Source organism: Mustela lutreola, chromosome 16, assembly GCF_030435805.1.
Source record: "Mustela lutreola isolate mMusLut2 chromosome 16, mMusLut2.pri, whole genome shotgun sequence".
Taxonomy (NCBI): Eukaryota; Metazoa; Chordata; class Mammalia; order Carnivora; family Mustelidae; genus Mustela; species Mustela lutreola.
Window position 1 is genome coordinate 25,463,142 of NC_081305.1, and position 138,217 is coordinate 25,601,358.

General features: G+C 41.1%; 1 long non-coding RNA gene and 1 pseudogene across 1 annotated transcript; one reads left to right on the forward strand and one right to left on the reverse strand.

Annotated features, from left to right (window-relative positions):
• Window positions 1-2,170: 2,170 nt before the first annotated feature.
• Window positions 2,171-118,018, reverse strand: LOC131818256 (uncharacterized). Its single transcript, XR_009348748.1, has 4 exons — window positions 117,924-118,018; window positions 5,137-5,223; window positions 3,750-3,837; window positions 2,171-2,399 (listed from the first exon to the last, which is right to left on the reverse strand). It is a non-coding gene; the product is annotated as an uncharacterized LOC131818256 (long non-coding RNA).
• LOC131819060 (U4 spliceosomal RNA) lies at window positions 91,226-91,352 on the forward strand (annotated as a pseudogene).
• Window positions 118,019-138,217: the final 20,199 nt, after the last annotated feature.

Genomic DNA, 138,217 nt, shown 5'->3' on the forward strand with positions numbered 1-138,217 from the left:
GAGCCATCTTTGCTCCATTGCGCTCCCAGAGCCCACCTGACAATGAATGACCCACAGAAGAAAGCAGAACTTCAGCATGAAAAGACAGACTGTTGATGATGTTATGAGGTTCTGCCTACTTGGGTCATGCATGAAGGGTGTCCTAGACTTGGACTCGGCTGATTGTGACACAGTAATTTCCTCTTAGCTTAAGCATGGTAAAATTTGATGGATGATATTTGCCATCAAACAAGAGCTTTACTGACCTAGGAAGATACAAAGGGAAAGAAATCTATTCAGGCCAATAACATGGATTGAATTCAAGACTGGCCCAGGTCACAGAGATAATACACACTTACTGGACACAGCACAAGGCCAAAATATGCAACATGAGAGCTGATCAAAGTTCGGCCTCTAGAGTCGCCCTGCCTGAGCTGAGTTTGGCTCATCTGTAAGCTGAGCGATGCTGGGCAAGTCATCGTCATTTCTGTCTCTGCTTTCTCATCTGTAACCTGGAGTGAGTGATAGAACTGACTCTAGAAGGTTGAGAAACAAATTCAGTGAGGTAACAACATGAGGCACCTAGAAGAGTGACTGGCACTGAGAAGACATATTTGTGAAGGTTACTTTTTTTGTTGGTTTGTTGTTGTTGTTGTTGTTGTTTTGAGAGAGAACGAGAGCACACACGTGAGTGGGAGGAAGAACAGAGAGAGAGAATCCCAAGAGACGCTACCTTGAGGAAAGAGCCCCGTGCGGGACTCGATCTCACGACTCTGAGATAATGACCTGTGCCAAAATCAATAGTCAGACACTCAACCAACGAAGCCACCCAGGTGCCCCAGGCTATTTTTGGTTTAAATGCTTCCTTCCTTCTTTTCTTCTTCCCTCCTTTCCTGAGTCCATTACTTCCTCTTCTAAATCAGAGACTATACAGCACTCAGGAACCAGAGACAGAGGCACCTCTGTCTGGTCCTCAGGAATCCCACGTTCTGTTGGAGAAGACCTTGTGCCCACTATGTGTTTGCATTTATGTTCCATGTGTGCAGTGGCTAGGGTAGAGGATCGACAGACTCACAGAGAAGGGATTCCTCCTCCATCATCATGGTAGTCAAAGAAAAGGATCACTTGGAGCATACACTCCATCCAGTCACTCCAGGCTCAGAGCTGATGCTGTGGGCAAAGGGCCGCTGAAGGAGAGTTACAGGAACATCCCATAGCGATGACCTCCCTATTAATACATGAAGCATGTCATGGTGGGCCCAGTACAAAGCTATGGAGGTAGTGTGAGCAGAAACCGATGCTCAAATTAACAAGACGTTATTCCTGAGAAAATACATTTAAACTGGGTTGGGGGGGGTTGTTAAAAAAAGATCTTTAACTGCTGCCAACGCTCTAACTGTCCTTGGGAAGTATGAAAGTCAGGGCGTGTGAGTCAATATAAAGGCTAAACTGGGATCCTGGTGGTTCTATTCTTAGGGTGTGAAAAAACCAAGTCAAAAAAGCAGAGTTAAGGCTGTGATTAATGTGAAACAATAAGATCTCAGGAGTGTTTCAATCCACAAAGGTGAGTCATGTCACATGCCTCCAGACAGTTGTGGCAATTCTCCCCAAGGCTCCACCTCCAGCAGCCCTCCAGCACGCCCTGACGGAGTATGCAGCCAATTTTCACACAGCTGCAATCACGGAGGCCAAATGCTTTTGTTTATGGGGACTATTCTGAGCTATAATTCTATAGCATTTGAGCAATGCATGGTGCACACAGATATATATTCATACTCACAAGCCCACAAGTCTATCAAAACTACATACATATGGCGCACTCCCCCACGACAACACACAATGTATACCACCGGAATACTCACAGTCACAATACTATATTCACACACACATCCCCTCCACACATGCATACCCAACACACATGCCACTTGCATACACCTTGTCCACATTCACACACCCAAGACACAGCCACCACATGTGTTAGACCAGATCCATCATTTCGAATGTACGTGTCAGCCCCATGTCCCAGGTAGTCATCCAAAATAAGCACATTAGCATAGACACACACACACACTCTCTCTCTCACTCTCTCTCTCTCTCCCTCTTTCAAATTATGCCCCAAACTTAACAGACTGCCTTTTTTTTATTTTAAGAGATAGTTTCATTTCTAATGAAGAGAGGCAATAGAGAGGAACAGAGAGAATAATTTTTTTTTTTTAAATTTTTAAGTGATCAAGAAGTCCCAGGGGAACCATGGTGGCTCAGTCAGTTAAGCATCCAACTCTTGATTTCAGCTCAGGTCATGATCTCAGGGTCATGAGATTGCGCCTGCGTGACATCCATGCCGAGCGTGGAGTCTGCTTAAGATCCTCTCTCTCCTTCATCCTCTGTGCTGCCCCCCAACAGGCACGTGCACTCTCTCTCTAAAAAAAGGAAGTCCCAGGCCATCAGGACTCAACAGGTTTTGCACAACCAAGCTAAAGGCGTCCTAGGAGATGTTTATCACATTCAACTCACCCTACATCCAGGGATGAAGACGGAGGGTCTCATGAAGCAGCCTCCACAGAGCTCTGCAGAAGGCAAGCTGTCTGAACGTGGAGCTGGTGTGACAGTGACAGTGAGAAAACTATTCTGTGTCTTCTCTTGGCTCTACCTTTACACCTTTTCCAGGAATCCACAGCTGTCTGTGTGGAGTCCCCAGGGGTGAAATCAGGGCTGGTGAGAGGTGAAAGCATTCAATTCCTACCCTAACAGTGACAGCAGCAATACCCTGGATAAGGGCCACAACCATTTAAAGTGGACCCCCTGCGTGGCTGTCCCAGAAGCAAGCTGTAAGAAGAAGAGGAGATTCCACCAAGTGAGGAATTACTGTGCAGTCACCGTGGGCTGAGCATACCTTAGCTTGTTTACTCACAGCATTCCAAGTTCCCCACTGTAGACCCGTTTTACATGTTCTGTACATTAGACTCAGTAGCTGGTCCAGAAGCACATGCTTCAGGACTGGTTTTGAACTAGGGTCTTCCCGGCTCCAGAGACATGGCTCCATGTCCATGTACTCGTCTGGCCCGTCAGGCCTGTGCTGGGATCCTGCTCATACACAGAGACTCAGGAGGAGACCCAGGCGATACTGCCATGGAAAATGATAAAAGGAAAACCATAATACCTCTTCATTCGTGTTAGAACTAAAATATAATTAATACTTAATGATTTTTAAGTTGTTGGGAATTGTGGGTGGTTGGCCATGTGAAGGTGCTATTTTGGCAGAGGGAGTCAGCTGGTGTGGGAAGGACTTCTTGGGTGGATTGGTACATCAAGGTCATTACAACCTTCCCCCTCATTTGTCTCCCTTGAGAGAAATGTGTCTCATCAGTCGTTAGCCCCTAGTGCTGGGCACAATGTTCAGGCCTGTGGAGTAAAGGACTGAAAGAAATATGAAGAGAAGATACTGTTTGACATAAAACAATGGACCCCCGAAACGTGGCAGCAAGATCATTTGCATGAAATGGCACATGCTGGGCTTGGGAATGAACCCACCCTGTGGAGACAGAAATGACAAAGCCGATATTGCTAACTCATCCTGCAAAAGCGTGGGTCCTTTGAAGTCCGAGCATCCTCCCTGAGGACCACGACCAAAGATTTCTTCCCAGGAAACCTGTTTCTGATACCCGGGGGAAATCTGCCGTCCTTTTTAGTTCAGTAGTCCTACCTGGGTCTATAGTTTTCTCTGCACAGGTACCACAATAGTTAACAAGAGCACAAACACTTGATCCTACCAAAGCACTGAATTTCCGAGGGGAAAGGGTGTTTCGATTTCTCAAAATGATGGAAAATTCTCTGATACATGGATCCTCTAATCCGTCACTGCGAAATGAAAGAATAGATGAATTCATTAATTAAAATTAGGAAAGACAGTAGGAAAGAAGTAAGATGAGAGGGAGAGAGCAAGGAAGGAAAGAATAAAAAATGAAATCAAGGAATACATGTTAGGTATTTTCACAAGCCAAGCACTCTGTTCATTTCATGCATTGTCTCAAGGGATCTGAAAAACAGTTACTATCATTACCCCCCCCTTTTTTTTTTAATAAAGATTATTTATTTATTTATTTGACAGGCAGAGATCACAAGTAGGCAGAGAGGCAGACAGAGAGAGAGAGAGAGAGAGAGACGTGGAAGCAGGCTCCTTGCTGAGCAGAGAGCCGGATGCGGGGCTCAATCCCAGGACCCTGGGATCATGACCTGAGCTGAAGGCAGCGGCTTTAACCCAGGCGTCCCATTTACCCCCATTTTTAAGATGGAAAAACTAAGACCCAGAGAAAACAAATTGCTCATGCAAGCCTCACACAGCTAACAGGTTAGGGGGCTAGTTAGGTGACACAGAGGTTTTGACCCAATGCCCAGTCTATGAAGCTTAAGTGTTCTCTTGAAGGCAACAGAAAGAAACTTAAATTTTTGCTTATTTGGCTTGCTTTTGTTCAGAGCAAAGGAAAAATAAGGGTTTGGGGAACATTGATCTGCAAGCCTTTTTCGGAGACCAGGCCAGCTGCTACAGGAATCCATGCAAGGCGCATAGAGTCTCTGCCTAAAAATACTTGGTAAAAATCAGGAAATCAGAAGAAACACCAAATGCACAGTTAAATCTGTGTAGATTGAATGAGAATGGGGACACAAGAAAAAGGTTTGAGTCAGTACAAATTCCAGAAAGGGAAGGCATTTCTTGGGGTCCCTACACATTTGTTAATTCACAGAGCACCTGTGATGTGGACAGGTCTAAAGGGGGGAAATAATCAATGAAATCAGACCCCAGCTGTGAGCATCACAACAGCCTAGATGGGAGACTAACAAAATAAAGTTTTTGACATGAGACACAATAGTGATCCGTGCAGGATATTCCCAAGTTCTGACCAAGAGATGACCCAGGAATTCTCCACACAGGAAGAGATCCCTTACTAAGTTCTGAAAACCCAGAAGTCCTCAGGTGAGGGAGTGAAACTGGGGAGAAAGGAAAGGAACTTTCTAAAGTTTAGAAAGTTTAAAAAGCCATGAACAAGCAAATCGGTAGAACCTCACTTCCCACCACCATCCCTTTGCACTCAAGACCAGGCATTGGCCCAGGCTACCCAGAAGCCTCTACCCTGTGCTGAGCAACTACTTTCTGCTTACCGGGAATTCATAAATGCCATTTGGGGCTATGGTCTGTTATGGTGACTGTCTTCCTGTGGCCTCGAAGTATATTAATTTCATTTTGATCTGAAAAGATAAAATACAGGAGAATCATTTAAATAAAGGTGAGATCCAGGAGTATCTCACTTTGCCACTGAGCAAATGTTCCACCTGCCACTTTTATTAATACTATCAGAAAAGGATTTTGCTGGCCACAAATGGGAAGCTGAAGGGTCTTTTCTGGAGTTATTGTTTGTGCTGTGGGAAACTGCATTTGCTCTCTGGGGTTCCTGCGTTGATGGAATGTATTCGTTTCCTCCTGGAATAAAAGTAAAGAATTCTGGAGGGAAACCAAAACGTTCGGGCTTCCAGGACCACCCTTGTTTATTGCCTAGATGTACAGAGAATCCATCACTTTGGAAATTGGCCAGCTGTGAGTTGTGTAGGTGATTGTTTAATAGCAACGGTCTATGCGGTCTCCGCCCCTGATGGCTACCACATAATGCATACGGCTGTCAGGACTGGCACATAGCATAACACACGAGGAAGTCACAATCCAGAGCTATGCAATCTGGCAGCCCTGGACATAATATCTACTGTCTTTCTTGCTAATATAACACAAAGTCTTGTTCTAAATCTAAAAAAAAAAAAAAAGTCAACAAAAATATCTACTTGCCTATGTGTATGCCTGTGGGTATATTTAGGTATAAATAGCTACGCTGATAAAGATCACTTTCTTTGAATTATTCTAGGCTCACACATCCTGCCTCCCCTACTTTCTCAAGATGAATCCAATTTTTAAAGACACAACTGTTTTATGCGCCATTTATGTGGAAAATCTGACCTGCAGGCCATTCGTGCCACTTAATTAATTTTCCTTTGCTCGCCAGGCAGCTGTCACAGAAGTGGAGGATGCTCTCATTTTATGCCTAGATTGTGTGGGGAAGAGCTCCTCAAATTAGGATGCAAGAAGCCACTCAGGGCTAGCCCCTAAGAGAAAAAAAAAAAATGTGAGGCTGGAAAATATTCTCAGCCTTCGGTCTCCCTTCCACCCCATTTGTCCTATATGTCCTCTCTCACACAATCCCTGAACTACAAAACTTGTACTACGAAGTCTCTTCTTTCCACCTATCCAAATGGGTCTCTTTCCATTTATACACTCGTGCATTCTGTCAGTCCACCAGTCAGTCATCTGTCCATCTGTTCATTTTGTAATGTATTCATTCATCTTGTAATCTATTCATTCATCCATTCAGTCTTTAAATTCTCATTTTTCTATTTCTACATGTGAAAGACTGTGCTGAGCCACTTGCTCTTGTCTACATAGTATCTGTGTACACTTCACTCACGGTACTTCCAGAAACAGATCATCTAAACATGGCACTATGTCTGTCTTCCACATGGCGGAGAACCAAGCTTTTCCCTTTCCCTCTGAGCCTTTCCTGTTGCCTCTGATTGCAACACTTTCCCTCACTCCTTTGATCTCAGCTAAAGACTCAGCTAAAATACCCCCCTCCTCAGAGGTCTAAAATACCTTCTCATTATACCCCTCTCAACATCCTGGCTTCTTTATCTCTTTCCAGCATGTATCATTATATACAATATTTTGTGCATTTCTCTCTTTGCTTTCTGTATCTTTACAACGAAATGGCTGCTAGCTTCACAGTAGCAGCACCAACTTGGTTTTCACTTCTGCATGCCTAGAACCTACCGTACCTCGAACAAAATTGTCACTCAGTAAATACGAGTGATCAAATGGATGGTCATTTTTATCTTTGCATCGCCAGCTAATAGTTCAGGATTCTACATGCAATAGGTTCTTGGTAAAAGGTTGGCTGCTCAGAAATGAATGGATTCTATCAAATCAGGCTGTGAAATGAAAAAAATCTGGAGATACTATTTTCCATTTTCTTTTTCTTTGACACTGATGTCTGTCTGTCTGACTGACTGTCTCTCTTTCTCTTTCTCTCTCTCTCTTTCTCTATCCTGCCTGAGATCCTCTGGAGCCATCTGAAATTTCTAAATACTATTCTGAAGCCATCCTGGGCAAGATGGATAATCTTGTTTCAGCAAAGCATAAACCATGAAAGTACAACCAGCTGAGTTCTTAACACTTTTCATGATAGCTTCACATTTATATTAAAAATATAGGTAAGAATGGACAGAATGTATAATTTTAAGAGGGGAGTCACTCACCTGCTCACTTTTGATATATTGCTTCAACTGGGCTGAGAAGGAAATTCTAACAGATAGGGGATTTTGCAAAATGTGAGTGGGGAATTTGACCTGGAAGTGTAATTCTCCAATGTACACCATGGAACATTTAGCAGTCCCCCTTCTTCACTGCCTAATAAAATAACCTATGTTCTTGAGTTATGGACCTAAATTAGGCTCCAAAACTACAGAAAGTGTTGCTCATATTCTGGAACAGAATGGTAAACAGAGTTGCACAAAAAAAGATGAGCAAGACAGACAGATGCCTCAGGAGCCACTGGTAATAATGGGTGATGTGTTTCTACTCCATTCCAAAACTTACTGTGTTGTCTGGGCTTAGGAGACAATGGCTGACAGAAGACCAGACTGTTAATGTGTTTTGTCTTGTGAGAATAAAATTACATCACAATAGGCAAAAACTTAAAGTGACCTAAATGTCCATCAACTAGCATATGAATAGACAAAATGTGATCAGTCAATACAATGAGATACTACTCAGCAATAAAAAGGGACGAACATTGACATCTGCCATACCATGGATGAACCTTAAAAACATGCTGAATGAGGGGCACCTGGGTGGCTCAGTCAGCTAAGTGTCTGCCTTCAGCTCAGGTCATGATCCCTGGGTCCTAGAATCAAGTCCCAAATCAGTCTCCCTGCTCAGTGGGAAATCTGCTTCTCCCTCTCCTTCTGCTCCTCCCCTCTGCAACTGCTCTCTCCCTCAAATAAATAAATAAAATCTTAAAACACACACACACGCACACACACACACACACACACTGAATGAAAGAAGCCATACACCAGAGACTACATACTGTATAATTCTGTTTGGCTCTCTGAGAGCTCAGCAGGGAGCCTGCTTCCCTCCTTTCTCTCTCCCAGCTTCTCTGCCTACTTGTGATCTCTCTCTCAATTTGTTAAATAAATAAAATCTAAAAAAAAAAAAAAATTAAGTGCACAGGAAGAATCTTGCTGGGTAACTGTAAAATGTTATAGAACTGATTTAAGATGATGGCTGCATTTTGGGGTAAAGTAACTAAAAATCGCTAAATGGAACTCTTGAAATGTCTGAATTTTATGATACATGAAATACACCTATATCAAGTTGTTTTTTAAATCCAAGATTGTATTTTTTCCTACACAATCAAAGTGCATACTTTGCTAAAATCAGTGCTCCTCTCATCATATTGAAGCACTATGACCTTTGTTTACCACTTTTTTAATCTTCTTACTGTCTAAATTAAAGTTGTCTCTGTCTCTTAATCATAGGAAACAAACTGAGGGTTGCTGGGGGTAGGCAAGAGGGTGACAAGCATTAAGGAGGGCACAGGATGGAATGAGCACCGGTATTATGTAAGACCAATGAATCACTGAACTCTACTAATAATACACTCTATGTAAATTAATTGAATTTTAAAATTTTTAAAATAATGGAAAGGGGCGCCTGGGTGGCTCAGTGGGTTAAAGCCTCTGCCTCCCGCTCAGGTCATGATCTCAGGGTCCCGGGATCGAGCCCTGCATCGGGCTCTCTGCTCAGCAGGGAGTCTGCTTCCCCCTTTCTCTCTCTGCTTGCCTCTCTGCCTACTTATGATATCTTTCTCTGTGTCAAATAAATAAATAAAATCTTTTTAATAAAATAAAATAAAATAATGGAAAAAAATAAAGTTGTCTTCGAAAAATAAAATTAGGCCAGGTTTTTTCAGAATATTAATTCTGAAAAATGAATTGCCTAATGGAAATGGATAGACTGAAAAACACTGGTTCTGAACTAAAGTTTTTTTCTGGGAGACTTTCAGTAATAAAGTTTGGAAAGTTTTTTTCCTTCCAAATGAAATATTTTGTCCTTTCCTTTGGCTCTTTTCACTTGATTTCAGAGATTCTAATTTCTTCGGGGCTAATGGAAGTGGTCAGGTTTTTGTACATCTTCTCAAAGGGAATTAAATTTGCAATTATTCCTAGCATTCCATAGACTCTTGCAAACCCATGTTTCGTGCAGTCTTCAGATCCCTGTTGCAATTAGCATATTTTCAAGGTGAAGTGCAGATGTCAAATTAATGTGGAAGGCACCAGGATTGCCGAAGGCCCCAGGTCAATTGGTATTGGTCTAATTGGAGGACATGAGTCTTTCCTGTGGAAAGGGTCCAGGGACTGACATCAGAAACAGGAAAGGTCCTTCGTGTGTGAGCAGGGATAGTGGGGAGGAGGGCAGTGAGAAAAAGAAGCCAGAAACACAAGAGAAGAGAAGACTTGCTTTTATAGAGAAAGGACTTGCTTTTACAGAGATTCAGAGACGGGATCACAAGGAGAAACCCCTATTTAGTCACCGTTATGTGCCAGGCACTGTGCTAGGCACTTTGTATGCATTAGCCCATGTAAGTCTGAAAAAAGCTCTCTTGCTAAATTCTTACTCTTCTTCAGAAGAGTGAAACCCAGAAAGATGAAATTATTTAAAATAAATGATTACTGAGTACTTACTACATGCCACATACATTCTCTAATGCTTTGCTCATTTTCAGATTCAGCTCTTACAACAGTCCAAGAGGTAGATGTTATTACTCCCTGCACGTGGTGGATGAGGAAATCAAGGAGAAGGGCACTTAAGAAGCACATCCAGGGTCCCACAGTTAGTGAGCCCCACGGGCACACAGTCCGTGTGCAGACGTCCGCACTTAAACCACAGCGCCACATGGCCTCGTGAAAGCTCCAGCCAAGGATGGAACTCTTCAAGAGCATGTGAAAGACCATGAACTCAGGGTGCCAAGCCCTTGTCTAGGCTGCTCCCCACAAGTCCAGATCTTCCCTTCAGCTCTGTTTATTTTTCTCCCAAGTTGGGCTCCATAAGGACTGTTGAGGGGAGAGAACAGGAAAGAATCTTACAGTCTTGGGTTTTTAAATAGAGCAGCTCTATTTACTTTATGGAAGTTAGGGGCTCCTACAAGGTTTCATTTGAACCAAAGAAGCTCTGAAGTTATAAAGAAACCACAATTTTAAAGCCAATACAATGATTACATCTTCTGATGATGATGTGGCTATCACCGGACAGTAATGAAAGGAAATGTACTAGCAGCATTAGATTTGGGTTTGAATCATGACTCGGACATGAACCAGTTGTTTGTGATTTGATCAATTCATCTCTTCCATCTCCAGCCTCCTCATTAATTAAAGGGGAAGGAGAGTTGTTTATCTTGCCCATGTTACAGGGATGTTATGAGGATCAAGTGAGAGAATCTACAACAAAGTGCTTTGTGCCCTATAAAATAGGCTTGAAATAATAATAATAAATACAAGTGACTTATTGAATCAGTTGCCTGGCATTGTGCCAAATAAGCTCCTTTACATGGATTATCCTCCATAAACTCCACAATAGCTCTAAGCAATAGGTACCATATTATCCCTATTTAATAGATTAAAAAGTGAAGGCTTACAGAGGTGAAGCAATTCACCCAGATGTCAGAGCCAGGAAAGTGGTGGCACTTCTAGAATCCAAAACAGCTCTTGATCCACTTTTTTTTAAACACTCTATTTTTTAAGATGCATAGTTACTATCACCTCTTTTGAGAACTTGAACGTGAAACTTATCATTCCCACTTCCATTCTCTCACGATGTATCTGCAGCCCTTTTACAGAACCCAGTCACGGTCATCCTTGCATTTAGAAGGTGACAGGTTGTTGCCTGACCCTCACCAAACAGTGCTTACAAGGAAGGACTACAGCTGTGCCTCCAAAGCTCCCAGCCTCTAGAGCAGTGTCAGTACACCCTAAGGGGGTGTCCCCTTCTCTATACTTTCTCTACGGGGCAGAATTTAACCTCTTCCATGCTCTAATCTACATGGGGCTCCTTGACATTCCAAGACCTGCCTGGTGCCTCTGGACTTGTGGCTCTGCACAAAAATTTACCCCTTGTTAAAATGGGAAAATAAAAACAATTACAATAACAAGAGTGGCTGACATTGATTGAGCAGTAACTGGGTCTGACATCTGGGCTAAGTCTCATAGGTACGTCACCTCACTTACTCTTTGCAACCAGCCTGGTGTAAACCACCATCTTCTCCATTGTGTGGACAAGGAAGCTAGAGACTTGTCTCAGACAGCTAAGAATATGGTAGAGTCCATGTGGAACTAAGGGTTGCTGACTCCACCGTTGTAATTCTTAACCCGCAGACTACACTGCTGTACTTTCCTAGGATTCCTCTTGCAAAATTCTCCTCATTCCTTGGACACACTTAGCATGCCAGGTCCTTCCTGAAACCACCCCTCTCCCATCAGCTCCTCCAATCCATTCCCAAATTTCCCATCACTCATTCCACCCTTACCCATCTTTCATTTTTAGTAATTGTCTTTTCTGTCCACTTGGCTGTAACATCCCATTTCACTACTGCATTTCTCACAGCATCTAGCAACATGCCTAATAGGGAGTCAACATTTAGTATTAAGTTCTGACTTCTCCCTTTGCTATTCACTCATTCATTTATAATTCAGTAGATGTTCCCTATAAAAGGGTAGCTATACTATCTTTTCCCTAGCTCCCAGAGCAATGTTTCTTGGTTATGTCAAATAGAGCTGTCTTAATTATTTGACTCATCTTTTAACTGTTGGCTATTGAAAAACCTGTGGAGGGAAAGTCTCCACAGGATTTTTGACATATTTTGACAGAGGGAAGGACAGGGCCCAAGTCCATGCCGGGGCCCTACAATAAGGTGGCTGTAACAAACTTTATCCAAGTCTGTTCTCAGTAGATCATGGAAGTGGTGGAGAGTTTTAGAAAACTGGACAATTTCCCAAATTTATCTGCCCAACATTTACTTGCCTTTCTTTGAGACACATTCCCAAGGCAGATTCTATGAGGAGAAAGAGGGGGTGGGCAGGAGAAATGGGATACCAGGATAGCTACTGGGCACCTTCCATCTACCAATCTCACTCTAGGTGTCCAGTTTATGTTATCACCACATCCACACCTCACAAAGACCCTAGGAAATGCCTGTTACGCTTTGCCTCGGTCTTATCATTTCATAGTCCATTTCTTCCCTCTAGAACAATGATTTTCAACATGTTAAAGTATATGGACACATTACTGGGCAGGGAGCACATAGCAATAAATGTATGAAGGATCTGCATTTTCTTATTCAATCCTGCAACATATTTTTGAGATCACATTAGATACTGAACACTGTTTGAGGCAGAGTGGATAAAATGAGGGACAAAAAAACAAGATTCCTACTATTATGAAGTTTATTTAACAAAAGGAAGACAAAAGGTTTTGTTTGGTGATATGATAGTATTGCGGGATGAAGGCTGAAAATAGGCCAAGATTTTCAACATTGATCATGTGATTTTTCTTCCATAGAATTAATACTTACATATCAATTATAATATTCTAGAAAACATCCTCAATTTATAATACAGATTATTTAACTGTAGTCTCTATGTTGTATGGTGACAGATGGGGAATATAGCATAACATATAGAGAAGTTGAATCACTACATTGTATACTTGACATTAATGTAATACTGTCTCAACTACACCCAAAAAAAATTTTTTTAACAAATACAGTCTACAATATAGTCCTATGTATATATGCATATATATGATATATACATGTATTTCCATATATAATTCCATTTAATAACATTTGTCAGTGTGATGTACTAAATTTTGTGCCTCCCCCCCCCACCATAATCCATTTATTGAAGCCCTAATTCCCAGGGTGGTGATATCTGGAGGTGCAGCCTTTGTGAGATAATTAAGTTTAAATGAGACCATTAGTATGAGGTTCCACAATGGGATTAGTGTCCTTATAAGAAGAGAAACCAAGCTCCCTCTCTTCCTCTCTCTACCATATGAGGATACTGCAGGAAGGTGGCCATCCACAAGCCAGGAAGAAAGCCCTGACCAGGAACCAAATCTGTGGCATCTTGATACTGAATTTTGTAGCCTCCGGAACCACGAAAAGTAAAGGTCTACTGTTTAAGCCAGCCAGTACTATGATGTGTTGTTATAGCAGCCCACACTAACCAAGACAGTCAGGGAAATGCAGAATTAAACATTTTTTAAAACAAAAATGTATACAGTAACACATTTTTATAATTTTTTTTGATAGAGATCACAAGTAGGCAGAGAGACAGGTTTGGGGGGGGGGGGAGCAGGCTCCCTGCTGAGCAGAGAGCCCGATGTGGGGTTTGATCCCAGGACCCTGAAATCATGACCTGAGCTGAAGGCAGAGGCCCAACCCACTGAGCCACCCAGGCACCCTATAATTTTTTTATTTTGAAATAATTTCAAATTCATTGAAAAGGCTTAAGTATAGTTAAAAAAAAAAAAAAAACTTCTGTGTACCTTTCATCAAGAATCCCTAGTGGTTAATATATAGTCCCAACTGGAATTGTGAAATTTTATATAACATATATAAAAATTATATATATATATGTGTGTTATATTATATATTATTAATATAATGTATATTAATATATTATATTGTGTAATAAATAATTGTTAATATAATAAAAATTATATATATATAAAATGCAATGCATTGTGTGTGCATGTGTGTAATGCTTGATAGTGATAAGATGATCTCTGGACTTTGTGACTTTATGTGTGTGTGTGTGCACGCACTATCAAGGACATTACCAAGACCACTGATAAAGTTTGAATAAGATTTGTAAAGTAGTTAATATTGTAAACTAGAAAATAGTATTGATCATTGTACTGTGGTTATATAAGGAATGTCCTTATTCTTAGGAAATACATACAGACATACTTAAGGTAAAGGAGTCTCATGTCTGCAACTTATTTGCAAGGAGCTCAATAACATTTTCAACTGGTGTCAATTTATATCTCCATCCCAGACCACTTGCCTAACACGCAGACTCCTCTTTTCAGTGGCCCACCTGACACTCAGCTTGAACATCTCCCTGGAGTCTCAAACTAAACATGCTCAAAAGCAAGCACCTCCTTTTACTGATCCTCATCTCTCCCCAAACATTCTCCCCTGTTCTTCCCCATCTTGGAAAATGGGATCTCCATCCTCCCAGCTGTTCAGTAGTTAAAGTAAGTCTCAATCCTGCTTCCCACTCACATTCCACATCTCTGCCTCCAAAACAGAAACAGAAACTGGCTCCTTCATCTGCTGCTGCCCCTCCAGCAGCACAGCCACCCTCCTCTCTTCCCTGATTGCTGCAGGAGCTCCCACACCGGTCGCCATGCCTCCACATCCCACCCAGAGCCTTTTGTCCCCAGAAGCCAGAGTCATGGTATCAGAACACAAGCCAGATCATGTTACTCCTCTATTCAGAACCCTCCAATGGTTTCCCATCCTGCTCAGATAAAAAGTCAGACATTAATGACATACTATATGTTGACTAACGTAATATAATAAAAAAATAAAAATAAATAAACTGACCTAAAAAGTCCAGCATGATCTGGCACCAATATACGCTTTTGATGTCATGTTAACCCTCCCCTGTTTCACTTCATTCCAGGCACAGTGGCATCTTTATGCTGTCTTTCTTTCGCCTTTAATTCTCTTTCCCTAGTAGCTCCACAGCTGGCTCTGTCTCTCCTAGCGTGTCTCAAAAAGTACCTATTCATATGAGTGAGCCCTTCCTCATACCTTTCAGCATAAACAAGCCAACTCCACTGACCAAACTTCTGTCCTCACCCCGTTTTATTTTTCTCCGTAGGATGTTTCACCATCTATACGTTAAGCAAGCTTTACTTCTTTAACCACTTAGTGTCAGTCTCATAAGTTCCAGGAGGACATGGGTTTGTCACTAAGGGCATGGCTGTATCATGAACAGTTAGCCCCATTCTTGGCTCATGTGAGTGGCAGTAAGCTGCTGGATGGTTCAGGGGACATTAAAATCACAGCAACATCTAAATACACTTAGGGAAGAAGAAACAGACTTGTAGAATATTTACTCCGTCTGCAGACGTCATTGGGTACCATTATGAATTCCAAGACTCTAAAGCTAATAAACAGAAAGATATCGGAACAAGCTCTGCATTAAGAGTGAAAAGATCCCACTGCTGGTCTTAGCTCTGGACCCGAAGAGCATACTTAACCTTGGTTTAACGGTAAGTAAAATCAGAGAACTGGGGCTCTCAGGGGTCCTTTCCAGGTCAGGTTATCCACTGCTTTTAGAATCCTCAAATAAGCATATGTGGCTTGTTGTCCTAAGAAAGGATTTGCAGATTTCAAAGCTTCATATATAAGCATTCAAAACTCAGTTTGGATACTCAAAGGTAGTAGTGAAAAAAACTGCTGCTTCCACTAATTATGGCTATTCAGATTTTTCATTATTATAATAGAGAATAATAATTGTCATCACTTACTAAGTGCCCACATTTTAAAAATTTAGTTAAAAGGAAAAAAACTCTAATTATAGGGTAAGGATATTTGCATAAATTGATGGATTTCAGGCATATATTAAGGTAGTAACACATTATAAAGCCAGGAAGGTTAAGTTTCTCTTGATCTGCTCCTACATTTTATTTACTTTTAATCTAGTTAATTTTTTTTAATGGGCTAATGAAGAAGCACTATCTTTTCTCTTTCACTCAGGCTCCTGGCTGCCAATCTCAGAAGCTGCAAGACTTTTATTTAAAGATAACATAACCTGACATGATGGTGCAATTTTGGAGGAGGTTTGACCTGTGTCTAAATTCTGGTTCTGGCATTCACTTACTTTGTGACCTAAGATAAGCTTTCTACTTTCTCTTAACTTTAAGGGTGTTCTTTTTCTTTTTAGTGGAAACAATAAAAGTCAATCTGTAGGGAAACTTCTGTAAAACAATAAAATTTGTACAACACTTGGTATACACTTGTCACCAATTATAAATATTAGCGTTCTTCTTCTCTCTTTCCCGTCTTCATGGCCTCAAAGAAATAGGTCCTATGGTGAGAATATGGAAATTTTCCATGAGCAAAGTTGCCTACCTTTGTAAAAGAGAAATGACTTCAGAATCCCTTTTTACTTCCTGCTTTGTCCCTCAAAAAAAAAAAAAAAAAAAAAAAAAAAGGCCCCATTTTCCCATACTAATACTTCTCCACAAAAATATGTTTAACTTTGTTTAATTTTAACCCAGGAGAAAAGAACATTCTTTTCTAGAACACAAGCTTGCTGAAACGTGTGTGTGCTTGCTTGTGCATTTACCCATCCATTTCTAGTCTCTTCAAAACAAAACCAAAGAAATAAAAGATAATATTTTTTTAAGCAACAAGCTAGTACCCAATGGTCTGAACAAGGTACTTTGCTCTGTGGTACTTCCCTTTTAAATTTTTTTCCATTTACATTCTTATACTTAAAAATATTATTAAACATGAAATTCTGAATTTCTACTTTATTCTGAAACATCAAAAGATCTGGCAAGCCCAGATAAACATATATGTTTTATATGTCTACATGATTCTGACAAGGGTGCCAAGACCAATCAATGGAGAAGAGACAGTCTTTTCAACAAATGGTGTTGGTAAAACTGGAAACCACATACCAAAGAATAAAGTTGAACCCTTACCTGCTGCCACTCATAGAAATTAAAGCAAAAGGAGTCAGAGAGCTCAATGTAAGAATTAAAATGATAAAACTCTGGGAAGAAAATATAAAGGGAAAGTTTCTTGACACTTGGTGTTTCGGTGATTTCTTATAAATGACCCTGAACACACAAAAAACAAAGTAAAAATAGATAAATTAGACTACCTCAAAATTTAAAATTTCTGTGCATCAAAGGACACAAACAACTGGGTGGGAAGACAACCAAGGGATGAGAGAAAATACTTGCAAATCATGAACCTGATAAGAAGTTAATATTCAGAATATATAAAGAACTCTTACAATTCAACCAAACCCCAATTTTAAAATGAGCAAATGGGGGTACCTGGCTGGTTCAGCCAGTGGAGCTTGCAACTTTTGATGTTGGGGTCATGAGTTTGAGCCCCACGCTGGGTGCAGAGATAATTTAATAATAAAAATCTTGAGGGCACCTGAGTGACTCAGTCAGTTAAGTGTCCAACTCTTGGTTTTGGCTCAGGTGGTGATCTCAGGGTCATGATATCAAGCTCCACACTGGGCTCCATGCTCAGCATGGAGTCTGCTTAAGATTCTCTCTCCCTCCCCCTCTGTTTCTCCCCCTGCACATGCTCTCTCTCTCTCTCTCTCTTTCTCAGATAAATAAATAAAATCTTTAAAAAAGAAAATAAAAATAAAAATGAGCAAAGGAATTGAATGGACATTTTTCCAAAGCAGACATATATATAAATGGTCAAGAAGCACTTGAAAAGATGTTCAATATCACTAATCATTAGACAAATATATATCAAAACCACAATGATGGGACACCTGGGTAGCTTAGTTATATTAAGCATCTGCCTTCTGCTCAGGTCAATATTCCAGGGTCCTGGGATAGAGTCCTGCATCAGGCTCCCTGTTCAGTGGAAAGCCTGCTTCTCACTCTACCTGCTTCTCCTTTTGCCTGCTGCTCCCCCTGCTCGTGTTCTCTCTATCTCTCTGACAAATAAATAAATAAAATATATTTTTTTAAGATTTTATTTATCCATTTGACAGAGAGATCACAGGTAGCCAGAGAGGGAGAGAGAGAGAGGGAAGCAGGTTCCCTGCTGAGCAGAGTGCCTGATGTGGGGCTTGATACCAGGACCCTGAGATCATGACCTGGGCAAAAGGCAAAGGCTTAAGCCACTGAGCCACCCGGGCGCCCCATAAATAATATAATCTTAAAAAAAAAAAAAAAGTGAAATACCACTTCTAAAAAAAAAAAAAAAAAGAAAGAAAGAACAGAAAAAAACAAGCGTCAACAAGGCTATGAGTAAATTGGAATCCTCACACAGGACTGGTAAGAATGTAAAATGGTGCAGCCACATTGGGAAACAACATGACTTCTCTCAAAAAATTAAAATTAGGATTACCATTTGATTCAACAATTCCACTTCTGGGTATATACCCAAAAGACCTGAAAGCAGAGTCCCAAGGAGTTAGGAGTATATCCACATTCATAGCAGCATTATTCATAATAGCTAAAAGGCAGAAAGAAGTGACCTAAGTGTCCATTGATAGATGAACGGATAAACAAAGTGCTATATACATATAGCAGAACATGAGTCAGCCTTAAAAGAAAGGAAACCTTGACACGTACTACAACACAGATGAACCATGAGAACATTATGCTGATTGAAATAAGCAGGACACGGAAAGACAAATACTGTATGATTCCACTTACATCAAGTACCAAGAGCAGTCAAATTCAGAGAGACAGAAAATGAAAGAGTGATGGCTGGGGACTTGGGGGAGGAAAGGAGGGGAGCTATTTCATGGGTAGACAATTCTAGTTTTGCAAGATGAAAAGAGCTGTGAAGATTAGTTGCACAATTATAAGAAGGTACTTAAACTACTAAACTGTACACTCAAAAGTGGTTAAGATGGTAAATTTTTCATGTATGTATTTTACCAAAATTTTTAATTTTTTTCAATTGGAAAAAAAAAAAATCTGACCATAATTAGTCCTCACAGGCATTCACAGCAAAGTCACCCCTGGTCTCTCATGCCCAGCCTGCTTCCCTGTTTCTTCCTCATCCTGACTTTGTTGTTCGCCTTTATATTGCATGCAGGCATCAGAGCAAGACCCTCACATTTAATGGGTGGCCTGACTGTTTTGTCTGTCTGGAGCCTCTGCTGTAATTCTCTTCCCTAAATAACAAGGGCTGTGCCTTTAGGGTTGTCCTATCTTGGCTCAAATGTCACCATGTTGAGAGGTCATCCTTGCCCACCCTATTTAAAATTAACAAACTCCCACTCCAGCTCTCTTCATTTTCCTTCATAGTAGGTATCGCACTTTGACCTATTACCACCACGGTTAATTTCATGTTCTTTTCCTTTCTCTTCCCACCACAAACCCATTATAACGTAATATCCATGAGGGAAGATATTTATATCTATTTTGTTTGCTGCTCCATTCTCAGCCCCATATATGAGGCATGGGGTTTTGTTCAATACATTTTTTTTTTTAAAGATTTTTTTATTTATTTGTCAGAGAGAGCGAGCGAGAGCGAGCACAGGCAGACAGAGTGGAAGGCAGAGTCAGACGGAGAAGCAGGCTCCCTGCGGAGCAAGGAGCCCGATATGGGACTCGATCCCAGGACGCTGGGATCATGACCTGAGCCGAAGGCAGCTGCTTAACCAACTGAGCCACCCAGGCGTCCCTGTTCAATACATTTTTAATTGAACAAATGAATGCTTCAATCAATAGGGGATAGGCATGGCATTCTACATGGCCTGCGTATACCTATGCGTATGTGGGTGCATGCTGGAATCAGTGCATGCTCAGTGCATATTTCTGTCATAACCTGTAGGAAATACTCTTTATCCACATCTCTAGAGGACCTCAGATTCATACATAGACTACACTACTACATTCTGACACTTCTTGTGTGGCTTCTGGAAATCTCCAGGGCCCGTACTTTAGGGCCATGTCTGTGTTCAGGCTAGACACTCTCCTCCTGCACATGAGAAGGCTATGAGCCCAGGGCTAAGACACAAAGTGTTAGGACAGTCCAACGCCCGCTACAGCCACGGCTGAAATCAGTTGGGTGTAGGGGTTTGGCTTAGTGGTAGCCCCATCTGGTTACTCCTTATGGCCCCCAGCAATGAGCAAATGCCTACCTCAGGGTCCATGCCCAGTGTCATTCAAATCAGACTTACTTAACTAGAGAAAAGGTTACAAGTGAAAAAAGCTTCAGAGATAACCGTCATCTGCCCCCTTTCTTGGGAGATTTAGATAACAAAAGGTCAGGAGGTGAAATGACAGACCCAAGACGCACCCAAACCAGAGACACAATAGCTCGCTGTCCTGTTAAAAAATCAACTTGTTGGGACTCTTCCTGGATTCTCAATTAGAAGAGAGGTTGTCCTTCTATACCTAATTAACCATTGACCCAGTTGTGACAAACTGGACTCTGGAGGCATTATTTTTAAGATTTTATTTATTATTTTAGAGAGCACATGTGCATGTAAGTGCACAGGCGCAGGGAAGGGGTGGAGGAAGAGGGAGAGAGAATCCCAAAAGGACTCCACGCTGAATGTGGATCTAGGTGCAGGGTTCAATCGGATGCTTAACCGACTGAGCCACCCAGGTGCCCCTGGCAGGCATTTTTTTAAAAATTCTGTTCTGGGCACCTGGGCAGCTCAGGTGGTTAAGCAACTGCCTTTGGCTCAGGTCATGATCCTGGAGTCTGGGACTGAGTCCCACATCTGGCTCCCAGCTTCAAGGGGAGTCTGCTTCTCCCTCTGACCTTCTTCCCTCTTACGCTCTCTCTCCTACTCTCTCTCAAATAAATAAATAAAATCTTGAAAAGAAAAAAAAATTCTGCTCAAATAGTTTCAAGTAATTCTCTGAAATTATAGGTCACTATTACTCATTACAGATTTTTTAAGCAGTTCATCAATCCCCTGAAGAACCAGCAGACAATTTGGCCTGGGCAAATCATTGGACTTGTATATGCAAAAACGGGTATTAGGGAGGCAGAGCAGCGTAATCACAGATGAAGGATGTCAAACAGTAGTTGTCATGTTCTTTGATGTTTGCAAAAACTTCTGGAGAACTGCATGCATTATGTCCTTTGTGTATGCTTTGCATATATCTCCAAAATAAACGTTTTCTTTCATAAGAGGAGCATCTAATCTCCAAAGTAATTTATGTGCATAAACTACATTTTAAGGCAACAAAAATGAATATAAAATTTCCCTTTACCTAATTCAACTTTGCAATAAAGAATTATTTAATGGTAGGGGTGCCTGGGTGGCTCAGTTGGGTAAGCATCTGCCTTTGGCTCAGGTTATGATCCCAGAGTCCTGGGATCCAGTCCCACATCTGGCTCCCTGCTCAAGCAGGAAGCCTGCTTCTCCCTCTGCCTGCCACCCCCCCTGCTTGTACGTTCTCTCTCTCTCTCTCTCATTCTGACATATAAATAAAATCTTTTTTAAAAATTTAGAAAATAAAAAACAAAAACAAATAAAAAAAGATACATCACGCACACACACACATATATATCTTATCACTTCCCCCTATTTTCTAACCACAAATTACATGACTTGTGTGCATACGTGTATAGATTTTAATTTACTTCATTGGGTAATGACTTTGCTGAGTTAATTACTGGAAGCTAATAAAAGCCATTCATCCAACCAAATTACCAGATGATTCAATGTTTTTATGTTACCAAATTGTGGCAAATTATAACAATGGTACAGAATAGGAGAGACACCTCTTCTCCTTCCCTTTTGTGAAGCTTGTACTGGGCATTGAAAATGTATCCCGTGTTTGAGCAGTACAACATACTGTATAACATTTCCAAACATTCCCTCTTTCCTTTTCCCATTATCCACTAACCTGAGCATTTTGTGAGGGCACAGTCGTGCCTACCTTGCTGACAGTGCCTGACACAAAGCGAGTGTTCAATTTTAATGATGCTGTTGAATGTCACAGTACAGTAGCTTAGTCTCCTGCCAAACACCATGTGGGTGATGTCAATAGGTTAGGGACTGGTTTCCTCAGAGCCCAGAGGTTCAGGCAGCGGTAGAAACAGAAATATCAGAATTGCTAAGAAGGAGGCCATGTGGGTGGGTTGCATTCCCACCCCTACCCCTATGTCAGTCAGATCATCTCTGCTTTAATCTGAGCTTCTACATAAGATTCATCAGAAGCAAGAATACCAGACTCAAACAAACAAAAAGTCTGAGAAGCCCTAGGACATGTCAGACTTCATAGCCATATTTTGGTGTAGTTAAATGCAGTATTTCCTAATGATTTTCTTTTCCATGGGATTGACCAGTAACTTGAGAACTGAAAGGTAGAACGACTTTGTATTTGGGTCCTTCAGAGTCAAAGAGTATATCCCCCATGTTGTTGTTTTTAAGATTGTATTTATTTATTTGTCAGAAAGAGAGAGAGCACAAGCAGGGGGAGCTGCAGGCAGAGGGAGAAGCAGGCATCCCTCTGAGCTGGGAGTCCAAGGCGGGGCTGGATCCCAGGACCCTGGGATTATGACCGGAGCTGAAGGCAGACACTTAACCCACTGAACCACACAGGCATTCCCCCTGCCATGTTCTTTAAAAAGAGATATTGGCTGATGGACCAAAAGTTACAAATAAACATCATGGTTTTTTAAGAGAATGCATTTTATATTATATCCTTTTTTTTTTAAGATTTTTTATTTATTTGACAGACAGAGATCACAAGTAGGCAGAGAGACAGGCAGAGAAAGAGGAGGAAGCAGGCTCCCCGCTGAGCAGAGAGCCTGATGCGGGGCTCAATCCCAGGACCCTGGGATCATGACCTGAGCCAAAGGCAGAGGCTTTAACCCACTGACCACCCAGGCAACCTATATTATATCCTTAAAAATATTAAGATGTAACTCACTTTTCCCGTGTCAATCTGAATGGAATCAGCATACTTTAGGAGTATGTTTACAGTGTATGAATAACATATGTAACAAAGATAGGCAGAAGAATAAGAAACTTCTAATAGAAGCAACAGTTATCATTTGGAACTTGAGAATGCCAAAATGTGTGTAATAGAAGAACAGTATCCTCTTTGTAATTTTATAAGATGTATTTTATAACTAACCAACTTTTTAAGCAATAGAAAATCATTATAGGCAGATCAATGATACTCAGAATTAATAAAAATAATTACTTCTCTGGGGGTGCCTGGGTGGCTCAGTTAAGTAGCTGCCTCTGGCTCAGGTCATGATCCCAGAGTCCTAGGATTAAGCCCAGCAATGGACTCCCTCAGCAGGGAGTCTGCTTCTCCTTCTCCCTCTCTGTCTGCTGCTCTGCCTGCTTGTGCTATATGTCAAAAAAAATTTTTTTTAAATAATAATAATTACTTTTCTGGAATATTCTAATAAGCCTTCACAAGATTTTCTACCAATAATTCACTTTTTCCTTAAAAAGTATCAGTGGTAGTGATACTAGCTATAGAAGCAGTAGGAGCTGTGGAGGGAGTAGTGGCAGTCGTGGTAGCTCTGAGTGGTAGCTCTGATGGAGGTGGTAGTTATGGATAGTGGTGACAGTAGTGGAGGTAGAAATTATGAGTGTGATGGTGAGGTGGTGGCTGGAGAATAAATTGTGGGTTTGGCAGAGATGGTGGTAGTGATAGTTATGAGCAGTCCAGGAAGATAACTGTGATAGTTGTAAGTGGAACTAGCTTTGGGTAGTAATGGCAGTGGTGTTAGTTGGGGAAGGTAGTTGACATGGAGGTGGAGGCAATGGTGGCAATGATGGTAGTTGTGGGAGACAGAGATGGTGGTTGTGGGTGGTGGTGATCCTAGGGAGGGAGCCATTGTATATATTTGGCTGGACTATGGAGAAATATGAGCACAGGAAATTATATTCACAAAAAAATTTAGGAATCATATTACGTGATTGAATATGTTGCTTAGAGGTGCCTGGGTAGCTCAATCAGTTAAGTACTGGACTTTTAATTTCAGCTCAGGTCATGATCTCAGGGTTGTGAGATGGAAGCCCCATGTTGGGGTCTGAGATGAGCATGGAGTCAGCTTAAGATTCTCTGTCCTTCTGCCCCTCCCCCCGATTCATGAACTCTCTCTTTCAAAAAAAGTTGCTTAAACATGACAAGATGTGGTTTGAAAATAGCTCATCATAAAACATCACTGTAGCCAAAATTACCAGGGTTTTCTGTAGAACTGTTGCTGCCTGTCACTGAGGGAAACCGACTAACATGACATAAAAAAACTATTAATACCACTCTGATTGTCCGGGTTAATTTTAACTAATGTCCAGACTTTGGCTTCCACTCTCAGATGGGAGACTTTAGCGACTTGGATAAAAGAGTGATATGACTTGACTTGACTTACTTCTAAAGCACAGCATGAAAAGCAGTCAGTAGGCAAGCAAGTACCAAGAAGATGATGACTAGGATAGGGTGGCGGAGACAGAGGAGGCAAGATGTGGCCCAGTTATGAATACATCTTAAAGGTACAGCCCACAGTATTCTTTGGGATTAGTGGGATTAGTGGGATGTTAGAGCAGAGAGTCTAAGAATTTGGACTGATCCCCCAGGTAATTCTGAAAGAGGACCATGCTTTGCAAAACCATGATGCCACAAGATCTGTTTTTTTGTCCTCTTTAAAGACTAACAAACTGAGCCTGGGTAGCTCAGTTGGTTAAGCAGCTGCCTTCAGCTCAGATCATGATCCTGGGGTCCTGGGATTGAGCCCCATTTTGGGCTCCCTGCTCAGTGGGGAGTCTGCTTCTCCTTCTTCCTCTGCCCCTTTCCCCTCCCCTCCACCTTGCTCTCTTGCTATCTCTCTCCCACTCTCAATAAACAAAGAAAATTAAAAAAAAAAAAAAAAAAGACTGACAAACTGCTTTGGCATGTTGATGGTCTCAATAATTTTTCTTTAATGAAAACACATAAAATGAGGACATTTTCAGAAAAAAAATCTTCTTTATAATTATGCCAGGTCTTAATACTAAGCCACATGTTTCAGTCTTTGTTAATGGCAAGTTAGCTGTTTTATAAATATTTATTAAAAAGCAAATCCTGGGGTGCCTGGGTGGCTCAGTGGGTTAAAGCCTCTGCCTTTAGCTCAGGGTCCTGGGATCAAGCCCCACATCGGACTCTGCTCAGTGGGGAGCCTGCTTCCTCCTCTCTCTCTCTGCCTGCTCTCTGCCTGCTTGTGATCTCGGTCTGTCAAATAAATAAATAAAATCTTAAAAAAAAAAAGCAAATCCTTATATTCTATTTTCACAATATGTGTGCCAGGGCTAACATAGGTAAATGCAGAGCCATATAGCAGGGAATACTTTTGGAAAGAGCCTGATGATGTCTTCAGACCGAATGAGACTCAGAAAATTGAAAAGCTTGGTTTTCATTAGTCTCAAACTTGCCATTATAAAGAGGTTCATAGAATAGTAAAGGCAAATGCGCCCATCTTTCAGAAGTAATTATCAGAAGGTATATACCTTTAATCATCTCTCTAATATTCTTTTTTTTTCTTTTAAGCCCATGCCCCTGGTATGTATGATGTGAGCAGCCACAAAGCCCATGCCCCGGTATGTATGATGTGAGCAGCCACAAGCTATTCTAAATGATGAGAATTGGTTTTAATTAACCAACCATCAATTGTTTGTCTATTTTCCTACAGAGATCTAGAGACATTTATTTAAAAGTTTTTAAAAGGCAGACAGCACTGTAATACTGACTTAGTTTACATTAAAATAAAAAAGTGTTTTACAAGTTTAGTTTTAATTCACAATGAGTTAAAGCAATTAGAAAAAAATGATAGTATCTCCAATATTCCAACTGTAATACTCAATTCCCATGAATTCTTTAACCTACCCCATCCTTCGCCAATACCTGTTGTAAATACCAGATCTCACTGCATTTGGATCTCTTACTTGGAAAACTAATAAACAGTGATAAAAAGTCTTAGTCCTAAAGAAGTAAGAGAGAAGAGGAATAAGCACTCAGCTCCAAATCGTTCATCTTTTGCAGAAAACCTCATAACCTTTTTTAAAAGCATCAAAGGCAGAATCACTTCCATTCGCCCCTCTTACAAGAGATGGATCTTGGAAAGAGAGAAATTACGAGTTATTTGATTGTTGAATTTGCTCATTCACTCATAAATAGATACAAAATATCTATTTTGATTCGGCCACTGTTCTATATACCACAGCAGAGAGGAAAGAAAAAAAAAAAAAGAATCAAATCCCTGTCCTCACAAAGTTTACATTATATATTGACATGGATAGTGAAGTAACTTCAGTCAAATAGTAAGAATCAATGCTAAATATATCAAGACTTTCCTTTTGGTTTTCTTTGGTATCTCCCAACTTAACTGAGAATATCTACTTTTCTTTTAAAAACCAGTGCTTTCAGGGGGTGCCTGGGTGGCTCAGTGGGTTAAGCCTCTGCTTTCAGCTCAGGTCATGATCCCAGGGTCCTGGGATCGAGCCCCACATCGGGCTCTCTGCTCAGCAGGGAGCCTGCTTCTCTCTCTCTCTCTCTCTCTCTGCCTGCCTCTCTGCCTACTTGTGACCTCCCTCTCTGTCAAGTAAATAAAAAAAAATAATAATAATAATAAATAAAAATCTTTTAAAACAAAACAATGCTTTCCAGGCACATCTGGGTGGCTCAGTCAGGTTAAGTGTCTTCCTTTGGCTCAGGACATAATCCCAGGGTTCTGGGATCAAGTTCTACATCAGGCCCTCTGCTCAGCAGGAGTCTGCTTCTCCCTCTCACTCTCACTCTGTGTTCTCTTTCTCTCTCCCTCTCAAATAAATAAATAAATAAAATCTTTTTTAAGAAATGAAAAAGCTATGCTTTCTGCCACTTGACTAGCACAGGAAGTTCAAGATAACAGAAAGAGACATAATGCTTATTTATAACTATAAATGTAAACACACATAGATATGAAAGTATCTGAACATCCGATCACAGGCATCCAAAACACGTCTACATCTGACTTTGTTTCACCTGACTTCCCAAAGTAGGTCACTGGCTTACGACACCCTTTACTCTTGTGTAAAGAAAAGCAGCAAAACTCCTATCACTTTAACATATTTATTTTTCCTTTTCTATTTTGCTTTTTTTTTCTTATCTTTGTTTAGATCTAGACCTTAACAGAAGCTATATTACAGGAAGGATTTTTTTTCCCCCCAGAAATGTAACAAGGCAAGTGAAAACCTCTTTAAACATCATTTGAACTTTTTATTACTCTAGACCATCCTTTGCAAACCAATGTTTGCTTTGATATTGTGGAGCTTTTTTTTCAGGAGCTCAGTGCTGTTCGTCCTAAACAACGTAGCTCCAAATGGCTTAAATGTAGTATTTCTATTGTTTATGATGCTTCAAAATGGATCACTTCTCGGTTCTCTACTTACCGGATCCAGTTTCACTCCCTCCCTTACCTTTCACCAGGACACACTATGACATACGACATTCAACTTTGGGCTAGCAAAAAATTCTAAGAGAGGTGCCTGAGTGGCTCAGTCGATTGGGTACCTGCCTTTGCCTCAGGTCATGATCCCAGAGTCTTGGGATCCTGTCCCACATTGGGCTTCCTGCTCAGCAGGGAGTCTGCTTTTCTCTCTGCCTCTGCCCTCTCCAATCCCCAACCCACTCAAGCTTGTACTCTCTCTCTCTCTCTTAAATAAATAAAATCTTTTTAAAAGGAAAAGAAAAAGAAAAATTCTAAGAGAAAACAGATAAATCTGCTAAATGTGAACGCTTAATTCAGTTAAAACAAAAATGCTAGCAGCTGCATTCTCTCCTAATTTAAAATGCATGGACTTTGTGACAGATATTTCCCCTAATGGAATAGAGTCCTCTCTTACTATTCCTAGTCCTGGAACTCTTCAGTTAGTCTGCTTACTGGGAAAATATATTTTTATTTTATTACATTATAAAAATGTAGAGAGTTTGGGCAATGCTGACTGGATCAAGGATGAAATACTCCATTTCAATTTTGCACATGATCTGACTCACTCCAATTGGACATTTTAACTATGGGACGAAGTTTAAGTTGTGGACTTGGACACGTGGGCATCAGAAACTCATACGCTGAGTCATTCATTAATAATTCAGATTGCCAGTTCTCACCCGTAGACATTCTAATCCTACAGGTCTGGGGCCAAACTTGAAATCTTGACATTCAAGAACATTTTTCTAGGGGTTAAAGGATTTGGTGAAAAGCTCACTTTTAATAAGCTGCATGCCATATGTTCAAACGTGACCTTACCTACATCTTTCTACATTTCACCGTAAATACATTTTTTCTAAATACACTTTCCTTCTACCTTAAATAAGTTGGAAAGAATTGGGCTGAATTTTTGAAAGAAAGCCGATTATTGCTCTGCAAAGTTAAGGTAATATCAGTTTCATTGTAGCAGAATTTTATAAGCTGATAAAGTCTAAGAAAATATGCATATGATCAATCCTTTGAAGATGGTTTCATGAGAAATTGGGACTTACGAGATTCTGATTTCTCACTTTCAAGATAGAATATAGATGAAATCCCCTAGGACACCATCCTATTAATGTAATTACTTAGATACCGGCATGGAAGGAAGGACCGGGTGGATTAGAACTGACAGAGAGAGAGAGCAGGCAAGCTCAAGTAGAGGTTTCTCAAATGACAAAATCAGAACTAAACAGCATATATTTAGGTTGGAATAAATCTTACTGAACAATGCAACCCTCTCTTTAAAAGAGAATCCTATAAAGTAAGTGGAAGTGGATTCTCTCCTCCATCCCAGAGAATCGCTGATTCTGACTTCTGTTACTACAGATTAGTTTTTGCCTATTCTGAATCTTAAAATATGTACTCTTCTATCTCTAATTTCTTTCACTGAGTATAATTAAGATTCATCCATGTTGTTAACTGTTATCAGTGGTTCATTCTTTATTGCTGAGTAATATTTCATTGTATACCTTTATTTTTTATCTTTTCACCTGGTGATGGATATTTGAGTTGTTGCTAGGTTTTGGTTATTATAAATAAAATCTATGATCATTTGTGTACAAGTCACTTTTAAGTATACATTTTCACTTTTCTTGGGTAAATATTTGGAAAAGAACTGCTGGAACATATCTGTGTATTTAACTGGATAAGAAATTGCCACACTCTTTTTCTAAGTGATTGTATCATTTTGCCAAACTTTTTTTTTCCCTAAGCGATTGTACTGTTTTACCTTCACATTAACAATATGAGAGAGTTCCAGGCTCTCTAAATCCTTACCATCACTCAGTCTTGTCAGTCTTTTTCAGATTAGCCATTAACTGTGGTATTTTGATGAGCTAAAAACACCAAGACTGTATTTGTTTGTTCATTTCTTTGTGTATTTAGCTTGGTTTGATTTGTGTCTGCCCTGCAACCTTTCATTTGAAGAATGGCTGCCTCCCAGATTCATGTAGTAGGGACATATCACATAGATCTCATTAGATAATTCCCACATCTTCTATTTTCTAGGCCCTTGGCTACTTTGTTCCACTTCAACTGCTACTAGAGTCTTAACTCCATGTGTAGCCACACGGTTCCACTGTCTTGAGCTCTTGCTCCTCCTGACCTTCCTGAGCTCAGAGGAATCATACGTCCCAGAGCAGGGAGGGCTGCTGAAGGGACTGGGGGATCCAGTCTATAAGAGGGGAGGAGTTACCTTCTTCCGGGATAAACTTTAATCAAGGAGAGTTCAGAGATGGGATGGAGATGCCAGGTCAATCTCCTGTATCTTGACTGCATTACACCAAAGCCCAGTTGCTTTGTGCAGTGTGTCCAGCCACCCATTCCCCATAGCTTAGTGGATAAACCTACTGAGCAACTGTGACTCATGATGACTCATCATGAAACAGCCGCCGCTCAGTAATGCATCACCCTGCATTTGTTCCCCATCTTTTCCTGCCTCATTTCCTGTCTCTCACTCTCTGCCCTGGGACTTGAACTTCCAATAAATCAATGTCACTTAAATCTTGCCTCGGGTTTTTTAGGGAACTTAGGTTCTCCATGAGTTCTTTCTCTAATGCTATCGTAGTCCTTGTCCTCTCCATGTCCTTTCGTTCAAACTTGCATTGACTTTATGAGTCATCCAGTGTCTCTCTAATAAATTTCACTTTGGTCAGAGTGAGTGTCTGTTGCTTAAAGCCAAGGAATCTTAATCAGTTTATGAGACAAGGTTATAATCTGGTGGGATATTAAAATCTATTTCTACAATAACTTACTCTACAAAAGAGGAAAATGAGGATCACAGAAGTTAATAATGTTAATCATCTACTACAAGATAATGCAAAGAATCACATTTGGCATATAGTAGGTACTAAATAAATATTTGCTGTGTCTGAATCAGGAGGACCTGGTTAGTACTACATTTTCCATCTGATTTAAAATCCAAGCCTATGATCTTCCTGCTTTACCACACTTTATCTCAATTCAAGTTAAAGATTTCAATAGGAGGGGTGCCTGGGTGGCTCAGTCATTAGGCATCTGCCTTCAGCTTAGGTCCTGATCCCAGGGTCCTGAGATGGAGCCCCACATCAGGCTCCCTACTCAGCAGGAAGCCTGCTTCTCCCTCTCCCACTCCCCCTGCTTGTGCTCCTTCTCTCACTGTGTCACTCTCTGTCAAATAAATAAATAAAATCTTTAAAAAAAAAAAAAAGATTTCAACAGAAATGATTCCCTCTTAGACAGTGTGTAGAGGATCCTCCAAGATTATCTGTCTGCTGATGTAATTCTTCATCCATAGTTATGTCTAGTCTGGAATGCTCCATCCTCTGAAATAGAATTTTTAATTTTGTCTGATTTAAAGAGCAGTACAGCTGAGAAATCATGAAGAAAAAGAACAAAAGTGAAGGATTAATATAACTATATAGGAAAGCCTAGTCTGAAGCAATGGCAATGAAGACAGGGTAGACAAAATAACCAATGGGACAGAATACAGTCCTAAAACAGACCTTTATGCTTCCATGAGATATAGTGGAGAATTCCCCTTTTGATTCCAGGTCAATTAGATATCCATATGGAAAAATAATAAATGAAAATAAGCAAACATAACATGAATAAATGTGAAAATAAGGTCCAAATGAATTGCATACCTGAATATAAAAGATTATAAAACAATAAAGAGCTTACTTAGAAGAAAATATAAAACATCTTAACATAGGCAAAGGTTTTTTAAAACAAAACACAAAAAGTACTAACCATAAAATTTTTAAATAATAAAATGGACTAGAATCAAATTAAGAATATCTGCCCACCAACAGAATGGGAGATAACCTGGAGAATGAGAGAAGATATCTGCAATACATATATCCAACAAAGGACTATAGAAATAAAAACAATAGAAAAACAGATAAATTCCTGAAGAGATACTTTGAAAAGGAAGATATGCAAATGTGCAATAAATATATGAAAAGATCATAAACTTGATTGACCATAATAGGAAACCAAGGTGTGCCTGGGCGGCTCAGTAGGTTAAGCATCTGCCTTCTACTCAGGTCATGATCCCAGGGTCCTGGAGTCAAGCCCCACATCAGGGCTGCTTCTCCCTCTCCCACTCCCCTTGCTTGTGTTGACTCTCTCACTGTCTCTCTCTCTCTCTGTGTCAAATAAATAAATAAAATCTCTTAAAAAATAGGAAATCAATGGGGCGCCTGGGTGGCTGAGTGGGTTAAAGCCACTGCCTTCAGCTCAGGCCATGATCCCAGGATCCTGGGATCCAGCCCCACATCAGGCTCTCTGCTCTGCGGGGAGCCTGCTTCCTCCTCTCTCTGTCTCTCTGCCTACTTGTGATCTCTATCTGTCAAATAAATAAATAAAATCTTAAAAAAAAAAAAAAAAAAAAAAAGGAGGGGCGCCTGGGTGGCTCAGTTGGTTAAGCGACTGCCTTCAGCTCGGGTCATGATCCCGGAGTCCCGGGATCGAGTCCCACATCGGGCTCCCAGCTCCATGGGGAGTCTGCTTCTCCCTCTGACCTTCTCCCCTCTCATGCTCTCTCTCACTCTCTCTCTCAAATTAAAAAAAAAAAGGAAATCAAATTGAAACCACAAAACAATACTCACCAGAGGGTATGCATTAGAATGTTCACTGCAATTGATATTATCCAAACATGTATTGATGGTAAGATGAACACATAAATCATGCTATATTCATTAAATGAAATTTCAGCAGCTTTATGTATAAGTAATGCATAAATCTGAACTGATTACACGAAGCATACTGTTGAGTGAAAGAAACCAGGTACAAAAGAGTCCATCCACATCATGCGATTCAGTTGACATAAAATACAAAATCAAGTAAAATGAATGTATGCTGCTAGGTTTCAAGGACACTGGGTAGGGCATACTACCTAGGAGGGAGTAATGGGATGGGGGGCTTGTGGGGGCACTTTCATATTCTGTTTCATAATTAGGATGCTGGTTACATGGGTATATTCAGTTTGTGAAAATTCAGTGGATTGGACATTTATGTTATGTGTACTTGTCTTTATTCATGTTACTTCAAGAAAAAGTTTTTTAAAGCAATACATTTGTAATAACATTTAGTGGAAGATAATTTCTTTACAGTCTATTCCCTGAAACAAGGCATACCTTGCACCCAATTGTAAGAATTAACAATAACTATAATTGGCTAAATCTCTGTCATAAAAAGGTTACATCTTTTCATTGTAGCAATTTAGCAGTAGTGGATTTTTTTTATTGCATTAAACTCAGTATACTATTCCATGAGTAACCCTGTGTGTTATGAATTATCTCCCTAAAGTAGTAGATGAAATCTTTAATTATTGCATTCTAATATTTTGTGACTACTCATTTGGGGATAATTTCATTTTCCTACCGATTTTTTTAAGTGTTAAAAAAAAATTTTGCTCTTACTATGTGTGTATCTCTTTAGCAAATTATTTTACATAAGCTACTCATTCATCTCATGTTTGGTGAATTTAATGATTGTAAAATTCATTTGATTTGTTCAAAGATAATGTAAATGAGCTTTAAAAGAGGTTTTGTTTTTTTAAGATGTTATTTATTTATTTGAGAGAGAGAGTGGCAGAGATCGTGAGAAAGAGCACAAGCAGGAGAGGGAGAAGCAGTCTCCCCACTGAGCACGGAGCCTGATGTAGGGCTCGATCCTAAGACCCTGGGATCATGACCTGAGTCAAAAGCAGTCACTTAACCGACTGAGCCACCCAGGCATCCCTAAAAGAGAGGTTTCTAATATGAGGCCCACAGACCACCGGTAGTGCCAAACTTGGATAAGAAAAACAACATCTCCATTTGCATTAACATCTACGTGAATTTTAACATTTCCTTCAATTGTCACTTTGTCACTAGTAGATGTCACAGTTACTGTCATTTCGCATTACAGTTGTTTTCTATGCTTATCATTTCATTGAAATTATAATAGTTAATAGACCCACTACAAAAACCCACCATATAATACACAAATAAAGAAGCTCATGTTTTACTACATCGTAGTTTTTTAGATATTATCATAATAGTATTTCAATATAATTGTTTCTTTTTTAAAGTTTTATTTATTCATTTTAGAGAGAAAGAGTGAGAGCAGTGCAAGGACAGGGGGAGAAGGAGAGAAAGAATTCCAAGCAGATTCCCACTGATTCCCAGAGCCCCAAAGATGGGGCTTGAAGATAACAAACAGGGTTGCTGGGAGGTCGGGGGTAGGGATATGGTGGTTGGGTTATGGACATTGGGGAGGGTATGTGCTATGGTGAGTGCTGTGAATTGTATAAGACTGATGATTCACAGACCTGTACCCCCAAAGCAAATAAAACATTATTTGTTAATTTAAAAAAAAAAAAAAAAAAAAGAGGGCACCTGAGTGGTTCAGTTGGTTAAGCGACTGCCTTTGGCTCGGGTCATGATCTCGGAGTCCTGTGATCGAGTCGCACATCAGGCTCCCTGCTCAGCAAGGAGTCTGCTTCTCCCTCTGATCTTCTCCCCTCTGATGCTCTCTCTCTGTCTGTCAAATTAATATATAAAATCTTTAAAAAAGAAAGAAAGAAAGAAAAGAAAAGAAAAGAAAGAACGAAATCATGACCTAAGCTGGAATCAGGAGTTGGAGGCTTAACCCACTGAGCCCCCACCCCAGGTACCCCAATATAATTATTTCTTTTGTAATCCCTATGTATTGTATTTTAGATTTTTGAAAAAGATTATTTTGAGAGTTTATAGTCTTCCTCGGGCTTCAGAAGTCCATGAGGTATGCACAGCTGTCAATACACGCAGTGCTAAATTCCATGCAAGGGGTTCAGCTCAAGGGGTTCAGTTCAGTTTTCCTCCAGCAAGAGAAAAACAGACAATCAGAGACAAGAAGAGAGACAAAGAGAGTGGACATACGAGAGAAAGAGGGACCCACAGTACACAATGCAATATTCTTCAGTGCCATGGCATAAAGTGAAAGTAAATTTTATGATTCTTCAGAGAATCAAACCATTTCATTGTGACATCTCAGGATTTCACCCGGAAGAGAAAAAAGGGGATTATCTTCCCTCATGCCACTAATAGACTTCAATACGCTAATACACACCCTAAATTCCAGCCACATTAAACCTAGAAACAAAAGCTCTTCTTTCATCCTTCTGTACCGCGGGGTCCTGATCCAGAACGTGCCACCCCTACTCTTTCTCCCCCGCTGCACAGTTTCCTCAGTGAGCTTCTTCTTATTCATCTAAATCCAACTAAACCATACTGCCTCATCGATGTTCTTTCCAGAAAGGTCACTAAGCAGGAGATCTGTGAGTGGATGTGCCCTGAGACTTTGGTTGTATTCAGCCAATGAGGAGCCTGGGCTAGAAGTCAGAGGTTGGAGAAGACTGACCATTTCTTCCCCCTCCTCGCTTTGAGTGGGGGGGGAGGGGTGGTACAGACCACTAAGCCATGTAGTTTCATTCCTTGGCCACCCTTGTCAAATGGTCCTTTTTCATCCAGCCTCAAGTTACCATGTTTTGGGTGTGCCATCCATTTCCTGCTGGTGTCTGGACTGATCGTCATTAACTAAATTAAGTCTTTCCGTATTCCCATTCCAAAGGTGGTCATAGGCCTCTGACTCAGGTAATAATGCTCTTTATGCTTTTATTGTATTTATTTTACACATCTGTGTTCTCCATTGGCTTCCTATATGCCAGAGCACTACATGGGCAATATCTGAACTCCAAATACCAGGCAAAGACTTCATATATAAAATAAGTTTCTTGAACAAAGGTATAAACAAATGGTCAAAATTACAAGGGTAATTCTCAGCATAAATAAATGCCTTAATCAATTATCCTAGCTTTTATCATCTCATTATTGCTGCCAGTAAATATTTTAAGCTTTAAATTTGATTTGGGAATTAGAAAAGAATTCCACAGACTTTACCACTTCTGCAGAACAATGTGTTTTCATATGTTTTATAACATAATACACATTACTTTAAAAAAAAATACCCAATTGTCTTCTTGTATCAAATGCCATTCACTTTTCATCTTTGTAATTTCCTCCATAAGAATCTCAGAGTTCACAGGGCACTGGGTAACATAAGAAACTAGTTCATTCTTACTCAAAATTAAATATTTTAATAGACTGCCAAAAGCAAATCCCTATTTACGTTTCTTATTATTTTTCTCTTCAAAATATTTATTACGGTTTTTAAATGACAGATTTCGTTCTTGGAAGATGATTATATCAGTTTAATTAGATCGTCACCTCAGGGTCAAAGCTTTTATATTTAAGAAGTCTGGGACAGAAAAGACTCTGAAAACAGAAACCACTGCAACTAGGCACTTGGAAGATAGGACTTATTTCAGATAACTGAGAAGAAAACTCTAAAATATATAATTTCATAAAATACATTCATAAATATTTTTCATTAATTTCAGAACTTTTGCTTCAAAACCAGACATCAAAGAAATCATTGAAACAACTGAAATCAGACCAGCCCTGATTCAGTCTCCTCTCTTATTCTCCCAAATTAGATAGCTTCCCCAGATGTGTTTTTGCATTTTTAACACATGTAAGTATCCTGAAACAACTGATAGGATTATCTTGTATATGGCATTTTCTTAAAGATTTTATTTATTTATTTACTTATTTATTTGAGAATGCATGAACCAAGGGAGGGGCCGTAGGGAGGGAGGAGAGGGAAAGAATCTCAAGCAGACTCCACCCTAAGCAAGAGCCCAACTCCAAGGCTTCTATCTCAGGACACTGAGATCATGACCTCAGTCAAAACCAAGAGTTAGTCACTTAACCGACTGAGGCACCCCTATATATGGCTTTTTTCTTTTAACATTCTTCTAAATTATAAAGACAAAAACATATTCATGCTGGTTTTCAGACATGGAACTGAAAAACAGGCATATTTAAGAAATAGTTCCTGGTCACAGAAAATATGAAGTAAACAGAAATTCAAAAAAGATTAAATATCACCAGAGAAGTATCCCATAATTGCTACTTGGACACAACTTTAATTTTAGTAGGTTAAGTGAATGCAAGTGATCCATCTTAGTTTTAGAGAAGCAGGTGCTGCTTTTGCTCATGAAATTCCCCTTGCAAAATTAATTTAAATTGGCTTGGCTATGAGTACTCTCAGCTGATTTGGGAACTGGCTCAAGAGTCACGAACAAGAAATAATCATAAACCTCTGAGTACCTAGTTTGCTACTGGGGTGGCACAGGGATTGATGGATTGAGTTTCATTTAGCATCTTCATTAATAACCTGAAGAAGGGAGCAAATAGCTTGTTAATGAAATTCACCAATAGTAATATATGAGGAGGCATTGAAAACACTGATAAAGACTGCTAAATTATCAAAAGAAACCCAAAGAGGTTAGATATGTAGACAGAAATGAGCAACCTAAAATGCATCATGGAAATTTGAGAGTTGAGAACAGGCTTGGGGGGCTAGGGGGAGAAACTTGATGAAGGAAATGTTATTAATTTTTATGATGTCATTGACTAAGAGGTTTCCAAAGCATAATTTCTAAAAGAAACCCATAAGTTAAAGTGAAATGTCATCTGCTGATGGACACGTATGTTTTTCCATATCTTGACTGTTGGGAATAAGGCTGTAATGAACATGAGACTACAAATATCCCTTTGAAATTCTGTATTCACTTCCTTCAGATACATACACAGGAGGGGGATTGCTGGATCATATGGTAGTTCTATTTTTAATTTTTTGAGGAAATTCCATGCTGTTTTCCATAGTGGCTGCCCCAATTTACAGGCCCCCGAACAGTGCATAAGGGTTGCCTTTTCTCTACATCTTTGCCAATACTCATTTTCTCTTGTCTTCCTGATAACAGCCATTCTAACAGACTCAAACCTATTAGATCTCAGTGAGGTGATATCTCATTGTGGTTCTGAGTTTCATTTCTCAAAAGATTAGTGATGTCGAATATGTTTTCCTGTACCTATTGGACACTTGTATATCTCTGTCTTCTTTGGGAAAATGTCTATTCAGCTCCTCTGCCTATTTTTTAATTAGATTCTTCATTTTTTGCTCTTGAGTTGTATGAATGAAAAACAAGATACAGTATATATGTATATACAATGGAATATTATTCAGCCATGAGAAAGAAGAACATCCTGCCACTAGTGATAACACGGTTGGAACTTGAGGATCTAAGGCTAAGTGAGATAAGTCAGATACAGAAAGACAGCTGTTGTATGATATCATGACATGTGGAATCTCAAAAAGCTGAACTCATAGAAATACCAGGGAGTGGGGGTGGGGGAAATGAAGAAATGTTGGTCAAGGAATACAAACCTCCAGTTATAAGTTGAACAAGTTCTGGGGATCTAATGTACAATATAGTAATTATAGTTAATAATACTGCATTATATACCTGAAAGTTAGTAAAAGAGTAAATCTTGAATGTTCTCACCACAAAACAGAAATGGTAATTATGTGTTATGATAGAGGTGGCAATCATTTTGCAATAGATAAGTGTATCAAATCTACACCCCTTACACTTACATGATGTTAGCTGTAGGAAAAACTAATGTGAAAAGTCAATTAGATGTTAGTAGCTTCTAGTGTGAAATATGAAATGAACTGCCAAAAAAGAACTTCGGGTCACTGCTATACCGTAGAACAGAAAGAACCTCAGATTTGAAGTCAGCAAGACAGATTTGAGATTCAAACCCAGATCTTCCACCTGATCCAATATTTTCATCTGTAAAATAAGAATAATGATAACCACCTCACAGGATTACTGTACAGATGAAATGAGAGTATGACCAAGAAGCAAAAAATACGGTGCCTGGGATGACCAGATAGTCCACCAAACTTTGACTACACATGGTAAGAAGAAAGCAAGCCTTACTATATCTCTGTCTTGAGAGGAGTGGCTAGACTTGGGACTATGCACTTCATCTCCCAAAATAAGGAATTAAATTGGAGAAGTCTGCAAGAAGAGTAAGAGAAAAGGAAGGGAGAAAAACAAAAGAGAGACAAAAGAATCAATCCAGTTCCCTCATTCAGAAATACAGCTGAGGTGAGCCAGGCTAAAAATGGAGAGTATTTAACATGAACAGGGAGATAATAAGTAAGAGTAATGGGGTGAAATAAAGAAAAAGAGAGCTTAAGCTTTAGATCATGAAAAAAATTTCCTTGACATTTCTATCAAATATTAACAGAATACTCATCAAGGAGAATAGAAAGTGAATCATTTCCTAAAGTAAATTAACCAGATAATGGTTCAAAAAGTTTATCAGTAGGGGGAAAAAAAAAAAAAAACTCCTGACTTTTTTTGGACCCTAAGGCCTTTGATAATAATTCTCACACCATCATGATTCAGGATTGTCCAAAATTGTCTAAGAGGTTCTAAAACTGTAATACAATAATAATTGGACTCTTTCCCCAAATTCTCAGCAAAATTCCCAATAAGTCACTGAACAAAATTTTTTATAGATTTATGACTTCTTTCCCCCTAGAAATTATTCTTAAACACTTTGGTATACTGCTACATATATGATGAGGTTTAATTTTTCACAGAATTATATGTGCCTCTATCTCACAACTTATTTATCCAGATTTCATGACATTCTACAGAATAACTCATTCTTCTCAGATGCTCCAACTCCTGGCTGAAGTTCTTCTCTGCACTGGAAAAATCATATTACTTGAGTCTAGGACAAGTGGTTTCTGGTATAGTATAGGTTAGATAACCACAGATATTCAAGTAAGAGCCAACAAACATATAAAAGGGAAAGCAAACATCTGATTCGTTCCTCATACCATCAAAAAACATATATGATCCACTATGTCCAGCGGTTTTGGCGATTTAACAGTGGCCAACAAAACTTAAGTTTCTATTCTCAAAGATTTATATTCTAATGAGAAAGGGGCTCGTTAAAGAAATGCATGAGTGCCAATAAAACACGATCTCTAGGGTACATAAGTACTATGAAGAAACATAAAAGGGCTAAGGGGTAGCAATAGGGGATAAGGCCCTTTTAGTTCAGGTGGTCAAAGAAAGTCTCTTAGGATATAGCATGGGGGAAAAGACCTGAAAAAAAGTGAGGGAGGAAGCCAACTCAATTTAGGAAAATAACGTGCCAGACAGAAGGCAGAGGAAAACACCAAGATGCTGCTCCTGTTTCAGGAGCCACAAGAAAGGCAACGTAACCAGAAAGAAGCAACCAGGGACTTGTAGGTAGTCTCACGTGGGGGTGGGCAAAAGCAGAAGGGACCAAAGCACAGAGAGAGTTGATGACTGGGCACTGTATGGGAAAGCAATGAAGGTTTTGAGAAGGGGAGTAATAGGATCTGATTTACAATTTTTTAAAGATTTTCTTTATTTATTTGATAGACAGAGATCACAAGTAGGCAGAGAGGCAGGCATAGGATTGGGGGGAAGCAGGCTCCCTGCTGAGCAGAGAGCCAGATGCAGGGCTGGATCCCAGGACCCTGGGATCACGATCTGAGCCAAAGGCATAGGCTTAACCCACTGAGCCAACCAGTTGCCCCTGATTGACATTTTCAAAAGCTCACTCTGGCTCTTCTCTGTAAAATGAAATTTGTTGGGTGCAAGGTGAAAGTAGAAACACAAGAGTGGAAACAGGGAAACAGCCATTTTACTGAACCAGGAAAAGATCATGATGAGAACAACAGGGACGGAAACATGCCTGTAGACGCAGAAGACATTTTGAAGGTAGAGTCAACAGATTTTGCTGATGTATTAGATGAAGGGAAATACCAGTTGGTTCAGGGAATGGACTACTTTGACATTCGGAAGCAGTGGTTTCCAAGCAAGGCGCCTATGCTATCAAGCACAAGCAACATGTGCAGGTTTGGTGTGTTCAGGACAGTGGATGATGGCGACGTGAGATATTTTTTTTTGTTCCTTTAGTAAATGCCTTTATGACTAGTAGATATTCACTTCCTGAATCTTTTTTCAGTTGATACATATGGGTCTTAGTAAATTCCAAAATCTGCACATCAGTCTTGGGAATTCATTATCTTTTTTTGGTTATTCATTCTTAATTGATCTCTTTCACATCTCAAACTTTGCCCCAATCACAGCACACCCAACCCAAGTCCACAGTATGATGGAAGGTTCTCCACACCCTTTCCAAACCATAGGATTTTAGAGCTCTTATTCCGGGGGTTTATATTTGGTTAAGAGGATAATGGGACTTACTCTAGTCTAGATGCTCATTCGTCATTCATTCCCTTTCCCTTTCCAATGTCTTTCTTTTTTTTTTTTTTTTTAAGATTTTATTTATTTATTCGACAGAGAGGGATCACAAGTAGACAGAGAGGCAGGCAGAGAGAGAGAGGGAAGCAGGCTCCCTGCTGAGCAGAGAGTCCATTGTGGGACTCGATCCCAGGATCCTGAGATCATGACCTGAGCCAAAGGCAGCGGCTTAACCCACTGAGCCACCCAGGCACCCTCCAATGCCTTTCTTCTTCGTGAGGACCACCCTCACATTTCCAGTACGATGTCCCCAAGCTCTGGAACAAGGAGAATGTAGTTCTCTCGGGTTCCTTCCTACTGTTTCCCAGAATTTCCTAGTCAATCTAAGCTGACTGAAAAACCCCAGACAATCTTGGTACTCCACTTCCCTCGCACCCTATATTTAAGAAGTCATACTATCCCATCTCTGCCTTTGGCCTGATGCTCTGTCTGTCCCTCTTCTTTACTCTCATCTCCATAGCTTTACTGCAGGGTCTCATCACCTCTCCCGGCCATTGCTAAAAATATGGCCTTCCTCTCTCTCTCCATAGAGCTGATGGTGACCTTTCTCTAACACAGATCTGGTGACTGCCCATTAACTAGAGCTGGGTTTTGGACTGTGCTTATTGAAAGCCTACTGAGTTTACAGGTATGCCTTCAGGAACCATGAAATAAGAGGCGACTAGTAGAATAGGAAAAGTAGACAGGGCTGCTGGCCATCCTCTGGCTTCCAGCAGAGGCAAGCCTCCTTTTCTTTGTTATATACTTGTCTTCTGAATAAGTCTTTTTCAGTAAAAACTTTACTGAGAGATTAAAAAGCATTAACCTAGACTCATCCTAACTCCTTCATTTACATTCAAGCTCCTTCATAGCTCATCTGTTATTTCAACCTCTCTTGTGATTATTTCTCCAATAACACACATCACAGTCCAGCCATACTGCACTGCCCAAACTCCCTAGATCATGTCATGCCCCAAAATAATGGCACGCAGATAAGCTCTTGCTCTCAAGACACATCTTATGTTCTCAAGAAACAGCCACTCTGATGAGTGATCACAGTTCCCTCACCCAACTTATTATTCATCCCCTTCATTCTTTCCTCTTCCTCAAGAGATTCACATTCAACATCACCTTCTTTGTAACTCCTTGAATGGGCTGAACTGCACTTGTGTCATTAAGGTTTATTTACGATGACATTTCTCAAACTGTGACATAAGAATGAATATTCAGGAACCCATACTGCACCTCAGAGTTCTGTTTCAATTTTACGTTTCCATTTTGCTGATAATCTAAAAATAAAATTCATACTTTTACAGTGGAAGTTTCCTCTTACAGAAATGAGCCACCAAATACACTTTCACAGGATAGAATTCTAGTTTTCTTAAGTGAGCATTATTTCAAGGTGAAGCTATAGAAATCTCTGGCCATAATGTTGAAATTCTCAAGCTGTGTTTCCTTTGTAAAAGGTTTGAACAAAACTCTGAGATTCATTTTTATGTATTTCTTTACAAATAACAAGTATATCTTGCTTTAAATACTTGATTACATGGACTCCTGGGTGGCTCAGTCAGTCAAACATCTGTTTTCAGTTCAGGTCGTGATCCCAGGGTCCTGGGATCAAGCCCCATCCAACTCCTTGCTCTGCAGGGAGCCTACTTCTCCCTTGGCCTTCTGCTCCCTCTGCTTGTGCTTTCTCTCTCTGTCTCCCTCTGATCAATAAATACATTAAATCTTTAAAAAAATAAATACTTGATTAAGTATCTCTCTTATCCAATAGACAGTGAAAGAGCTATTGGTAATGCATTAATTGAGCAAGCCTTCCTTGTCCCCATGGTAAAAAGGAAAAAAAAAAGTGAACTTTTAAATAGTCCTAGAATTCTTGGATCCCAACTGGTAGACAGTTTGGAGTAGAGAAAAGAGCACTAAACCCAGAATTTCAGACTGGAAGTCTAATTATGCATCACTCCAAGAATCAGAGCCCTTCTTTGCCCCTAATTAAGGCTTAAAATGAGACAAAGAAGGCTCAAAGCAACAAATATGAGATGTTATGAATTTCACAGTTCTAACTTAGTGATAGGATACCTTGCTTGGAAATAACTTAGGAAATGTGGAAGAGTTGCCTTGGCCACAAAAATCTGTCTTAACAACTACTCAGTGATTCCAAATTTTCAGGGACTCCTAGACAGATAGCGAGGCACAGTTTTTCCTTTGGCCTAAGCCCAGAAGTCCCAGGGGAAAGAAAATCAAGTCTTTCCAGACTTCCAGGTCAGTCAGTAAACAGGAATATAAGAATTTGCTGGACTAGAAGAAGCTCCAGAGGAATTAGAAGGCAGTGAGGGGAACAAGAGAGAAAATGAGCGGAAATAAAAAAGGAAAGGCTGTGCCTTGATGCCCAGAGCAGGCATTAGAGGAAAGGGTTGTGCCAGTTGTGTGCCTTCATACCTGATCTCCCTCTAACCTAGCTGCAGGATGCACCCTGGGAGGGAGGAACCCAGGTGGTAGAAAGGAAAGCACTGTGTCCTCAGGGGTCCCAAGTTTTTTCTCCTCTAAGAAATAGCTACACACAGAAATAAGATAGTGATTTCTTTTTTTTTTTTTTAAGATTTTTATTTATTTATTTGACAGTAAGAGACACAGTCAGAGAGGGAACACAGGCATGGGGAGTCAGGGAGAAGCAGGCTTCCCACTGAGCAGGGAGCCCAATGTGGGACTCGATCCCAGGACCCTGGGATCATGACCTGAACCAAAGGCAGATGCTTAAAGACTGAAATAGTGATTTCTAATCTATAAAAGAGAGAAGAGAATAATGGAGATTAGATAAAAAAAATGCAGAGGGCTTCCCAGGTAGCACATAAAGAAAGTATAAGTGTCTCAGCAACATCAGGGTCAAGGGGTAAAGAAAGAGGAGGTGGGGGGGGGGATCCCATGGCCTTGTGGGTGGCCTAAGCAGTGTATAGGCAATGACAACATATCAGAGATCTGGAGACAGATGGCACACAAGGGACAATAACAACTGGACCCAAGGAAGAACGGTTCTTTGAAGATCAGTCAGCTGGATTGCACGTAAGTCCCTCTCTTCTCTGTATTTAGTGACCCCTATAAAGTCAGGAAGTGGAGTTGGGGGTGGGAGAGACAGCCAAGATCTGCCACATTGTAAGTGGAAACCATAGACCATGCAGACTTGGTAACAATATGTTCAATCTGATATTCTCTAGAAGTCTGTATCAGTCCAAGTCCTGGCAGGGAACAGATGGCATACTCAAGGAGAGCAACTCAGGGAAGAAATTAATAAAAGAACTATTTGCACAAAAGTGGGCAGGATTGCAGGAAACCAACAAGACCTAGAAGGGCAAGAAAAGGAAGTAAATACCAGAATCTACTAGAAGAGAAAGCTGCCTGGCAGAAACTATAGCCATAAAGAGAAGAATGAAGGCAAAGACTAAACCCAATAGAGAGAAATCTGTCCTCCCGCTGCCCCCACCCTCCTAGGTTTTCATTAGCTTAATCCGACAGGAAGCTAGACGATAAGCAAACTAATTAGTGAAGTCCCAAAAAGTGCATCATAGGATAGGACTGGGGAAGGCTAAGGAGGTCTGGAGATTCAAATGAAAAATATCAAAGATCCACAAGGCAGTGAGTATCCCTACAGGACACCTGAGTACCTACAATACTACTATAATAATACATGCTCGGAATCTTTGTCATTGGAAATAGGATAAAAGATGATGGTGATACTGGGATGATGATGATGATGATGGAGAAGAAGGAGATATGAAGGAGGAGGAGAAAGAAAAATAAATAACAAATGCTACTAAGTGTGAAAAGAAAAAAAAAATCTGTGCATTCACAGCTATTTGTTGAACACCTGCTAAGTGTTAGGCTGTTGAGCAAACTGCTGACAATAAGGGGAGAAGACATGGTTTCTGTCCTCAGCAGCTTCCTGTTTATTGAAGAAATGAGATCTGTGAATCGGTGTTCACAATGCACCATTAGCTACTACATGGATAAATAAATTTAATTCGACAAGCTTTTATGGCGATTTTATTTATAGTATGATATTATAGTTATTATTAGGAAGCTTTAATATTTATCAGGCATTTGGTCAACTGTTTCAATCACACCTACCTAATAGGACCATGGGGGGATTAAATTCAAGCCTCTACTTTTCTCTTCACTTTACAGATGAGAAAGGTGACACTTAGCAAACTTAAGTCACCTATACTCAGTCTCCTGGTTAGTAAGAGGTGGAGCTGTGATGAAAACCCAAGCATTCTGATTCCAGAGACACACACCTCAAATCCCTCAAGGAGTTGCAACCACAATGGTTTTCCTTTGAAAAATACACACTCTGTACCCTTTCAAAATCCCAGGGAGTTTTCTTGATCCATCCACTTACTATATCCCCTGTATTCCTCTTCACATCTCTGACTCAATTTACTAATTGCACCAAATATTACATTAGCTTCGTATTGCACTAATTAGTACTATTTTGTTTACTAGATGATGACAGGGTGGAATGGAGTTTCCTTTCCTTGATGCCCATTATTAAAATGATTATTCCCCAGGGGGTGATGTGGAAAAGAGGAGTAAGCTGGCAGGTATGGCTACCTGTGGCCTTTAGCAAGGAGGATGGCCCTACCCCAAATTATTCCATCTGGCAGAGCCAGTTACCTGCTGTAGTTCACACATGAATGGCAGCGATTTGCATGCAAATAGAAGCCTACATACTTTCTTGGAGCTAAGAGCTGTATTTCAGCATTTCACAGTGGAATTAGTCAGTGGACAGGACACTACGACTTTGTGGATGTGCCAGCTAAAACCCTTCTAAATACCAAGCTCTATGTTTCACGGCAAGATTGTTTATTGAACCAGTTCATGGAAGCTCCAAAGACTCCTCCGCTGAAATACTGCCAGCTCCAGGCACTGGTTTTGACATTGATGTTGTCAGTTGAGATTAAGCACCGGTCTTAATGAATGCTGACAGACATCCTCTGAGGTACGATCACCCGTGTTCCTATGGCTAAATAACAAAGCTCTGGACAGGAGTGAAACTAAGGTCTTGGGAGTGACTAGTCATCTTTTTTCTTGTTCCCCTTCATTGGTTCAGTATTTCTTATAAGATAAAAGTCAAGTTCTTTGACTGGTCATCACGGATTCACGTGGTCTGAGCCATATTGATGTTTTCACCCTTTTGTTGTCCCATTCCTTTATACTCCGGCACTCCAAAAGTACTTCTATATGCCCTTACTTTTTTTGATGCACTGTTGTAAGAATTTCCCTTCCTTTGGTGGGAACCTTCCTACACTCTTGGTGGGAATGCAAGCTGGTACAGCAACTATGGAAAACAGTATAGAGATTCCTCAAAAAGTTGAAAATAGAGCTACCCTATGACCCAGCAATTGCACTACCCAGTATTTACCCTAAAGACACAAATGCAGTGTCTTTAAGATAAAACCTTTAAAAAGCAAAAATAAAAAGTAAAAACCTTTAAAAAAGTCTTTAGGATAAAATCAAAGGAGCACCCACATCCCACTGTTTATAGCAGCAATGTCCACAATAGCCAAACTGTGGAAAGAGCCCAGATGTCCATCAACAGATGAATGGATAAAGATGTGGAGCGGGGACACACACACACACACACAAATATTACGCAGCCATCCAAAGAAATGAGATCTTGTCATTTACAACAATATGGATGGAACTAGAGGGTATTATGCTAACCAAAATAAGTCAATCATATGATCTCACCCATATGTGGAATTTAAGAAACAAAACAGAGGATCAGAGGGAAAGATAAAAAGAAGACAAAATCAGAGACGGAGACAAACCATAGGAGACTCTTAATCATGGGAAACAAACTGAGGGTTGCTAGAGGGAAGAGGGGTAAGGGGATGGGATAACTGGGTAATGCCACGTGATATAATGAGCACTGGGTATTATGTAAGACTGATGAATCACGGAACTCTGAAACTAATAATACACTATATGTTAATTAACTGAATTTAAATTTTTAGAAAAGAATTTCCCTTCTTTTACACACACTGTCCCCACTATCTGGAATGGCAACCTTCACTATTGCTGGATGGTAAACTTCAAAACTCTGGGTGGTGATCCTTCAAAACTCCAACCAGGCTATTCTGAAAGATCTTCCCTGCTTGTTCCAAATAAAGATAATTTCTCCACCTCCAAAACCTCATCTATATCTTTACTCTTACTGCATGACACAAGACATACAGGCACACAAGTCATAGTCTTGCCACTGGCCACTAAGCACCCATAACTTGTTCATCCTTATATATCCAGATCTCAGCACAACACTTGGTATACAGTAAATGCTCCATCCTTATTTGTCTAATTTACCTGAGCTGTCCTACCAAAGTACTTAGCAGAGGAGGCATGTGGGAGTTTGAAACAAACCACATTATGTTAGTAATTTGGAAATTAGCACTAAATTTTTTATAATGTCTACTTATTTCTGTTCATAAAAATGCACATGATTACTATAAAATTGTACCCAAAGAAACACAAACAAAAGAAGGAAAAGCATTATGAAAAATGCAAGAAAATTTCTTAATCTCGCTAACCGGGGGGGCAGGGATTTAAAAAGCTCAACATTATGGGTCAATGCATATCTATATATATATCTAGATATACATATATAGGCAAATATTCATATATATCAGAAATAGGGCTTGATTATTGGGGGTTTTCTTTTTTTTTTTTAAGAAATTTACTCTGAATAGTAGGAATAAGTTATCTTTTGTAGACAAAGATGACACAATGGAGAAATAAGTATTCCCTCCTGATGGAACAAGACAGTGAGGCTTGCTGAAATCCATTTAGCACAATCAGTTGGTCTATTATCTCCCGATTATGGAAGTGGAGAAATGAGATATTTAATCAGACATATTTTAGAAAGTTGTAACATATTTGCGTATTTCCCTAAGGCCTGTAATGAAGAGCTCTTAATATTTCATTTCCATTATTACCAGAAGAGAAGAGTTACAATAAAAACTCTCCTTGTGGTCTTAATCCCAGAACAAAAAGGAATGTCAGCATGTCTAGGTCATTCAACCAATGACCCCACAGTTAAACTAAGTAGAGAACTACTCAAGAGGAGACCTCTGGGTCCACTTCCCAACCCATGCCCATTCGGTCTTTGCCCACACTCTCCATCTGACTCACAGAAGGACAACTTGTATTTAGAATCTATTTTGAAGGTCATTGAAAATAATCATCCCTATATGCAGGATAAAGTGGACACCTTTCACTGAATACCAAATTCCTACACAAGCTCAGGATCAAGGGCCACATTCTTTCTGTCATGTGAAACTTGGCAACCCTGGAGGGAAAGAAGGGGTGTAAATGTGTAAACTGAGGCATATTCACATGAAATCAAGAAAATATTGGAGAAAGCCATCTTTAAGATTCTTTTCAAGCTAAAAAAAATTAATTGGCTTAATTAGTGTCAAGCCATATTATCCACTGGACCAGGGATATAATCATTAAGCCAGAGAATATTTCCATCAAACACCAAAATGCTGATTCTGACTCAATGACTACTTTGGCTACTAAATCCTCATAGTTGTTGTTGTTGTTGTTGTTGTTGTTGTTTAAGATGTATGTGTTTATTTATTTATTTGAGAGAAAGAGTGCATGGAGGAGGGGAAAGGGCAGAGGGAGAAAGAGAGAATCCCAAACAGGGGCCACACTCAGCACAGAGCCCAAGGAGCGGCTCAATCTCACAACCCTGTCATCATGACCTGAGCTGAAATCAAAAGTCAGACACTTAACTGACTGAGCCACCCAGGTGCCCCCAAATCCTCACAGGTTTTGAGAAGCCATATTTACATTTAGATATAGATTATAGCTACGTATATTCTGTCCCTAAACAGATCAAAACCACATAGCTGAGAACTGTGAATAATTGCAGGATATGTTGATAAATTATTCCTCTCTGGACAAAGACACAGATTTGGCTCTCTTTTCCCATATTTCTCAGTGTGCTGTTCTCATATTCCAGGTCTAAAGCTAGTCGTGCCAAGAAAAGAAGTTTCAATTTATATGGGTGAGAGACAGGTAGGTACGACTCCCAGGGATGTCTGAGTCTAACCAGACAGTGCTGCCTGCTTCCCATATCCACCGTGGTCTGCGGTGGCGTGTCTGAGAAGCACAAATGATAAAAGGCAGATGGCATGATCACTGTGACGGAAAATGAGAACTGAAGAACAGTGAGGTCCCAGCCATCCGACTCAGTGGCCCTGGATAGCTAAATTTCAGCCATTCCTAAACACAGGTGGGAAGAAACAGATTCAATTAATTGTTTTCAACGCTCTGCTTTTTATATATGTATACAGTAAAAAGAGTGCCAGTGTGTGTTTAGAAGGACTGATACATGAACTCCCATTTAGGGGGCATCTCTTGGAGGCATGAGGAGTAAAAAACAAAGTATGGAAGGGAGAATTATCTGGAAAGGCAAACCGATGTAACAGGAGAAAGCAACGCCTTGATTAGTTCCTAAAGGAGGATCATCTTTTGAAGATCAGTTAGAGGTGTGTGCATGTGTGTGCAAGTGTATCCTAAACCACAGTTGCTAAAAAGACACACTGACTCATTCACCAAAGAAAGCCCAAATCAGCATGTGGCATTCTTTCCCACATTCCAGGGAATGGGGACCTTAGGAGCTGGACATAGGGAAACAGATGTCCAGTCCTCACATGGACATCTGAAATCTCTCTTTATTCACATTTTTGCTCTTTCTCTCTCTCTCTCTCTCTCTTTCTCTTCGTGTCCTTCTATCCTTTTCTACCTATCTCCAGAAAAATTTCTGACTTCATCGTGCCTCAATCCCTTGTGTCCTAACAGAAAGACCCTGCTCCTTCCTTCCTTGCTTTTGATTCTATATACTAGCAAGATCTTGATTGACTCAAAGTTGTCTCACTTGGATAAGCACGAGGACACAGGACAAAACAAATGTTTTTTTTTAAATATTGAACACCGCTTCTAAAATAAAAAATAAAATAAAATAAAATATTGAACAGCACTAATAAAATAACTCCAACCTGAATACAATTTATAGATTGAAGTACAATATCAGTATTAATTTCTTGATCTTTGATCACCATACTATATTTATGTAAGAGAATATCTTTATTTTAAAAAATATACACTAAAGGGCACCTGGGTCTCTCAGGCGATTGAGCATCTGCTTTCAGCTCAGGTTGTGATCCTGGGGTCCTAGTATCAAGTCCCACATTGGGCTCCTTGCTCAGCACAGAGCCTGCTTCTTCCTCTGCCTGCTGCTCCCCCTGCTTGTGCTCTCTCTGTCTCTCTCTTTCTCTGACAAATAAATAAAATCTTTAAAATATATATATAATATATACACTAAAGTACTTAGGGTTAAAGAGATAGTGATTGGGATGCCTTGGTGGCTCAGTCAGTCAAGCATCTGCCTTCGACTCAGGTCATGATCCCAGGGTCCTGAGATTTAGTCCCACATCGGGCTCTCTGCTCAGCAGGGAACCTGCTTCCCCCCCTCTCTCTCTGCCTGCCTCTCTGCCTACTTGTGATCTCTGTCAAATAAATAAATAAAATCTTTTTTAAAAAAAGAAAAATATACTACTAAAATTGCATTCTAGGAATCTAGTCAAAATTTTCTATAACATTTACAATGAAGTTCTCATCTTGTCATGCATCCATCCATTCATTCATTCATTCATTCACCAAATATTTACTGGAAATATTTGGTATGAAGGGGTCAAAAGTACTGATGCCCATAAGCCTGTGGAAGAGACACACACACAAAGTCACATCAAAAAACCGGGTGGAAATTAATAAAACAGGTGCTATGAGAACACAAAGAAGGGCAACCTTCACGTAGTCTTCAAGGGGATCAGAGAAGTTTCCGAAAAACAGGATGTTTAATATGAAACCCATAAGAAAAGAGGAGTTGGCTCGATCAGAGAGTGTAGGAAACTATGGGAGAGCCATACTATCTCCAGATATGCAAAGATACTGGGGCATAGCAATGGGGGTAGAGAGGAGGGGAGGCTCTAGGTTACAAAACAATTAAAACTGAAGAGTCAAACAGGAGACTTTTATGAGTTGCTCCTGAAGACGACAGAATTTGTAAGCAAAGGAATGACATGAATAAAACTGTGCTGTATTATGCCTCCATCAGAAAGGATGAATACCCAACTTTTGTAGCAACATGGACGGGACTGGAAGAGATTATGCTGAGTGAAATAAGTCAAGCAGAGAGAGTCAAGTATCATATGGTTTCACTTATTTGTGGAGCATAACAAATAGCATGGAGGACATGGGGAGATGGAGAGGAGAAGGGAGTTGAGGGAAATTGGAAGCGGAGGTGAACCATGAGAGACTATGGACTCTGAAAAACAATCTGAGGGGTTTGAAGGGACAGGGGCGTGGGAGGTTGGGGGAACCAGGTGGTGGGTATTATAGAGGGCACGGATTGCATGGAGCACTGGGTGTGGTGCAAAAACAATGAATACTGTTACGTTGAAAAGAAATTAAAAAAAAAAAAAACTGTGTTTTAGAATTTTAAGTCTGGTTACTGGTGAAACTATTGATTTGAGGAGAAGAGGAATGGAGCCTGGGAGACCATCTGGCTAGAAATGAGGGAATCAACACTAAGACAACACCAAGAACACATGACTAGAGAAATTAAAAGATCATACATCATTTCTGCCTTCTTTTTTTTTTTTAAGATTTTATTTATTTATTTGACAGATAGAGATCACAAGTAGGCAGAGAGGCAGGCAGAGAGAGAGAGAGAGAGGGAAGCAGGCTTCCTGCGGAGCAGGGAGCCTGATGTGGGGCTAGATCCCAGGACTCTGAGATCATGACCCGAGCCGAAGGCAGCAGCCCAAACCACTGAGCCACCCAGGCGCCCCATCATTTCTGCCTTCTGAAACTGAACTCTTTTAAGTCAGATGGAAGCATCCATGTACCCCATATCAGATGGATAACAAAGGTCAGGTACTCATACCTTAATGTTGCTTATAACAATCAGCATGGGCTCGGCTTCCATTATGGCTTTTCTGCTCTTGATCCAAGTCCTATGCCTGATTCTGAGAGATGATCCTATTTCCCTTCACAAACCCATCCTGAATGGATGAAATGGGGGAACAGGGTCAAAAAATTCAAACTTCCAGTTGTAAAATAAATAAGCCATTGGGATGTAATGTACAGCATGGCAACTATAATTAATAATACTGCATTGCATTGCTTCAAAGTTGTTAAGAGAATAGATCTTAAAAGGTTTTTGGGGGGTGGTTTTTTTTTAAAAGATTTTATTTATTTGACAGAGAGAAATCACAAGTAGGCAGAGAGGCAAACAGAGAGAGAGAGGGGAGGAAGCAGGCTCCCCGCTGAGCAGAAAGCCTGATGTGGGGCTCTATCCCAGGGTCCTGGGATCACGACCTGAGCCGAAGGCAAAGGCTTTAACCCACTGAGTAACCCAGGCGCCCCAGATCTTAAAAGTTTTAATCACAAGAATAAATTGTAACTATGTTTGATGATGGATGTGAACCAGATTTTTCTGGGATCGTTTTGCAATATATACAAATATCAAATCATTATGTTGCACACCTGAAACTAATATAATGTTATATGTCAATTATATTTCAATTAAAGGATATAGTAAAATGAGAACATCACAATGAAGCCAAAATTACATTGCTTAAAGCCAAAAAAAAAAAAAAACCTAAATCTAAGTCAGATTATCAAAATAGCCTATTCAATGAAAACTGTTAGTTAACTGGGACTCACACAAAAATCCAGAAATACTTCTTATGGCCATTCTCACTCATATATTACAAATGCTAAAATGACCTCCCATCAATCTTTGCCTGTCAGGTGAACTCTTAATTACATTTAAAAACCTAAATCAAAAAGTACATATTTGTTAACATTTTTCTGAATGCTCCCAGAAAAGGCAAGTCAATCACTCCTTTGTCCTTAAAGTACTTTGTGCTTCCTTCTCAACCACATGGATTCAAACCTCCTCTCTGCCACTGATTTCTGGGTAGCAATGGGTCATACTGCTTTCTAACTAAAAAGCAGAGAGAAAAATAGAATTCATCTCCCAGAGTTGTTACATGAAATAATCACTAATAAGTGCTCGTCTGGGTCCCCAGAATGTGAAAAGAGCAGCTCTGGAGAGTTTATTCTGGCATCATTTATCATGTTCCGCCATCAAATTAGGAGCTCCTCCGGTGAAAGAGACTATCTAAATCACCTGCGGATCCCCACTGTCTAGCAGGCGGCTGGGCAAGTTGATGGAGCCCCACACACATTTGTGGAATGCACGAATGAGCGAGTGGGTCTAAGCAGGGTATCTGATGATCAGTGTCCACTGCCACAGATAAATTGCAGCCCCATTCTTGGCAGATTCCAGGTGATGAACTGTCTGGGCTGGTTCACAGAGTCCCAGGTTCAGCCCCCGCTCGGGGAGCCTGCTGAGCCGTTTCTGCACATCGACTGTCTCTCAGACTGCTCTTCATCCCGATCACTGGCTTAATCACCTCTGCTGGCTCCTTTCCTGCTTCTTGGGGAGTGGAAAGTTTCTGCTGCTAAAAGAACGATGGCCTGTGATCCCATCCTTCCCATTTGGGCAGTCTCCTATTATTGTCGATTCTCCCCTCGCTCTAACAAGTGGCTCCTGCTTCATCACAGACCAATCTGTGCTCACATCTCCCTTTATCCCTGTGTGCAGTGGAACAGAGCAGGGAGAGTTCCTCCCTGCCCACATTGTGCTGACACTGAAAGAGACACAATCATCAGGCAGGAAGGAAAGATGGCTTTTGAATCAGAACAAATGCATCCCAGCTCAATTCTGTGCTTCATTTAATTAGGAATCAGTTGGCTCTGGCCACCATGACTGAGTTCCTCTTTTCATTAAAAAAAAAAAAAAACAGAATGAACTAACTAACTCTCTCTCTCTCTCTTTCTCTCTCGTTATGTGAGAAGTAGAGAGAGACGAGCAAGGACGGAAGGACTGAGTGGAGTTTGAAATTTAAAACAGTATCTTGCAGAAGGAGAATCATGGCAAGCAAAAAGACATACAAAGTAATAGGGTAAGTGAATTAATTCCCACCCCCAAAATGGACTGGGTATCAGATATGTGCCAGGAACCATGCTAGGATCTGGGAAGGCACCTTTGAAAAAGACTGATTCCTGCATTCAAGGACTTTGGGAAAGAACTTCATATGATGATTATTTGGAGTCACTATTATTATTTAGCTTGGGAAGGGAAAGAGACAGAAGTGGTGTAAGTCTTGTCTTCAAATATATGACAGCATGTACATGTGGCTTCCTCCAAGTTCCTTACCATTGTCTACAAAACTCTGCACTATCGAGCAGCTGCCTGAGTGCTCACAACCTCATTATAAGTGGGAGTTTCATAAGATGGTATGTGAAGCTACCTAAAGTCACAGCCCTCTTGAGAGGGGTCATGGGTTAAGCGCTTAGTTCATCTCCCACCAGTCTTCCTGCGCCTTCTCCCCCAAGCCAAAGACAGATCCACATGTTTATTTCCCAGCCATAAGTAAACATTAAAAACTCACCCCCACAAAATACCACTGCCTTTCTTGACAACATATAAGAATCCAAGAAACAAAGAATAAAATAAACAACTTGATGGGCTCGGGATTTGAAGCCGATAATCTTCCGCACGCCCTCAGGAAGTGTGACTTCAGTTGTCACACCAGGGCTTTCCAGTCACTGTCACAGTCAATATCTGCAACCTTTTACTTCATCCCTTTAAATGCACACAGGCCATTTGTCACACCCAATGGCCAGTGCCAAGTTGACACAGTCAGTCTCCTGGAATGTTTCTGGGTCTCTATATTTCTAGGCCACTTGACTTCCTGGCTCCCTTTCTTTGTCTTCCTCCTTTTGAATTAACAAACCAATTTTAAAGGCTTGGCTTTGCCTGGGACCCAGGAGGCTGTGAACATACATTTACTAGTCATTATTCCCAGAGTTGCAAATTAATGAAGATTTAACTCAAACTAGCTTAAGCAAAATCAGGAAATTGTTAAATCATACAACTAAAAAAGCTAGTAATAGCGTTGGTTTTAGACACCTCAGTCTCTCTCTCTCTCTCTCTCTCTCTCTCTCCCCTTTTCAGGCACAGGCTCTGCTTTCCTGTGTGTGTGTTTCATGCTTAAACAGAATCTCTCCATATGGCTTCTGGAAGCTCTGGTCTTGCCTCTGTATTAGACCAGCACAGAAAAGAACCTCCTTCCAATCTCCCCACTAAGCACCCAAGTATTAGCTCTGATTGGATTGCCTGGGGTAGGTGCCCATCCCTGAAGAAAACACAGTAGCCCAGAGATCTGAGCAACCATTAGCTGGGCTAGTCACTCGCCCACCCCTGGAGCTGAGATGGTCAGCGAATAGTCTGAGAGAAGAATATGTATTTCCTCAAAGAGTCTCCAGAAGCTGTTATTGGTAGAAGAACTAACAAATGCTGAGAAGGAAAGAGGAAAACAGCAGAAATTTCTCCTTAGCATCCACATGTGAACGTCAGCCCTATAGCTTTCAACAGTTTTCAGAGGGAAAGCAAAAATGTAAAGCTTTTGAACCAAATTTTAGGTATATAAGCCTTGGCTTGTTTCATTTTAGTTCATCGCCCTCTTATGTCTCTTGGAGGGAAGAACTGATAGAAAATGAGGGTCAGAGAGTAAGAGGGAGAAGGACATTTGTTCTCAATCTTTTGTGAAAACAGAGAAATCAGGTGTTAATGAGGCAAAATGTGACAGATCCAGGCAATTATTGACAGGACGGTGGGGCTGTTCTAGCAGGAGGTTCTTAACTTTGTTTCTTCCATTGATGCAGAGCTGGCCTATTTGCAAAGAAATAAGTTGTTTCTGAGTCATAAGTGTTATAAAAAGGATTAAAATTAGGACTTGAACTTCAGATTCTAGCTTTACTCTGGATATGAGAAAGAAACCATCAATCACATATTTGAGCCTGAATTCTGTTTAACTCTCCAATCAATTACAAAGGTCATGGGTAATGAGAAATATTTTGCTACATTTTAATAGCAGGGAAAAATTCTGTCAAAGCATTTTAGAGTGGATTTTTCTGTTGTTCTGTGTACTTTGCTTTTTGTTTTCTATTCACTCCTTGCCAACACCCCACCATTTCAGGGGCACTTCACTGCACGTACTTCCTCTGTGACTCTGCTGTTTGGATCTTCACAAGGTACACTTATGGAAACAGTCAGTTTTCTTTTCCCATGCACCAAGTTGAGTTTTTAACACAATAGGGAAAATACTATGAACCTCAACATTATTACTAACCACAATAACTGCAGAACAAAAACTTAGTAAGACATACAACTCATGTTGATGAGCACTTACAACATGCTGTGTCTTTGCGAAGGCCTTCACTTATATTACCACAATTGTCTTGCAGCAAAACTAAGAGATCAGCACTCTGTCCCATCCCAACATTTACAGTGAAGAAAACCGAGAGTCAGAAACCAAACGCTCAACTAGCAGACAAAGCGGGAGGGTGTCCCACCCAACATGCCACAGGCCCCTCACACCCAACACTCACCCTCCGTTGGTTCCCTCAGCCTGCCCTCTCCAGCATTTGCCACTGCTCTTCTCTATTCCTAACATTCTCTCAGGAAAGCTATATTTTCAGGGCATCATCTTCACAACCATTAAGTGATGTCCCACACTTGCATGGTTAGTTTCCACTCAAGCTCTAAGAATGAAAGTCACCTTCTCAGACATGACCATTTTCTGGGCTCCCTCCTTCTTTACAATGTATGGTCACTGGTTACCAGCGTTGTCCTCCGCTAGACTTAAAGTTCTGTTTGGTGTTCAATCTGGAGCTGTGTCCTGGGTTGCTAGCTCCGTTTTAGTCATTAACTACACGTTGCTGAAGAGATGAGCGACTGTAATCGCTACCCAAGTGAGTGACAGGGTTTTGGGACCAGTGGACTCCAAGCAGTTTTCAGACTTCCTCCCATCCCCCTTGCCATTTTCCAACCCCTCCTTTTGTGAAACCCTATCTCCCTGTTTTGAAAACTATGGACCCAGGGGCACCTGGGTGGCTCAGCCAGTTGAGCATCCGACTCTTGATTTTGGTTCAGGTCATGATCTCAGGGTCATGAGATCGAACTCTATGTCTGGCTCTGCACCGGGCATGGAGCCTGCTTGAGATTCTCTTTCTCCCTCTCCTTCTGCCCCTCCTCACCCCACTGTGTGCTTTCTCTCTCTCTCTCTGGGGGGGAAAAAAAAAAGCATCTCTATGGAGCTATCCCAGTTGCTATTTTCTCAATTACTATAGGAGTAAAGAAAATAACACAAGTTTTAAAAGTCAGCAAGTTCTGGAGAACAGAGACATGTGAAGGCTCCAATAAGCTATAGCATGCATGTCCCATCAAATGGGTGTATTTGCTGCCCTAAGGATTAAAGACCCAATATTCACCAGAAGCCCCAAATATTTTTTTAAAGATTTTATTTATTTATCTGACAGAGAGAGAGATCACAAGTAAGCAGAGAGACAGGCAGAGAGAAAGGGAGAAGCAGACTCCCCACTGAGCAGAGAGACCTATGTGGGGACTCAGTCCCAGGACCCTGAGATCATGACCCGAGCTGAAGGCAGAGGTTCAATCCACTGAGCCACCCAAGTGCCCCAGAAGCTCCAAATATTTAAGAATAGTCAGATATATTTTTAGCTTTGTATGTAAAAATCTATTTTAGGGACACCTGGGTGGCTCAGTTGGTTGGATGACTGCCTTCGGCTCAGGTCATGATCCTGGAGTCCCAGGATCGAGTCCCGCATCGGACTCCCAGCTCCATGGGGAGTCTGCTTCTCTCTCTGACCTTCTCCTCTCTCACCTTCTCACTCTCTCTCTCTCAAGTAAAAAAATTTTTTAAAAAAATCTATTTTAATATCATGTATAAGGTATATGACATGCACAAGTTATTTAACCTCTCTGTGCATCAGTTACCTCATCTGCAAAATAGGAATAATAATGAAACGAAACTCACAGGGTTACTTTAAAAAGGAAATTACTTGGTATGTGTGAATGGCTTACAGCAGTTCTTAGCACACAGTGTTCACAATATATATTTGAATATTTAATATGTGACTGAATGAATAATATCTAATTTCATATTGGATATGTAATTGTATATTGACTATATAACCAAATATAGAATATATAAGTATATAACAACACTAATATATTTTTAAAGGAAAAAAACTGCAAGTCATGCTGCACACATCTAGTAGGACACCTACGGCCCACATACATTATTGGCTTAGGACCCAGGCTTCTACTTTCACTGGAAGCCTCATTTGAGAATGCCACCAAAGTAGCATACCTCCCTGACTCTTTTATCCTACATAGTTTCAAAAATAGCCCTTCCTCTGACCTCTCTGATCCCCAGTATTCTGAAATTATGACTACCCAATCCACCCCTGAGTCTCAAGACTACCCAAGAAGGGACAATTTGTAATATTCACCTTTTCCTCCACCCCATGGAAGTATGGTTGAAAAACTCCACCCTAAAACATAAGCCCTTTAGGAAGCTCCTCTTCCAAGGCCTCAGGGAGGTCTCTATCAGCTGCAGCCCACTTTTCAATCAATCTTATCTGTAATGTTTGCAGATTGAGCCAGCCACCCCCGAAGCCAGCTGTGTTATCAGCAATCAGCGGCATGGTGAGGACAGAGGATAGGCACAGTTGAGAATGAGGCTAAAAATAACCATTTTCAAATTAAAATACTGAATTAGGAAAGGAGGAGAGGAGAAGCAAGACACGGTAGGGCAGGTTTTATTTATTTACACCAATGAATCAAAGATAAAAGGACAAAAAAAGGCATCTTGAAGGAGCTAGGAGTATGGCAGAATTGTTTTCATCTCCAGCAATGTTGTCAAAACACGAATGATGATGCAAAGCAATGCCTGTCAGACAAACCCAAAGGAAACTTATTCACACGTTTGGGATGAGCCGGGTTGTAAATGATGGTTTAATTGGGAAAATCTGTCTAGTCATTTGAACAAGCCGACCTAAAAACAGGCGTAACACAGCACTGGGAGGAAAATAAATTTAAGGAAATTTCTTTTCCACTGCTTTGCTCTAATACATTTCTCTCCTGCCTCTCTGTATGCCATTCTCATTTCCATTAGAAAAAACACTTCTCAGCATTTCCCAGGCCACCCTTAACCTCCCTGACTTGCTCACTTGGGGCTGGTGGAAGACAAAGCATTCTCTCAATGACTAGAGACAGGATCTAGGCAGTACCCAACACGTGCAGACTGACCTCTGGGGCTGGGATGGTGGCCTCCTTAAAACAAACAGTGCAGTGGCTAATGGATTAGGAAAGGCGTGTAGAATGTTCAGCTCAATGTCCAGCAAGTAAAAAGCATTCAATACATATTAGCTTCCTTACCTGCCACTCTAATAAAGAATTTATTAACAAAAGGATTTATTAACAAAAAGAAAAAAAACCTATTCACATCAATAATAAGAATTTTTGACTGGGAAGAATTATATCAATATAGCACCAATGATTATTTCTCGATAGGAGGCTATGGTTGAAAAAGTTTCCTTCTTTGTATTCTTATTTGGGTTTTAAATTTTTCCAAAATGAGAAGATGACTTTTAAATCAAAAAGTCCGGATTCTACTGTATTAAAGGCTTGTCATTCTAGCCTTATACTCACCTATTCCCACCCAATAACCTGAGCTTCTGTAAAATTCATTCATTAATGACTTTTAAAAATAAAGGTTTTAGTTCTTTTTTTTTTTTTTTTTGTATTCTCCAAATGCGCTGGAAGATTGGCATTTTACCAATTTTTTAATGACAAGAGGTTGGCACTAATACCAACCTTAAACTGAATACAACTTGACTTGGTTGTAATCTCTCAAAACATACCCAAAAAGCATATATACACACATAAAAGAATTAGTAGAGCATATGCAATTTCTTTCATCATCTGAGCCACTATTCTTTGGTTATCTTTTTTGTCATCTGCTGCAGACACTTGTGATAAACGATACCATTTCCCCCAACAAGTCCACCTAATTTCAGCACTGGTGTGATGGACAGTTCCATGCATCTTGGCCAGTGTCCCACGGTGCCTCTCTGCACTGCTTTCTCTCAAGCTGGGGAAGGTAACTTAGCCACATGCAGGTCCAAACCAGAAATGTGGAGTTTATGCCCCCAATCCAATCCTCATCCCAAGGAGGATGAAAGTTTGTGGTTAAATGTCTCAACTTCCTGGTCTTCCCGGGGAATAATTTTAAGCACTGATCATGTCATTCATACATTCTTGATTGTTTTTCTTTTTGTCTCTCTGTCTCTCCACTTTCCCACAGTTCTGTTTTCTGTGATCACCTCCAAAATGAAGTCCCTGTATCAAGTCTTTGTCTCAGGGTCAGCCTTAAATAGCAAGAGGAGGTGCAGTTGGATGCAGGGTAAGACACCATAATTATAATTCCTAGGTTAAAAGCACCCTTCACATCACTAATGACAATAATATCACTAATGACAATGTCATCAATGACAATTGCAGTCTAGATTTTAGTTATTTTAAAGTAGTGCCCAAATTAAACTGATGACGTAAGGAATCTGCAGATAGAATGGGACTAGAACAAAACTATTACTACATAGAACTGTGCCAGGCCCTGAGACAAAGTAAGCAAGTGCTTTCACCACCCCATGCACAAAATCTACTCCTTTTGTGACTCTCTGCCTTAAAGGACCAGGGTCCTAGGAACATAATGAGCATGGAAGACTCAACTCATTCAACAGTAACTGTCTCTTTTTAGCCTGAGTTTTTGACAGCCTTGCAACAGAGCAAGAATCATGGTGGCTTGCCCGCTGAGCATGAGCTTTGCCACAGGACCAATGACATATAATACGTATGCCTGCTTTTCCTGCCACAAAGCTGTGACACATTATCAGGGCCCCACAAAGTTATTCCATCTTAGTACAATTCTGGACAACTTGTTTCCATCTTATTTCTGGGACAAGGACATTCACTGTATCCTACTTTCATTGACTTTTCTGAATATTGTATTAAATGTCAACACGTGTTTGACAACTCAAATTCATCAGTTAAATGTTTTTCCCTTCTCAAAAGTGTTTTTAATGTAATAATTTAATGAATATAAATCCCAAGTTCATCACTAAATATGTGACCTAGCTTAGTCAAACCTCAGCCTTTTGTTCTATAAAATACAAGTAGCAATAAAACATTGTAGAAATGTTACAAAAATTGCAAAATTCCTTGAAATGTGTTTAGCAAAGTCCTTGGCACAAAAGCACTTCTAAATGTTAATTATTATTAAAATTATATCCAATCATAATAACTGCACAGTGAAAAAATATAAAATCTGGAATATAGAATCAGGAGAACCTTTAACTAAAAGATGCATAAGCTCTTCTCATACTAAACTTTCATTTTTTATGCAATTTAACCTTCATAAAAATTGAACAATAATGGCTAAAGAAATTAATTTCTCCAAAAAGCAAAAATGATAAGATATCCATCTGGGGACCTTACAATATAAAAGGGAAAACAGATACATATACAGACTTAATCATGCACTAAACATTTTTGGAATGCCAGCTCTGTAATATAATTGCACAGGTAAAAGAAACACAAAGATGAATAAGACTATTTCCATTGAGGGAAGCAGCTGTCCAATGAACCAATAAGAGCCTATATTGATATGGTATGTATTATGTTCAAGATAATATAGGAAGATCTTAAAAGGAATAACCAGCTCTATTAAGGGGAGTTGGAGGTGGGGTCAGATGAGGTTAAGCTTCACAGCTATGACTGTTAAACTGGTATATGAAAAATGAATATAAATTAACAAGTTAATCAGCAGGAAAAGAGGGTCCCAGGATACAGCATATAAAAAAGCAAGGAATTATGGAAAAGCAGAGTGTTTTCAGGGAACTCCAAATAGGTAGACTGAACCTGGAAGAGATGGGAGAAGTGAGGAGGAAAGATGTAAGAAAACAATTCTCATAAACAGTAGGTTGTAATTATTCTGAAATCCATAATGGAATTCTAAGCAAATTTTTATGAAATATTTAATGTCACATAAGGCTGAATCATCTGTCCATTTTGACATAACTAGAAAAACTAAAACTAGAAGGGGAATTTCCCAACTCCAAATAGGGTTTTCTATCCTCTAAACCAGTGGTTCAAAAGAGGGGGTCCCAGGACCAACAGCTTAAACTTTACATGGGAAATTGTTAGAAATGTTCATTCTCAGTTCTCATTCCAGACCTACAGACTCAGAAAATCTGACAAGGGGACCCAGAAATGGATATTTTTAAAAGCCCACAAGGTGATTTATCCTGAAATGTAAGAATTGCTACTCTTGACCATGCTGTGGTCTCCACATTCCCAAGGAGCTTTTCATGGAGGAAACTAAAGGAAAAGCAAAGGTTGCATCTTTTTTATCACATTCAGGAAATGGTCTTGTGTTCCTAATAAAACTTTATCAATCAAACATGTGATGAAAATATTCTGTTTTGGCAAGTCCTTTGATGGTCAAAATCTCAAAGACCACAACAGGTTAAGGAAGCTTTGGAAAACAGTGTGGAGATTCCTCAAGAAATTAAAAATAGAGCTTCCCTATGACCCTGCAATTGCACTACTGGGTATTTACCCCAATACAGATGTAGTGAAAAGAAGGGCCATCTGTACCCCGATGTTTATAGCAGCAATGGCCACCGTCGCCAAACTATGGAAAGAACCAAGATGCCCTTCAACGGACGAAGGATAAGGAAGATGTGGTCCATATACACTATGGAGTATGATGCCTCCATCAGAAAGGATGAATACCCAACTTTTGTAGCAACATGGATGGGACTGGAAGAGATTATGCTGAGTGAAATAAGTCAAGCAGAGAGAGTCAAGTATCATATGGTTTCACTTATTTGTGGAGCATAACAAATAGCATGGAGGACAAGGGGAGATGGAGAGGAGAAGGGAGTTGGGGGAAATTGGAAGGGGAGGTGAATCATGAGAGACTATGGACTCTGAAAAACAATCTGAGGGGTTTGAAGGGGCGGGGGGTGGGAAGTTGGGGGAACCAGGTGGTGGGTATTATAGAGGGCACGGATTGCATGGAGCACTGGGTGTGGTGCAAAAACAATGAATACTGTTATGCTGAAAAGAAATAAAAATAAATTAATTAATTTTTTAAAAAAGGAAGCTGGAAAAAATCATTTACCGTTGGATAGGCATTTAGGTGCCAGTTACATGGAAATCCAAGGCCAGATGCCCACCAGTACCTGCTGGAAAGTGTCAGGAAAAGAAAAGAAAATTATACAGGCACCTGACTGGCTCAGTAGGAAGGGCATACGACTCTTGATCTTGTGGTTGTGAATTCAATTCCAAACTGGGTGTGCAGATTACTTAAATAAATAAAACTTAAAAAAAGAAAAAAGAAAAGAAAATTATAAGAAATGGAAGGAGATGAATCATCCTCTTTTCCCTAGAGTTTACTAAATTTATACTTGAGAACTCATGTCAACCCATTCCCAACATCACAACATTTTAGAGTTCAGGATAACATGAATAAGAAGTCTATTTGGCCATTTTCGGTATTGTTCACCTCCATGTTCTCAATGCTCAACGGTTTCTAGAATATCATTATGTGTTTAATAAAAGATTGTTAACTGAATAAACAACCTAATTAATATAAAGAATAAACTGCTTTGAGTGTATGCCTGCAGACTAATAAAAAATGTTAAAAGTCAACTAATAACAAAAGCTAGAGGCCACTTTGTATGACTGAACATGCAATATTTGAATAAATGCAGTCTGAACACTATAGCTATAACATTGATTTTCATGAAATTAGAACCATTCTGCATCCAATCAACCTGCCTCTCTATTGCTGACAAAAACCATCGAGGAGATGAAGAAAAATCTCGTTTCTGCCAGTATCTGGCAAACTAACACAAGTTAATTTGTCAATTAAACTATCAGTGTAATGGGGAATGTTACAAACTAACATTAGCAGGTTAAGAGAAGCAAGCTGTATAATTCATAAAGAGAAATGCAAGTCCACAACAAGGCTCAGATGTAGTTTAAATGACGATGAAGAGTGACAAAACTAAATTAAGACAGGGTCTGGGTGACCTCTAGCGTTATTGAGAAGAATAAGAAGTAAGTAGGAGAAATGGAAAAATGCCCACAGTGCAGAATTCTAAATACACATCTCTATATATAACTATATGTATATGTATATAACAAATACATATAAGCATATGTAATATATATATATACATACATATCACTTCATTTCAACATTGTCTCATTCCATCTCTTTAAAAGTTACCTGAGAAACACTGCATGATTTTACATTTCAGTCTTCATCACTAAAACACCGACTGATCTGACTTAACTTACTATTAAAATGTCTTCGTTTGTATATATGCACAAGTTTGAGATCTTAGCCTCACCATTCAAATACCTTTGGGGGAAAGAATTAACACTTTGTATTAAATGTTAAATAACAGTAGGTTTCCAACTGATATTGGAAAAAGGTCAAGGGAATGCAGAGAGGCAATAAAGTCGTTCCAATTTTAGTAGTGTTGAGAGTGCTTACATTCAGTTGCTTCACCTTCTAATGTATGCATTGATTTTTCTAAAAGCACAGCTCTGATCACCTTCAATCAAGGTTCTTCAAAAGCCCCCAACTGCCTACCAAGTTAAGAACAAATCCTTAGGTGGGTCAATCAAGGCCTCCCATAATATGACCACCCCGACCTTCATTCCCATGAAGAAAGCATTGCCAGATGTCACAATGCTTATTTTATTTTTGGAAGTGCAGACTTCCCACTCACTTGGTGTCTTTCTTAACTTCCGATATTTTGCAAACCTTTGTGTAAAGATAGCCCCAAAGCTGGGAAAAGCTAGCAACTTATTTCTGATAATCTCCTGATTTCAACTCCTATTTTACCACTTGCTAAATGTATAATTTTGGAAAAACTACTTGGCCTAACTTCAACTCAGTTGGATCGTTCCTAATATAAGGATAATATGTATCATGGATATACTACTACAGCTGCCTCGGCATGACAGAAAGCAAAGAAGGGTAGAAAGTAACCAAGGTCAAATACCATCTCTGCCATTGATTAACTTGGGGATTCTAGGTTCATCAGTCAACTCTCTTAGTTCCATTTTCCTCCCTTGTAAAACAGGTGCAATAATAACCAACTTGGTAATATTGATGCAAGGACTAAAATAAGATGATTTATATGAAAAAGCACTCAGCATATCAGATGCACACAATAAATGTTTAACCCTGTACACTTGGGGACAAATGCCTCTACCTACTTCTTTCACTGGGGGAGAGGGCATGGATTTCAGGTGATGCCATCAATCCCTCTAGTTGGACTGGAGCCTCTGGTTGCCCTGTCCTCCTTTTCCTATCACAGATAGAATCAGCCAAGGATTGAGAAGATGTTAATAGTAAAACAAGGCATAGTTATCATGGGGTATCTGATAATCTTAAGTTACAAGATGGTCCAGCCAGCCTTCTAAACTCTAAACATTATGTGATCAGTAGTTATTTTAGGCCATAGTCTTGGTATAAACCAGGCTCAGAGTGAAAAGTTAAAACAAAGTTTTAATGTATGATTCCACTTATAAAGGTATCTAGAGTAGCCAAACTCATAAAAACAAAAGGTAGAATGGCCACTGCTAGAGTCTGGGGAAGTCGTGGTTTAACTGGTACAGAGTAATAATTTCACAAAATGAACAAGTTCTGGAGATGGGTTGCACAAGAATGTGAATACACTTAACGCTACTGAGCTGTACACTTTAAAAGGGTTAAGATGGCAAATTTTACATGTAAATTTTGCCACAATTTTAAAATTTTTTCACTTTCAAAAGCTATTATGAAATGAAGTTTATTATCCTTTAAATGCAACTTCTGGCACCTCCATAGTAAGCCACATTACACACACAAAAATGAGCTCAAGAGGGCAGGGCATGCACATGCCCAAGAGTAGGAAGGGTGATCTTTGTCTAATAATCCATGATGTTACTAATTGGCCCCGTACTGATATCACAAATCATATATTACTTTGATTTCATGCTGAAGAATGCAAAATGTATGCTTCTCACCCCTCTCAATGCCACCTACCATGTTAGAAGAGGGATTGGTTCCAACTCATTTGGCTAGAAATGAAAGGAATAAAAGGATCAGCATTCATCTTCCACCTGGAGTAACTTGGGCAGAATCCGGGACAAAGACCCAGTATAAATAATTTTGAATTCCTCCCAATTATTATCAGGCGTTCGCATGATTATTAAAACAATTTCTCAACAAGAGCTCACAGCAACTCCTATTACCCCTCAAAACCCAGTACCGCAAAGGAAGGAGTCCCAAAGCCAACTCCAGACTCATGTTCCTTCCTGCTGGATATACTGGAAGGATCAGTAAAAATTATAAATCTGCACTGCTGCTTTCTTGGGTTAGAAATTCCAAATTACTTTTAAAGCCTCCTCATTAATGTGTCCCTCTAACAGCCCAACTCTTATTATTGGCCTGATATCCAGTGTCCTTAGAGCTAGATAAAAAAGGATAAAACTCAGGAGTCTTGGTGTAAGTGAGATGAAATAACCCCAGCCATTTATCCCCAGATCCTTGTGCTTCTCCAAATTAGAGTCCCTACAATGCTGTCTCTGTATTTCTGGATGGATTCTAGCAATTCCAGGTGTTCTCTAACTCAAAGGTGCAATTTATTTTTAGGTATTTAAGTTTTTATTTCTGTATATACATATACAGAAAAGTACAAAAATCATCATTATACAAATTGATGCACTCTCATGAAGTAAACATTTCTGCCTAACCAGCACCCAAAAGAACACAATGTTGCCACAACTCGTAAAGCCTTCCTGTGTTCTGTTCTGGTTACCCTGCTAAGGGTAACTATTTTATCAAATATGCTGACTTCTAATATCATGTATTAATTTTACCTCTTTTTTATGAATCTTTATACAAACGGAATGACAGAGAATGATCTGTAAATTTGTAAGATTCATAGTTTGTCTACATAGTTCTACGTAGCAGAAGCTTATTCACTCTCATTGCTGTGTAAGGCAAACAAGACCATGACTTCCTTGTGTACTTTGTGACTAAAGCAATTCCCCCATTTACGTGCAATTAGCCCATCATCTTCAGGTCTGGAAATGCACACCTGAAATCACTGTATCTGAAGTTTCCAGCATTGCTCTAATGATCCTCTGACAGTAACCACAGAGCTGCCTTGTCACCCCTTGTCCAAGCCACTAATTCCTGAACTCCATCTCTTAGGTTCAATGAACCACTGCCCCATGTGTGAAACAGGGAACTCATTTTTCCTGGGAACAATACAACCTTGCTATTTTGTACATATTCTGGTATTGTCTTAGAAATTAAGGCAATACCAGATACCTCGTTTTCCTAACACAGATGGAATCTGTCAAGTACAGATTGTACTGTACAATCTGTACTCGATTGTACAGTACAGTACAATCGAGTACAGTTCTAGTACTCGACCTGGTTCAGTTCTAGTCAAGTTTTATTGGCATTCCATCTATATGCCAAGCACTGTGCTGTCCAATGGGCTACAGAATAAAGTAAGCTGAAGTCCCTAATTTGGCGGAAGCTTGGGCTCTACTGGTAAGAAACATGATATGATGTATGAGGCCCCCAGATGTGTATGTGCTGTTCAAATCCCTCACCAATGCAGTTCTACCTCCAAGAAATTATAAACTCATCCCCCTGGGGGTGGGAGTTCTTGGGAAAGTCTTCAGTATTTCATCCCAAATGTGAAATGTCCTTGAAATACTGTGTATCAGTAAAGGGTATGCTTAATAATATGATCATGCCTGTGTTAATATAAAAATATTGCCCTTCATAACTGTCCATTAAAATAGACACTCCAGGACCATGTGCCCTGTTCAATGCTTGAATTTTAGCACCCTTGTAAACCACTAATATATTAAACTACTGAAGATATCATCACCACTGATGTTTGGAAAGGACAAATCCAAACAACCTGTAAAAATTTACCACATAATAAAAGGAAATGAGGCACCTCTATCAATCTTGTAGATGATCCACAAAAACCTGGCCATATTGTGTTTTGATATATATACTAATTGATTTGATCTACTTTTCCCAGGGGATAAATAATTCTTCTGGTATTTAACCCACTTTGAACAACCATGCATATCATACTGTATCTGAGGCTTTAAATCACAAACCTCAGTAAAACACAACCTGATATTCTAGAGTCACTCACATATTTAATAACTGAAAAAGTAATACTCATGATTTTCCTAACTGTTTGAAAGAGGAAATTGACTCCTGAGAAGGCAGAGAAGTCAATTTGCAATGAGCAGCTTTCATTTCCTACTCTTAATTCAAATCTTCATAAAATTGTTTGAAGTCTTGGCACAAGTAGGGGCATTCCAATGTAACCCAATAGGAACTCTTTGGAGAAAGATATTTATATGTAAAATACACTCAGCATCTCAACCAAAAGAGTCAGTAGAATTTGAGTCCTAAAAAGGGACATCTTTCTAACCACAAAGAAGAAGCGTGAGGACAGTGGCACAAGACGATCAGAACTAAAAGTGAGAATCCTTTGGGCAGTCTAATGTGGGTTTGCAGTGTCTTTTCCGTACAAAGGGAGACCAGACATTACATTGATACCCACAACCTGGAAGTCAGGAAGGCTGAGGGTACGTACAACTAGGAGCGGGGATTACAGCCGGGAATTTAAGCCTTGAATTGAATGACATCATCTAGGCTAAAGAAGAGAAGATGTATAAGCTCTGAGTCCTAGTCTGATCCAACACAGAGGTAGGAAAGAGGAGGATGAGCCAACGGGAACATTAAAAGAAGCAACTTATAATGCAGGAGGAAAAAACAGGAGCATGGGGTGCCTTCGAATTATGGGTGGGGGATGTTTCAACAAGGTAGAAATCATCAACCATTTCAAAGCTTCTGAAATGCCAAAGTGGGCACAATTAGCAAGCTGAAGGCATCCGTGACCGCAACAAGTATGGTTTCAGGGGGTAAGGGGAGCAATAGGGGACCGGGGAAAGGCTATAGAGTGAAGACTAAATAGACAAAAGCTAACTGTAAAGAAAAATGCACAAAACTCATAGTATCTGGAGCAGGACTTTTTAAAGATGAGATACATTCAGACATGTGTTTATGCTGATGAGAAAAATTTAGCAAAAAAGAGGAAAACTGATGATTCAGAAGAAAGGGATCAATGCAGGCTTGACATTCTTAAGCAGATTACAGGTATGAGATCTGGTTTAACAAGGTGTATGAGGAAGGGAAATTAGGTGAGAGCTAGACATCTCCTCCTCTGTGAAAGGGAGATCAGCAGAAGGTGCCAGCATTTGGCAGGTTTGTCATGGAGAAGCTGGAACAATTTTCTAAAAACCGCTTCAGTTTGCTTCAGTGAAGTAAAAAAGGGAGGTCATAGGCTAAAAGGAGGAAAAAGAGGTGTGGAAAATTTGAAGATAAAATGAGATGGATTTGGGGCGCCTGGGTGGCTCAGTGGGTTAAGCCGCTGACTTCAGCTCAGGTCATGATCTCAGGGTCCTGGGATCGAGTCCCGCATCAGGCTCTCTGCTCGGTGGGGAGCCTGCTTCCCCCTCTCTCTCTCTGCCTGCCTCTCCGTCTGCTTGTGATTTCTCTCTGTCAAATAAATAAATAAAATCTTTTTTAAAAAATGAGATGGATTTAATCATTTAAATAACCTAGCTTTCTTTTTCTTTTTTAAGGATTTATTTATTTATTTTGAGAAAGAGTGTGCGCAAGGAGGAGGGGCAGAGAAATAGAGAATTCCAAGCAGACTCCAAGTCGAGCACAGAACCTGATGCACGGCTTGATCTCACGACTCTGAGATTGTGACCTGAGCTGAAATCAGGAGAGGCATGCTTCACCGAATGCACCACCCAGGAACCCCAATAGCTTAGCTTTCAATCCAAACCCTGCTACTACAAGCTATGTGCCTTAAACAATTAAGTTAACCTCTCTACAAGCACTTGGCTGGCTCAGTCAGTAGGACATGACACTCTTGACCTCAGGGTCGTGAGTTCAAGTCCCACGTTGGGTGGGGAGCCTGCTTAAAAAAATAATTAATTTTTTAAAAATAAAAAAGTTAACCGCTCTGATCCCCAGCTTCTTCATCTAGGAAACAAGGATAATGACACTTTCATCATGAAATTTATCCAGCACCTCAGAGTGATTTTTATTTTGCTCAAGTTTCTTTCCTATCAAGGACCTTCCTAAGTGGTATTATGAAGCCAATTGTTACATGTGTTTATATTTAATAAGAACACACATATACACAGAACAGATGCCATAAAAAGGACTCTAGGACACACCTACAACAGATAGTCTTGGACTGAGATTGCCACAAAATATCCCACAACTAAAAGAGTTACAAATAAACTGACATACACAGAGCACACTGCAAAGAAACTGGTTCTACTCCTGAGTGAACCATTGATTTGCTGTGTGCTCACACATGCCACTTAACCTTTCTTGCAGATATTTCCAACTTGTACAATGAAGTCCCAGAACTTACCAGTCTGTTCTTTCTAACTCTAAAGTTCTGTGACATACCAATTGCTCCATTTATCCACAACTGCCCCTTGCCTACACCAAGTATGGTTTTGAAGCATTTATGTTTATAGCCAGAACCCTCTTTCTTTAAACACAGATATCACAGTATCTGCCTGACTATGCTTACTCTTTAAGGTAAATGTTAGGTATTCTAATAAATTTTTAAGTGAGTATATCATTTGTATTGCAATAAATAGTAAATTATATCAAGACATTATATTCTAAATAAACATTGAAAGTTCCCAGGAGAATACCCAGATATATGTTGGGGCAAAATATAAATATATTTTATATATATATTTACACATAAATATATATTTTAATATATAAGTAATTGATAATTAATAAATAACTAAATTAAACATATTTATATATTTATATACTTTATTATATATATTAAAATAAATATATAGTCTTGAAAAAAAATCAGTGTTAAGGGGTGCCTGGGTGGCTCAGTCAGTTAAGCAGCTGACTCTCAGTTTCAGCTCAGGTCATGATCTCCTGGGTTGTGAGACTAAGCTTCACATGGGGCTCAGAGCTCAGTGGGGAATCCACTTGAAAATTCTTTCCCTTTGACCTGCCACCCCCATATGCATGCGTGCGTGCTCTTTTTCTCTCAAATAATAAAATAGATCTTTAAAAAATAAAATAAAAAATCAGTATGACAGCAAAGATAAATAATGAGGAGATGTGATTTTTACCACTTAGTTAATTTTATGAAAAATTATTAAGACTTATTCTTCAGTGACAAGTTTACAGTCTTAAAAAGAACATGAATCCCTAAATTTTTTAAATGGTACAAACACATGATTTTAGTTATGTGGAAAGAGTCTTGGTTCTAGTAAGCCCAGTGATAACATAAGCATATAAGCATGGCTGATTCTGTCACTTAGAATAGATTCTCAGTTAGGGGACTTACATAATAATAAAAAAAAAAAAATGGCCTATGTGGCAATTTCCAAGCCCCTTTAATTATCCCTATAGCAATCAACAAAGCATTGCCATTTCATTTAAGCCATTGCCCTAACCCTCTCAGACAAGAGCAAAGAATTTAAAATGTCATTAATATTCCCATCACAAAGACTTCCAAGATTTCATTACCTTCTGTGCCTTTCCTTTTGGTAGCTCTATAAACTGCACTGAATTGTAAAATCTGAAAAATACAAATGACACTTTCCCTGGAGTAGGGCTGCCAGATTGACCCAGTAAGAATGCAGGATGCTTTTGTTGGCAGGAAACTGAATAGGAAAACCGCATGGAGGGGTTCTCAAAAAATGCAAAATGGGGAGCACCTGGGTGGCTCAGTGGGTTCAGCCTCTGCCTTCGGTCATGAGGTCATGAGGTCATGATCTCAGGGTCCTGGGATCGAGTCCCACATCAGGATCTCTGCTCAGCAGGGAGCCTGCTTCCTCCTCTCTCTCTACCTGCCTCTCTACCTACTTGTGATCTCTCTCTCTGTCAAATAAATAAATAAAATCTTTTTTAAAAAATGCAAAATGGAACAACTGTATGATCCAGCTGTTCCACTTCTGGGTATTTACCCAAAGAAATGAAAATACTAACTCAAACAGATTTATGCAATCCCATGTTCACTGCAGCATTATTTACAATTGCCAAGATATGGAAGCAACCTAAGTGTCGCTCAATGAATGAATGATTTTTAAAATGTGGTATATCTATACAACAGAGTATTATTCAGCCACAAAACAGAATGAAATCTTGCCATTTGTGACAACATGAATGGACCTTGATGGCATTATGCTAAGTGAAATAAGTCAGAGAAAGACAAATACTATATGATCTCACTTACATGTAGAAACATTAAAATAAAAACAAAAAACAACCAAGCTCTAGACACAGAGAACAGATTTGTGGCTACAGAGTAAAGAAAAGGTAGAATGCATGAAGGTGGCCAAAATGTGCAAATTTCCAGTTATAAAATAAATAAGTCCTGGGAATGTAAGGTACAGCATGATGACTATAGTTAATAATACTGTGTTGCATTATTTGAAAGTTGCTAAGAGAATATTACAAGTTCCCATTATAAGAAAAAAATGTTGCAACAATGTGTGGTGACAGATGTTAACTAGACTTATTATAGTGATCATTTCACAACATATAATATATTGAATAATTGTATTGTGCATCTGAAAATAATATACAATTGACCCTTGAGCAACACAAGTTTGAACTGCATGGGTCCACTTATATGTGGATTTTTTAAAATACATACAGTAAAGCACCATAAAGAAAAGAAAAGGAAAAAAAAAAGAATGCAGGATGCTTGTTTCAAAGTGAATTTCAGATAAGTAACCAAAAATGTTTCAGTATAACTCTGCCCAAAATATTACATGGGACACAGGCACACTAAAAAATTACCTGTTGTTTCTCTGAAATTCAAAGTTAACTAAGTGTCCCATCTTTCACCTGATAACCCTGCCTCATACCCCACCTTGGTCATTTGATAGAACAAATACACTGAGATCACGGTAATGGTGATGACGGTGATAGCATCTGATTTTTCTAAAAGGTTTATTAGAGGCCAAAAACAGTGAGCTCCTCTGATTGTATAATGTGGTATGATTTGCTTGAATTAATCAAAGTGAAACATTAATCTATTTTGTGTTTAAGTATCTGAAAATTCATGCATTCATTATTAATTTGAGGTCCTGCATTTGCCAAACTTGTATCAAGCAACAGGGAAATGGTAGAGAAGAAAACAGAGTGAGGCCTTCCTCCAGGAGCCTAAGCTAGTAGGAAAAAGACGTCCAATAACACTCTCACAGATGCACAACAATGGAGAAAGATGCAGTGCAGAAAAATAGCATGAGACAGTAAGCAGGGGTATCCTCTACCCAGGGGTGTAGTTGGGTATAGGGAAGCCAGAGAAGGCCTCTCTGATTCTGAGACACGGAGTGTCAAAGAGCGCTGAAGGAAGAGTAGAGAACCTGGCACATTCAATGGACTGGAGAAGGCCAGCATGCATAGGACATGTGAGTGAGGTGACAGGGCAGGAAATGACTCTGTAGAAACAGACAGAGGCCAGACCATGTGGGGTCTTCTGAATAATGTTAAAGACCTGGGATTTTGTTTTAATGGTATGAAGAAGTCCTTGGAGGCCTTTCAGGAGTGTGGCGACATGATCAAAACTGCCTATTAAAATGCTCTATCCAGCTGCTGTGCGGAAAATGATACAGGAGGGAGAAATAGTACAATTGAGAAGAACAGGCCATTGAAGTAGAGGAGGCATGAAATGAGTCTTTAACTAGGATGGTGGCAGAAAGACAGAGAAATATTTTGGAACTAGAAATGACAGAATTTGTCATTGGATGGAGATAAGGGGTGAAAAAAAGATGTCAAAGATAACTTGTTAGAGTACGTTGGGGTGGGATATGGGAGGAAGAGGCAATCTGCATTTGGCCCTGTGGAATCTGAAACGCTTACATCACATTTACCCTCAGACCTAAGCCCAGCCCCCTGTATCGCCATCAATGTGAATCTGAAATAAAAAGACTGGAATCACGAGAATTGTCCTCGGGACTCAAGTATTCCACATTCAGAAATGCTTTACTTCATAGTCCAAACACAAGGGAAAGAGGAAATGTTACTTATCCAGGACAGAACCTTAAGAGTTTGGAACTCTCAGGAACCAATGAAGCACTGAGATTTGAAAGAAGAGAACAGCTGCCTTGCTCATAAAATGCCAACAAACAATCCCTGAAGAGATGTGTCTCCACTAAATGGAGACAAAGATTTAGGTACAGGAATTCTTCATATTTATTGACTTTCTTCTTGACAATTTGACAAGACAAGATACAAAGAGTTTGCCTTTGTAGCCAACTCCATTTTAAGAGCAGCAACCAGCAGTCTGGCTGACTGACTAAAACCACTAGTTAAACACATTCAGGGAGTTTTCCACCTCGTCCTCAGCACTTCCTGTCATAGTAACTGTATGAACATGCACTTACATTGTTCAGTATTTGTGACCTCATTTTAATCTACGTTGGAAAGTTTGAGGAAGAAAAGTGAGTTAAATTCTCTTATATTTTTTCCTTCATGTATATCCTGAGACAGAATAATAACCCCACCTAGAGTTCATCATAGGAAATTTTTCAACAAGGAGAGGATTATATGAAAATGAGCTCTAGAGAGAAATGGTTGAAAAATAGGACAAGGATCTGTTGGCGCGAGTTCCACATGTGTTGCTGGTGCTATGTGGTGTGGTATAGAAAGACCTTATATCGGGGCACCTGGGTGGCTCAGTGGGTTAAGCCTCTGCCTTCAGCTCTGGTCATGATCTCAGGGTCGTGGGATCGAGCCCCGCATCAGGCTCTCTGCTCAGCAGGGACCCTGATTCCTCTCTCTCTCTGCCTGCCTCTCTGACTACTTATGATCTCTGTCTGTCAAATAAATAAATAAATAAATAATAAAACCTTAAAAAAAGACCTTATTGATAGATACTTACATGCTTGGATATTCATGTAGCTATCTGGGCAGAACCCTGTGAAAATGTGTCCATTATGAAATGAACAAAATGTATCTCTCTCCTTGGTATTCTTACACAGCAAATTAAGGCAAGCGGTGCTTTTTTAATATAACTGTCCCACATGGAAACATTTAAAAACTCTAATAGTGCATCTGCTAATGTCCTCATAGTGAGCAGCATGATCAGTCGATTGTCTGAAATGAAAAGTGTCAACCATCACTGCGATTCTTAGAACTCAGATGTTAAAAGTCTGTAGTGTCAAGAATGGGCTCATGGTGGGCTGCGGATAGTACAGACTTCTACAAATGTTCCATTGTACTTCTGAGCCATGCTAATGATCCGTGCCTAATGGATCATGAAGAGCATTCTGAAGCCACCCTTTCCCTGAACATCATCAACTCTTAATACCTTGTCAAAAAGCACCAGTGGTTGTCACAATGATATCCCCCAAGTGTGCCTTTCCCAATGCAACCATCAAATGCATTTGAAGGCTTTGAGAAACAAGCAGCAAAATTCAAGGGGAGTTCAACAGTGCATATCTGAGCTTTAAAAAAAAAAAAAAAAAAAACCTAAAGTAATATTTGAGAAATGGGCTTTTCACACTGGGAAAACTATGCTATTATGATTTGGAAATTCCATTTTTATCCAGCTGGGGTTAAAAATAATAGCAACTAGTTATAGAGCACTTTTTAAGTCCTATGTTTCACATGTGTCACCTTATTTACTATTACAACTTTCCCACAAGTACCATTATTCCCACTAATAGATAACCCTCAGTAATTCTTAAGAGACACTCTTCACTAAGTGGTAAAATAGTGATTCAAACCCAGATCTCTCTGATTCCAGAGTGTGAGCTCCAAAGTCCCCAGTCCTACACCATGATATGGAAATCTTAGAACTTAACAAATTTTCCAAAAATCCTGTAGAAATCATACATTTATTCACAAGTTTTTCTCAACTTTTTCAGTGAGAGGAGTCTTTTAAGGCAGAATTAAGAGAAGACAAAACTTGAAGTTGGAAAAATTAGGTTCACATCCCAGCTTTGTCATCTGTGCCCCATGTGACATGGGGCAAGTGATTCAACAGGACAGTGTTTCTATGAGAAGCTCAGTGGGGGATGAGTAGATGATGTCATACCCATTTTTCAGCTGACCATACCAACTAAATTCAACCCTGAATACGACTATATCTAAAGACTGTTGAAATGTCTTTATTTTGAAAGACTGAAAACACAAGTGTGGTGTCAAGTGGCACTCAGTTTCATCTAGATCACAAAGTTGAATAAGCCAGACTTTGTGCACTACACTGAGAGGAGTTTATTATATAATTGCCTTGGAAGGATCCCAGGTCCAGACCACACTCCCACAGGGGAGAGCAGGGCTTTCCTAAAGTGAAATGATATTTTGACTATCAGCCATCCTGGAAAGAGATCCTCTGGGGGCAATAAAAAAGACCCAGGAAAGGCCCATGAGAGAGGGCAAACTATTTCTCTTTCATTCAGCCTTAAGGCCCCGGGTGAGTACATCTGGTATTTGGCCACACTGACATAGTTTCAGAAAAAAGCAAGCCCATTTGATGATCAGAGGCTGTGTCACTACTATAGATTACTGCATGGTGTACTTCTCTTCCCTGATTATCAAACTTCTGTAAAATCTCTGCTCTGATCTACGACAAAGGGCCATAAACATTTTCTGGAGAGTAAACATTTTAGGCTCTGGGGGCCATGCAGACTCATCACAACCACTTAAGTCTAATATTCTAGCACAGGAGCAGCTATAAATACATAAACAAAGAATTGTGGCTGAGTTCCAATAAAACTTTATTTATGTATGCCGAAACTGTAATTTAATATAATTTTTTTTCAACCATATAAAAAATCCATTCTTAGCTCATGGTCCATACAAAATACCAGGCAGCAGGCCAGATGTGAACCATGGGTTGGAGTTTGCCCTCTGCGCCAGGAAATGGAAGAAGAGAGCTCATCCTTCCGGGAAGTAAGGCCGTCAAAAAGAAAGAAGTGTGCTGGGAGCTAGTGCGACAGTCACCATCAGAAGACAGCCATGTTCCATGGAGAGCTGAAGCTCCTCCCACTTAACTAAGCCTATGGCCACTGAATTTTAGCAAGTCAATATAAAGGCAACACTGTCCCCTAAGCTGCCAGAAATTGGTTATTGTAGATATAAATCACCAGTGATGTGCCTGGTACACAGAACATACTTTGGCAATACTTGATTCCTTCCTTCCTTCCTTCCTTCTTCCCTTTTGCTAATTTTGCCTTCGGTGTAAACATATATTTAATTCATACCTAAACTGTTGGGGTTTTTTTTTTCTTCTAATTCTGACTGATGGGAAAATATAAAAGCCACATCCAATAAGGATGACATTGAATAATAAATTTAAAACATGTAGTTAGGGACGCCTGGGTGGCTCAATCATAAGTGTCTGCCTTGGGCTCGGGTCATGATTCCAGAGTCCTGGGACTGAGCCCTGCATCGGGCTCCCTGCTCAGCAAGAAGCCTGCCTCTCCCTCTCCCACTCCCCCTGCTTATGTTTCTTCTCTTGCTGTGTCTCTCTGTCAAATAAATAAATAAAATATTTTTAAAATAATAAAAATAAAAACTAAAATAAAACACACAGTTATTATTAAATTTAGCATTGTTATTTTTTGAGAGATTAAATTGTTCAAGACCTGTAAACAAGGGACAAAATAAATTATACAAAAGATTCTTCGATGGTAGCCTCTGCTATTCCCCCATATAAAAATAATGTCATGTGTGTCTTTTTCTCCATGTTCCGTGTACACCTCTGTGTGTGCATTCACACTCACATGTATGTGAGCCCTTCTCCAACCTTTACCTCTATACATACTTTCAAATAAAAATTTTAATTAAATCTAATCATGTTTTGGAATAGCCAAAGAAGAGCCTTGTAGACATTAATCTAGCATAGAAAATTAGTATATCACAATTAGTAAAAGGCAATTGGAAAGGCTCCTGGCACTTTTTTTTTTTTAACTTCACATACATTCAGTTTGTTTGAACATAGAATAGTTTTGCTATTCATTCCATCAGCCAGAATTCCTCAACCAATGAAGCCAATGGACACTAATGAAAAGGCATTTTTCATGTCCATTACATTTGACTCAACACCAGGCTGCTTAATGAATTACATTTGGGTTTCACCTTAGAGTTAATCAAATATTTAACATTTGGAACAAAAATATAGCTGCATTTGGTAGGTTAAGGGTGAGCCAACAAAATGGCTTCTAACAACCATTCTAGAAGAAGTGTGTTATAGGAAACACTACTAAAAATTATCTAACCTAATAAATCAGTATTTTAGGCTAGAAAACCGAGGCCCAAGAGATCAAGTGGCATGTCTAAGGTCATCCAACTAGACTGTGATCTGGCACTCCTTTTAGCTAAACATTAGGCTCATTTGGAGAAGCAGAAAATGGGACTTGTTCCCTTTAGGATGGTCAAATCCTAGTTTTCAGAGATTGGCCCTCTTCTTGAACAGGTATAGACTGCACCTGTCTTCTGGGTACATGTGTTTCTGGCAATTCCAATAAAGTTTCTGTTCTAAGGGAAAGATCTGGATTTTAGCGGCCACCCGCAGGTGGTGCGGGGTTAAGCACCAATATATCTGAGCGCAGGATTTATTCTTGAAGTTGCCAGCTTCAGCTAATTGCAGATGTAAAAGATAGGACACCAATTTCGAAAAGAACAATTCATGGCAACAAACCCATAAAATGTATTCAGTGTGCTCCTTCCCTATCTGAAGACAACTGACCACAATGGAAAAAGCAGATGGATAACATGAAAGAAAGAAAGAAAAAAAGAAAGAAAGAAGAAAGAAGAAAGAAAAAAAGTGTTCTAATTTAAATGTAATTTAGGAAAATTAATACTTGGTTCTGATTTAAAAGTTGTTTGGGTTGGCTAAATTGTAAAGCTCCTGTTGGAGGAAGAGCTATTTCGATTCAATTAATAAACTAATTTTTATAGCATTGTGAGGTGTAACTGATACAATAAACTGTATGTATATATATATATATTTTTTAAAGATTTATTTATTTATTTATTTATTTGACAGAGATCACAAGTAGGCAGAGAGGCAGGCAGAGAGAGAGAGAGAGAGAGGAGGAGGAAACAGGCTCCCCGCCACGCAGAGAGCCTGATGCGGGACTCAATCCCAGGACCCTGAGATCATGACCTGAGCCGAAGGCAGCGGCTTAACCCACTGAGCCACCCAGGCGCCCTGTATGTATATATTTAAGGGGTACAATTTGATCAGTGTTGATACATGCATACATTCATGCCACCTTCATCACAATCAACACAATAAATATTTCCATAGTGCCCAAAAGTTTCCTAAGTCTGCTTGCAATCTACTCTCCAACTCTGTTTCTAGCCAACCACTAATTTTTTTGTTTGTTTGTTTGCTTGCTTTTTTTTTTTTTTTTTTTTTTTTTTTTTTTTTTTTTAAAGATTTATTTATTTATTTATTTGACAGAGAGAAATCACAAGTAGGCAGAGAGGCAGGCAGAGAGAGAGAGAGGAGGAAGCAGGCTCCCTGCTGAGCAGAGAGCCCGATGCGGGACTCGATCCCAGGACCCTGAGATCATGACCTGAGCCGAAGGCAGCGGCTTAACCACTGAGCCACCCAGGCGCCCTGTTTGCTTGCTTTTGTTTGGGTGGCCGGGGAATTGGTTGGGTGGAGAGGGCAATTTTTTTTACAAGTGTTCAGATGATCCTTTATCAAAATATTTTCCTTTGTGGTTCTTTTTTTTTTTTTTTTTTTTTTTTGAGAGAGAGAGAGAGAGTGAGGAAGGGGGAGAGGGAGAGAGAGAACCTCAAGCAGACTCTGCACTGAATATGGAGCCCCACAGGGGGGCTCAATCCCACAACCCCAAGATCATGACCTGAGCTGAAACCAAGAGTCAGAGGCCCAACCAACTGAGCCACCCTGGCACCACTCCTCCGTGGTTCTTAATAGCTAAGCATTCCCCTGCACCACTGTTGATGTTATCTATGACATCGTGATGATGGCAGCCATCAAGGTTTGCAGCCCACAGACTGGACGGTCGCCCCACAACTTCTCTAACGGCTCCAGAAAGTTCCTGGCTAAAGATCACTGCCATATCTTGGTCAATGATGACCATCTCACCAACGGTGTTATTTCCACTGTGCTGATGTTTTTCTCATGCTTTTCTGTCTCTAGGTGGTTCCTTAAAAGCTTGAATGCTCAGGGCAAAGGCAGAAATTACCACCTCAGTTTGGGACTGACTGTTCTGAATGGTCAGGTGGTCTGTAGTCTTTAGACAATTACCCAATGCAACTACCCAATGCCTTGGCAATGTCCCCACCAAACGTTTTTTGGACACATTTTGGTAGTCAGCGCAGATGAGGCACCGATTTCCCCATGGAGCCACCTCACGTGGGTTGAACTTGAGCAATATGTTAAAGGCAGCTAGTATCAAAGGAACCTAGATACTAGAAGACCAAAGAAAGTTGCAACTTGGCCTTCTCTGAAATAAAAACTGAAAACTGCTATTTTAGTATTTTATACTGTTATTATACATTTGTTTGCATTTCCTAGAATCTTCTAGAAATTGGATCACATAGTAGGTACTCTTTTTTGTCTGAGTTACATAATTCAACATAGATGATTCTGAGATTCAACCATGCTGTTGCATATATCAGTAGTCCATTCCTTTTTTTTTTTCTGAGTTTATTTTAAGACTATAGAAAATTTAACTTGAATTGGACCATAGGCCTAAATATTGACCTATAAAACTTCTAAAAATAAATGGAAAAAAAATCACAGTGGCCTTGGCTTAGGATATCTCATATAGGACAATAAAAGAATGAACTATTTTTTAAAAATCAATACATTAGACTTGCATTGGATTTTCCTTGTCCCCTATGTCTTTTTCCACATTCCCTCATTCCTGCTTCCTAATGTCACATCTCTAATAAACTAGTCACCCAAGTGCATGCCCGAGACTCTGTTGGGAGAATTTGAGCTAAGACAGGGCCTTTGCCAAACGCCAGGCTCAGTTCCAAGAAACAACATGTATTTCCAAAAGACAATGTCATATGTGTCACCCATATTAATTCAGCTGAAATGCTGGTTAGGTCAAAAAGGGATTCATGGGTCTATATGATGGTTCTGGAGAAGAATTTAAAGGAGAAAGCATGAATGGGGAGAACTAGGATTTTTATCTCTGTTTTTTTATTTATTTATCTTTATTCTGCTTTTGATAAACTTTACCAGACAGCATTTCAGTTCTTGAAAATTTGGGTTTTAGATCTTGATTCAGCGCTCATAAAAAGTTTTAGTTCTTGCCCTGGAAGACAAGGCTGCTGTGTTGTAACAATAATAACAGTGTGCCTTTATGACCTTCTGGCATTTAAATCTGAGAATTCCCTGGGAAAACAGTCCTTACCAACCCTGTAGGGCTTACTGTTGGGGAATGTTGATTTATTCGATTTGCTGATTGAGGCAGCATCTGGGATTAGAATGAAATATTCACAGATTTTCTGGGTTTTGCTTTTATTTTGTTTTATTTCTAACACATTTATGCCTTTGCTCTTTTCAGGATTTGCAGAAAATAAAATGCCCTTATTTCTTTTCTCTGCAGCAGGAGCTCAGAAGAAAACAGAACATCACGAAGGTCTTAATATCCTGAATTCCTGAGGACGTGTTACCTCCTTTTCATTCACATTTTAGCAAGATGGGGGAAAGGTCTTTGAAGGGAGAGGAGACACAGATCTAGACATAGAAATCTAATCCACTTTCCAAGGTTCCACACAGACACTGCCCTCATGAACAAACCTTCTTAGATCTCCCCTTGACAATCTCAGCACTCTTTTCTCACTTTTAGAACCAGCTCTTTTAGTCCCAAAAAAAGAGCAAGGCCAAGCCTGGTAGAAGAGAGTTTTCATTTCACTGCTTTCTGCAATCCCAGTTTATAACAACCTTTTCCATGAGCTCGGGAGATATTTTTAATCAGAAATCTTATTTTCTGAGATTCGGGCGCCTGAATTCCTGATCTCTCTCTGGCATTAACTTGAAGTGTGACTCTTCCTCTTCTAGGTGTGTGAATCCAGATGTTACAGTCCATGTCCATGATTCTGAGGGTAAAATGGGCTTTCACCACACTAGCACATCACAGGGTATATATTCAAATAAGCTGTTTGAGATTCATGATTGGTAGACTTTAACAAAATATTTGCTAAGGGGTCCCCCGAGCAAGACAGACCAACAGTCTCTCTGTCTCAGGGTCTCTCTATAAAGCAGATGTAACAGAACATGAAGAGGTTTAAATGTGAACAACATTTCTCCAAATGAACCAGCTACCCAATGATGCCAAATTATCTTTACCAACAGTTTGAAGAAATTTCTAAGGAGTCAATTAAGGCAATGTTTAGAGACAGAAATACTAAAAATAGTGACATTTTTGTTGGAGAGGATATCTTTAGCCAAAAAAAACACAAAAAAAAAAACAAAAAAAACGGGGAAAGCTTGTCACATCTGTGAATGTTGGTGTGTATTTTAAACTGTTGCATACTTAGTAATTTTTTAGGGTTACTGCAGTTGTAGATTATTAGAAGGCATCTAAGTGCTTAAGCAAGGGACAAAACGATGTCGGCATTATATTCCACAACTGCGAAAAGTTCTAGTATTTTGGAGGACCTTTAAAAGAAGCACCAGAGAGTACTTATGACTGCCCCCAGGCTTTTTCTACTTACCTACCAACACTCCCAAATGAAAGACACACTCTCACTCGCTATAATCCAAGGAGTCACGTGAGTATAGATACAAAGCCAAAATTTACATCTCAAACTTTGATCATGAAGTAAATTTTTCATCATTCAATTCTCTATTCAATATTGTACCACTAATTATATTCTGAAATGTCACAGCTCACTATGCTTTTAGATTTTGGGTTTTTTGGGGGTTTTTTGTTTGTTTGGTTGGTTTGGTTTAATTTTTTTTTTAAAGATTTTATTTATTTATTTGACAGAGAGAGATCACAAGTAGACAGAGAGGCAGGCAGAGAGAGAGAGGGAAGTAGGCTCCCTGCTGAGCAGAGAGCCCAACACGGGACTCGATCCCAGAACCCCGGGATCATGACCTGAGCCGAAGGCAGAGGCTTAACCCACTGAGCCACCCAGGCGCCCCTGATTTGGTTTTTTTGAGGGGCAGTGGAAACTCCTATATTTGAAAAGGAGAAAAGGAAAGAAATCTTTGTGCATGTATGATTTTGGTTTTGGTATATGAATCTTTGTGTATGAATCTGAATGTTATTCTTTGTACTCTAAGTGCCTGGCATCACCTGAGAATATTCTAGATGCTGTGATAACTCAAGAAGAATTAATTATGCCTTAGGAGTTAAAATAAGTCAGGTTCAATCACAGAAACACACACACTCATGCCCTTAATGCATCTAAATCAATGAAGCAAATGGACGGAGAAGAGGGAGGACAGACCAGATGCCTCGGTGGCTCAGTCAGTTAAGCGCAGGCCTTCAGCTCAGTCATGATCCCAGGGTCCTGGGATTGAGCCCCACGTTGGGCACTTTGCTCAGAGGAGAGCCTGCTTCTCCCTCTCCCTCTGCCTGCAGCTCCTCCTGCTTGTGTTCTTTCTCTCACTATCTCTCTCTCTACATGTCAAATAAATAATAAAATAAAATAAAATAAAGCAGACCTTAACTGCAATTCTAATCTGCCACTCACTTTACATGGCCAAAATTCCTATTTCTAGGATTCTGCTTCCTAGGTTTAAATCCTTATTCTGCTATTAGAAAACTGTGTGACAAATTACTCTACCTCAGTCTCTAATACCCCATTGCAAAATGGAGGCCAAAATAGTGCCTATGTCATAAGGCTGTTCTGAGACTCAAAATACAACATATGTGAAGAGCTTGGGAGGGAGGAGGAGCCTAGCACATAAGTAGAACTCAATTAAATATCAGTTCTTATTATCATTAACTAGTTCCGTGACCCTTTGCAAGTTACTACTCTTCTATGCCTCAGTTTTCCCCTCTCTAAAATAGGTATAATGATATTATTATAAGACTGAAGTGAAACAGCAGATGGGGAAACATTCGGGACAGTGCCTGGGTAAGGAGGCCCTACCTAGTTCAGTCATGGGGTAGAATGTCAGCTAGGTGTCCCAAGTTTAATGGTCACTAGTCAAAAAATGCCACACACTTTGAAGCAGCCAAAGGTGGGAAGGCCTGAGGTGGTAGCCAGTTTTATTTATTGTCAAGGTCAGCACATTCATCAACTCTCCTCATTAAAATTTGCCAATTAATGAGTAGTGGCATACTCCTTAGCAAAGGTCAGCAGCAACCTAAGCAAACTTATCAAAAATTCAAAGAGGTACAGAGTTTGGGAAAAGTTCATTCTTCCCTTAATTAACGGATCTAATTACAATCCTGACATAACAAAATGCAAAATGCGCTCTTCAAAAGACACCGAGTCAAAGGTGTAACAGCCCAGATAACCTTCTCCTTTGGTACAGGCTGACCCAAATGTAGGGGAGGGAGGAGGAGGGAATCTTAGCATGCCGTCAACAGGGTCGATGAAACGGCTCTTCAAGAAATTAAAGCACATCAGAATCCCAGAGCGACAAAGGCACTGAAAGGAAATAAAAACGCTCCCACATCCTGGGATGTGGGCGAATAGAGAGTTAAAGGTTTTCACTAATCTCACTTCTCAGCAGACGTGAAAGCATTTATTTGGTGACCTTTCCTGACTAGTTATGAATAGCATTCTAGCATCCTAAAGCGTCTGGGTCTGCAATTGTTGTCTCATTTAGATAAAGCCTAAAGTACAATAAGATAGAATGGATATGCTGGGCTTATTAAATTGTTTCTGAAACAGCAGATCCAGAATTTTAAACCAGCTACCGTCAACCAAAGGCCTAGGGGAAAGGCAAGCTGACCTCCCGCTCACCCACTCGGAGAACTACAATCCTGAGGAGGCAAGCTCAGTTTGTCACAAGACCCGCGACCAGCTTCACAGGAGATGCCAAAAACCCTGGCCACTTCAACTTGAGATTCGTTACATGAAAATGAATAGAAAGGGACCATTAAGTCTTGGTGCTTCTCACCAGTTTCAAGGGTGTTGAAAACTTTCAGACAGCAAGAGGGTTTTCTACACAGAGGGGCTCAAAAACTTCTTCAGGAGTTCCAAAGTGAAAAGCACACTCAGATTACAATAAACACATCATAGAATATGATTAATCTGGAAAGAGAAACCTGATGTCAAAGAGGAGAAATGTGTCGGGGTGCCTGGGTGGCTCAGTCGGTTAAGCAACTGCCCTCAGCTCAGGTCCTGATTCCAGGGTTCTGGGATCCAGCCCTGCATTGGGCTCCCAGCTCAGCATGGAGCCTGCTTCTCCCTCTCTCTCTGACCCTTCCCCCTGCTCGTGCTCGCTCTCTCTATCTCTCTAAAATAAATAATTTAAAAAAAAAAAAAAAAGAAGAAGAAGAAGAGAAATGTGACTTGTCTGAGATCAAACAGAAAGGTAACAAGAGAAAAATCTGCAGCTCACCCTTGGCAGGGTGAAGTGTGGTCTTTCTGCCCATTCCATCATTCCTTTATTCAACAAATATTTATTGAGCATCTTTGATGTGCTGGGTCTTGTTTGGTCACTGTGATATGGTTGTGTATAAAGCAGATATGACCCTATTCCTCATGAAGCTCATAATCTAACAGAAGAATATCAACAATAAACCAACAAATAAATAAGCAAGAAAAACGCTTCACATCACATGAGAGTGACTGGGTACCTATTATGGCTGAAAGGACCAGAAAACCTCTCCCTGAGAGGTGACATTTCAGCGGAGACCTGAACGACACAGAGGGCCATCCGTGTGAAGACCAGAAGAAAGAGGATAAAAGAAGGGACTAGTGGGTACAAAGGCCCAGGGCTGCGTAAGAACATCAAGAAGACCAAGGCTTCTAGAACCAAGAGGGGGAGGAGAATGGTACGAGCTGACACAGGGGCAACAGGCCATGGGCAGGTAATACAGGGCTTTCTACGTGCGTGATAAGGTTTGTGAATTTTGTTACAAGTGCTAAAGAATTCACTGGAGGGTCTTGGGCAGAGGAATGCTCTGAATTCCTTTTTGAAAGGATCATCCTGGGGGCGCCCGGGTGGCTCAGTGTGTTGGGCCACGGCCTTCGGCTCAGGTCATGATCCCAGGGTCCTGGGGTCGAGTCCCGCGAGCCTGCTTCCCTCTCACTCTCTCTGCCTGCCTCTCTGCCCACTTGTGATCTCTGTCAAATAAATACATAAAATCTTTTAAAAAATTAAAAAAAAAAAAATCATCCTGGTATACATGTTGAGACTGTATTAAGGGGGCAAGGGGCAGTCCGGCAAGCAGCTTGCAGCAGGGGACCAGGGAAGGGATGAGAGTGGGATATCAGTGGAGATGGAGGCAGGATCAACAGAACTTACATAGGAATTGGCTAAATGTGGGAAGAGGTGAGACAAGAGGAGAACCACCGTTGCATTTGGGACCTGAGCGATTGCGTGAGTGGTGATATAGGACAGGAAAAATAGGCCATGGGAAAGAAGTAAATAAGCGGGTTAGAAATAGTTCTTTTTTGCCAAATTTGAAATGCCTATTAGACACTCACATGAGATACCAGCTAGATCACTGAATACAAAAATATATAAATTTGGGTTTCTGGGAAGATGTTGGGGATTGAGGCATCATCCTCAGAGATGCTACTAAAAGTCACAAGACTGGATGAGGTCACCCGGGCAAAAGGGAGACGTTTTCCAAAGGAGCAGTCCACCTGGCTCCTTTCCAGGAGGAGCCCTGTGCTTTTCCCCTCGCATGCGGCAGCTCTTTGACAGTACTCAAGAGCAACAAAGGAAGGCAGGCAACTCTCGGCGTCCTTGGACGCAGCATGTTGGACTTGATGCCTCTTCCCTGTAATCAAAAGGCCCTCAGAGGTGAGATGCGGAGACGCACACTTCCTATGATGTGCTGCAGGGTGAACCCTGGTCCCTCACTCAAGTCCTTCATAAAGAAAAAGGGAAAAAAATCAATCCGCTTCCACAAAACTGGTGAGTTTTACTTACTGTGCACGTAAGGAGGAAAAAAGCTGCGGCGGCAGCAGCAGCAACAGCCGCAGCGAGCAGAGGCACTCTTCCCAGAGAGCCTGGTGTGAGCCTGCCCCCTTGTGTCCACCAACACTTATGACCCACTCAGCGACCCAAAACCAACTTGAAGCTGCTGCCTTTATCTCCTCTCAACTTTGCCGCCTAAGGAAGCACCGTGTCCTAGAAATCAGCCCCATGCATCGCCACTACATGAACATAGGTAAGGGAATAGCACCACATGACTTTACCAAAAGATCAAAAGGTGGGCTTTTTAGGGGCATCTGGGTGGCTCGGTCCAGTTACACATCGGACCCTTGATTTCGGCTCAGGTCATGATCTCAGGGTCATGCAGTTGAGTCCTGCGTGGGGCTGCATGCTAGACACAGAGGCTGCTTGAGATTCTCTCTCCCTCTGACCACCCCCCACTGCCCACTTAGGTTCTACCTCTCTTTAAAAAAAAGAAAAAGAAAAAAAGGGGGCTTTTTCAAAACACAGCTGTCAGAGGTCTCCTGGTTGAGTGTCAGATTCTTGATCTCAACTAAGGTCTTGATCTCAGAGTCGTGAGTTCAAGCCCCACATTGGGCTCCACAATGGGCGTGGAGCCTACTTAAAATAAAAAATTTTAATAACAATAACACAGCTTTTCCCCATTGTACAAGGCATAATTCTCAAGCAATGATATTGATGGCTTAACAGATTCAGATCCCTCGTGGTCTGTTAAGATACCACTTGATGTGACTTTGGGTCTGATTAACTAGTGGCTAGATTTGGGTTCCTCTGAAAGCAGGGCCTGAGATAAGGAGTTGAGTGCAGATGATTTCAGAAGCAGGAGTATGGAAGGATGAGAATAGGGACGGAGGGAAAAAGAGAGATGGGTTATTGAGTCAACAAGAGCTCAAAACCACCAGGGAACTTCTGAGAACCTCTGCAGAAAGCACCTCAGAATTGTCCACCTGAAGGACAGAACTGTCCACCTGCAAATTTCAACCAACTCTCACTCCTCTTTGGTGAAGGACTGTTCTCTTGCATGCCTGCGCTGACCCTATAAGAAGTTGACTGTCCTTTGCTGGCTTTAGAAAAACATCTAGGGCAGAAAACTAGAAAGAGACCATAGCCTACGTGCTTGAGGTGGGATGGGGACATGGACAGGAACTGCCCACCTCAGCTGAGCTGAAAAAAATGGGTTGAGGGAACAAAATGAAAATGGGAATTTGAAAAGATATACTTGCACCCCTATAGTTATTGCAACATTATTTATAATAGCCAAGATACAGAAGCACCCAAGTGTCCATTGATAGATGAATGGATAAAGATGTGGTGTGTATATATATAAAGTGGAATATTACACAGCCATAAAAAAGATGCCTTGCCATTTGCAACAACATGGAGAGATCTAGCGGGTATTATGCTAAGTGAAATAAGTCAGTCAGAGAAAGATAAATACCATACGATTTCACTCATATGTGGACTCTAAAAAACAAGACAAACTAACAAAAAGCAGAAAGAGACCCAAAAATACAGAGAACAAACTGATGGTTGCCAGAGAGAAGGGGTATCAGGAGGGTGGGCTAAATGGGTGAAGGGGACTGGGAGGTACAGGCTTCCAGTCACAGGATGAATAAGCCACAGGAATAAAAGACACTGCATGTGAATATAGTAAATGATATTGTAATAGCAACATGTGTTAACAGATGGCAGATGTACCTGTGAGTACAATGTAACATATAGTGCAGTTGAACCATATGCTATATACTGGAAACTAGTGTAACATTGTGTAAAAACTATACGCAAATTTAAAAAAAATTTAATGAGGGGATGTGGCCTGGGCATGATAGGTATCTGTGTCATCTAGGCAGATTCTCATCCCAAATAACGTGAGAAGCCATGTTCTGTAGAGGACAGGGCACCATATTCACCATTTGTTAGCTGCGTGAGCTTTGGCAAACTTCTTTTCCCTCCAAACCTTAATTTCTTCATCTATAAAGCAATTATAATGGTAATAATTAAGTACTCTTCTAAATAATAAATTTGTTAATCCACATGACGTGCTTGGTGCAAGAAGAAAAACGCATTAAGCTGCTATAGTATTGTTAATAAATTAATAATTAAAATAGTGAAATCTCATTTGCTTTCTAGGTCTCCAATTTTGGTTCACATTTATCGACCCCTTTTTGGTCTGGCTATTACTCAGTAGTTTCTGTTTATTCAGACACATGTTAGCTGCCTCAGCTTGTTTCTTTTCCTCCTTCTTCTTTCCTAGCAAATATTTTTTAAGCCCTAACTGTGCTCCAGACATTGTCCTCTCCTTACTCTATAATGTTGCTTTGCTTCTCAGACTGCATTCAGCCTTCTTAGCTGAAGTACTGAAAATTCAGTTTGTATAAATACTGCCTGCAAATAACCCATGTCCCCCACCATACAAATGTTTTAAAGTCTTGCCATGTCACACTGGAAACAGAACAAATAGACCAGAACTCATGTGTAAATGAGCATTGTTCCTCATTTTTTTTTAAATATTTTATTTATTTGTTTGACACAGAGAGAGAGAGAGAGAGAGAGAGAGCACAAGCAGGCAGAGAAGCAGAGGGAGAGGGAGAAGCAGGCTTTCCACCATGCAGGGAGTCCGATGCAGGGCTCGATCCCAGGACCCTGGGACCATGACCTGAGCTGAAGGCAGACGCTTAACTGAATGAGCTACCCAGGTGCCCCAAGCACTGTTCCTCTTAAAGTAGTTACCTTGCAAGGTTTCACAATTCACCTCTCTCCCTTCTCCACTCTCTGTATTTGGGGAACAATACTGAGTTGGCATATTATTTTAAATAGTAGAGGATGCAAAAATAATTTCTGTTTTGTTTGCAGGCATTTGCAACAACACAGAGGAGTACATAACACTAATGACCACATCTCATTCTTTTATAAACCCCAACCCACACCTGACCTACTAACCTTCCTGTAGTAAGTATATAATGTGTTAGCTATTTAGTCATCCATTTATCAAACATTTTAAGTACTCATTATAAGCTAATTGATGTATTAAGAGCTGAGGAAGGACACAAAGGTAATTACAGTATGATTTATGATGTCCAGACCATTATGGTCTAACAAAGAAGATAATATTAAATGTCTCTATAAAAGGATCTTAGAAGAGTTTTAAACAAAACAATTAACAAAACTGAGTCTTCAGCTCAGGTCATGAAGCCCAACTCAGGACTCAGTCCAGGATCCCAGGATCATGACCTGAACTGAAGGCAGATGCTTAACTGACTGAGCTGCCCAGACATCCCTCATATGAGATTTTAGTAAACAAAACAATTCATTTAAGTGTTAATTTTTTTTCAATAAGTAGAAATACAAATCATACCACCATCTTAACACTAAAAAGAGATCTAGAGATAGCCAAACAGAAGAAAAGATCTTCCCAGCCATTAAGATCAAGGTAATTTGGGTGGCGGCTAGGTGGCTCAGTGGGTTAAAGCCTCTGCCTTCAGCTCAGGTCAAGATCCCAGGGTCCTGGGATCGAGCCCCGCATCGGGCTCTCTGCTCAGCAGGGAGCCTGCTTCCTCCCCTCTCTTCCTGCCTTCCTCTCTGCCTACTTGAGATCTCTGTCTGTCAAATAAATAAATAAAATCTTTAAAAAAAAAAAATCAAGGTAATTTGGGACAAGGGAACTAATGCTCCGAAGCTCCTTTTTATTCAAGTTTAACAATAACCACTGCCTGTGAGGCACTGTTCTTGGAGAATGGATGAAAGGAACATGGATTGAAAGCTGGGGGATCAGTCAGGTGACTATGACAGTGATTTAGTAAGAGGTAATGAAGGTCTGACAATGATACCGGAAAGGGTAAAGAAGAGGAAGCAGATCTGAGAGATTATACATTAGCAAAACTTTAAAAAGAACTATGTGAACAAGATCAATTGAACATGGAAATAAGTTACAAGTTGAGAATATCTCCTAAGTTTATAATGTGGACAAGTGGGTAAAAGCCAAAGAGACAAGCCTAGAACAGAACTTTCCCTCATAGCCCTCAGCAGTAACCAACCCTGGCAACACTAGGACTTCTAGCCTCCAGAATTGTTAGACAATAAATTTCTTGTTAAAGCCATTTGGTTGGTGATACTTCATGGTACATCTCATGCTCACTCTCTCTCTCAAATGAATAAATAAATAAAATCTTTTTTAAAATTCAACAAAAAATGTTAAAACAGAAAATTATAAAAATACATGAAAACAAATGCTTGTTCTTAAATATCAATAAGATTAACAAACTGTCAGACAGAGAAGGAAAAAATTGTTAATTACCAATATCAGAATGAGAAAGGTGACAACACAACAAATTCTTCAGATATTAAAAAGATAATAAGGATCATTTAAAGGATAATAAGGAGCTTTGCTCAGTGGCAGTATCGTAGCCAGTGAGGTTTATCTGAGGCATGATTGTTGCTAATTGAAAAGGATAATAAGGAAATATTATAAATAACCTCATGCCAATAAATTTGACAACTCAGATGAAATGGACAAATTTCCTGAAAGATAGAAACAAAGCTCACTAAAGGAAACATCCATATCCTGAGTAGCCGGGTATCTCTCAGAGAAATTGACTCAGAGTTAACAGCCTTCACACAAAGAAAACTCCAGGTTTAAATGGCTGGTGAATTCTATCAAGCATTTATGGAAAAAATAATAGCACTCTACACAAAATTTTCCAGAAAATTGAAGAGGAAGGGATACTTAACTCATTCTATAAGTCCAACTGTACTCTGACAGAGACAGAGACGAAAGAGACATTATAAGAAGACTATAGAACAATATCACTCATGATCACTATACAAAAATCTTCATCAAATATTAGTGAGTAGGGGTGCCTGGGTGGCTCAGTGGGTTAAAGCCTCTGCCTTCAGCTCAGGTCATGATCCCAGAGTCCTGGGATCGAGCCCCGCATCAGGCTCTCCACTTCTTGGGGAGCCTGCTTCCTCCTCTCTCTCTGCCTTCCTCTCTCTCTGCCTACTTGTGATCTCTGTCTGTCAAGTAAATAAATAAAATATTTAAAAAAAATATTAGTGAGTAAAATCAATAATAAATCAAAAGGATAAAGCATCATGGACTGTATCTCAATTCAGAGCTGATTCAATATTTGAAAATCAATATAATTCACATCAACTAACTAAAGAAAAATCATATGATAATCTTGATAGGTGCAGAAAAGGCCTTGACAAAATTCAAAATCTCTCATAATACAAACTCTCAGTAAACTAGGAATAGAAAGGAATTTTCTTAGCCTGATAGCATCTAATGTTCTAATGATGAAAGTGGAATGCCTTTCAGATTGGGAACAAGGCAAGAATTCCATTCTTACTACTCCAATTCAACATTGTACTGAAAACCCTTGCCAATGTAATAAGATAAGAAAAATAAATAACAGGACTACGGATTAGAAAGGACAAAATAAAACTCTTTCTACAGATGACAAAGTTGTTTACATAGATAAGTCAAGAATTTGTCAAAACAAAAATTAATAGAATAAATGAATTTATTAGAGTTACATTATACAAAGTCAACATACAAATACCAATTGTATTTCTATAGTTTAGCAGTAAAGTACTAAAAATTTAATTTTGCAAAAAAAATCATTTACAACAGCAGGAAAAATGCTTAAAGATAAAATGTATTAACTATATATGTGCTGAAAAATACAGAACACTGATCAAAGACATCAAAAAATATTTGGATAAATGGATATACATACCATGTAAACAAACTGGAAGACTCAACATTGTTAAGAGGTTATCTTTCCCAAACTGATATATACAATACAATAAAAATCCAATGAGAAAGTTTCATAAAAGCTAATTTTTTAAAAAATCACATGTAAATGCAAAGATATCAGAATAGCCAAGACAAGTTTTGAAAATAAGAACAAAGTAGGCCCCATACTACCTGGTTTCAAGATCACTGTAAAGCTATAATAGTCAAAGCAATGTTACACTGAAAAAAAGTATACATACATAGATCAATGGAAAAGAATAAAAAGTCCAGAAATAGATTTTGCATATGTAGTCAATGGATTTCAGACAAAGATGCAAAGGTAAGTCAATGGAGAAATCATTCTTTCTGCAACTACTGCTATTTAAAAAAAAAAAACTATTGCTATAAAAAATTATATAAAAAATATAAAAATCAACACAAAACAACAAAAAAAGAACTTAGATCCATACATTGCTCCCTATACAAAAATTAACTCTAACTGGATCATAGGGGAGCACCTGGGTGGCTCAGTCGGATGGACCTCCAACTCTTGGTTTCAGCTCAGGCCATGATATCATGGGTCATGAGATGGATCCCTGTGTTGGGCTCCTCACTCAGCAGGAAGTCTGCTTGAAGATTCTCTCCCTCTGCCCCTCCCTCCATTCAGACTCTCTCCCTCTCTTTCTCTCTCTCTCCCAAATAAATAAATCTTTAAAAAAGAGTTAGAGGGCACCCAGATGGCTCAGTCAGTTAAGCATCTGCCTTTGGCTCAGGTATGATCCCAGGGTCCTGAGATCAAGACCTGTGTTATGCTCCCTACTAAATGGGAGCCTGCTTGTTCCTCTCCCTCGCTTTTTCCCACCCTGTTCATAATCTCAATCTCTCTCTCTCAAGTAAACAAAATCTCTTTTTTTTTTTAAGATTTTATTTACTTATTTATATATTTGACAGAGAGATGGAGAGAACACAAGAAGGGGGAACAGCAGGCAGAGAGAGAGGGAGAAGCAGGCTCCCTGGTGAGCAGGAAGCCCGATGTGGGGATCAATACCAGAACCCTGGGATCATAACCTGAGTCAAAGGCAGACGCTTAACCAACTGAGTCACCCAGATGCCCCTAAATAAAATCTTTTTTTAAAAAAAAAATGTTTTGGGCGCCTGGGTGGCTCAGTAGGTTAAGCCGCTGCCTTTAGCTCAGGTCATGATCTCAGGGTCCTGGGATCGAGTCCCGCATCGGGCTCTCTGCTCAGCAGGGAGCCTGCTTCCTCCTCTCTCTCTCTCTCTCTGCCTGCCTCGCTGCCTACTTGTGATCTCTCTCTGTCAAATAAATAAAAATTTAAAAAATTAAAAATAAAAAATTTTAAAAAATGTTTTAATTGGATCATAGGACTGAATATAAAATACAAAACTATAAAATGTCTAGAACACATAGGAGAAAAATCTTTGTGACCCAGGATTAGGCAATGATTTCTTAGATATGATACCAAATGCAATACCCACAAAAGAACAAGTCAGTACATTTTATTTCATCAAAGTTGAGAACTTCTACTATTCAACAATGTTAAGAGAGTGAAAAGCCCCGTAGCCTGGGAGAAAATATTTTCAAATCACATCCAACAGAAAAGTTGAATTCAGAATTCACCAAGAGTTTTCAAACTATAATAAGAAAATAAATAACACAAGAAAAGATATGGGCAAAAGATTTGGATACCTCTCCAAAGAAGATGCAAAGACCAAACAAAAATCATGTGAAAAGACTCAACATTATTAATCATTAGCTAAGTACAAATCAAAACCATAATGAGATACTATCATACACCCATACACCCATGAGAATGGCTAAAAAGGAGAAAATAACTAACAATGCCAAGATTTGGTAAAAAATGTAGAGCAACTAGGACTTCCATATATTCCTGGCAAAAATGCAAAATGGTACTGTCACTTTGGAGAACAGTTTGCCAGTTTCTTATAAAGTTATATGTATCCACTATCAGACAACACAGCAGTCCCACTACGGCTATTTACCCAAATGAAATGAAAATCTATGTTCACACAAAAACCTGTACACAAACATTTACATCAGTTTTCATCATCTTTGCCAAAAACTAGAAACAACCAAATGTCCCTCAGCTGGGGAAGGGATCAGCAAACTCTGGGATTCTACGCAGTGATACACTGCTCAGGAATTTTTTTAAAAAGAATCAATACATGCAATAAGATGGATGAATCTCAAACGCCTTCTGCTAAGTGAAAGAAGCCAGAGTCAGAATGTTACATACCAGGGCGCCTGGGTGGCTCAGTGGGTTAAGCCGCTGCCTTCGGCTCAGGTCATGATCTCAGGGTCCTGGGATCGAGTCCCGCATCGGGCTCTCTGCTCAGCAGGGAGCCTGCTTCCTCCTCTCTCTCTCTGCCTGCCTCTCTGCCTACTTGTGATCTCCCTCTGTCAAATAAATAAATAAAATCTTTAAAAAAAAAAAAAAAAGAATGTTACATACCATAAGATTCCATTTATTTGGGGCACCTGGGTGGCTCAGTGGATTAAAGCCTCTGCCTTCGGCTCAGGTCATGGTCCCGAGGTCCTGGGATCAAGCCCCGCATCAGGCTCTCTGCTCGGCAGGGAGCCTACTTCCTCCTCGCTCTCTGCCTGCCTCTCTGCTTACTTGTGATCTCTGTCAAATAAATAAATAAAATATTTTTTAAAAAAGATTCCATTTATTTAATATTCTTATAAAAACATTTTAGAGGGTGGCTCAGTTGTTTGAGCTTCTGACTCCTGGTTTCAGCTGAGGTCCTGATCTCAGGGTCATGGGTTCCAGCCACGCATCAGGCTCCACACTTGGCAGGGAATCTGCTTGTCACTCCCCCTCCCCCCTGCGCCTCCCCCTGCTTGTGTTCGCTCTCTCTAAAAATAAAAAAGATTAAATATTTTTTTAAATTACGGGGACAGGGCGCCTGGGTGGTTCAGTGGGTTAAGCCTCTGCCTTCGGCTCAGGTCATAATCTCAGGGTCCTGGGATTGAGCCCCACATTGGGCTTTCTGCTCGGAAGCCTGCTTCCTGCCCCTCGCCTGCCTCTCTGCCTACTCGTGATCTCTCTCTCTGTCAAATAAATAAATAAAATCTTTAAAAGAAAATTACGGGGACACGGGGCGCCTGGGTGGCTCAGTGGGTTAAGCCGCTGCCTTCGGCTCAGGTCATGATCTCAGGGTCCTGGGATCGAGTCCCGCATCGGGCTCTCTGCTCAGCGGGGAGCCTGCTTCCTCCTCTCTCTGCCTGCCTCTCTGCTTACTTGTAATTTCTCTCTGTCAAATAAATAAATAAAATCTTTAAAAAAAAAAAAAAAAAAGAAAGAAAAAAAAAAAAGAAAATTACGGGGACAGAAAGTAGATGAATGGTTGTCAAGAGAGAGTGGGGTTAACTAAAAGGAACACAAGGGAGTTTGGGGAGGGGGAAACCCTTTTATATATGGATTGTAGTAGTGGTTACAATATATGATTGTCAACACAGAACTGTACACTATAAAGGGTGGATTTTACTGTATATACATGATAACATTTTTTAGAGGGGAGAGGGGCAGAGGGACAGGGTGAGAGAGAATCCCAAGCAGGCTCTATCCTGGGGCTCAGTCTTACAGCCCTGAGATGGTGACATCAGCCAAAATCAAGAGTTGGACATTTAACAAACCGAGCCATCCAGGTGCCCCAAAATGATATCATTTTTAATGGAAAATGTTATTGTAATGTAGTAACAAATGATTAAGGCTAACCACAGAAACGTTTAAACTCTTAAAATTATAAATAAAATATTTACAATACACAGAGCACTAACTAGCTGACAAATGCTCTACAAAATTCTCTCTAATCCTTATAGGAACCTGTCAAATATTTACCATGACCCTTACTATCATATTAAGAAACTGATCTTCATGATCTCCCAGATATGAGGAAGTGGAGATGCAATGGGGGGGGGGGGGTTAAGTGGGTAGAAGAAGAATAAATGAAACAAGATGGGATTGGGAGGGAGACAAACCATAAGTGACTCTTAATCTCACAAAACAAACTGAGGGTTGCTGGGGGGAGGGGGTTTGGGAGAAGGGGGGTGGGGTTATGGACATTGGGGACGGTATGTGCTATGGTGAGTGCTGTGAAGTGTGTAAACCTGGAGATTCACAGACCTGTACCCCGGGGGATAAAAATATATTATATGTTTATAAAAAAATGAAAAATTAAAATGAAAAAATAAAAGAAAAAGAAAGTGATCTTCAAAAAAATAGGACCTTCTTGTAAGTTATGGAGCAAAACCCCAATTCCAAATCTTGGTTTAAAATCCCAAATAAGGGGCACTGTGCTACTATGGGCTTCATTTCTTTAAACCTTAGAACAAGCATATGAAGTTGGTAATCACATCTCTAGTTTACAGATGGAGCTACTGAGGCCTAAAGGATCACTTAACTATGCTAAAGCCCCAGTGCTGATCAACAGTCACATTTTACCAAGGTCTGCCTGATACTAAAGCCCAGACCATAAATATGTAAGCAGCTCTCATTCCAGGGTGATTTTGCTCCCCTCTCCCCATCCCAGGGGACATTTAGCAATGTCAGAAGAAAATTTTTGGTTGTCACATCGGGGCGGGGCAGAGAAGATCTACTGACATCTAGGGCATGGGGCCCAGGATGCGGCTAAACATCCTACCAGGGGCAAGGCAGCCTCCCACAACAGAGAATTATCCAGCACGGAATATTAATAGGGCCAAGCTTAAGTAATCCTGCATTATGCCATGGGATCCATGGAATAAAAGAGTCAGGATAAGGCACTTCATTAGGACCTCCTTCCATAGTCTCCGACCTGGAGTCATGCCTTCCCCAGTATTAAAGACACGGCCTGGGATCACCCATGTGTCTGATTTCTGTCCTTTGGGAAAGAGGAGGTTGAGGTGATACAGAGGAAACTTTGAAAAAACACGGGTGACTGCTGAATTGAAAGAGGGGTTTTGGAAAGTCAATACAGTTCAAGAAGACAATACAGAGAAATCTCGTAGCTGCTGTATCAAGCAGCATGAAGCCCTGAGTCTTTGAGAGAGGGCAGGCATGGGGATGGGAATTATGTTCCCATTATCCACAAAATGAACATTTTCCTAACAATAATGCAGTGATTTCAGAAGCAATTAAAAAAAAAAAAAAAAAACCAAGAATCTTCCCCCAAACTCTACAGCTTTTCTGATTTTTGTCAGCAACAAAGAATTCAGCTTCCAAAAGCAGGCTGCATCTCTGAATATTAAAACTCCCACCTTGGGAAATTTTTTAAGCCTCTGACAACCCCTTCTAAAGGGATAAATGAAAGTCACTCTACAGACTATAGTGCTCATGGGCCCCTTTTATCTCCTGAAGAAAGACAACACAGTGAAAACTTAGGAGCCGGAGACCAAATTACTGACCTTGAATCACCTTCCACACCACATCTGGCCCAACCAAGATAGGGGATTAAAAGCTTTAACTAGGAGCAACAGCAAATGATGTAATTTGATGATATAAAGAAATCCATCAAGGGAGAATAAACGGCTAGATCGTATTATTCATAGAGCTCTTGGAGTTTAAAAAGAGGCTAAATTTGCCTTCAGCTAAGTCCTTTCATGCTAAAAATCAACCATTCCACTTTCACCTCCTGCCCAGAGAACAAGCAACTCTAGGACCAAAGAACTGGTCCACTGGAGCTTGGGCTGTCTTAATGGGTTTATTATTTATCTGCCAAGAGCTGCATGGATGAACCCCGACATCACTCCCCCCAGCTTTATTGTTCTGATTTTCCTTTTTTATGATGGTGATTATAATGCCACACTGATACCTATTCACCCACATCGTCAGTATGAGTTTCCCTGTTCCTCCACCACAGCCGCAATTCTTGTGCCAGCCAGCTACGAAACTTCCTGAATTGCCGTCAAATCCAAGCATCAAGGGTCTAAGGCCCCTTGATGCTACTTGACCGTAGCAAAAATGCACATGTCACTTGCTTTGTGGCATTTTCCCTGGGACTCACAAATTGTTATATTTGTACCTAAATCTGCTTCTCTCTGCCTTTCTCCCTAACTCCTAACCATAAGCATTAACTACCCATTCTCAGGCACTCGGTATACACCCGGCACTGTACTAGGTGTTTGACAAATAGAGTTTTTACTCAGTCCTCACAGCAACCCATGAGGTAAGTATCATTACCTCTTTGTTACAGGTGAAAAAATGAAGGCTGGAGAGTTTTAGTAACTTAAAATAGGCAACATAAAAAGCAAGCAGCAGGTTTACTCCTAAGTCTGTCTGACTCCAGAATCCATTTTTACTACTCAGCATATAAGATTTATGGGTAAAAATAAAAATAATAAAATGTTAATGGGTAGTTATTGCTAAAATATAAGGTGTTGACTAATTTTATGTCTTTCTTAATTATTGTCTATTTTTTTCAATATTTAAAATTGGGCAGGGCACCTGGGTGGCTCAGTGGGTTAAAGCCTCTGCCTTTGGCTCGGGTCATGATCCCATGGTCCTGGGATCAAAGCCCCGCATCGGGCTCTCTGCTTGGTGGGGAGCCTGCTTCCCCCCCCCCCTGCCTGCCTCTCTGCCTGCTAGTGATCGCTCTCTCTGTGTCAAATATTTTTTTTTAATCTTTAAATAAATAAATAAAATTGGGCATACAAAATAGAGTAACAGACTGGATGCACCCTTACATCTAGAACAACAAAAAGCAAGTGAAATATGTGAAACAAAAGTTTTCAAGATACTGAACATTGGGCAACAAAGGCAGTGATCCCTGAGAGGTGGGAAACAACTAAGGTTTGCCTCAGACCTCTGCACACAGAGAGGAAACCAGGCAGGATATGGCAGACTCCCTGAGCTGAAAAGACAAATCTGAGTCCAGTGAAACTGAAGTGCCTAGAGTTCATAGCACACAGTACCAGCAAGAAAGGAGGTATACAGAGAGAGAACTCCAGACAACTGTAGAGGGTACTCTTCAAGTATTTAGTGAATTCTGATCAGTACATACATGTGAGGAAACTCTCTGGATAAGGGAAAAAAACTAAAAAGATCAAAGTATCCAGTGTTCAAATTGAGCTGGGAATAGTACCTATTCCCACCAACCAGACTAGAAAACCACATGACTCACAGGTCATAGAGTAGAGGACACAGTAGAGTCTTGTCCAGGAATGGAAAATAATTATCCCTGGACAGCTCGGCTCAAGTCCCACTTAATATTTCTGTTTTGGTTTTTTTTTTTAGATTATTTATTTATTTATTTATTTATTTGTCAGAGAGAGCAGAAGCACAGAGAGCTGCAGGCAGAACAGGCAGCGCTAGAAGCAGGCTCCCTGCTGAGCCAGGAGCCCAATGTGGGACTCGATCCCAGGACTCTGGGATTATGACCTGAGCCAAAGCTTAATCAACTGAGCCACCCAGGCGTCCCCCACCTAATATTTCCTAAAAGCAATACCCTAAAGTATCAAACTACTTACAAGCAATTCTATGTGTCCCAGAACAAAACTCACAAATATTTATACGGATACAAAATATATCCAGCCCTCAGTAAAGCAAGCATCCCAATATCTGACAGCCAATCAGAAAATGAACAGACATGAAAGAGGTGAACAGATACAATCATAATGAGGAGAAAAATCCATTCAAACCGACTCAGAAATGTTAGCAAGACATTAAAACAGTTACTATACCTGTACCCCGCATGTTTAGAATTTGAAGTACAGCCATGAAAGATTAAAAAAAAAAATCCAAATCAAACTTCTAGAGATAAAAAATTATATTGGATGAAAATAACAGAAGATTAGACATTGCAGAGGAGGGAAAAAAGTGAACTTGAAGCTAAAGCACAGAAATTACTCAAAATATAACACTGAGAGAAGAAAGAATCCAATAAAATTAAAAGAGCAGCCATGAGATGTAGAACAACTTCTAACAGCCTAAATGCATAGACGGAATCCTAAAAGGAACGGGGGGGAATTGTTTGCAGAAAATGGTCCAAATTTGATGAAAACTATAAACCCACATACCAAAGATCAAATGAATTCCACACACAAAAATAATTTTTTTAAACTACACCAAGACACACCATAATCAAATTGTTCACACCAGTAGCAAAGAGAAACCCTTAAATTCAGTCAGTGAAAAGAGACATGTTATGTAGAGAAGAATAAAAATAACAATGACAAAGGCACCTGGGTGGCTCAGTCACTTAAGTGTCTACCTTCGGCTCAGGTCATGATCGCAAAGGCCTGGGATGGAGTCCTGCTTCAGGCTCCCTGCTCAGCGGGAGTCTGCTTCTCCCTCTGCCCCTTTCCCAACTCGTTCTCTTTCTCTCTCTCTCTCTCTCTCTCAAATAAATTAATACATAAAATCTTTAAAAAAAGAAAAGATGTTCACCATCACTAGTCATTAAGGAAATGTAAACCATAAACCACAAGGACATAGCTCTACACACTTTTAAACTTAAAAGATGAACCACACCAAGTATTGGCAAGGACGCAGAGAAACTGAAATTCTCATACACTGCTGGTGTGAATGTAAAATGGCAGAATCACTTCAGAAACAGTTGGTGTTACATCCACAAAAGAGACTACTACTTAGCAATAAAAAGAATGGTCTCAGATATACACAAAAGGTACGCAGAGTAATCAGGTCAAGTAAAAGAAGGAAGATGAAAAGATTTTTAATGAAAAAAAATTTTAAACTATACTGTGCAATTCTATTTATATAAATTCCAGAAAATGCAAACCAACTTGTACAGAAAGCAGATCATTCATTTTAAGGGTGGCAAGTGGGGGGCAGGATGAAGAGGGACAAGAAGAAAGACATATAAAGGGAAATGAGAAAAACTAGGTCTAGGACGGATACGTTCACTCCCTTGATTGTGGTATTGGGTTCACAGGTATATACATATGTCAAATTTTATTAAATTACATACTTAAATATTTCTGCCCTATATTAACTATATATAATAACTTCTATAACTTACTTTTTAATTTAATTAATAATTTATACAACTATGCCTCAATAAAAATGGGCACATGACATTTTATTATCATAAAACCCTAAAACATATCTTAATAAATCCAAAGAAATATCTAAGGTAGAAAGAATTTCAGGGACACCAGCTGGTTCAATTAATGGAGCATATGACTCTTGATCTCAGGGTTGCAAGTTCAAGCACTATGTTAGGTGCAGAGATGACTTTAAAAAAATAAAATCTTTTTAAAAATAAAAATAAAGGGGCGCCTGGGTGGCTCAGTGGGTTAAAGCCTCTGCCTTCAGCTCAGGTCATGATCCCAGGGTCCTGGGATCGAGCCCCACATCGGGCTCTCTGCTCTGCAGGGAGCCTGCTTCCTCCTCTCTCTCTCTGCCTGCCGCTCTGCCTACTTGTGATCTCTGTCTGTCAAATAAATAAATAAAATCTTTAAAAAAAAATAAAATAAAATAAAATAAAAAATATGGGGCACCTGGGTGCCTCAGTCAGGTAAGCATCTGACTCTTGATTTTGGCTCAGGTCATGATCTCAGGGTCATGAGCTCAAACCCCATGTTGGGCTCTGAGCTCAGCAGGGGGTCGGCTTGAGCTTCTCTCCATCTCCCTCTACCACCTCCCCGCCACTGCATTCACAAGCGCGCTCTCTCTCTCTCTCTCTCTCTCAAATAAATAAATAAATCTTTAAAAAAATAAAAATAAAAAATAGAGTAGAAGGAATTCCTGTTGCTATGTTAGAGGGAGGTATTTAGGGGAAGTGGAATCTTCAGTTCCTGTAAGTTTCTAAAAGCCTGGCATGGCTAAAATACCTTATATACCACACCACAACCAAAGGTAATTACTTATTTGTCTTGTGAGTATTAACAGGAGTAAAATCTAAAATGAAAATCTAGGAGTGCCTGGGTGGCTCAGTGGGTTAAGCCACTGCCTTCAGCTCAGGTCATGATCTCGGGGTCCTGGGATCAAGCCATGCATCAGGCCATTTGCTCAGCAAGGAACCTGCTTCTCTCTCTCTCTTTCTCTCTCTCTGCCTGCCTCTCTGCCTAACTGTAATCTCTCTCTGTCAAATAAATAAATAAAATCTTAAAAAAATAAAATGAAAATCTACAGAATTTCAAGGAGTTTATTTCAACCATCCATACAAGGACTCTTTCCCTCTTGAGACCGTAATACCTGGAACAACAACAACAACAACAACAACCAAAAAAAAAAGGATTTCAGTGGAAAATGCCTTGAGCTTAAGTTTCTTTTCAGTTACCAAGACATTCCATCACAATCATGAGAATTCCCACGAATCATTTCAGCACATATTGGGGCTCTACTTAAAAGCTGCCATCCCAGTGATACTGCCTGTAATCAATTTCATTCATCTTCGAGCACTTCAAGACTGTCTTTCTAGCACTCAGGTTTGTAAGCCAAACCATAATAATTACCAGAGATTTCCGTGACTGAATTCCTCTCCGTGGTCAACTAATTGCGCACGCTGCAAGAGAAACTGTGTGGGACAAAGGGCGGGGATCCATGCAAACCCTCCCCAAGGCCACAGAAAAGAAGGAGACATTTAGAAATTCTACACTCTTGGGGATGCCTGGGTGGCTCAGTTGGTTGGACGACTGCCTTTGGCTCAGGTCATGATCCCCGAGTCCCAGGATCGAGTCCCCCATTGGGCTCCTAGCTCCACAGGGAGTCTGCTTCTCTCTCTGACCTTCTCCTCACTCATGCTCTCTCTCTCACGGTCTCTCTCTCAGATAAATAAATAAAATATTTTAAAAAATAAAGAAGGAGGGAAGGAAGGAAGAAAAAGAAATTCTACACTCTTGTTTCAAAGGTTGATATTCTCTTTGGGGGGTGGGGGCAGTGAATGCAGGCAAAACAGAAGTAAACGGTTATACTGAAATCCTCTAGGAAAGGGAACCAGGAGTAGAGCTCAGAAAGTGGGCTTTTACTTTTTACTGTACCTTATAGTATTTTTAAAAGATTTTATTTATTTATTTGACACAGAAAGAGAGATCACAAGTAGGCAGAGCAGCAGGCAGGCAGAGAGGGGGAAGCAGAGATCCCGATGCGGGGCTCGATCCCAGGACCCTGAGATCATGACCTGAGCTAAAGGCAGAGGCTTAACCCACTGAGCTATCCAGGCACTGTTTTTTTAATTTTCTAACTCTTCTTGTGTGTAACTCTTTTCCATTGGCAGGGGATATCTATGGGATTTAAGATCCTTTTGTATTCATGTTTATAGTCTTTTGTATCATATCTTTTAATAAATGTAATTTTTAATAATGTTCATCCTCCTTTGTGTCCATTCAGAACCAGAAGAGATCACAGACATCTCTTAATCTAAGACCAACCAGCACCTGGGTGGCTCAGTGGGTTAATCTAAGACCAACCATTCTACAGAGGCAATACTTGATGCTCAGGATAGAGAACCAGGCTCCTCAAGTCTCTACCCAGTAACTAGAATGGTCCATTCAGGATCTAACGCCTCTGGGCTTTCAATACATTCTATCAAATTTCCCTTCTGCATCTACATATTAATTTTCCATAATAAAAATTTTTAAACTGTAAGTGCACCAATTTTCTGGAAGCCACACCTTGAAAGAAAAAAGCACCAAAATTGAAAACTCAAAAGAGAAGTAATTGTAGGGATTTAAGAAGGTGAATTAGGGGGGTGCCTGGGTGGCTCAGGGGTTAAAGCCTCTGCCTTCCGCTCGGGTCATGATCCCAGGGTCCTGGGGTTGAGTCAGGTTCTCTGCTCAGGGGGGAGCCTGCTTCCTCCTCTCTCTGCCTGCCTCTCTGCCTACTTGTGATCACTGCCTGTCAAATAAATAAATAAAATCTTAAAAAAAAAAGAAGAAGAAGAAGAAGAAGGTGAATTAGGGGAAATTTTGTTGCAATCCCTGACTTTCTCTAAAGCAACATTGTGGGGGAGGGGTGAGGCAGCACATGTTCTGTGTGGCTCTAGAAGGAAATACTAGGTCCCATGAATGGAAGTCCAAGAGTGTAAATGTGACCCAGCTCTCCACAATGGAGTGGTGTGTGTGTGTATGCTTGCACACATGCACACACAGTGATTTGGGGACTAACATGCCAGCTGTGTTGGAGAAAGAGCTAGACATGAGAAGAGGGATAACCTGGATGTGCTTCAAAGTCTTCTCCCCTAAGGGCCCAAGCTGGAGCTCTACACAGCGAGGCGGCTCCTACACACAGGCCACCTCATTAGATCATTCCTTTCCCTTGCCTCCTTTCATCTGGAAGACACTACCTCGTCCCCTACAGATCTCCCCATGGAGTAAATGAGTTACGGTTGGCTTCACAGAAATAGAAACTTAAATCAGCAGCAACAATTACTGGGCAGTAAGCAAAGTAAAACCCCTGGGCCCCACAAACAGCCAAGGATCAGAAAACTCCCAAAGTTCTCCCAAAGAGAACTAGGCAATGCTCGGAAAATGATGAGGCCTCTTTGGTACCACCCCGTCTTTCCTTTTCCTTATACAATCAGTCTCATTGGGATTTTGGTGCTTTTATTTTTTGTCTGTTTTCTCGGGTTTTTTGCCCTCATTATAAAGCATCTTGGTTCAAAAAGCAGCAAAGCAATTAAAATGATCTTAGCCAAAGAGTGCTGGGTCTTTAATGCAAGGTTAAACAAATACAGGTTCCAAACTTCCTGAGGGCAAGATTCACCTTTCTGTGAGGAATAAAGTAAGAGGTGAGAGTGACCAGAATGAGAATTGGGCTGAATATTAAGTATGATCAAAAAAAAAGAAAAAAAAGCTATTGGGGCGCCTGGGTGGCTCAGTGGGTTGAGCCTCTGCCTTCGGCTCAGGTCATGATCTCAGGGTCCTGGGATCGAGCCCCGCATCGGACTCCCTGCTCAGCAGGGAGTCTGCTTCCTCCCTCTCTCTCTCTGCCTGCCTCTCTGCCTACTTGTGATCTCTCTGTCAATAAATAAATAAAATCTTTTTAAAAAAAACTATTTTAGCTCATTGGTAAGTTCTCTTATTAACTTATTTACATATATAATGGCTTTATACACAAACACACACACACACATACACACACACACAGTATGTGAAAAACATGAGCTTTGGCCAGATAGACAAGGTCTTTGAACGTTGGTAAAGTGACCTGCTTTCTGAGTCTCAAGTTTACCAAGTGTAAATGGGAAAAAAATAATAAATTTCTGCTGGTCACCTTCGTATTAAGCTGGTTGCGGGTATCCTTACTTAAATAATACAAAAGACCCTAAAACTCAGCCTGTCCAAACCTTCCGTGAGCCTGTGCAATATTTTAAAGTTCTCTGTTCCTTACTGCATCACCACACACAGAGCCATAAATCTGAGTCACACTAAATCTGTTATGTTTCTTCTTCCTTACCTACCCACACTGTTCCAACTACCAAGCCTTGCACTTTAAAAATTAGTTAAGCAACTTGTGGTTTGGACTCAGGTCATGTTCTCATCTCAGGGTCATGAGCTCAAGCCCCATGTCAGGCTCCACACTTAGTGCAGAGTCTGACTGAAATTCTCTCCCTCTCCCTCTACCCCTCCTCCCGCTCATGCTCTCAAGTGCTCTCTTTCATAAATAAACAAACAAACAAATAAATAAATAAATAAAATCTCTTTTAATTAAATAAAAGATAAATAAAAATGAGTATTCCAAGAGATGCCAGGGTCCATCAGTGAAGTATGTGATTCTTGATCTTGGGGTTGTATGTTCAAGCCCTACACTGGGTGTAGAAATCACTTGAAAATAAAATCCTTAAATAAATAAATATCATGCATTTATTAAAAATAAGATTGGAAATGGATGCATTCCTAGAAACATATAAACTACCACAACTGAGCCAGGAAGAAATAGAAAGCCTGAACCAGTAAGGAAATTGAAACAGTCATTAAAAATCTCCAAACAAACAAAAGCCCAGGGCCAGACAGCTTCCCCGGGGGAATTCTACCAAACATTTAAAGAAGAACTAATTTGGTGCTTTTATGCGAAAATTCTCACCAAAATACTAGCCAATAGGATTCAACAGTACATTAAAAGGATCATTCACCACGACCAAGTGGGATTTATTCCAGGACTGCAAGGTTGGTTCAACATCCGCAAATCAATCAATGTGATACAACACATCAATAAAAGAAAGAACAAGAACCATATGATACTCTCAATAGATGCTGAAAAAGCATTTGACAAAGTACAGCATCCCTTCCTGATCAAAACTCTTCAAAGTGTAGGGATAGAGGGCACCTACCTCAATATTATCAAAGCCATTTATGAAAAACCCACTGCAAATATCATTCTCAATGGAGAAAAACTGAAAGCTTTTCGGCTAAGGTCAGGAACACGGCAGGGATGTCCATTATCACCACTGCTATTCAACATAGTACTAGAAGTTCTAGCCTCAGCAATCAGACAACAAAAGGAAATTAAAGGCATCCAAATCGGCAAAGAAGAAGTCAAACTATCACTCTTTGCAGATGATATGATACTATATGTGGAAAACCCAAAAGACTCCACTCCAAAACTGCTAGAACTTGTACAGGAATTCAGTAAAGTGTCAGAATATAAAATCAATGCACAGAAATCAGTTGCATTTCTCTACACCCACAGCAAGACAGAAGAAAGAGAAATTAAGGAGTCAATCCCATTTACACTTGCACCCCAAACCATAAGATACCTAGGAATAAACCTAACCAAAGAGGCACAGAATCTATACTCAGAAAACTATAAAGTACTCATGAAAGAAATTGAGGAAGACACAAAGAAATGGAAAAATGTTCCATGCTCCTGGATTGGAAGAATAAATATTGTGAAAATGTCTATGCTACCTAAAGCAATCTACACATTTAATGCAATTCCTATCAAAGTACCATCCATCTTTTTCAAAGAAATGGAACAAATAATTCTGAAATTTATTTGGAACCAGAAAAGACCTCGAATAGCCAAAGGAATATTGAAAAAGAAAGCCAAAGTTGGTGGTATCACAATTCTGGATCTCAAGCTCTATTACAAAGCTGTCATCATCAAGACAGCATGGTACTGGCACAAAAACAGACACATAGATCAATGGAACAGAATAGAGAGCCCAGAAATAGACCCTCAACTCTATGGTCAACTAATCTTCAACAAAGCAGGAAAGAATGTCCCAAGGAAAAAAGACAGCCTCTTCAATAAATGGTGTTGGGAAAATTGGACAGCCGCATGCAGAAAAATGAAATTGGACCATTTTCTTACACCACACACGAAAATAGACTCAAAATGGATGAAGGACCTCAATGTGAGAAAGGAATCCATCAAAATTGTTGAGCAGAACACAGGCAGCAACCTCTTCGACCTCAGCCGCAGCAACATCTTCCTAGGAACATCGCCAAAGGTAAGGGAAGCAAGGGCAAAAATGAACTATTGGGATTTTATCAAGATCAAAAGCTTTTGCACAGCAAAGGAAACAGTTAACAAAACCAAAAGACAACTGACAGAATGGGAGAAGATATTTACAAACGACATATCAGATAAAGGACTAGTGTCCAAAATCTATAAAGAACTTAGCAAACTCAACACCCAAAGAACAAATAATCCAATCAAGACATGGGCAGAGGACATGAACAGACATTTCTGCAAAGAAGACATCCAGATGGCCAACAGACATATGAAAAAGTGCTCCATATCACTTGGCATCAGGGAAATACAAATCAAAACCACAATGAGATATCACCTCACACCAGTCAAATGGCTATAATTAACAAGTCAGGAAATGACAGATGCTCGCAAGGATGCAGAGAAAGGGGAACCCTCCTCCACTGTTGGTGGGAATGCAAGCTGGTGCAACCACTCTGGAAAACAGCATGGAGGTTCCTCAAAATGTTGAAAATAGAACTGCCCTATGACCCAGCAATTGCACTACTGGGTATTTACCCTAAAGAAACAAACGTAGTGATCCGAAGGGGCACGTACGCCCGAATGTTTATAGCAGCAATGTCCACAGCCAAACTATGGAAAGAACTTAGATGTCCATCAACAGATGAATGGATCAAGAAGATGTGGTATATATACATAATGGAATACTATGCAGCCATCAAAAGAAATGAAATCTTGCCATTTGCAACAACGTGGATGGAACTAGAGCGTATCGTGCTTAGCGAAATAAGTCAAGCAGAGAAAAACAATTATCATATGATCTCCCTGATATGAGGAAGTGGTGATGCAACATGGGGTTTAAGGGGGTAGGAGAAGAATCAATGAAACAAGATGGGATTGGGAGGGAGACAAACCATAATGACTCTTAATCTCACAAAGCAAACTGAGGGTTGCTGGGGGGAGGGGGGTTGGGAGAAGGGGGGTGGGGTTATGGACATTGGGGAGGGTATGTGCTTTGATGAGTGCTGTGAAGTGTGTAAATCTGGCGATTCACAGACCTGTACCCCTGGGGATAAAAATATAAATTTATAAAAAATAAAAAATTTTTTAAAAAGTCACAAAAGTAAAGAAAAAAAAATAAGATTGAAAAATATCTAATTCCTTGGGATGATGTTCCAAAAACAGGTATACACACACATACACACACACACTCACACACACGAAGCAGAAAGTAGAAGAGAGAGAGGGCAAGAGGGAGGGAGATAGAAACAAACTACAAGTTATTTTTAGTAACTACCCAAAAAGTGTTGGGAGTGGAGTTGTTTTTATTTTTCCCTTTTTGCTTATTGGTACCCTGTAAATTTTCTAGGACTATTAATCCAAGGAGAAAGTTCTGTTTTCTAATGATGAGAATTAGCTAAGGACAAGATTCCTTTGATGGAAACAACATAACGACAAACCCTGTAGTTGTTTCGAGACCAAAAGTAGCAGCCGTGGTTAGGACAGACTCAGAGCCACACTTCCTGGCCTACACTCGGGCCCTGCCACTTCTCATTATGGAATCTTCAATGAGCTACTTACCCTCCGACTCTCAGTCTCTTCATCTGTAAAATGGGGACAAAATCAATACCAACTACATAGGGTCAGTGTGACAATTAAATGGATTAACAAAGGGTGCCTGGGTGGCTCTGTTGGTTGAGCGTCTGCCTTCAGCTCAGGTCAGAGGGTAGTCTGCTTCTCCCTCTCCCTCTGCACCTCCCCCCTGCTCACTCTCTCTCTCTCTCATACAATCTCACTCTCTCTGTCAAATAAATAAATAAATCTTTAAAAAATATTTCACCTCAAATTAGAAGCCAACCTGGCTAAGGATAACTCTAACCATGTCATATATATATATTTTTTAAGATTCACTCATTTATGGGGCATCTGGGTGTCTCAATCATTAAACCTCTGCTTTGGCTCAGGTTATGATCTCAGGGTCCTGGGATCAAGCCCCACATCGGGCTCCTTGCTCAGTAGGGAGCCTGCTTCCTCCTGCCTCTCTGCCTGCTTGTGATCTCTGTCTGTCAAATAAATAAATAAAATCTTTTTTTTTAAAGAGATTCTTAGAAAATAATTACAGAATGAGGTTACATTTGATAAAGTCCAAAAACAAGACATGAATAGATGGTTAACAAAATGGAACGTTAACAAAAACATAAAGACACACGTAGAGTATACCTAGAGCCAGTATCAGCGCGCCTCAGAAGAGGAAACCTTGGCAATGAGTAGTGACAGCTTCCTCAGAACAATTCTAGGAGGTAGGTTCTAGAGACAGACAAGGAACGGAGGATGTTCAAGAGAACTGCTCAAGGTCACAAGGTCAGTTGTGGAGACAACACTCAAACCAGTGTCTGTTAGACTGCAGAGTATGTGTTCTTTCCATGACACTAAGCTCTCTGCTCAACCTGCTGAATTCTCCTACACATGCAAGAGATTTCTCTCCTGGTCAGTCCTACCTATTATCTCAAGCTATGCCTGGCCATTACTGATTCAAGTATAACTTTAAAATGTTCACACACACCCCCATGTTGGCAGAGGCCTGCCATGCTTCAGGCGGGAAGATGATCCAAAATAAATCCATATGTTCTGTGCTTTGGTCTATCTTGTGTCTGACCCAATTTCCTGCTGCCCAAGCCTGATTTAGTCCCATGAGCACCTCCCTTGGCTGCCCCAGGGCAGTAGGAAAGAAATACAACACTGGGGGGTGAGGGGCGCACCTGGGTGGCTTAGTGAGTTAAGTCTCTGCCTCCGGCTCAGGTCATGATCTCAAGGTCCTGGGATCGAGTCCCACACCGGGCTCTCTGCTCAGCAGGGAGCCTGCCTCCCCCTCTCTCTCTGCCTGCCTCTCTGCCTACTTGTGATCTGTGTCAAATAAATAAATAAAATCTTTTAAAAAAAAGAAAGAAAGAAATACAACAGTGGGGATCGTATACACAGGTTACCCACATTCACTCAAACAACCAAAAGAGAGTATGGAAATCGGGAAATCATATTCCAAGGCCTATGTCCTCGCATTCCCATTCCCCACCATATAAGACAGAAAACTACAATTGCAATGCCCATCACAGAAAACCAAACATCAATGCTGGCGTCTAGACCAGGATTTAAAGCTTTGAAACACAGATATCTGTGCTCTGATCTGTAAAAGGGGTTGTCAACAAGGAGTCAAAATAATAAGTGTAATTTGCATGGCCCGTTGTAAGACAGGATGCGTCTATCAGTAGTATGGAATAGCATACTATTGTTTCAGCATGGGAAAACAGGTGATAACAGAGGGATCTGGGAAGTCCTCCCCGAATTCTCTGGGCTCCTACATGGGTCCTTTCCCTTCAGCCTGGGATGCGTGTGGACAACTTAGACTTATAACCTGGCGTTTAACAAAGCCCCTGTGCAGAGACATGGTGTAATCTGCCACTCAACTTCAAGGGGCTGCCAAGCTTAGGGTGAATGCTGAGGGAGAGCCTCAGTCACGAGGCAGAGTGAGATTAGGCGCTCAGCATTACGGAGCCTGATCCCAGCTACCCTTCCCCAGGCCTCAGAATCCACATACCCAGATCAGAAGCAAATGAAAAACAAGAGAGTAAGCAGTAAGTTAACAACCCACTTCAGAAGTGACTGCATTCGTTCTGTGGAGCAGCGACTTAAATTCGGGTGTTTCCCGCTCCTTTGCCACTGTGTGTAATTCTAATCAGGATGAAAGTCCTTCATCATTGCCAGGTTACGGAAGCTTCTATCCTAAACCTGTGAGGACTCTTACAAAAGGAAATATCGTGGGTTTGCTGGCCTCTGCAAAGGGAACAAGCTACCAGCTCACAGCTCTGTCCCGGACTTACTCCTGATGCTGCCAGGCAATACCATCAGAGCGGTACACCCACCTCTTCCCTGTGCATGTGGTCTACCTGACCTTCCACCTACCCATGCCTAAAGGTCATCAAAGTCCTCCCTCCTGCTCTGACTCAGGTCAGAACACGTATCATGACTTTCTGCTGTGCTGGTCATGTAACTGTTCACTTTTCTTCTATGTAAAGCAGTTGGTCAAGGCCATCAGGCATTTAATGCCCTGGTGCAGGGCAGAGCCTTTTATGAGGTTAATGAGAGAATGTCACGGGGAAAGACATGGACAGGAGATCTGCACAGTGAATGCAGCAGGCTGTGAAAGTGACTAAGCTCTATTTGGGTTTGATTGAGAGTAACAAAGAGAAGAAGAGAAAATCATGTTATTGGTGTACAGTATCTTGCAAAATTAATGAAAAGGAAAAGTATGTTTCCTTATATTTATTTTTATTATTTTTTTAAAGATTTTTATTCATTTGAGAGAGAGCAAGAAAACATGAGCAAGGTGAGGGGCAGAGAAAGCAGCAGATGCCCCACCAGGTAGGGAGCCCAACGTGGGGCTCGATCCCAGAACTCTGGGATCATAACCTGAGCAGAAGGCAGATGCTTAATGGACTGAGCCATCCAGATGCCCCTCGTGTTTCTTCATTATAAAGAACAACTCTACCCTTTGGATCAATTCATGCAATCCACGTTGACCCTCCATCAGGTCTATAGCATTGTCTGAAGTCAATTCAGTAACCTAAAATGTAAACTATATATTCCCCGAGTCTGTCCCATTTCTACTCTCCGAGTTACTCTGGCTGGATATTCTACACCCATCTCTGACTCCTTCCTCAACCATCCCACCCTTCATTATCTCTACTATTCCATACCCCCTGCTCCATCCCAACGGTCAGGAAAAAGCTCCAGACCTACATCCGCTCTCCACTCGCTCACTGAGAAAGTACTCAAAGCTCTGTTCATCCTGCGTTTCAACGCATCAAGTCTATCTCTGTGATTTGTAACCTTTTCAAAAAAAAATTCTGATTCCAAAACACTAAGTCTTCCCAGTCTCCACAAAATAAAAGCCCAAATATCCCAGACTCCTTGAACACATATGCTCATGACGGTTCCCACCGGAAAGAAATCCTCAGCCCACTAATCCGTGTAAATCATCCTCCAGCATCCGGGTCCAGGGACCCCTCTCCTGAAGACTCCCCTGACCTCCCAGACAGAAGGGATCTTTCCCTTCTGTCAGCTGTACCGCCCTCTCTCATAGCATTTATTACAGTGTGACGAGCTCTTCCCCATTTCACTCAACTTCCTCTCCCGGTGCAACAACAAATCAGTCTCCGAGGAGTCTGAATCCTGACTTGGCCGTTTATTAGATCTTTGACCCGGAGTTCCTCATTTAACCTCCACCAGCCTCCGTTGGCTGGCTTATAGAAGAGGGGGGAGAAAGATTCCTATCTCACTGGGTTAGAATGAGGATTTAGTGAGGTAATACACATGAGGTACTTAGCCTGCTGTCTGACATAAAAGGGCTCACTAAATTTTAGCTATGGTTCTTATTTATGTGTATGTGTGGAAGTTACTCTCCAAAAAAGGGTTGCCGCCGAGTCTTTCCCTCTCTGGAATGGTGTGCTACTTCACCCTTCAAATCTACTTCCTCCTCTCCTGGGTCACGGCTAGCAGCGTGACTTCCCTTATCGAGATGACATACAGCCGAAATGATGCCATTTCTGCTCCTTTCCTCCTTTTTTCTTTCTAAATTTAAATTTAAATAAAATCTAAAGATTTTATTTACTTATTTGGTAGACAGAGATTACAAGTAGTCAGAGAGACAGGCAGAAAGAGAAGGAAGCAGTTTCCCTACAGAGCAGAGAGCCCGATGCGGGGCTTGATCCCAGGACCCTGAGATCATGACCTGAGCAGAAGGCAGAGGCTTTAACCCACTGAGCCACCCAGGAACCCCTGCTCCTTTCCTTTAAGAAGCCTGCCAGTTTCTGCTTTCTCACTGGTGAAGTCTGCCACGTTGCTATAAAGACACTTGGACTAGGGACGCCTGGGTGGCTCAGTTTCTTGGACGACTGCTTTTGGCTCAGGTCATGATCCCAGAGTCCCAGGATCGAGTCCCGCATTGGGCTTCCAGGTCCACGGGGAGTCTGCTTCTTCCTCTGACCTTCTCCTAGCTCACGCTCTCTCTCACTGCCTCTCTCCCAAATAAATAAATAAAATCTTTAAAAAAAAAAAAAAAGACACTTGGGCTAGACACTTAGACTAGACACTATTTTAAAAAAGAGAGAGAGAAAGGCCACATGAAAGAACACTGAGCCACCAGACACAGGAGTCAGGGAATATTGGACCTCCCGGCCAAGCATCTGCAAGAGACACCCTCTGAGCAAGATAAGCAGATGACCTTTCCCACTTAGTCCTGGCAAACCCACAGCCAACCCATGGGTTTGTGGGAAATCATACATTACTATATAGATAACTAAAACAATGCCCACCCACTTTCTCTTCTACTAGACAGTGAGCTCCTTAAGGGCAAGGACCATATCAAGTTTATATTTGTATTAGCAGTTCCTAGACAGAAATCTCAATAAATGTGTTTTATCAATACACCCGTAGATGATGTAAGTGGTTTAGGCAGAGCGTTTGAACAGAAAGCTGTTGAATGAATTCTTTCCCATCTCTTTATGAGGATACTGTACACACGGAATCAAAGCCCAGGGTACGAAAATATGAATACGGTCTGACATCTAAATGAAGGGGCTCCTTGGGATGCCTGGGTGGCTCAGTTGGTTGGACGACAGCCTTCGGCTCAGGTCATGATCCCGGAATCGCAGGATCAAGTCCCACATCGGGCTCCCAGCTCCATGGGGAGTCTGCTTCTCCCTCTGACCTTCTCCTCGCTCATGCTCTCTCTCACCGTCTCTCTCTCTCAAATAAATAAATAAAATCTTTTAAAAATAAATAAATAAAAAAATAAAGGGGCCCCATCTTTGGAAATTCATGTTTAACATTTTGGTTAAACAGGTCTCTTCCAAATCAGCCTGGCTGCCTGCCAACTTCTGAGACAGAGGCAACCCGGGTAACCAGAGGAAGGGAAGAGGGAAACTTGGATTTATTGCACCAAGTTGAAATTACAGAGGGAAACAGACGGGAGATAAAATGTTCCATGAAGTTTACATGTTTCTGCCATTCATTCAGTGATCACTGCTCACCATCTGTCTTCACTCTGGCAAGTGGGTCTTTAAACATCAAAAGAGCCTCCTTCTGTGACTACTACCAAATGTACCTCTGAAGGTTGTACCTAGTCTAACAGGGCCTGGCTCTGTCCCTTTAAGTCTGGCGGCCCATCCCCAAGCCAGAAGGCCTAAAAAGACATTACCTCTTTTAAAACGGGGGAAGGAGGGCTGTCACCTGACTGACACAGTCAGTAGAGCACATGACTCTTGATCTCAGGGTCATGAGTTCAAGCCGCACATGAGCAAAGAGCTTACTTTAAAAAAAAAAAATTTTTTAAGTCATCTCTGGCACCTTTTTCTCTTTTTCCAGCTTTGACCTGAACCGTCACCCTCTCACTTTGTTTTTACAGCTCTTTTCTGATACAGAATCTTGCACGTGTCCTAGAACTCTAACTGTATAACAGTAGTTCAGACCCCAAGCTCTCCTCACCAATCACGGTATCATATTTTTGTGAATTTTCCTACTTCTGGGTACTGTGGACAAAGTGAAAATTCTCATTTATATGGCCCAGCCACAACATCCTATGTAAGCCTTTATAATCTCTCTAGTCCCTATGTATGCATATGAACCATCAAATGGCACTCATATCTCATCTCTTAGTCAACATTTTACATGGATCCTTTGGAAATGGGATAGGAAGGAAAAAAATAAAAATAAAAGGACATGGCCTTCCTAATTGGAGTCGATGCTAATGAAACCCTACGTCCAATGTTCTCATCAGCGTTCACACTTCGTTTTTCATTATGTAAAAAGGTATGTTTTCCCCAATAATTTTTGTTAATTCCCAAGGTAGTCACATTCTCATCGCCACTCCTCCCTGCCATTCCCTGAGTCCACTGAATTCTGTTCCTGTTCTTGATTATGCCACATGTGCATTTACTGAGCCTCAAATATCTTTTTTATATCCTCAAATACTTCTTGAGTCTTTCATAGGAGAATGTGACAAAACCCAGTTACTATTGTCAGGACATAAAGACCAAGTGGGACTGACAGAAAAATCAATAGGCGATTAAAGGCTGTAGTGAGTGTTCCTATAGGAAAAGTAAAATGTGTTCTGAAAGCACCTCATTCTTTTTTTTTTTTAAGATTTTATTTATTTATTTGACAGACAGAGATATCACAAGTAGGCAGAAAGGCAGGCAGAGAGAGAGGGGGAAGCAGGCTCCCTCTGAGCAGGGAGCCCAATGCAGGGCTTGATCCCAGGACCCTGGGATCATAACCTGAGCTGAAGGCAGAGGCTTTAACGCACTGAGCCACCCAGGTGCCCCGTGTAAGCACCTCATTCTGAGAGGGAGCCGGGAGGATCAGAAACAGCCTTGCAAGCAGGTGAGACCTAGAAGCAAGTGATACCCAAATTCTTGTACTCAAAGTGTAGCCCATGAAAATAGATGAAGCCACAATTATAGTCAGAGATTTCAGTATCTCTTCCAATAACTGATAGAATGGGTAGATAGGAAATCAGCAAAGATACATCAGACTTGACCAATTATCAGCCAACTTATAAAACACTTGATCAAACAACATTGGAATATACATTCTTCTCAAATGTATAAGGAAAAATAACAAAAAAAAAAAAAAAACAGGAAACAAAAACCTTATCCTGGGCTATAAATCATGTCCCAATTATTTCAAAAGGACTCAATTCATATAAAGTATGTTCTCTAACCATATAAAAAATTAAATTAGAAATCAATAACAAAGTTCTCTGGAAAATCCCAAAACATTTAGAAACTAAATGATATAAGTCTAAATAACCCTTGGGTCAAAAATAAAATCAAAAAGGAAATTGGAAAGTATTTGAACAGGATGAAAATGAAAAGACAACATATCAGAATTTATGGAGTGCCACCAAAACATTACTAAGAGAGGCATTTATAAGACTAAATGCCTAGGGGTGCCTGGGTGACTCAGTTGATTAAGTGTCTAGCTCTTGATTTCAGCTCAGGCCATGATCTCAGGGTTGTGAGATGAAGCTGGGCATGGAGCCGGCTTAAGATTCTCTCTCTGAGGGTGCCTGGGTGGCTCAGTGGGTTAAGCCTCTGCCTTCGGCTCAGGTCATGATCCTGGGGTCCTGGGATTGAGCCCCGCATCGGGCTCTCTGCTTGGCAGAAAGCCTGCTTCCTCCCTCTCTCTCTGCCTGCCTCTCTGCCTACTTGTGATCTCTGCCTGTCAAATAAATAAATAAAATCTTTAAAAAAAAAAAAAACCTGTAAAAAAAGATTCTCTCTCTGTAGGAGTGACTGGGTGGCTCAGTCGGTTCAGCGTCTGCTTTCAGCTGGGCTCATGATTGTGGGTCCCTGGGATTGAGCCCCATGTCGGGCCCCCTGCTTGGCGCGGGGAGGCTGCTTTTCCCTCTCCCTCTCTCTCTCTCTGACTCTCCCTTCTGCTTGTTCTCTCAAGTAAATAAATAAAATCTTTAAAAAAAAATTCTCTCTCTCTCCATCTACCCCCCACAAAGACTAAATACCTACATTAGAAAAGAAAAGTCTCAAATCAATAACTTCAGCTTTCACCTTAATAACCAGAATAAGAAGTAAAACCAAATAAAGCAGGAAAAAAAGGAAATAATAGACATCCAACTGGAATAAATAAAACAGAAAACAAAAAGCCAATAAAGAAAAACAATAAACTAAAACCTGTTAAGAGAATATCAATAAAATTAATAAAACTCTGGCCAGAATGATTAAAGGAGAAAAGGCACATGACCAATATCAGGAATCAAAGGGTTCCATCATTTAAGCTTCTGTAAATATTAAAGGATAAAACTCAAACAATGAATCATGGAACACTACATCAAAAACAAATGATGTACTGTATAGTGACTAACATAAAAAAATAAAATTAAAAATTAAAAAAAGCAAATACTGGAGTACCTGGGTAGTTCAGCCGGTTAAGCGTTCTATTCTTGATCTCAGCTCAGGTCTTGATCTCAGGGACATGAGTTCAAGCCTCATATTATGTTCCATGGGCATGGAGCCTACATAAAATTAAAAAAAAAAAAAAAAGCAAATATAATGAACAAGTTTAAGACAAAGTATTCAAAAATTTAACTGAAATAGATAAATTTCTTTTTTTTAATATTTTATTTATTTATTTGACAGAGAGAGAGATCACAAGTAGGCAGAGAGGCAGGCAGAGAGAGAGGGAGAAGCAGGCTCCCCGCGGAGCAGAGAACCCAATGCGGGGCTCGACCCCAGGACCCTGGGATCATGACCTGAGCCAAAGGCAGAAGCTTTATCCCACTGAGCCACCCAGGCGCCCCTGAAATAGATAAATTTCTTATGAGACACAAATTAACAAAACTCATTAAAGGAAACTTAGGTAGCCTGAAAATTGCCATCCGTAAAAGGAATTTAAATTGTAATTTAAAACACTCCACAAAGAAAACTTCAGGGCCAGATGGCTTCCTTGGTGCTTTCTACCAAATATTTTAGGAAAAAATCATGGCTGTTCTATACAAATTTCTTTAAAAATGAAGGAGAAGGGAAGACTTCCCAACTTATTCCAAGGGCCATTCCTGACACCAAAGTCAGAAAATAACATTATAAGATAAGAAACAGACAAACAGGGACATCTGGGTGGCTCAGTGGGTTAAGCCGCTGCCTTCAGCTCAGGTCATGATCTCAGGGTCCTGGGACCGAGTCCTGCTTCGGGCTCCTTGCTCAGCGGGGAACCTGCTTCTCTCTCTGCCTCTCTGCCTACTTGTGATCTCTCTGTCAAATAAATAGATAAAATCTTTTTTAAAAAAGAAAAGAAAAGAAAACCATAAGGAAGAGAAAATATATTTAGGTATTTATTAAAGAAATCCACATATAAATAAATGGACCCACACAGTTGAAGCCTACATTGCTCAAGGGTCAACTATGTAGGGAACCTTAAGGACAGTACACACACACACACACACACACACACACACACACACCCCAATTAGAACTAATAAATAAATCCAGTGAAGTTGCAGGATACAAAATCACATTCAAAAATCACTGCATTTCTACCCAGGGGTTTAAAACCACATTTGGACTGTCAGCAAAAAGAGGGAAGAGAAAGCAAATGAAGCCTTGTTAAAATATGATGGAGAAGATTTGATTTTTGACAATTCCCAGAAGACCTAGAAGGGGGAATTCTAAAGTTGTCTTTAAAGCTCCTGGGTCATGTCCAGCATTTCTAAAATAACTGAACTTCTTCCTGGGGGAGTGAGGGGTGATTCCAGCAGGCAGGTTGGAACTAAACACCACATGTAAATAAGGCTTGTCACCTTACAGTCTTTTGGGAAGGCAGATGGAGGATAGGTTTTGAGAATGTCCTTCTATAGGTTCTCTGTGCTGAACCAAGGCAAAAAGACCCCAGTATCCTCAACTCCAGGGTTCTCTAGTACCCAGTCTCTTGTAAACCCAAAAGGAGCCAATAATGTGCCTGAACCATCTAACCATAACAGAATCCATCTGCCCTCCACACTGGGCGGACGGACACACACACACACACACACACACACACCTTCCAGTGCTCACCTGCTTTTCTGACCCATTGGCTGCCCTGCTCTGGAAAAGGAATACTGGTTATTTAGGAATTTTGATCAGAAGTTAATGTAGACGTACACTCAGGCCACTATCATTGTCACAAAGATTTACCAGACAGTGGAACACAACAATAATATTTTGAGATATTTTAAATCTATGGTCTGCTTTCCCAATTTCACTTCCTAGGACACAAGCAAGGGACTGGTCATATCACCATTGCCTCAGGAGAAAAGCAACCTGAAGCAGAAGTCAGAGAGAGAGTCCCCTGATATTTTTATCTAAATTTTAAGCCACAGGAAGAAGAGGAACCAGAAGCATGAGCGCATTAGGAATAGGTGACAGGTCATCTTATGTGTTGATTGAACTGGACTTAGGGATGGCCGTAGAGCTGGTAAAACACTTCTGGGTGTATCTGGGAGGGCTTTTGGAGGAGACTGGCATTTGAGTTGGTAGACTGTAAAGCAGATTTTAATCCCCTGTGTGGTGGGCATCGCCCAGTCCACTGAGGTCCTGAATAGAAGCAAAGGGTGAAGGAAGGGCATGTTGCGCTTTTCGCTTAAACTGAATCATTCAACTTTTCCTGCCCTCAGACCCTGGCAATCCTGGTTCTTGGGTCTCCAGTTCTAGATCAGGATTTATGTGATCAGCTCCTCCAGTTCTCAGACTAGCTCCCCTCAGACTAAGACTGGGACTTACACTGTTGACTCCCCTGGTCTTCAGGACTTTGGGCTTGGACTGGAACTCTGTCACCAGCTTTCCTGGGCCTCCAGCTTGCAGACATCAGATGATGGGACTTGTCAGCCTCCATAATAGTGTAAGCCAATCCCTCGTAATAAATCTCTATAGAGAGACAGATCCTACTGAATCTGTTTCTCTTAAGAACCATAATACAGGCTACTGGTTAGAAGGAGAACAGCAGAGAAGCTTCCTCCTAGACTAGAAAATCTTCCTCTGGGCTAAGGAGCACAGGAAAAGGGGAAAGAAGGTTGTCTGTGACGCTAGACTCAGAGGAGCAGGAGAGGTCCTCTGTTCCAGCAGGGGTACCCCAGAGTTGGTCCTGCGGGGTGCATTCTGACACTTTTACCACCAGATGGCAGCATACACCCACAGATGCTACAACCTGTCAAGCCCATCTCCAATACTCGGGAATTTGCTTACAGAACACTTATAGGGTCCTGATCCCTTGCCTCCTGTTAAAAGGTCAGGAGGATGATTCAGAAAACATCTCGTGATAGGGGGCAGCCCTCTCCACACCTCCACAGGGGCACACCGACCCCTGCACTCCTGCACTGTTACCTACCATATAGGCGTTGCTATTTTAAACACATATCCACCACAAAAAATGGCCAAGCTGAGAAAAAGGCCTTTTAACCACCAAATCTCAAGGTTCAGAGGGAGCTTGCATCTGTTCCTTAGTTCCTATTTTAAATATAGAAGCCACTAGAGAGGGATGCCTGGGTGATTCAGTCAGTTATGCCTTAGGCTCAGGTCATGATCTGAGGGTCCTAGAATCAAGTCCCGCATCAGGCTCCCACATTTGTCTCTCTGGAAAATAAATTAATAAATAAAATCCTTACAAAAATATTTTTTAAGAAAAAAGAAAGTTTATGGGGCGCCTGGGTGGCTCAGTTGGTAGACCATGTGACTCTTGATCTCAGGGTTATAAGTTCAAGCCCCACATTGGGCATAAAGCTCAGTTTATAAATAAATAAATTTTTTTTTTTAAAAAAAGCTTACATGCTGATGAGGCCTTGCAGGTGCTCCTGTGATTACAGAAAACTGCATTTTATGCAACACCTGTGAGAATTCATGCTGACTGGAATTGCACATTCCAATCCATTTAGCCATGGCTTCTCTTTGCTAAGAAAATGTGTACTCAGTATTTGGCAAAATTTGATTAATTCGACTGGATCTTATTTATAATAGGGAAAAAAGTTGCAAGTGACACTCAATTCTTTTCAGAGTACTGGATATTCTCGTTCCCTCCTCCCCTTTGTTAAGCTGTGACAGTAGAAAGAACGGGGTTAGGAATGAGACAAATTCGGTTTGAATTTCTTTTCTGTCACTCGGTAGTACAGGGCAATGGAGAAGTAGCTGAACTTCACTGAGAATCAGTTTCCTGAAGTAACAAAAGGGAATAAATCTTCCTCACAGTGCTTGGCACAGGGAAGTGCTCGGTGAGTCTGAGTGAATCATTTATTTGTGGGTTTCCTGCAGTCCCTGGACAGGCAAAGTGCAACCCCCTGGTTGACGTTGAAACTGTTATTTAACATGCTCTGTCTCCAGTGACTTCTTTTTTAAAATACTGATTTTATTTGTTTGTTTGTTTGTTTGTTTGTTTGTCAGAGAAAGAGAGAGCACAATCAGGGGAGCAGCAGACAGAGGGAGAAGCAGGCTCCCCGATGAGCAGGAAGCCTGATGTAGGACTCAATCCCAGGACCCTGGGACCACGACCTGAGCCAAAAGCAGACTCCTGAGCCACCCAGGCGGCCCTAAACTCTACATTATATGAAAACTGCCATACTTGTTCTAAAAAGTGTTCATATATAAAATAAAATAAACTGCATCCTGAGTTTAACTTTAAATGATACATAAACCTGACCCCAGAGTCCTTTTTTATATATACTACTGCCAACCACAGGATCATGATAGTCAACAAATCCATACGGGCTTAGGTTGCATTAATACAATACTGAAGTTCTAAACAACAGAAAGGGTCATCACACTCTGACTTAGACCTCTCCTAATGGGGCTAAGTTCTTGTTAAATCTGTGACAGGTTGTGTTTAACTGAAGAATGGATACTGATGTGAAGTTCTTATCGTAGGGCACATGATGAGTTTTATTAACCAGAGAAGAGACATCAGGATGGCCAAAGGCCCCAGGCCAGACACCTCCAGGGTCTTGAGCTGTTTCTCCTGCCAAGAGCAGAAGAAGAGATGATTTAATAATGGAGATACAGCACCTGTCCTCAAATACACATAGTATTTCTCTTCCCACTTTGGTGATCAGATGCACACCTACAAACTGAAGGTACACAGAGTCTGTCTCTTTAAAAGCAAGAACACTGTCACACCAAGTGCTGTCCCACATATGGATTAGGTGGCCTAATCAGGGCACCAGTAAATATTTGATGCATCAATGAGATGCATAAGCAGAAACTTCTTCCATATACGAGATATGCTACGCCAAATTCTAGGGGCATAATGGCGTTGGAGGTAGGCTCTGTTTCTGCCCTCACAGGGCCTTTGCAGCGAAAACAGGGCCAAAAAAAAAAAAAAACAAAACAAAAAAAAAACAAAACAACAACAACAAAAAAAAACCAGGGAAACTTAACTATAAAGCATGAAATGTACTATAATAAACACAGAATGAAAGGAGCCCCATCCAAGGGGCACCTGACCCTGACTCGGAGTAGTCAGAAAAGGATCCTCAGAGAATGGTTACCTAATTTGAGACCTAGCAAATGGGAGTTAATTATATAAAGAAGATGGAGAAAAGGGAGGCTGTTGCACTAACAATGCTCCTTCCCAAACAGTTTTCTATGACCTCTTTCTCATATGCGACCTTTATAAACACCAAGAAAAAACTGCCCGTTGTTCTCAGTTATGCTGTGTAACAGGCATAATATTTTGTGGCTTAAAATCACAATCATTTATATGCTCACGACCCTGCATCTTGGCTGGGCTCCTCCATGTGGCTGCAGTTACTGGACAGCTCAACTCGAAGGCACTGCCCACACGGCATCGGTCAGGGCCCCCCACCCCCCCGGCACTAGCCTCCCACCCCCCCCGGAAGGCTGGGTAGAGAGCTTCTTCACACGGTGGTGCTGAGGCTGCTTTCCAAGAGGGTGAAGGAGGAAACAGACTCGTCTTTTCCATGGGAGGAGCTGCAAAGCTCTGGCTCTGTTTTTCAATCGACCACAAGTATGCTGAGAAAACATAAAATGGAAGAATTCACGGAAGAGGGGCGCCTGGGTGGCTCAGTGGGTTAAGCCTCTGCCTTTGGCTCAGGTCATGATCCCAGGGTCCTGGGATCGAGCCCCGCATCGGGCTCTCTGCTCAGCAGGGAGCCTGCTTCCACCTTTCTATCTACCTGCCTCTCTGCCTGCTTGTGATCTCTGTGAAATAAATAAATAAAATCTTAAAAAAAGAGAGAGAGAGAATTCATGGAAGACTCCAGAAAAGAACTCATTCTAAAGAACGAGGAAGAGTTTGCTGAGGAAAGCAGGAGTGCACAGCCCTACGGTGGCAGGGAGGTGTTAGGAAGCACATGCTACCTGCCTGGGGAAAGACGTGGCAGGAAAAGAACTGTCCCGACGTGCATTTGGCTGCTTAGGACATGAGTGATATACCTTGACCATGTCCAGTCAAGGACAAAAGCATGAAGTCCGCTATGACCAATGCAGCAGTTTGCCAAGACAACATTTTCATCAGGGGAGTTAGGGAAAGACTCTTTCCCTTCTGTATGTGAGATGATATTTCACAGATGCCGCATGACATAACAACCAAACTACTTATTCCCGTGGACCCGTCAGGACCCTGATTCTCTGTACTTTCTGTGCCCCTTACGTGATCCAGGTGAACCCGAGTCCTTGTTTAGAACACATCGATTCACTCAGGTTAGAAGAGAGGGGAGCATCCTCAGCAAGTACCATGACCCCACCTGACGTGGTCACGGACACCGAAGCCAGAGGACCAGTATGAAAGCAGACATGAAGGGAAATGGTGAACATCTAACCCAACACATGGGATCTCCCTCGAGTTGTTTTTATACACAGTACTTTTTCTCTGTGCCCTCAGTCAGATGGAAGAAGAAGCTTCCTGGCTAACAGGCTAGAGAAAGAACTGAGATAGCAATCCTAGAATTAACCAGTTTTGGCAAAGCCAGGATAAAGATGACTGAGATTGGGGCGCCTGGGTGGCTCAATGGGTTAAGCCTCTGCCTTCAGCTCGGGTCGTGATCTCGGGGTCCTGGGATCGAGTCCCACATCGGGCTCTCTGCTCATCGGAAAGCCTGCTTCCCCCTCTCTCTCTGACTCTCTGACTACTTGTGAGTTCTCTGTGTGTCAAATAAATAAATAAAATCTTTAAAATTTAAAAAAAAAAATTTAAAAAAAAAAAAAGATGACTGAGATTGCCCAGGGTCATGTGAACCGAATGTCTTAAACCACTAAGAACAGACAGTAAACATTTCCTCACATTAATGGTTTCTCTGTGAGCAGGAGCTGTGGAGGCCAAGAAAAACAAGGCTGTACCCATCTCGAGTCTAGCCCTGACATAAGTGCAGCCATCTTGATGTTCCAGATGATCACAAAATATTTCTTGGGTTCTGACCTACTCAGGTTGGCACTTTAAACAGTCCCTCTCTCCTTTAATGATTGATTTAAACCCCTGGACTCAGCTGCCTCTGTCTTTCGTAACTCCCCTACACATTCCCTAACTGATCAATGTTGACCCGAGTAGGTAGGGACAACTCTACGCCCCTACTCAGCAGGAAGAAGTTACAGAAGATGAGACCTTCCACCTTCAACAACCTTAAAGATTTAAGGGTCAAAATTGTTCAGGGGGAAATGTGGAGGCCGAGAAAATCAAGGTTTAGCTTTAGCGTAAGTACAGCCATCTTAGCTCCGGCAGCCATCTCAGACCCCTGTGCCCAAGGGCTGAACTTTTCCCCCACCCTGCTTTAGTAACCCCCACCCCATTTTGATTCCAGGAAGCCCCACCCTGCTTTAGTTCCAGAGACCCCCACCCTGATTTGGTTCCAGAGACCCCCCCCACCCCACTTTGGTTCCAGAAACCCCCACCCTGCTTTAGAAACAGGAACCCATAAATACCCCTGCCTTAACTAAGCTCAGAGTCCAAGTCCCTACTCTACTTTGTTGGGTATACTTGGGCCCAAGCTTAAGCTTGTGGAATAAACCCTCCTGTGATTGCATCGGTGTTTGGCTCCTTGGTGGTCTCTCCGACGCGAAAACTCGGGCACTATGGAACTAATCTGACTCAGGATGAAAATGTAGTCACCAAAGACCACATAGTATTATTGTATGATTCCATTTATACAAGAAGGCCCGGAAAAGGCAAATTCGAAGAGACAGAAAGTAAGATTAGTGATTGCCTTGTCAGGGTGGGGGAGGGAAGAAATGGAGGGTAGCTGCTAAAAGAATACAAAATTTCTTTGAGGGGTGATGAAAATGTTTAAAAAATTGTAACTATGGTTATATGACTCTGTGGATATATTAAAAACTACTAATTTGTACATTTTGTATTTTCTTTTTATAACCCCACAATCGAGAGTCACACACTCTGTCAGCGGAGCCAGCCAGCCACTCTGAATGGTGCACTTTAAAGAGTTAATTATATAGCATGTGAATGATGTCTCAGTAATGCTGTTCCAGAAAATTAAAGTCAAAAACTCTCTCTCCATGCAAATCCTGTAATCTGGAGGCTGTGAACTATCCTCTGAGCTGAACGTGGTGCTCAGAAGGTCTTTTCCAAAATCAGGAGGAAACAGAGTGTCTACGCAAAAATAAATGTAAGTGTTTTCTGCTTCCTAACGGTGCCCTTTGTTTAATGTAAAGGAAGCATCTATAGACATGCAGGCAGAAAATCCAGTAACTTTTGATAACTACCAGCTGGAATTTACACAATCCAATTAACCTATCCGCTGACAAAAACTCTCCCTTTGTTTTGTTTTGTGGGGAGAAGTGGAGTGTCCTGGAGGTGGGGAGAGCGAAGACCTGCTGATTCGATGCATTTTGTAGTAGATTAGCAAGACTAAAAACGTGTCCCTGGGCCTCAGGCTGACTGCGGTTTGCCGAGATAGGAGGGAATCCCTCAAGGAAACACACGTCTGGGGCTACTTAACGCTGCATAGTGGATTCATCACTCAGTCGTCCTTCCAGCAAAAGCAAATCACCTCCTGTGTTGCACAAGGCTCTAAAGAAATTAGACAAGTTAGGGGAGCCTGGGGGGCTCAGTGGGTTAAGCGCGCAACTCTTGATCTCAGCTCAGGTCTTTGATCTTAGGGTCATGAGTTCAACCCCCACATGGGGCAACTGAAAGGAAGGGAGGGAGGAAAAGAAAGAAAGAAATTAGACAAGTGATTCTAACGAACAGCCAATAGTTAAGCTGAAAGTTAGCAAGATGGCACCACCCAGGGCCAGGGATTTCTCTTGGGTGACCTGATCAAAAATGAGCATAGGCAGTCATGATGACACGCATCGTTTTTAAGAGCTTTCACATACTACAGTCTCCAGTGATACTCCTTTTAGTCATGGTTAGGAAACCATTTTAATAACATTATTTGCACATGAGGAAACAGAGGTTCAGAAACAGCAGGTGCATTTAGCAGACAGGGCTTTGATTTTGCAGACATGGAGCTCTTAGTTCAAATGCCATCAATACAATTTACTAGCCTTCTGACTTTTCGCAAGTTTTTGCAACTTTTCTGAATTTCAGTCTCCTCAACTTAACAGTGTTGGGTCCGTGGTCAAAGGAGCGAGACTGATACAAAGCAAAGGTCAAGCAAAGCTTTATTTCACGCCAGCATCAAGAATCAAACTGACTGGCCAGGGACGTCTCTTGCAAAAAGGCTATGACCCTCTGCCTTACAGACTAGCTTTTAAGGGCAAAGGTCACGTGGTTGGACCTGGCCACCCACAGGTGACCAGTGAGTTGTAACACAGAAAAAGCTGCACAGTTCTGCTAGGTCACACCTAAGTGACCAATTGAATTACAGTTTACCCTATAGTAGATATTTGAATAGCCTATCACCTTGGTCAGAATGGGCACCCAAGAGGCACCCAAAGGGCAGGGCCCATACTCCTTGGTAGCTAGGAGACAGTATGCGATCCCATGGATTGAATGCCTCCACCTGGCCTGACCCATCCTTGTATTTGGGCTTTGTTACCTGGGACTGGTTTACGGGACTTGTTTTTTTGTTTTTTTTAAGATTTTATTTATTTGACAGAGAGAGATCACAAGTAGGCAGAGAGGCAGGCAGAGAGAGAGAGAGAGAGGAGGAAGCAGGCTGCCTGCAGAGCAGAGAGCCGGATGTGGGACTCGATCCCAGGACCCTGAGATCATGACCTGAGCCGAAGGCAGAGGCCTAACCCACTGAGCCACCCAGGTGCCCCCGGGACTTGTTTTTAAGTAAGTTCCCTGAAGGGGTAGGGGCAGGGCCAAGATGGAGCTGCTCTGGCTAAATAGGCCCTTACAACAGCAACAGTGATAATGCATCTCTCATAGGCTTGTGTGAAATAGAGGAGAACTTACTCACCCACATGTGCACATGCACATGTATGCACGCATGTGTGCGCGCACGCACACACACACACACACACAGAATGCCTGGCACTTCAACAGAGTTTAGCAATTGGTGACTAAGCCGTGTCCTCTGGAGTCAGACTACTTCAGTCAAAATTGCAGGCCTGCCATGTGCCAAGTTCACAAATTTAAGAAGTATGGCTTCTCACACCACATTTCCTTACCTACAAAATGGGTCAATAGTAGCAGCTGCCCATAGGTTTGTTGTGAAATTTAAAGATGACAAAGGGGGACACCTGGGTGGCTCAGTTGGTTAAGCTCCTGCCTTCAGCTCAGGTCATGAACTCAGGGTCTTGGGATGGAGCCCCGAATCAGGCTCCCTGCTCAGTAGGGAGCCTGCTCCCCCCTCCCTCTCTGCCTACTTGTGATCTCTTTCTCTCTGTCAAATAAATAAACAAAATCTTTAAAAAAATTTAAACCACCATAAGATACCTCTTTATACACACTAAGATGGCCATAATTTTCTGAAAAAAAAAGAAGTGGTGAGGATGTGGAAAAATTCAAAAATTCAAATTCAAAAAAAATTCAAAAAATTCAAAAATTCATACGCTGCTGGTGGGAATATAAAATGGTGGAGCCTCTGGGAAATAGAGTCTGGAAGTTCCTCAAAAAGTTAAATATAGAGTAACCATATGACCCAGCAATTCCACTCCTGGGTGTACATCCAGAAAAAAGGAGACCTGATCATATAAAACCTTGCACATGAATATTCATAACGGCATATATTCATAATAGCTAAAAAAGTGAAAACAAGCTGACATCCATCAACTGACAGATGGATATAAACAAAATGTGGTATATAGAACAGAATATTATGTGGCTACAAAAAGAAATGAGGAGCAGATGTACACTCCACCATGAATGAACTTTGGAAACACTAGTGAGAGAAGCCAGACAGAGAAGACATGCATCGTATGAGGGCATGCGGGGGAGGGAATGGAGATATAACTGCTGAGGGTTGGAGGTTTCTATCTGGGGTGATGAACATGTTCTGGAACTAGATGGTGACAGTTGTACAGTCTTGTGAATATGCTGAAAACAACTGAATGGTATACTTTCACATGGCTTATTTATGGTATGTGAATGGCATGTGAATTATATCTCAGTTTTAAAAAGAGAGACCATGGAAGCTGACATGAAGGTCACTATAGGAGGGCTTCCTCACTGCTAAGCATGGGACCTCTCAGGCTTTGACTATGTTTCCAGGGAAGCTATGTTGATTGCAAGGCCAGCGTGGCTTGTGCAAAATCGTCATGCAAAAACTGTGTTGGTCACGTGACTTGAGTTACAGAGCTCTTGCAACTGGTTTTGAATGTCAGAGAACATCTTGAACTCTGTTTGGATAGAAGGCTTTCTGCCATGACCACAAGGCACTCGTAAAATTTTACCCCTCTCTTGTCCCCTAGCATTATGTGCCATCAGGAAAGTATATAAAGGTTCATTCACATCTCTAGTAGAAAACGTTTTACATTGATCATTAACTCATTAATTCATTTATTTTCCCAGTACTTTGACTTATACAAGGTCAAATAGTTCATACTTTAAGTTTAGATGTCCGTATTATTGTTGGGAGACAAGTCTCCCTGGAATTCTCACTTTCTGCGTGCTCTAGGTCTTTTGAGCCAAAGATGTGTTTGAACAGCAAACAGCCTTGGAAGCTAGAAATATGTTCCCTCCTGAGAGACTTGGATATTACCTCCCCAGAGATGTCCCAGTAATAAAGATAAGCCTTCTCTCTCCCTGGGAGATTTGCTCATACTCCAGGCTAATTGAGTAATCTCTCTCTTCAGAGGAGAAGAAGGACAGGTCATTAGTTTCCTCATTTCAGGGCTCCTCTTCCATGGGACGCCCCATAACATGTGCAGGTAACACGCAGCCCTCACCACATTTCCCCACCAACTTGGAACATAGGAAGTGTTGCCTTGGCTCCTGGTTTGGCCATGAGTAATACACCTGTGTCACTGACCCAGGGGGCACATGATTTCTGTCAGTATATACATATAAAATTGTGCCAGGCCAATTCATAAGCTTGCAAGTAAGGTAAAACCTCAGGACTTTCACGATTTCTAACTTAATGTTTTATAAAATGCGGAATAACAATGCTTAGATAGCATCTTAAGGGTTTGGATCAAGCCATGTGAATAATGCACTTAGCTTATTATGTCAGTCACTTTTGCCTTATTTTATTAATTAGTCTACTAAACACACAAAGTTAGGGGCACAGTAGACAACAAGAAAGAGATTTGGTTCTTGGATTTCTGTCTGAAAACATGACTTTGAATTCTGGCTCCACCACTAACCAGATTTGTGACAAAGGACAAGTCATCCCTCTCCCAGACCTTTGTGCTCTCATCTGCTAAAGTAGAATACTGGGAAATGTCAATATTTAAAAGATGCTTTCCTAGAAGCATTAGACTCATTAGATTATTCTGGGCAGGGAAGGGGTTCTGTGGACGCAGACATCTGGGAGACTTTGCAACTGGTAAGTCTCCCCTAAAAATCTGTAAGGCATAGAGTAAAAAGCCAGAGAGCCCTGCAGAAAAGAAGACTGTTTGATTTGAATTAAGCCAAGTTTCCAAAATGTCATTTGACCCTTTCTTCCTCATGACACCAAACTAGCAGCCCATGGATTGTATCGTAGAAAATGCTGGACCAGGTGATCTAAGGGTCTTTCAAAGGTCAACAACCTTTTACCTCTCTATCATTTACCCATGTCTGATGTTTCTTTCTATAGTTTCAAGCTCAGGGTATGAGTGACAATGATCTTCTTGTGGACAGGAACCATACCTTTCACTCCTAAACCACGCAGCATAGGCAACTAAAAGGTCCCTACTGACGCAGAGCCACAGCAGTCAAACACACACCCATCAGCGAGCACACAAAAGAAGATAGTCACATTAGAAGTTTATAAATGAACTGTCCAACATTCTTACTGCCACCAAACACCCCTGTTGGGAAAACATTTCTTTAGGAATCAGATGTGGGGGGAGCCGCATGTGACCATGAACCCTTTTTCCAGCCTTGTAAACAGCTAAATGCAATAAGAATGATGCTCTGGGGGCGCCTGGGTGGCTCAGTGGATTGAGCCGCTGCCTTCGGCTCAGGTCATGATCTCAGAGTCCTGGGATTGAGTCCCACATCGGGCTCTCTGCTCGGCGGGGGGCCTGCTTCTCTCTCTCTCTGCTTGCCTCTCCATCTACTTGTGATTTCTCTCTGTCAAATAAATACATAAAATCATTAAAAAAAAAAAAAAAAAAAAAAGAATGATGCTCTGGAACCTGGAAGCTTTGGATTCTCATTCTGCCTAAACCATGAACTCACTCCTGACTTGAAGAGAGTCCTCTTCCTTATCAAATCATGCATTTTCTCCATCTAGAGAGAGTTTCTTCTTTTTTTTAAGATTTTATTTGTCAAAGATTTTATTTGGGCAAGAGAGAGAGCACAAGTAGGCACAGCGGCAGGTAGAGGGAGAAGGAAAGAAGCAGACTCCCCACTGAGCAGGGAGCGCCATGTGGGGCTCCACTCCAGGACTGTGAGACCATGAGCTGAGCTGAAGGCAGAGGCTTAACCAACTGAGCCATCCAGATGCCCCAAAATGGCATTTCTTTTGATCCAGCAACTCCACGGTCAGTGCAGCCTTCTGCAGCAGCCTTCTGGTCCCGTGCATATGCATGAGCCTCATAGCCTCCAACATGCACAGCTGGAGATGGGAACAGCTCAAGCCCATCTGGGCCTTTTCAAAAAGGCTGCATCACACCTCTTATGCTCAATGCCCACAACGATGTCACTCTTAACTACTTGGGAAATGCTGTCTCCAGTTTGGGGGACAGCCTGTGTCCACTAAATCAATGGCCTGGACTGCTGTGATCCTGAAATTTTCCTTATTTATTTATTTATTTATTTGACAGACAGAGATCACAAGTATGCAGGGGCAGGGGGAAGCAGGCTCCCTGCTGAACAGAGAGCCCGATATGGGGCTCAATCTCAGGACCCCAAGCTCATGACCTGAGTTGAAGGCAGAGAGGCTTAACCCACTGAGCCACCCAAGCGCCCCGAAATTTTTCTTTTTTTAATAATTTTTTTAAATAACAAAAACACTCATTTCAGTTGTTTGAAGGAGGTGACTTCAACCTCCAAAAGCAAAGAGAGCTACACCTGGGCCTAGAAGTAATGACAGACACATGGCTTAGGTTAAGGCAAAAGAACAGTTTCAAGTTTGAGTTCAAATTTGTTCTTTTGTGTGTGTGTGTGGCTCTGTCAGGGCCTTAGCAAGATTAAAGCACAGCTTACTTGGGGGAACTAAATGCTAGGAATGTGTACATTGGGTTCCACTTCTCTGAACTATGCTGAGGAGCTCAAATCCTCTTAACCACTGAGCGTGGGCAATCTCTCCTCAGGGCAGCGTCGAGCCTTGGCTTTGAGGTCACTGATGGCACCCTGTCCCTGCCCTCCCTGCTGGGGCTTGTTTGAATCCCCTAAGCCACCTTCTCAGGGCCACGACACTTACAGAGAGAGGAACAAGGAAGACCTGGTTGGCTCTGATGTCACCGATCTGTGACTTTGAGACAGTCTTGTGGCCTCTCTGAGCCTCCCACACTCTACTTCCCTACAAAATGGGGCTGATAATCACACGGTGGAAACCTCATCAGACTGCTGGTGGGACATCTCTTACCCATCTCCAGCTCATGGGATATCTGGAGGGATCTTAGCTTTGTCTATCTACCTTGTCCCTGGTATCTTCCAGGCTTGACAAGGGCCACACCATCATCCTGGTAATAATGTCCTTTCTGTTTTGTTTTGTTTTTTTCTTAGTAAACTGCTACTCATTCTTCTAGAACCCAGTCAAGTGTTTCGTCCTCCAAATGGCTTTTCTTGACATCCCAGGCTGATGGCCCCGTACTGGCAACAGAAGCACTTCTGTTTACATTTGCTACTGCACTTAGAGAACTAAAATCACAGTTTCCACCTTTAAGATGCTCACAGACAGATGCACCATATTCTTTAATAACTGGCCTTTTTTGGAATGTCCCCTCTCGGGTGGTTAATACATGGCTAGGCACATCATGGTTGGTGACTGAAAGTGAAAGTACTTGGGGGTACAGGGGCCACCAAGACAGTACAAGGATCCAAAGGTGTAGGGGCAGCACTGGCATTGTCTGTGACACTGGAGGAGGCCAGCAGGAGGCCAGCACCTGCCTCTCTTCATGGTCGGCAAATCCTGCAAGACCTCTCAAGGGTGGTATGGAAGCAGAGGTGGGATTGGCCATATGTTTTAGAAGGAGCCCACTGGCTGCTACATGCAAAATGTATAGAAGGAGCAAGACTAGAGTCAAAGAGTCCAGTGAGTGGCTTTTGGTGCGGCTCAAGACAGGGCTGATGGCGCTGGTCATGTGGATGGCAAGAGGCAGGAGGTTTCCATCCCCTGTGGTAAGGAGAAAGCCGGGGCTGAATCCAGCTCTGCCCCTCCATGGCTACGGACTTCAGGTGCCAACTTCACAGCATCTCTGTGAAGAATATTTGAGGAAATAAATGCTTTAGTAGCAGCAGTGTGCCAGGCATGTTCTGGAGGTGAATTGGGGAGTATGGCAGGCGAGAGAGCGCCAGCCAGATCAAGGATGTCTCTTGGATTTCTGGCTTAAGGAAATAGGCTCGTAAGTCAGAAATGACTCAACTATGAGCATGTCAGGTCTTAGGACAGGTAGGAGCAGGACACACTTGGGATCTGTGGGTGGAACTTGTTTAGGCCCTCATATCTCAGCCCTAGCTCTGCGGCCTGGTCCTCACTCACTCCCGTGGGCAGGCAGGGTGGGTGCAGCACAGGCAGCCAGAAAGAGTGGAACTCCTTGGAAAGAACAACAGGTCAGTTATCTGAGAGGCTAGGCCTTATCAGAGATGCTCTGGATGGCCCTGGGCAAGTCACTTCACCGTCATGCATGTGAATAGAGGAGACATTTCCCAGACACTGAGAGCTGGAAAGGACGGATGGGGACCTTGAAACTTTTCTTCATTCAAGGTCCTAGTCATGTGCCACTTCCTCCATGTCACCCCTCCTGGTTCCCCAGCCAGCAAGAACCACTCTCCACTCGGGGCTCCTAAAACCAACACCCCTGAGCACTTACAAGGCTCTGTCTGGCCCCCTCCCACCCCACAGTGCTCCTTGCCCCATGAGCCGCTCTGCTCCCCGTGGCTGCGGGTGGCTGGTCCCAGCACTCGGTGAGTCCAGACTGCAGCTCCTGCTGTCATGATCCTAGCCAACAGCGGAGGAAAACCAGGTGGCTGGTTTTCCTTCGAGTGAAAAGTCCGAGTGTGAAGCAGAAACAAGGGAAATCAAGGCATACCTGTACAACAGGGCTGTACAACAGGGGCGCCACAGAGGGATACCATTAATAAAGAATTTTTAAATCATTTATTAATATCCTTAGAGTGATCAGGTGGAGAAAGGTGGATGTATTTCTCCAGAGTAATTTCACAGGTGCAGAAAAGTGTTTGCAGACACTCTGTGAGCCAGTGGGAGAGGTTTCTAGAGGGCCCACGAGTTAGAGACCAGGATACTCTGGGGTTCAGGAGATGCTCTCCCACCCCAAGGAAGGTCACAGTCACCAGAAACTACCCCCTCCTGCCTCTTGCTAGGAGGAGGCTGACTGTGGCAGGGCAGGGCCTTCCCCTAGACATCCCCAAGCTGTTCTTCTGAGGCTCCGCATGCCTCCTGGGGCAGGCTGGGCAGAGAGGGCAGGGGTTGTGAGGATACAGAAGACTTTGGTCAGTTCAGAGAAAGGGTTACCTCTTCAGATGAGAGTGGTCCTCTCAACCAGCACCACCCCTTCTCCACCCAAGGCAGCCAAGGCAGCCCAGCATCCCCTGCCCTGACCCAGTTGGCCTCCTCTGTCCTCCTCTGTGGCCTCCTCAGGGGGCCACAGAGCTTCTTGCCTGATGGGTTTGAAAGCTGGCACACAACTACTCCCCACCACTCCCACATACCCAATACCCACATGCAAATGGACACATACATAGACATCCGCAGAGACAACTGACACTCATTTCCATATTCACAAGGTCGTACTCAAACATAATCGCCCCAAATGTACATGCATGCCCTCCATAAACACCAAAGACATGCATGTGCATATACAGCTACACAAACACACACACACACACACACACACACACACACGGGCACTTCAAGTGTTCTGGCTTTCCAGATTTTGTATACAGCCATATACCTAACCCCTCTTTCCACTGCAGCATTCACTTGCCCAGGGAAGGTCACTCAGCAGGACGGGATGAGAGGGAGTCTGGGAGGGGGAGTCAATGCAGAGGTATAAAAGCCAGGCCCCACTGGGCACCTGGGTGGCTCAGATGATTAAGTGTCTGCCTTCGGCTCAGGTCATGATCCCGGGTTCCTGGGATCGAACCCCGCATCAGGCTCCCTGCTCAGTGGGGAGCCTGCTTTTCCCTCTGCCTCTCTCTCTGTCTCTCATGAATAAATAAATAAAATCTTTAAAAAAAAAAAAAAAAAAAGCCAGGCCTCATTGCCCCAGATCAGGACAACTTTTGGGGGCTGTTACGGTCTCAGAACCTTGTTACTGCTCTTGGCATAGCTTCTTCTTCTACCCAATTCTGCTTCAATCGAGCCCCCAGATGTTGATCATCAGAAGGCCCCCCAAAAGAGTCATAAGTCTGTGCAGAACTCTCCTGTTCTTTTAGGGTCTTCAGTCCTCTGGACGGGAAGAGACCAGCTCTTTTCTACCTGCAGCCTGAAGGCTGACCCACAGTATCTACCCTCTAGTCTGGGCCTGGAGAAGAAGGTTGGACGGAGAGGATTCCTGGACAGGCTGCCAGAGGCCTGACTCGGGACCAGGAGCAGACTGAAGATCCTCCCAAGTGTCTTTAATTGGGTGACGTTGGTAAAGGGAATCTACCCTTCATCTATGCTTTTGATTCTAGACCTCCGGCAATTCTTCCCTCTCTGGCCTCAGATTTTCCATATGTGTAGTGGGAAGCCTGGAACTGGGGACACAGCTTCCTGGGACACCTGTAAAGAGCTGGCAAAGTATGGTTTAGATCTGTGCTACTCAAAATCTGGTCCACTGGCCAGCAGCTTCGGCCTCACCTGGGAACTTATTAGAATAGCAGAAGGGCAGGCGCCTCCCACGATCGGCGGAATCAGAATCTGCATTTTCCCAAGATGCCTGGGTGGTGCTGATGCACACTGCTGTCATAGAAGCACTGTCCTAAATGAGCTTGGAAAGCCTTTCTGTTTCTGGAGGTCTATAAAATACAACTTGAACAGGATCGGAGTAGAGAACATGGGGCTTTTGGTTGAGAGGAGTTATTGATTTGCCAGGGAAGCTTTTCCTTTGTCAACCCCTGGTGACAAAGGTATCTCCCTGATTTCCATAGCTAGAACTGAGGCCTGCTTGGAGACCCTCCCCTGGATCCCTCTCCTCCATCTGATCTTTACCACGTTCTGTCTCCTCCCTCTTAGCTCCTTTAAAAGATGGCTAGTGTGAGGCACCTGGGTATAGGAGCCTTCTCTCTACCTGGTTGGTCTCCCTACCTTGTAAGGGTTGACCCTTCCCACCTATTTTTCCCACCAGTAACTCAAACTAGCTGTTGTATGAGAAAGTTCAATGTATATATTACAGAGACCAGTATAAAAAATACATACATCCAAAATGCTGACCACTGTTAATATTATCTGTAATATGTTATGAAGCAAATATGGCAAAGTTGTACCATTCCCTCCAAAAGGCAAGCACCCTCTTAAACCCTCCTGATCCTGTACTGAATATATCCTTCGTGTGTTTTTTGTCAAACTTTTACATATGTTTACAAATGACTGTATAAAATGATTTTTGCATATGTTAGAATTTTATCTAAATGGTTCTGCAACTTGCTTTTTTTGTTTTCGAGGTTTATCTATGTTGATACCCATAAATTGAGATCATTCAGGGCCTCCTGGGTGGCTCAGTTGGTTAAGCATCTGCCTTTGGCTCAGGTCATGATTCCAAGGTCCTGGGATGAGCCCCACAACAGGGTCCCTGCTCAACATGGAGCCTGTTTCTCCCTCTCCCTCTGCTAGTCCCTCTGCTGTTTCCCCTGCTTGTGCTCTCTCTCTCTCTGTCAAATAAATAAGCCTTTTTCAAAAAGTGAGCTCATTCACATCAATAGTTCTGTAGTACACCATCATGTAACTATAACAGCACATCTATTTAACTACTGATGAGCAACTCGGTTTCTCCTGTGCTTTTCTTTTGTAAACAATGCCCGTATCCTACGCATGTGTGAGGACTCTAAGGCCTATACTTGCAATTATAATTTCTGGGTCTTAAAAACAGTGATTGTTATGGGTTGAAATGAATCCCCCCAAAATATAGGTTTAAGTTCCAATCCCAGGTACCTGAGAATGCGATTAATTTGCAAGCTGAGTCTTTGCAGATACAATTTCATCAACTTAAGATGAAAGCAATAAGGTGGGTCCTGATCCAATAGGAGTCATATCCTACAAGAAAAGACCCAGCCGTACACACAGGAAGAAAATACGATGTAAAGACAGAGGCAGAGATTGAGTGATGTAACTACAAGCCAAGGAGCTGCTTGATGGCAAGGACTGCTCGTAACTGCCAGAAGCTGAAAGAGAGGCAAGGAACAGATTCCCATTCCAGAGACTCCAGAAGGAATGACCCTTGCTAACACCTCGGTGTGGGGCTTCTAGCCTCCAGAAGTGTTAAAGAATAACTTTCTGTTGTTTCAAATCATCCAGTTGTGGTACTTTGTTACAGCAGCTGTAAGAAGCTAATCGAGTGCTGGAATCAAAAGTCCTGGCCTCTAGGAGCATAGGTTAAGGCCAGAGAGAGAGCAGATGAGTCTGGGACAGTCAGCAGGGGCCAGACTGGGAAAGACCTAGAATACGACCTTGGATAGGTGTTTGGATTATTCACTCAGGCAAGGAGATAAATTGTAAAGGGACACAGTTCTACTTGGGATTTTTAGAAGTGTCAGAGAAACAGCCGTTCTTTCGAGCCGACTTGATTGAATCATTCAACTTCTGATATCTCCAATGTACTCATTTTTCCCTTCAGAAATGATTAATTCCCTTCCACACACAACTGCAAGGATTTGAAAAACACAAGTTTGTCATTAATAACCACGGGTTATCTTGTGCTGCTAAACCAGGCCGTTTTTAGACATAATCGGCTAATCTCACTTAATCCTCACAAATACCCCCCACGAGACGGCCCCGTTATCCTCTACAAACATGGATAAAGAAACTCGGGAAGAAGGTGAGGCGATTTGCACTTCACGAAACATCCCCCTAAAG